We start from the raw sequence: 114,011 nt of genomic DNA on the forward strand, positions 1-114,011 counted from the left end.
TCAATAAAACTGACAAAAGTGCAGTTTGTCGTCAACCCTCCCGCAGTGATAAAACCACCCATCGCTCCGAAACCTGTCATCGCTCCGAAACCTATCATCGCTCCAAAACCTGTCATGTTGAAACCAGCTCTTCCTCCAAAACCAGCCCATTTGCAAAATCCTGTCGGTGCAACGACATCTGTTCAAGAGCCGTCGCGTTATATCGTTGACGCTCCTGTTCCATATTCTCCTCCTGCGATGACTCCTGGAATTTTTTCAAGGTTTACAGCAGCTGTGAAAAATGCGGTCGTCAACAGTTTCAACAGCGTGCTTGAGTTTGTCGATCCGTACGTTCCAGAGGCGATTAAAAAAAGATTGAAAAATAAAAAAAGAGAATTGAAAAAAAGAATCACGTCTCTCAAATCGCTCGTGTTCGGAAAACCTCAAATTGATTTTCAATTAACCGATCACGCGTTGAGTCGTGCTGCCAAACACTTTTCGCATCAAGTCGAAGGAAACCATAAGGACGCTTATGCCTTTTTAGATTTGGCAAAAGAAGGAGCGATGAAACTTTTTCAAGAAAATAAAAATAAAAAAGCGACCCTTGTTTTGACTTGCGATATGGTTAGAATTAGCCTTACTACCATGGAGGAAGCTACAAATTGCTACTTTTTCGTCAAAAGCTAAAAGAATTTTCGAGTGGACGGATTTGGAAAAATTTTACGAAAAAACAAAAGAGGAAATCCTGGAAAACATGGTCAATTACAACAAAATGGGTTCGAATTGCACAGTGTCCGCCATCTTGAAAATGGATATCGACTTAATCGATTACAAGCCCATCGGAGGTCGGTCGTACATCCCTCTCGACGACTTTCTTTCAAGCAAAAAAGCAATCATAAACCTAGAAAACGAAGACAACGAATGTTTTAAGTGGTGCGTCACCAGAGCTTTGAACATGAAAAAAAACATGGTGAAAGAATTGACAAAAACTTGATTGAAAAATCAAAAAATTTAAATTGGGAAGGGATTGAATTTCCGGTCAAACTAGATCAAATCAAAAAATTTGAAAAAAATAATCCAGAAATAAGCGTCAACGTTTTCATGAGCGAAAATAAATCCATTCGGCCTTTACAATTATCCAAATTTTTGCAACGGAAAAATGAAATTGATTTGCTGCTCCTTTCAGACGAAAAAACAAATCATTATTGTCTGATAAAAAATCTAAGTAGACTCATTTCCTCCCAAGCATCCGAAAAAAACGGGAAAAAATATTTTTGAAGAAGTTGCTTGCAGGGGATGAAAAGCGAGGAGGATCATTCAAAACATTTGTCTTATTGCAGAGAGCACGAGTGCGTAAAAATGGAGCTCCCTGAAAAAGGAACAACCATTCAGTTTAAAGGCTTCGATAAGTCAATGAGGGTTCCATTTATCCTACATGCCGACTTTGAAAGTTTTATCAAACCGATAGACTCGTGCGAGCAAAATCCAGACCAGTCTTACACAAAAAAGTTTCAAAGACACGTTCCAAGTTCCTTTTCCTATAACATCAAATGTTTTGATGAAACCATTTACGATGGAGATCCGTCCATTTCCGAATCGAAAAACGAGAACCAAGACGTTGCCCAATTTTTTGTTAAAAGTTTCGAAAAAGAAATAAAAGAAATTTTTGGAAAGATCGAGAAAAAAATTATGTTTTTGACAAAAGAGGACAAAAATAATTTCAAATCCGCAACAGTTTGCCACATTTGCGAAGAAAAAATTCTCGATAAAGAAAAAGTGCGCGATCACTGTCATTTTACTGGAAAATATCGGGGAGCGGCCCACAGCGATTGCAATTTAAAATACAAAATTCCAAAATTCGTTCCTGTCGTTTTTCACAATTGTCGGGTTACGACACCCATTTGTTTATCAAAATATTGGGAGGAGAACTAACCTGCATTCCATGCAATGAGGAAAAGTACATCAGCTTCTCGAAAAAACTCAAAGTGGGAGTGTACACTGGGAAAGATGGACAACCCAAAGAGAAAAAAATTGATTTGAGGTTCATCGACAGTATTAAATTCCTTTTGTACGGTTTGGATAAATTGTCAAAAGATTTAAAGTCAGAACAGTTCAAAAACCTTCCAAAACATTTTGAGGGAATAAAATTTGATTTGTTGTGTAAAAAAGGCGTGTACCCTTACGATTGGGTTGACTCATTCGATAAATTTCAAGAAACGCAATTGCCGCCAAAAGAAGCGTTTTTCTCAAAACTTAACCACGAGGAAATAAGCGACGAAAACTACGTTCATGCGCAAACTGTTTGGAACGAGTTTCAATGCAAAACGTTCAGAGATTATCATGATTTATACAACGTATCAGACGTTTTGATTCTGGCGGATGTCTTTGAAAATTTCAGAGACGTTTGCATAAAAAATTACAAGCTTGATCCAGCCTGGTATTACACGTCTCCCGGGTTGGCCTGGGACGCTTGTTTGAAAATGACAAAAATAAAATTGGAATTGTTGAGCGCCCCCGACATGCTTCGCATGATACAAATTGGAACCCGTGGAGGAATCAGCATGATATCAAACCGGCATGGAAAATCGAACAACAAATACATGGGCGACTCGTACGATCCAAGCCAACCGTCTAAATTTATCCAATACTTGGACGCCTACAACTTGTACGGATTGGCCATGAGCAAACCTCTTCCCACTCACGGTTTCGAATCTATGACAGAAGACGAACTGTCCGATTGGAAATCGATTCCGTGCATTTTGGAGGTTGATTTGGTTTATCCGGAAAGCATTCACGACGAACAAAACGATTACCCTCTTGCTCCTGAGAGAATGAAAATTGAAAAAGTGGAAAAACTCGTTCCAAATTTAAACAACAAAAAGAATTATGTCCTCCACAGCGAAAACTTGAAATTATATGAACGATTGGGAATGAAAATTTCAAAGGTGCACAGAGGTATAAAATTTGAGGAACGGGATTGGATGAAACCGTAAATTGACCTCAACACCAATTTGAGAACGCAAGCCACCAACGAATTTGAGAAGGAATTTTTCAAACTGATGAACAATTCGGTGTTTGGAAAAACCATGGAAAACATCGAAAAGCGAGTGGACGTTAGACTGGCGACAAAAAAGGAAAAAGCAATAAAATTAGCGGCAAAACCAAATTACACCAAACACACGATTTTCGACGAAAACCTGATTGCCGTTCACATGAAAAGAACACATCTTTTTTTCAACAAACCAATTTATTTGGGAATGTCCATCTTGGATTTGAGCAAGACTTTGATGTTTGAATTCCACTATGACTACATCAAGAAAAAATATTCCGACAAAGCAAAATTGTTGATGACGGACACGGACTCGCTGGTTTACGAAATAAAAACGGACGATTTTTACAAAGACATTTCCGACGATGTGGAAAGCAAATTTGACGCGAGTGATTTTAGCAAAAGCCGTCCGGCCATTCAAAGCGTTGGGTTCAAAGTTGGCTTAAACAAAAAGGTCATTGGGATGTTCAAAGACGAATTCGGAGGAAAACAGATTGAAGAGTTTGTCGGCCTCCGGTCGAAATTGTACTCATGAAAAAGAACAAAAAAGATGCAAAGGAGTCAAAAGAATGGTCGTCCAAAAATACATCACCCACGACGATTACAAAAAATGTCTCGAAACCAAAAAAGAAAAGGTAAACAAAATGAACGTCATCCGATCCCATTTGCACGACATTTACACGGAAGAAATAAACAAAGTCTCTCTCAGCGCCGCAGGCGACAAAAGAATTATTTTGGAAGATGGAATTCACACGTTGGCTTATGGACACTACAAATTAAAAAAACAAGGGCGAGAAGAGGAACCCGAGGAAGAAACCGAGGCAAAAAGGTTAATTGCAGAGTGCAGAAAGATAATCGCAGAAAACAAATAAATTTCAAGTAAGTCAAAAATGTTGATCGCAGAGTGCAGAGAGATAATCGCAGAGTCCAAAAGATTTTTAAAAAATTTAACAAAGTAAAAAAATGAGAAACAAAAAAATAAATGTGGAGGGAATTGTTTTGCCTAACGAGGGTTTATCCACTTTTCAGTTGATGGAAGCAGCAAAAAAACTGAAAATAAAAAACTTTCGGGGAGTTTTTGTCAGACGCATTGCCAAAAAAACCGAGAAAAAAAGAATGCAGGATTATCAACAAGGGGATTCGAGCACGGATGGGTTTCATTGGGTGTGTTGGTTCAAAGACGGTGACAAAAAAATCAGCTTTCACTCTTACGCTCAACCCCCTCTCGTCGAACTCGTCGAATATTTAAAAAGCCCCGTCTTTTACAACAGTGAAAGGGTTCAATTTGGAAACACGTCTTTTTGCGGTCACTTGTGCCTTTACGTCTTAAAAAAATGTGAAGAGGGAAACAGCTTTCAAGACGTCATCAACACCCATTGGTGACCGCAAATCGAATTTTAAAAAATTTCTCTCATTTAAAAAATGATTGACAAATTCAACAGAAGCGAATTCAGCGTTTGTTTCGACAATCTTTCAGCAGATTCAGCAAGCAACGTTTTTATTAAAACGGACGGGTCGAGCACGATCACTGCAGATTTGGATTTCAATTCAAACAAAATCATTAGTTTGGCAGAACCGACCAACTCACACAACGCCGCCACAAAAAATTAAGTGGACACGCATTCGTCGGGAGGAACTGGCACGGTGATTGGAGCTGCGGACTTGGATTTAAATTTTCATAAAGCGATCAATTTGAACGAACCGACAAATCTTCACGACGCCGCCACAAAAAATTACGTCGACGTCAGCTCGAGCATGTGTGTTAAAACAGACGGGTCGAGCACGATCACGGGAATCATCGACATAAACTCTCACAAGTTGATCAACGTTTCCGATCCAACCAATTTAAAAGACGCTGCGACAAAAGGGTAGGTGGACACCAAAGTCGCTTACAATAATATTTCGTACGTCGACATTAACATGACGTCGCACAAATTGACCAATTTGGCTGAACCCACTTTATCCTCAGATTCAGCCACTAAAAATTACGTCGACACGCATGCGTCTTCAGTTGGCACTACGGACTTGGATTTAAATTCGCACAAATTGATCAACGTGCTCGATCCAACAAACGCGCAAGACGGAGCAACAAAAAGTTACACTAACGCTTTGTCACAAAAATCCAATTTTTTAGGATTTGTTCCCATTTCAAACTTTTCATCCTTGGGGTTAAAGTCTCAAACTTTAGCAGGATCGACCACCGCACCAATCTTCAGCTACGTAGACGGCCCTGGAGTTCTGAGAAGGTTATGGCTAGCATTTTACGGAACAGTCGGAGGAGGATTAGCCGTTCCTGGTCAAACCTTCATTCAAATATTAGCTGACGGAGAGCTTGTAGTCGGAAATAGTTCAACAACCACGGAAGGAATAGGAATAAACACCACTGTCCTTGCTTGCGACTTGCTCTTTTCCCCTCTCGGAGGGCCTTTTTACGCCAGCTCTTTGCAAGGTTGCAACGTTTACAGCTCCACTTCCTTGGGAGGATATTTCACGCTCGACTTGCCGTTTGCAACAAACCTAACCATCAAATTGGTCAATAATAATGCTGCTGCAATCACTTACTGGATTCAACCCTTCATTTCCACATCTACCACCATCCCTCCTCTCCTTTCCCCCATTAAATTGAACTCGGCGACGTTCAGGTACCTCAACACCACTTACGGAAACGAATATGTTTTGCTGAACACCAATAGAAAAGGAAATGGCGTTTTTCTGAAATACATCAGGATGCACATCATTGGAGCATCTGGAAACTGGTGGGAATCCAGAATGTACGACGGAAATGCATCTCCAGGAAATACATCAGGATGCACATCATTGGAGCATCTGGAAACTGGTGGGAGTCAGAATGTACGATGAAAATGCATCTCCAGGCAACGGCACTGTCCTCAGTCCATGGACACCAAACAATGCAAACAATTACAACACTTTCCCTGGTTATGACGCCAGCAGTAAATGCATCTTTTCATCGTCTGGATTGAAAGATTTTTACTTGTCCTCTTGGAACGGATCAAACATAACTTCGTTCAACAACAAATCGACTGGGCTGCTGTACCAATCCACCGCATCCATCGGCTCCACCACCACCATTTCCTTTTACAGAAATTTTTCAGAGGCAGATTCCATACCCAGCGTCGCAGCTGGCAGAAGACTCGTTGTCACGCTCAACTCCGGTGACGCGCAAGTCGGTCAATCCGGAAGCTTTTACCTTCTTCTCGGACAAGCATATTATTACGCCTAATTCTCAAGCGTTAAAAAAGAAATTTTTAGGACAAGATTTAAACACCATTACAAAAATTAAAAAAAGTTTTTTTCATTACGCGTTATCACGTCATGAAAAAAAAAAAAAAAATGTTTTGTTACCGGAATTTTTTTGAAAATTTTTTTTTTGATTTTTTTTTTTTTGAAAAGTTTTTTTGATTTTTTTCCGAAAATAATTTTTTTGTCCCAGAACTCCCCTTTTATAGTAGTGATATGCTTCACGAAATAGAGTTGAATCCCAAAACAGTGAATTGAATCACCATTGTTACATACGGAGCTGCAAACATTTAATAAGGATCAAAAACAAATAGTGACATTGATACTAACATGTGGAGCGTCGACCACAAGATCCACTTGATTTTCACTGGTTCACTTGCTGCAAAACACCATGAAAAGAAAATATACATATGTCCACAATGGAATCAACTTCACAAAAAAATGAGGGGTTTGGTAAACTATTTTTACAACTCAGGGAAGTGGACGATTGATCATGTCAATAAAGCAAAGACCTTTAAAATGACAGCATCTAAGTTGGTACAGAACTGTCCGACGCGCTGTCACACTTAGTCCAGCTGGAATCAATAATTGCGCTTCTTCCAGCCATGGAGCAAATAGTTGGGCCTGATGTGACACATCTGGCTGAGAATTGAAAAAATTGAAGCCAGACGAATCTTAGACTAGCAAAATCAAAGCCATCATACTAAAACTTTGAAGTTTTTTAAAGGATTTTCAAACTCTGCTTCTGCAGACAAGACAGTGACCATCCACAAGGTTGTACCCCTGCTTGTTACAATAAAGTTAGGACATGAGACAACTCAAAAATTGATAAAGGATCCAAAAATCCTAGAAGTTACAAACTACTTTTGGCTGGATATTGATAGAAGATTCCCGCATTGTGGAAGTGTACAGATAGAGTACATTGTGGCCGATTTCTTGGGGCTTTTAAATTAAAATAAAAATTTCTTCTTTCAAAGTAGTTTATAGAAAAGTAATTATCTAATGATAATTATATCTAATAAATGCATGAAGAAGTAATTTACTTTTTTACAGTATAAGTAGGGGAGATGGGGGCGCATTGATCGCCGGGGCAGTATGATCTTTTGGCTTTTACTCGTTCATTTTTGCCTTACTAGAAGTGAGGTTGCAATTTAATTAACCATTATGCTTCCCTAATTGATTATTCGTAATATTTTTTCATAAGGTTATCAGCGTCAAAAAAAATAAAGAAAATATTGTTTTTCGTCATAAAAAGTGATTTTTTTAAATCGTACTATAATTCAAATATATTTTTATTTAGATGTCTGTATGGGTTAACAACAATTTTATTTTAAATTTGTAAGTGTTAGGTGTATAATATAATATATCATTTACATTTGGCTGCAATTTATACAGTAGATATTGCTATCAATATGTTACCTATACCTATTGGGGTACATTGATCTTTGACTATGCGGGGCCCATTGATCGGAGGATCAAAGTGCCCCATAGAAGACGAAGTGCCCCATGTTTTTGTTTATAAGCAATACAGTAAAACTAATGGAATTGTATTTATAATTTAAAAAAAAACTATATATAAACAAACAATAGCTTTTAGCATTTCATTTTTTAAATCTACTTATGTTATAAGCTAGTAATAACAATACTATTATTTTATAATATCAAAAGAATAATATTTAACATAATAATTAAAAAATATTTAACATAATGTTATTATGTTAAACATCAGCATTTATTAAAAAAATATGTTTTTATTGATATATTTTTTTACAGATCTTAAAATGGTTAGAAATAGAATTAAAAAAACAAATAAAGTTGCTATACCAAGTGAAACAATGAAAGTAGCTGTTAATAAAGTTTTAGAAGGAACACAACTGAATGTTGTAGCACGTCAGTTTAACATAGATAGAATGACTTTAAAAAGATATTGTCGTAAAAAGAGGCTTAATCCAAATGAAGCTTTCAAGCCTAACTACAATAATAGACAAGTTTTTACAGCAGAAGATGAAAAAAGTTTATCAAGTTATTTACTAATTGCATCAAAAATGAACTATGGCCTTTCAACTAGGTCAACGCGATTATTGGCATATGAATTTGCTTTAAAAAACAATAAGATATGCCCATCATCATGGATCAAAAATAAAACTGCAGGCATTGATTGGTAGCAAGGTTTTATGAAAAGACAACCAGAATTGTCTCTACGAACACCTGAAGCAACGAGCTTCGCTCGATCAACAGCTTTTAACTAACACACTGTAAGAGAGTTTTTTCAAAATCTTAAAACGGTAAGAAATCGATATAAATATAATCCTAACTGTATATATAATGTTGATGAAACTGGTTTAACAACCGTTCAAAAGCCGGTAAAGGTTTTAGCTGGTAGAGGAAGCAAACAAGTTGGAAGAATCACATCTGCAGAACGAGGAACATTGGTAACTGCATGTTGTGCCTCTAATGCTATTGGAAATTCCATTCCTCCATTATTTATTTTTCCTAGGGTAAAGTTTCATGATTACATGATTAAGGAAGGACCTCCTGGATGTGTGGGATTTGCAAATCCTTCTGGTTGGATGAACTCAGAAATTTTCATAGAATGGATTAAACATTTTGTTAAATATTCAAACTGTTCTCAGGAATCTCCAGTTTTGTTACTTCTCGACAGTCATGAAAGTCATATTTCTGTTAAAGGCTTGGAGCTTGCAATTCAACACGGAATTACAATGATAAGTTTTCCTCCCCATTGCAGCCATAAATTGCAGCCATTAGATAGAACTGTTTTTGGACCATTGAAAAGGTTTTACAATTCTGCATGTGATAATTGGATGGTTTCAAACCCAAGACCAATGACCATTTATGATATTGTTTCAATAGTTCGAGAACCGTATACAAAAGCTTTCTCACCATCTAATATACAGACAGGATTTAGAGTAGCTGGCATTGAGCCATTCAATTCTGAAATTTTCAAAGATGACGAATATTTACCATCATCAGTTACAGATAGAGCTGCTCCAGATACAGTTACTATCACTCCTGTCAACAACATGGAATCTGAAATGATACCAGCACATGTTAATCACATAGAGTCTGAAATAGCTATAGTAAATATTGAAACAAGTATTTTAAACAAAGTGTCAACAAGTGTTGCTTCTATAATCTCACCTGAGGTTTTAAAACCTTACCCAAAAGCATCTGCCAGAAAAAAAAATGTTAAAAGTAGGCAGTTAAAAACAAGGATCTTGACTGATACTCCTGTCAGAAATGAAATTCGTTTGTCAAAAGAAAAGAAAATTTTGAAGCAAACCAAAAATCAACAAAAAGTCTCCACAAAAGATAAGAAAGAAACTAAGAATTACTTGCTTAGGAATAAAAAACAATTTAAACCAAAAGCTGCTTCACAACTTGACTTTCACAAATGATGAAATATTCTTAATCAAAATATTGTACTTTTAACAAGTTTTGTAAACTTAAAAGTTGTATTCTTATTTCAGTCTTTATATTTCAGTTCTTATAAATTTCAAGTTGTTGTAAAGTTTTAAACGTATATAAAGCGGGTAGCTTATAGCTGCTGTGGTTTATACATTTTTTAATTAAAAATTAGACTAGTGGGTTTAACTGCTATATTTAAAAAATAATTTAAAAATTTAGATGTATTATATGTTATACAATATTACCCTTTGACTAAATTATTTACAAGATTTAGTTATAGAAGTGTTAAACGTTTAGATAATATTACGCATATAAGATCATTGTGCCCCAAGTCGGAGATCATAGTACCCCATAGTTTGGGGTACATTGATCTTTTGAGAGGGTTGTTTAAAAGTTAAAACTATTCATGTTAATCATTTTTTTAAATCAAAATATTTATATATTCCAAAAGCCAGATATTCTACATGTGTTTCGTAGTTAATAAGTTTTTACATCTCTTTCAGGTTCTGCGCAATTTTCAAAACACTGCTACGGCGATCAATGCGCCCCCATCTCCCCTAAAGCATTTTTTAACATTTGAAATTGTTTTAAAACTTTAATGATTAATTATTTAGCAAAGCAAACATTTCCCATAATAATTCATGATTTTTTTATGGCAAAAACAAATCAATGGTGAACCAGCACTGGCGAATTATAAAGAACGACTCTATCTTACATAAAATACTAAAGAGCAAACCAATCAACATCTACTCAAACCAAAATTCCTTAAAAAGCAAACTAATCCGCACCATACACCAGTCAAGTATGTAACTTATTATTCCTTTATACAGCTCAGACTTCTTACATAGATCCCCAAATCGGTACCAAAGATCACCTGCTGGTCCGTAAAAACCACTAATATAGGAGTATAATCTTAGAGCGTTTCTGTTTGGGTTATTTAATTTACAACTGCAAAAAGTTCTTCTTTAAATGATTCAGAACTTTTTATTTCTTTGTTTTGAAACTTTTCCAGTTAACTAAAGAGTGAAAATAATTGATGCATATAAAAGATTGTGATGTAAAGAATGGGATTCCGATATTACTCAATCGGATTCAAATCTGGCGATCGATATTTCCATCATCTAGAATTTTTCATTTTCTATTTTATTTTAATAATAATAATTTTGTGGGAGAATTTGCTGTTAATTGAAATATTACCCAACAATTTTAACGAAAACCAAAATTAAAGTATTCATTAAAGAACGGAAAATGAAATAATATTTCATACCTAATGCCGCAGTGTTTTAATAGTAAGAATCAGTTCTACTTATTTCTAACGTATATGGCCCTCTTACTTTCAAAACATTACGAAATAACATACATTTTGTATTATATTATTGCTATATTATATATATATATATATATATATATATATATATATATATATATATATATATATATATATATATATATATATATATATATAGGGGAGAGCGGGGTTGGTTGTCACGCGGAGTTGGTTGTAACAATATTTATTACAGGAAACACTTTTCTTCTTTTTTTTCTTACACGCTTTTTTTAGCGTGTAGAAAACAAGTTATTTGTTTTTATAGGTTTTTGATATGAAAAAGTTAAATTTTCCTCACTTAGAAATTTTCTTTTACCAAACGAAAATTATTTAATTGTACTTTGAATGTACATTTTTAAAGTTTTTTATTCATTTGACTAACTTAATCCACAAAAAATTCTCATGAAATTCACACGCTTTTAGGTAAATTTACAGGTGTCTTGCAACTTACATAGAAGGGGTTGCTTGTCACAAAATATATGGGGCTGGTTGTCACAATTTCCTCGACTCCGTATGTTGCAAACTAAACGCCGCTTTTAGATATTCCATGTTTACTTGTCAGTATTATTGAGGAATATTTTAATGTTTAAGATATTATTTAAAAATCTAAAGTCAAAGTGTTATTATTGTTTAACTAAAAATCCATCATCTAAAAAATTTTTATTTCAATGTATATAGCTTTAAAATTTCCTAGAAAAAGGAATACAGAAGTTCAACTGTTTGTTGTTTTGTTTGTACATTGTTAATGTATGTGTATATATATATATATATATATATATATATATATATATATATATATATACTTATATATAATTATATATAATTATATATAATTATATATTTATTTATATATACATATAAAATGTCTTCTGCATACATTATTTGCTAATATTTTTATTTGCTTAGTAAAAACATGGTACGAAATTTTATTAGAAAAACTAATAGAGGTTATACTTCTGGAAATGTCATTATGTGTGCTATTGAAGATGTAAAGCTTAATAACATTTCTATTAGAGCAGCAGCAAAAAACCATGGCATTAATTACAGAACATTAACACGTTAATGTAAAAAAATTATTATTACTAACCCATCACATGGTTCTATAACAGATCTAATTGACAAAAATCAAAACTCCACCTGCATGAACAATATAGGATACAAAAGTCAACAGATATTGCCAGACAAGGTTGAAAAAGAACTTGTCATGTACCTGTTGCGAGCAGCAGAAATTTATTTTGGTTTAACTTCTACCGAAGTAAAAAAGCTTGCTTTCCAGCTTGCAGTTAAAAATGATATAAAAGTTCCCAATTCTTGGATTGTAAAGGAACAAGCCGGTAAGGATTGGTTTACAGGATTTATAAAGCGCCACCCAAAAATTTCCATAGGCAACCTGAAGCTACTAGTTTAAGTGGAGCAAAAAATTTCAATAAGCAAAATGTTGCATTATTTTTTAGCAATTTGCAGCACTGTATGCAAAACTACTTGTTCTCACCAAATGACATTTGGAACATGGACGAAACTGCTGTAACTACTGTACAAAGACCAAAAAAAGTTGTTGCCAAAAAAGGATTGAAACAAGTAGGAGCCATCACGTCAGCTGAAAGAGGAACTCTGGTAACATTAGCATGCACAATAAATGCTATTGGAAATAGCATTCCACCTTTTTTTATTTTTCCTCGTAAAAACTTTAAAAATCATTTCCTAATAGGAGCACCGACAGGAAGTGCAGGAGATGCCAATGCAAGTGGTTGGACGAAAGAAGAAAACTTTGTATTACGCTATTACAAAGGTACGGTAAGTCGTAATCTTTTTTACAAATAGGAAAAAATTATGATGTCAAAACGTAAAAAATTATGATGTCAAAACGTAAATGCAATACAAAAAAAAACGAATTAAGTAAAGACCATTTTTTAAATCTTTTTTTTTTAAAAACAACAATACTAAATTGCAATTTAAAAAGTTACATGTGAAAAGTTTTCCAAATTATTGTTTTTTAAAAGAAAAAGAATTCAAAGAAGCGAAAAAATAACATTAAAATAATAAAAGTTAAAAAAAAAAAATCGTCAACCCATCAAAGTGCAAATTTATCTTTTTTTCTTAGATGGGGGTAAAGTGCAAGGCGATTGTGGTCCTGGTATCTAACTGCTTGGTGATTGAGGTTTTATAAAACATTATTGTTTGCTTATGTTTGATTCCATTTCAAAATGCTTCATATAAGGTTCCACCGCATTCCAAATCTGAATAATCAAAATATATTGCTTAAAAACCATTGCTAATATGATAATATTAAGTAAAGTACAATATTTGTCGTAACCCAGCTACTACTTTATACTCATAAATTTCTCAACAAACTCGATTTAGGAATTCTTTAACTAGTTGTTGTATTTGTGTATTAATTTTTTATTTCCCTGGTAATTTTTTTTTTCAGTTACTTATTACCAGTAAAAAAGAAAATTTCCGGTAATGTAACAACTTTTTCAAGTAATATTTTTGCGGTTGGATATCTAATTTTTTTCCGGTAGATAAAGAAAAAAGGACAAGCATATTTTTCATCTTACCAATGGTCATCTTTCGACTGAACCACCTTAGCTCCAACTTTTTTTCTTTCAAAAATTCTTTGGTTTTGTTTTTTATTCGTCCCCAGTTTTTATTTCTGTCTTTTCTAACAAAACATTTTTTTTTTAAGTAAATTAACTCAAAGTTTAATTACTTAAGTAAGAAATGAAATATTACTGAAAGATAATTTATTAAATTTCTATTTTTTATATAAATTTTTAAAATCAAAATGTCATCAATATATTTTATTTTTAGTTGATTTATTTTAAGACTGAGAAGAATTAAGAAGTAAGACACATTATCATATAAACTCCACATAAATTATACAGTATTTCCACTTGTTAAATATGCTTACTTTCACAAACTGAAGTATCACTTTTCTTACTTTCTTCTTTATTTATTATATTTTTATTTAGATTTTTAAAACTAAATTAACTGACAAATTTTTCAAAAAAAACTACCCAGGCTTTTCTACTTCAATTTTTTGTGGGAGTATTTAAGGTGGCTTCACAGGAAATGTTTTTTTTTTAGTAAAATAACTTAAATCTGTTCTAAAATCAGTTTTATAAATTCAATTTAATGAAAATAACAATAAAATATAAATGCTTATTGAAAAAAAAAGAAAAAAAAAGAGGACTTTATTTATAAAAAACGCATAAAAAAGCATATATTTATTTATTTTTCAAAACACGATTAAACCAGAATGGCTAATTAAAACAACTCGCAACTTTGCAATATTATTATCTGATATATGAGGTAGAGGATGAACTAAGATCAATATATAAAAACAAAAACATTTCTTTTAAGTCCCTAAAAACTGAAAATTGACTAATTTTTAGGGGGTAGGGTTCAAAAAAAGACTTAGCAATCAATAAATATTCATTCAATTATCAAGATTCTAGTTCATTCTCTACATATATATGTATTGGACAATTAGGGAAAATTTGAAGGTCTAAGCATTTTTTAATGTTGAGATATCGTGTTTTGAGTTTATAAATTATGTTAAAATCTTCATTTTTAGATATAAGGCAAATAAGTTAAAAAAGTTTTAAAAACATCCCTTTTTGTAGCTATTTTTTGATAATTGTTCTTGATCTTTATCAATCCAACCTTTCCTAATTCCTCTCAACTCTTTTCTTCTTTTTTTTTTTTTTGGTTGTCCTTTTTTCACCATATTCTGTAACCGCTTTCGGTCTTTTTTTACTGAACTGGTTATTGTATTTTTTCCAAAGTCTAGATTTAAATGTTTAAATACACGATAAATACCAGATGAACCTTCATTAAAAGAAAGAACTGCTGAGTTTACTCCCATTTCAAGAACATCTGTCTCTACATAAACATTTTTAGGACATCGGGACCAGATGATATTATTTAGTCCTTCATTACAATTTTGAGTTTGCCCATGAAGACATTTTTTCAATAAACTGTCATTACTCAATTCATCAAAGTCTTTCTTAATAATTTCATAAATCCATTCAGGCAAGTTTAATTTAGGAGACTAGTTTTCATCTGCATCTGCATTTTTACTTTTTTTCCACTTGCACCAGCTATCTGGACCAATTGGGCAAAGAATATGTCGATGAGATTTGTCTTCAAAATCTGTATAATGGCGCAAAACAGCTTTTATGTTTTTTTTCATTTGATACACTTTCTGTTCATCAGTTAAATTTTGTTTTGCAGCTGTTTGCCTGATAGCAATACCAAAAGCATTCTGTAATGTATTTACACTTGCTTCAGTTAATCTCCCTTTTCCAGACAATTTTTTATTGCCATATGACACTTTGCGTCGACTTCTCAAACGTGAACCTATTCTAACTTATTTATTTTTAAAACTGAACATGGTTAGCCTCTAAACTAAATCTTTTATAATTGCAGAACACGAAAACATACCAAAAGAGTGGTTAAACAAAAGTTTTCATACTGCTTTTTTCCGTTGCTATAGGCGTTGCTAAGGAAGCTACTTTATATCATACCTGCAAAATGCAAAATTGTTGCTTAAAAAATTAAAATTATTAAAAAATAATTGTACCATCATTTTCAGCATTGTTAAAAGTCTCAAAAATCATGTTTTTCAATTTTTTTTTTTTTTTTTGATTTTACACCTTTTATTTCCTGTGAAGCCACCTTAAACGAAAAGTAGTTAAAAAAAAAATCTACCTTTTCCTCTTGAAGAAGTTTTGCAACAGCTTCTATATCAGGAGCCATGAATCTGTCCTGATCATAATATCTTTCAACAAAAAAAAAATTGTTCTTTAAAATTCTACAACTTCAATTACAAATAAAACCTCACAATTTTTATTATTATTACTGTTATTATTATTGTTAATGTGTTATTAACAACACATTAACAATAATAATAACAGTAATAATAATAAAAAAAAACAACAATAGTAAATAAAAAATGAAAATAATAATAATAATAATAAAAACAATAACAGTAACAATAAAAATAAAAATAAAAGTAATAATAAAAATAATAATAACAATAATAATAATACTAATAATAATAAAAATAATAACAATAATATTAATAAGAATAATAGTAATAGTAGTAATAAATATATTAATAATAATAACAATAATGATAATATAATTAATAACAATTTAATTAACATTAATAATAGTAATAATAATAGTAAAAATAATAATAAACTTTTATTATTAATAACTACCTGGCTACTGTGCGAACAGTGCGGTATACTGCTTCTAGTGGTTCGGTAGTTTTAAGTGGCCTCAAGAACTCTAACCCTTGACATGCTGCCAATAACTCAATTGCAAGAACTAAGGAAAATCAGATTAATGGTATCAAATAAGGAAGAGATATGATTTTCAAACAAATTTTCTGTTTTTCTTTTTGGTTATAAAAGTTTTTTATACAATGAAATGTTTTGAGCAGTTTACATTTTGTGTGTTTTAAAATAAAAAATCCAACCATATTCTACATGTTCCACAACTTCAAGTGCTTTTCTAGCAGCAAAACCACCCATTGAAACATGATCTTCTGTTCCTGCTGATGTAGTAAGAGAGTCAACAGAGGAGGGGTGAGTCAACACTTTATTCTCTGATACAAGAGCTGCAGCAGTACATTGGGCTAACATAAAACCTAAAAATTTTTTTTACTTATGAAAGTCATTCATTATTTTTTATTTTCCTTCACAAGTCAATTTAGAAGTAAATGTTCACCTGAATTCAACCCCCCATCATTTACAAGAAATGCAGGTAATTCACTATATTTTGGATTGATAAGACGTTCCAATCTTCTTTCACTCATGTTTGCCAATTCATGGATACCAATAGCTAAGTAATCAAGAGCTTTTGCTGGGTATTCACCATGGAAGTTTCCGCCTGACATTGTTTCACCAATATCAGCAAATACCATCTTACATTGTAAAAGATAATATTAATAGTTAATTGTTAATTTCAAAAACGAAATATTTCTCAAAAAAACGAAAGAAAATCAAATGTTTTAAAAATTTTGTTTAAATCTTATAACAAATCATATATGGAGTTGTTTTCGGGATTTCACACAGGTGTTGTGTGTTTGGTCATGAACTACTTACTGTACGTATACCAAATGTGATTTGGAAAAATTGAACTTTTTAAAGTGGAACTACATAAGTTTAGTTTAAGCATTAATGATTGAATAAGTATGAGAAACAGACATTGTTTGAACCCCCATATATATTAAAACCATGGAGAAACTGATTACCTTAGTCTAGTGCGCATTCAGGAATCATGTCCCTCTTAAAAAGTATATGAGCTCTTAAAAGCCAAGCTTTAAGACTTTAACTTGAGCCTTCAATAACATATGATTGCTATTAAAAGTGATGGTGCCAGTGCAATCATTAAATTCAGAATAGTATCACCAGCACATTAACAGATATGCTACAATCATAGCATACACTTGGAAAAAGAATTATTCTCATGATAGAAGGGTTGGAAAAAATATTGGGAACACCGCTAATAATAACAACCTGATTTTCAGGTGTCTGTGAAGCTGTCAGCGACCGTCATATTTTTATTTTTATCATTTATTTCTAGTGAACCTCGTCTATATTTCTAAATAATTTATATTTAGGTTTAACAAAAAAAAAATTACTTGGACATACAGACCTATCAATTTCAAAAGAGATTGAGTTGTCGGTACCTGTATGACATTTCATCAAGGTGTAATTCCGGAAGGAAAAAAAAAACGTTTCTGTTAAAGACCATCATACTCTAACTTGAATTGTTTCAAGAAACACCGAACAACAGCTTTTAATGTTGCTACCGAGCTTTATGAGCATTTCAAAAACTCCAAAGGTTTCTATTTAAAAAATGTCTGTCTAGAAGGGCTGCTATCTAGAAACCTTTGCTCTCAACAAGAAACAATAAAAAATATTTACAGTAGTGCAAAAATCACCAGAACTGGTTGCTGGACTAGTGGAAGAATATGATATTCTTAGATGAATCATCATTAAAATTATTTCTGATCACTGGACAAGTTTAGGTCTGGAGGCAGCTAAAAGAAGCACATTAACCCAACTGCTTTCTTACTACAATCAAACACGGAGGAGTATCTGTGATGATCCTGGGAGCAATATCGTGGAGATTAGCTGGCCCAACAGTTTCCCTGCATGGTATAATCAATATACATGACTATTTTATCAGATCAAATCCATCCAAGGACATCAATGACAACAATGCCCAAATCAATACCGCTAATGTAATTACTGAATGGCATGATGAACATTTTGAGAAAAAAACTCATCAGGCTACCACAATCACCTGATCTTAATATTATTGAACATTTGACAATAGTTTAAGAAATCGATATCTACCACCAAAATCACTAAAAAAACTAGAGACAGTTGTGATTGAAGAATGGGCAAGCTGAACATATGTGTCTGCAATCATCAGAAAAAAAGGTAATTCAAGGGTATTATTAATGTTCTAAGATGATATTTTGAGAATTTAATTTTGTACAAGTGCAGGAATTTTTGAACCACGAGAATGAAGATTTCTTGAGAAATACGCACATCTAACCACATTTACAGCTGCTTCTTTTTAAACTTTAGGTTTCTAAAGCTTATTTCTTTTTATATGCAATATTCATTAACCAAAAAGTGCATGAATATTTTATTGTAAATTATAAATTAAATACAAACTATAACTTATTTGATTTGATTATTACTGTTTATTAAATATTTTTAATGTATTTTCTTAAAAAAGAACAGTAAAACATAAAAGATACGGGATTGTCTGTAGCACTGTTACACTCTACTGTTAATATGTTGTGAACAAACTCTACTGTGTCATTTACTATGCCATGAACCTAGATCATTAAAATCAAATTTTAACTTAATACCATTTCAAAAACTGCTACACTTAATTTTCTTAAAAACAAAACTAATGTAAAAGTTAAAAAAAATAAACCATTAATGCTTTAAAATATAAACAAAAACTAAACCTGAGGACAGCATCGCAAAGTATAAGCATCTTGTACTCGCCCACAATATATATGGCTCTCTGTTAAAATTGAAAAGTGTCAATTGGATTAAATTGATTTTTCAGTGAGTTGATAAAGTTGTGATGGGAATCATGTTTTATTAATGAAATCATTTTTTTATAATGACAATTAAACGTTAAAATTTAGAGTAAAACCTCACCAGAAACTTCAGATTTGTAAACTTTAGAATGAAGCAAAGATCGTAATCTTGAAGCAACCAAAATCTGCCCTTTATGAGGACGCGTATTGTGAATTTCTAACAAATCAATACTTTAACCTATTAACATTTGTTACCATTTCAGAGGTAATAAATATTAATAGAATAAAATATTGATTTGAACTTAGTTAGAGCTTTAGATTTCAAGAATCCATGTATAAGAAACTAAAAATATGGAACTTTTCAGAAATAACTTTTGGAGTATGGGTCTTTTATTAGATAAACATTACATTACGAGTTTTTAGATAGATAAACATTGACTGATATTAGGGTGGCCATCAATTTTTTTTTTTGAAAAACGGGAAAATTCGCAAAAAATACGGAATTTTTGCTAAAAATATGAAACACTTGCTAAAAAAATGTTTTTGTAAATAAATTGAAGCAATAAATAGTTTTTAATTTATTTTTCGAAACATTTTAAATTTGGTAGTTACTTTTAAAAAATTTGCTCAACATTTTCAGATAGAATTTATTTCTTAATGAATGGCAAAAGTGCATTTAAGTTAAAAAATTGAGATTGCATAACCTTATTGTACTGCAAACAAATTACTTTTTGTTTAATTTAAATTTCAAATTTAATTTAATGGCTGAGAAATTCAGTAATAACTGTGAGATAATTTTAAAAATATCAAGTTTTAAAAATAAATTTACTCTTGTTTTGAATATTTTTCTTTTAAAATAACATTATTAAGGAAAGAAACATTTTCCTTATTTAGATAATAAAAATGAAAGCATTTTAAGCTAAAATTGTATTTAATAGTTGTCAATGAATCAATTGTCTCAATATCAAGTCGATTTTTACATTAGATAGTTTGATACAACATCAACACTGTTCCTTGACTAATTTATTTGATGAAAGCATTTTTTTGTAAGGCGAAAGAATTTTAATTTATAAAACAATCTTTTGATTTAGTATTTAAAAATAAAATGACAAATTAAGTTTTTCAAATAGAAAAATTCAACATCATCATAAATTGCAAATTTGTTTTTAAAGAAAACGTTAAATATTTCATTGAAAATTAAAAAGTTAAATTTGTACTAAATAATTAAAAAATACGGGACAAATGTGGTCAAAAAAAGGACACGGGACATTTTGTAAAAATACGGGACTGTCCCGGCCAAATACTTGCAAATGGCCGACCTACTGATAATGGGGTAGAAACACTAACAGAACAATTCACATAACTATTTTACACTTGTTAAGGGTATTTACAAATACCCTGAACAAGTATCAGCTAAAAAAAGAGTAAAATATTAAGATATACTACTAACTTATTTTTTGGAGAAAAAAACTTAACTTCAGTTTTAATAGATGGTAAGTTACCTTCATTGAATGCTTTTGTAGTCCCCTTCAACACTTCCAGAGAAAGTGCAGCTACAACATCTGCTTGTTTACAAATGGATTTAGAACGCTCTACAGCTTAAAAAATGAAAACAAATTACTTAGCTTTTTCAAATAAAATTTCTAAAAAATGAAAAATAAAAATAAAAATAAAGAAAATCTGAGTGCATCATAGAAAATGAGTGCATTATGGAGACTTGTGGTAAAAACATTTAGAAACTTATACCGAATTAAAAAATATGCTTGAGTATGTGAAATATACTTGGTTTTGAGTTTTTAACTTAAAACAGAATTTATTAGCACTCTAAAGTTAGATATTTTTGTCGAACAATCAAGTTTTAAAAATTAGCAATAATGAAGGCTTGAAAGTAAGTACATGAAAAATGCAATATAAACAAACATAAACTAGATTAAGAAAATATAAATTAATACAGTATAAAAAAAATACCATGAGTTTGATCTTTCTGTTCATTCTGCAACTCAAAATGTTGAGTTTTTATGTATGTATTGATAAAACCATTTGAAATAATTTTGAAAACTTAGTTTTTTTAAAATGACATTTAACTTGGCAAAATATCATTAAACTTATAACAAGTGTTTTTAGTATTTAACAGGTAATTGACAATTGTAAGGGAATAGATTTAAAAATTTATAAATTTATATCAAACCTTCACATCCTAATGCAGAAATCATTTGGGTTCCATTAATCAATGCTAATCCCTATGACAATTTAATCTCATTACAGAAGACAGTAGCAGAAAACAGCAAGAAGATAGCGAATGTAAAACTTTAAAACAGTAACAAGATTTCAATTTTAACTTTTATCATTTCTAAGCAAAACTGTTCAAACACTCAAAAACTTACCTCTTTAGGACCCAGGACCAATTTCTTCAGACCGTGAACTGATAAGACCTTAGAGAAATTAATAATGAATTAAATAAATAACAAATGAATATTTTAACCCTTTCAGGACCAGCTTATTTTGAGTAAAATGTTACCAATTCTTCAAAAATAATTTATTATTTTCAGATTTGTCTAAGCGTGAACTTGAGAAAGCTTTCAATGTATGATTTGTTTAAAACAATCTAGATTAGATAGTGGAACATCGCAATCTGCGCTTTCAGAAAAAATATTTTTTTGTGTCATATCATGCAAAATTTCAATGAAACTTTTAAGCATCATCAGACCTAAAAGGGTTAAAATAAAAAATATTGCAGATTAGGAATAGTCAACATAATATTTTAAACATCTAATCTTTGCTAAAGCTCATACTGTTGAAGCATCAGTCCAACCAGTTTTAGGTCCCCACATTGATCCTTCCCCAAGTAATCCTAAAGCTAGATGAGATAATGGCCCTAAGTCTCCGCTAGCACCAACAGTTCCCTTTTGAGGTATCTTTGATATGCAACCAGCTGTAATAAAATGCAAATCTTTATCTCTAAACAATTTACTGACACGTTAAGTTAATAAAAATGGAATATTCAAAATATTCTTCTTAGATTTGTTAAGATTCTTTTGAACCATTTTACTCTAAGTCTAAAATAAATAAAGTTCTGAATGGTATTTCCTTCTTAAAAATAATATATCTTGGCTATAGTTTTCATATGATGCCATGGTATCTTACTAATTATGTCTTAATTACTAATAAATGTCTTTTTCTTAAAAAATTAAAATAAACTATGTAAAAATGTATTTAGTATAATTTCTTTGGTAAAGGTTTTAACATAATTCTTTATATATTTTGCATAACTCTATATAATTATTATTTATACTCACAATTAAATGCAGCAACTAATTTTTCCAAATTCTCCAGCGACACACCACTTTAAAATAAAATATTACAAAGAAATAGTTAGAAATAATAATTTAGAACTTTTTTGTGTAATTTTTTTAAGCCAAACAAAAAGAAAACTTTTTTAAAAGTATACCGGGAAATTGTCCTGGTTTATTGTATGAAGATGTATATAAAAAACAGAAAAGTAAAGCCACCTGTAACCTTTTGCCAAAACATTGATTCTCAATGCTAATAGGCTTCTTGATCTTTCTAAAGTTAAGGGTTCACCAACACCTAACAACATTAAAAAAAAAAGTAAATTTAATTGGTTAGAAAAAAAAATCTGAAGATGATTTTACTCAATTCTTGCCAGAAATGCAGCCTAAAACTTAACAATGATCCAAATTTACTCTGTTAAACAAGCTTTTATTTTAGGTTATAAAACACAGAACTTAAATGCAAAAAAAAAAAAAAAAATGCTTTTTACAATGAAAAGAGTATAATTTGATGCATGTAATCAAATAAGATTACTTACATGATGCATGCGATCGAATTAGATTTAGCTGTAATTGTCTGAAAAAAAGTGTTTTATATAAATTGATAAAACTTTTAAAAGTTGTAGCAAAAACAGTTTCGCATTATTATCCATTTACTAAGCATTATAAAAAAAGCTATATTTAGATAAAAATTCATACAAAATAAGAAAAAGACACCAACTTTAAATTCTCCTCATTAACAACAACATTAGCAAAGTTGCCAAAACCAGTTGTTACACCATAAACAACTATAATAAAGAAAAATTCACGAAATAAATTAAATATGTATAGTGCTCATTAAAAAGTCATTCTAATTTACAAAGAATTATTGACTACTAGGTTTATTGAAAATTTAACTTCTGTGTTGCAAACTTTTTATAATGTATTAGCAAAAAAACCAACCTTTATGCTCTGACACAATATTATTTATTAGATCATGAGCTTTCTTGACTCTCTCACGTGCATCATCTGATAACTTGAAACAAAATTGTAAATAAGAATTAAAAGGATGAAATAACTTACAGAATATCCTCATTAAGACAAAATACAGAGGTAGTGGGATGCTATGCTCTAAAACTATTTGTAATTGATGCAAAAAAAAAAACCATCCAAGGTTTTTTTTTTCAGAAAAATTGACTTATGGGTTTTCAAAGCATTGCTCTAAAATTTTAAGCTCATATTTTCACTTTTTAAGTTTCTATTGTTTTTTTTTAGTTTCATTTATTCTATTTTTTTATGTTAAACATGAGTTTCACATCGAATCTAAGTGTATATTATTTTTCTTTTTTTAATAACATCATATTTAGACATATGTCACAATCATGATTCAATAACTGGAGAATATTTTATGATTTTTTGAAATAAAGGCTTGCAAGTGGCTTTAGAGTGCGTTTGATACGAGACCCAGCGTTTGGTTGACGGTGTCTTTCAAGATGAGGTTCATATGAAGCGACCATCTTCGAACTTTGCTTTAGCGTCGAGCACAATGAATACCTTCATATCGACAGAGACAGCTCCAAGTGTGATACGAGTTATATTTATTGTTATACCATTACCTGTATTTCCCAGTTTCATGCCTATACCATGAAGATGTTGATCGCTTGTACTGCAGAAGTCAATAGCAAGGAACTAACGGTTACACGCGTACCAAACATTAAAGATAATGATTTGGGAGAAAAACTAGTTAAAGACCATATATGTCTCGGAAGAAGTGAAGCGATTAGTACCAGCGAGACAGTGACACGTTTCTTCAAACATTCTGTGATTTAGTAAGTAAGCCATTTGAGTATAGCAGGTTGCTTCTACCTTCTATTGCAATATCCACCCTCATAGGGTTGAGTGCAGGCAAGGCCTTTTCTGGCTGACGCGCGAAACTGGTAGAGTTGGGACAAGTAATCACGACTTATTTCAAACTTTCACGAGATATTGACATCAAGCAACCAGCTGGTTAGTGTACCCACTAGCTATATCCTCCTATGGCGTATTGGCTATAGGGTGAGGACTCTGATGTCAATATCGGCGAGGCTAAAGTGCAAGTGGAACTAGTCGGAAGGCTGCTAGGAACAAAGACGGTGTGTATCAGATGATTTCTTATAGCTTGGATCATATGATGTCAGACGCCAGTTATCTAGTAGGAGAAGAATGACATCCATCATATAAGACTAACACACAATATTCCATTTAAGGCTCAACCCGGTATGGCCCAACGTAAAGAGCGTGCCTTGCATAGAACCATCTGTGTTATCGGTGATCTTAAAGTCAACAGTGACGGCGATGTCGGCTTCTGATAGGTCTACACTGAGATTCCAGATGGCTATTCAGTGCATATATAAAAAAGAGAAGCTCGTTGAAAATTACCGATTACTATCAAAAAAGAGAAAAAACACCTCCAGAAGGCTAACCATATGGGTTGCTGTATATGACAAGACTGGTCTGCTGACCGATGTTGTCGCTGCTGGTCTCGCAGCGTCCGGAGGTTGCTCAATCCCTGAGATTGCGCTTGCAAGTGTCGGCACAACATGCGGCATTGTATTGAGTCTGCTCAGCATCATCAAAAAGCGGTACTTCCCCTTTTTGATAATGCTGAGCAGACTCGATAGAAAAATCCTCTTCGAAGAGTTACCACTCTATATACCTAATCTTATGCAGGAATGGCCTCGCTCTAGGAAGGTATAAGCGCCGCCATCAATAAGAGAGACTTTTCTGTCGAAGAGTTTAAGGCAATCAAGAAAAATATGGGGCCTATTTCTACACTGTTGATACTGACGTACAAAAAACATCCAGCAGCAAAATAGATGGAAAACCCGAAAATCTCGAAGACATCAAGAGATACCTCCATATGAGGAATCCTTAGTTGAACTCGAAAAAATCTCTTTTTTTAAGGTTGTCGTGGTAGCCAATCGCAAGCACTAGATGCTTGCTCCACTGCAATTGTCACTATTGGTGGCGATGTCTAGACTGTGGCTGACACCTGTGTCGAGTACGCTGGTATCACTATCTCTTAAACTTCGGTGCGAGGGTGGTCATTTTTTTCTGACGATTCCGCACAATTAAGGAGATTAGAGCTGCGCCTCCGATAGCAAGCACAATGTAGCTAGGTTCTGTGATAAATCTAGCGACATTGACGTGTCGCTTCTTCCGTTCCACTCTCTCACTTATTTCACTTGCTTCACCACCAGTATCCTATTTATTTTCTAGTTCTGCTAGCTCTTGTCTCTCATCTTCTTTGTCCACCTTTTTAGCAGCAGCGGCGGAGATCTCCAGTTTCTGTTTTTCCAAAGTCTCGAGAAGCAGACGCTGTCTTTCTTTTCGCGCAAAGCCCGATGCTTTTCCAGCCTTAACAGCTCTCTCGTCTTTTTGTTTTAGGTTGACTGTCGGTTCCTTCATCATACTTTATCGATTCTACAGCTAAAATAGACAAATCGGATTCATCTGATTTTTTTTTTTTTCAACAAACTGCTGATCTTCATGAACAGACCAAGCTGGGCAAGTTAAATCAACATGCTGAACGGTGCTCAACATCAAGGTCAATGGAGCTATACCTAAACCAAAATTAATGATATACTTCTCCTGAATGAACACATAGAGCATGCTGCAATACTGAGTTATTATCAAGATCAATTTTCAAGTCAGGTTCAACAACGGGAAAGAATCTCTTAAGGAGTCCTTTATATGCTAACGTTGCCATTTAAATGAGCCCGGCGCCCATGTTCCTGCCAATCCTTGCGGTATATTCTGTGTACACGGCATTTACCTCCTCGCGACCCATCTAGCTGACATCGTCATGCGTTAGTTTCCTTCCGATCAGTTTTTTTATGTTTCCACTGCTCACAGCAGCAGCCAACCGACTACGATAGAACTCTAAAGAGCTGTCTTTGCATGGCTCTGAGCTAACCTGCGTTAAACGCATTGAAGTCAGAGTTAGAGTCATCCCCAAGATGTTTTTCCAGGACCTCCGCAATTATTGACTTTGAGATATGTCAGTATTGGGTCTTCCTCCAAGTTATTACACAAGTCAGGCCTGATTTACATATTGCCAGCTAAAACAATGGGATCAATAAAAAATTTATTGCAGCTAGACACCACCATCACCATAAGCGAATATTAGTGTAGCAGCATATCATCTCGAATTAAGGTGAGATTGGATTTCATCATCTTTAGGCGAGTCCATACCACCCCCATTCTCATCAATTTTCTGGATGAAGGAGCTCCTGTCTTTTAAGGGGAGTATTGCCACGGCATTCATCTGGTCTCTCACGTCCCTGGGGACTGCTGTGTATCTCTGTGCGATGATCCACAGATTAAGTTTTATGTGGCGCTCGCTTATGGCAATTTTGCAGAGAGGAGACTTCCGGGAGTCTGTTTCCTTTTCGGTGCAGTCGTCGATTATGAAGATGCACTCTTCTCCAGCCACTAAATAGGAAAGAACCTTGAGAGTTTTTTGGACACCAAGGTTCTCTATGATTTTTAGCATTGCATCAAGAAATTTTTTATCGAGCATCAGCTCGGAGTTGAGGTAAGTCTCTTTCCAATTCAGTGTGGGGCATATCAAAATTTATGGCGTCCGGCCGGCGATCAAGCAGACGGATGAAGAGTTCTGTATTATCTGTATTCGTTGCGCCGACACAAAGATGATGACCTTCTGCAGGGTTTACTATTCCATTTAGTGGGGACCAACTTTTCTAAAATAATGAGCACCACTATTTTGTTAGAGGAGTGTAAACATCATGGTTGAAGTGAACGCGCTTGATTCCCTTGTCCCAAGCATGACTGACCTGTATGGCTGGGCTGAAATATTGAGAAACTATGACTGATGGTATCTTAGTTTACCAAGGACTACACCCTCACGATGGAACACTTAATTGAAGTCGGGTTCTTTAAGAAATTGACAGGTATCTTAATAAGGTAAGAAAGCAGAGCTGCGCGCCCAGATAAGCCTAGAGTGGTCATTACAAGCCACTGGATTCCAATTGAAATTGTGATAAATCGCCAATAAAAGCTATATCTTATGCTTGCAAGATGTCCACCCCCGCACCCGACTATAAGAAAGCTGTCGCTTACATTGTATATCACAGCTCAGTTTTTGACGTTGGAGACCTGACCATCTCTTACGGCTAGGAGAAAATCAAGCTGGTGTCATAGACTGAGCTACAGTTTGATATGCGAGACGCTAGGAAATTGATCGGCTACATAATGATCGGTGAATGGGTTCGGCAGATAATAGTCGATAAGAAATGGATCTCTGCCAGCGCATAGTCGTGGATTAGGATGATCTCGTATGGTACAAACTTGTTGAACACCGTCTCGGGTAGCGGTGATGATAGGTTTACATCAGCGCTGGTGCCCAGAGCGTTTCTGTTTGCGTGGATTGCGATAGGTAGATCTACTTAATTTTCGTGCAGTACTACTGATACGAGGGCTGTGTTTATCTGTCCTAAGGACGTGATAATGGTTTACTAATAATGTTCAAAAAACTGTTGTGAAGAATTATAACAGCTGTTTCCATTAGTTGTTCTTCCTGAGACTTTCTTTTGGGTTTATATAGAGGCTTCACGGATTTCTATTAGAATTTCAAGTCCATACGAGTGACTTACTCACACCCTGAGTAATATTGGTTCAGCGCTGGACAAAATGCTTCTCCCTTCAATACATGACAATCCAGCATCTTTCTGGCTAAGGAAAGTTCTCTTTACTTTAGTGAGGTAAGCCAGAACGTTGGAACGTGATGATGTGTACCGTGCAGCTATTAGCCATTTCACTTTCAGACACTATAATAAGAATTATCATGAGTATCCCATACTTCAAGTGGCTCTCTACAATCTTATAGATGTCTGTGAGATGAGCGTACAAGATCAACAGGCTTGCGAGGACACCGAGATTAATATTTATTTAGAGAGAAAAACTTTTTAATTTAGTATGGTGAGGTAACTTGCAGTGTACATGAAAATGTCTTTCGGTGAAAAGCTCAAAAAATACCGACAGGTGAACTGTTAGACATGATCCATGCAAATAGAGAGAAGTTCAATCTATATGCTGCAAGATTTAAAAAAGTGAAGTGTAACCTATTGAAAAAACGTCTAGGTAGGATTGTTCAAGCTGATGACGCACCAAAGTACGTGCCTACCCTCAGCAGCGGAAAATCCGCGATCAATTCAGCTCGCTTGATTGAGAGCGCTAGCGAACGCCACTAACAGCCTATCGGGAGGTAATTAGAGTGTTTAGTTAGTCCATCCAATCTAAGCGCGCCTCTTTTTTCCTCAGTTTCACTCCTGATTGAGGGCTACACGATTACCCAACTCTTAAGGTAGCTTAAAATCGGCACTATACCACTCCTAGTTAGAGTCTCACCTGGCTATTAATATGCTCTCAATTGATACGAGAATATCTTCAGTATATTATAGCCTAAACGGATACTTGCGCGGGATACCTGCCATAAAGAAACTTGCAATAGCTGCAAAAGTTTCTGAAAATGTTGGATGCGAATGGTTGAAGAAGCAGGCTATTTGGCAGATCTACTTGTCAGCCCCTCACCTATACCAAGGCATTTTGTTGGTGAGAGCAAACCTGATTCGGTCCACCAAGCAGACTTACTCTATCTACCACATGACAAAGTCGGCGGTCGCACAGACAAATATGCTCTGGTGGTTGTCGATATGGCGAGCCATTACATAGAAGCTAAGCCATTTACTAACAAGACTCCGGTAAAAGTTGCTGGTTCTATCACACGCATATACAAGCGCTATCCGTTGACGTGGCCAAATCTGCTTCAGGTAGATCCTGGCCGCGAGTTCCTTAGTGCTACTACTCAGATCCTCAAGAAGCATAATGCGTGGTACAGGTGCGGGTAGCAGCTCCCGGAAATGCAAGTAAAGGATAGTAGAGCTTTGCAATCGCACTCTTCCTGAGAGCAGAGTGCGATTGCAACGCTCTCTGTGTTCGGAGATAGTGTTTTTAACGCAGTATGCTAAAGAGATGTTGTTGACGGCACATGGCTCTTCGAAATGGTCTAATAAGTGGGTGAGGTCACTACCATCATTGTTAGTCTCCCTCAACGACGAGCCGACCAGATTTTTAGATATTAAACCCAAAGACGCGATCAAGACTGTGAAGGTCTATCACATACCCTCACAACCAGGTCGGAGGGTTGTTGATCTCAAGGAGTCTATTATATCTCCTAGCGCTCTCGTGCGTTATCTATACGCGCTAGGTGAGTTTTAAGGTGGGCATCTCCACCCTACCAATCCTATTTGGTCTTTTACTACACACACTATAAATTCAATCTTGAGGAATGAGAGACACCCCGCACTTTGAAGTCTCACCAATGGGCCAGCAAGACGCTTTGTCCGTGAAAATTTATACATAGTTCCGGATGGTGCAGAGATACAACCCGAAAGTCTCACTCAACGCATAGTGCGTGGCCGTAGGCATGGGTTATGATCCCGTTAGACTCTATCCATCCTTTGACATCATTCGGGCTAAGAGATTTCTTCACTTGCTCGTATTCACCAATCTGATGTCCAAGTCTCCAGATTGCAACTTGTGAATTTTTCATCTCTTTTCGTTTTCCTAGACAGTTTTTGTATGATTCGTGTTTGAATTCCTCTTCGACCACAGTCTTGCCAACCCCCTTTGCCTTCTTAATATTTATTCCTGCTTCTAGAACTGAATACATTTTTAGTCTTAGCCCTTCAAATTTATATATGAGTCAGGCCTTACACTCATCCTTGAATTTGCCTTCAACCATTTTGATTTGTTGGTTGAGAGAGATATGGTTCATAGGGTATTTGCTGAAGTCGTATGGATCTGAGATGTTCCACATATCTTCAAAGATATCGTCTGTCTTGGCCTCAAAAATTAAACTGTCTGTACCAGTGTACAGCTGCTGCGACTTTAAGTCATACCTAGCCTTTATCTGGTTGCACCAGAAGTCATTCATTAGATTTTTCGACAGGTCTAGCATGGCTTGTCGTACATCTTTTGTTTTTTTTGCTATTGCTGCCAGATCATCTTTGAATATCCTGTGCAATTGGTATGCTGTGTCAACTTGAAGAAGTCCTTTTCAAAGTTGGAGCTGGCTTTTTTCCTCAATTCAGTGTTCATATTGATGTAATCAGCAAATCCAAGGCTCCTGCCTAAACTTTAACGCCACCATACCTAGCAATTACTAGAGCTTTAGATTGCGATAGTGCACAACATAGCACTCCTTACTCCAAAGATTTAGTACCGGCTTCTTAAACCCCTTATATTTATGATTACTCTCCTCGTTTAGCTTTCTATGGTAATCACTCAGCCATTTTTCTGGTACAATCATTTTCTCTGAGGCTAGAGGATAGTTGCTGCGTATATCATGTAGCTCTCCGAGATAGTCGATATCCACCTTTAATATATATCCTTTCGATGCATCGTCAGCTGTTTCTAGTACATCCACAAGCTCTGGCTGAACCCACTCGAACCCGCCAACAGGTAGCGGTTGTATCATCAGTTTTTACATCCAAGCATTCTCCACACCTTTAGTGTGTGCATAGTCTCCATCCTTTATCCCGCTCTTTTTGAGCTTAGAGTAGAATGCCTCCTTTGGTGGTAAACAAGTCTTGTCAAACCTGTCAAAGCCGCAAACAGACTCATCGGGATAGACCCCTTTTTGCCGTAGAAGACTTAACTCAGCTTTTATAAGGCCTTTTCTCGTAATCCTCAGCTCCCTACTCCTCAGATTCCTAGACAATGAATGGAGAGATTAATTTAGGAACTGCATAAAGTTGATAAATTTTAGCCACCCTACGGATAAGGGCATATTGTACAATGTTGTTTGGGATGCAGATAAAATTATCATTTTCCCTATCTTTACCCAGAGCCTGAATGATGATATCCCCGTCACAGCCTCTGAGGTTGTGGAATGCAACAGGAAGCTTTAGGTTATTACGGTCGTTTCAGTCTTTATTGAACTACATTTTGAATGGGCGGCTCCCCTATAACTACCACTGATGTAGGTGTGGTGAGATACCCTGTCATCCACCAGGTATTTATCACATAAAAAGCATTTCTCCTCTAGAAATACTGTTCTCGAGGGCTTATCAACGTATCTAAACTCTCAAGAATTTAGTTATGTTAGCCATCCCTATTCGTAGGCTGTCCATGAAGTGTTTTACAGCACCCTCCCCACGGTATAAGAATGGTCCCTTATTTTGTCCATCGCTGGTGACTCTTACACAACTACAATACTACATGAGACCTGCTTCGATAAGATACGCGTTGAGCTCTTTTCAGGTTTGGCTGAGGCACCTTCCACTGGCAAGTTTAGACACTCGAAGTCCGCTTGTATTATGAAAGGCACTGGTGTCTGCTTATATTTATTCGCAAACTCTAAGATACTTTTTCCTTCCTCCGACATCAAAGTCCTTTGAGGTTTTCCACCAATACCAAGGCAATCTTTGCAATGTTCTTTCAAGAGGTCCTTTGTCGAGAATACGTTTAAGCAGCGCTCACAGGGTGCTTCGTTCCACCATGCTTATTAAAACATACTTTTCAAGATTAATCTTATCTGATCAAAACATACTTTTCTGATACCCACCTACTTGATCTTACGCTTTTCAAAACATACGCTGCTGATCAAAACATACTTTTCTGGGTTAACCTTATCTGATTTAAGTAAGAGGTTTAAAATAGGGTGTTTCTTCTCGCATTCCTTGTCTTCCTGCTCTCTAATATACCCTTCCATCTTGCTAATATACATCGGGTACAGCCACTTTCTCCATCCGAAGACATTCACAAATAACCTTGGGTTATCAGACAGATTTTTTATGCTGAAATTTTTTGACATCTGGAAAGACGCTCAAGTTTTTTGACATCTGTAACCCTTACCGGAAGATCAATCCCTGTGAAGTTTGACTCACCCAGATGCTGCCTGTAATTCCTCTTATATTCTTTATGGTATTTTGCTGGATATTTCTTGGAAAGTATGACCCACTCAAAGCATCTGCTATCCGTGTTCCTCGCGTTGATAACACATCTACTTGGCATAGGTGTATCAGCTCAGCAGAATATAGAGCGTTCAGAGGTAGTAGCAATGTGGAGGCACTAGGTGTCTCCACATTGCTACTACCTCTGAACGCTCTATATTCTGCTGAGCTGATGAATATAAATTCGCATCAATTTATTAACCACCCAGAGTTAGCAGACGTCAAAGACATCATCTTTTCCGTTATCACTCTTTTGAATATTTTGTGAAGCTCCTCGATATCGTCTTTATTTAGTATTGGTACACATGGGACCCACAGATATGCATTTTTGGTTGCACCACTGGGCTCATCCTTAGCGATCTTGCCTTCCCAGAAGTTCGATAGTTTTTAATTTCACGGCTAACATCAGCTCACTTGGGAATAACTCAAGCTTATATCCTAGTGGTATGGTGGCTATTTAATTCTTAAGTTTGTCGGTACTCTTGTAAATTTCGAAGTTCGGCTTGTCTTCCTTGCTAAGCTTCTGATCTTAAGACTCGAGTTTCTAATCGACCGGCTCAGGCTCATTTTTTTGATCGTCTGATGGCAACTCTTCTGGTATAAATGTTAACAACTCACATTCTTCCTTGCTAAGCTTCTGATCAGGATCAACTTTTTGATCGGTCGATGGTAACTCTCCTGGTGCCAACACTATTAACTCACGTTCTTCCTCTGATCAGTTGTAATAACATGCTCAGACTTTTTTTGGTTGGTTGATGAAGCTACCTGCTTCTTGAAGCTTCCAGGTACTCATCTAAAGTTATTATTTTCTCTCTGAGGAAGCTCTTTAGTTCTTGCAATAAGGCGCTGTCCATGTTTTATGGATACTATCTATACTACATATGATCTCTAATGGAAAAAAAAAATATTGTTGATGTATCAAACGTACTCCTAAAGCCACTAGCAAGTCGCGCCGAGCGCTTTAAGGTTAAGAGTGTCGAACAATGATTAAATAATAATCCTTATAAAGTCACAGGTCTGAGACCATGGCCATTGAGATTACCTCAGATTACTTAATAAAACTATTCACTAACTCTACCATTAAGTACTTTTTCTGGCTCTTTTTTAGTCTATTAAATAGCTCAATCACCTAAGTTCGGAACACACTTTCTAAGAAATCAACTATCTTATATCAGTCTTTTTTTTTCTGTCCTGATTCCACCATCAACTATACTAATATTACTTGTATGAGTGAAAAACTTTAGATTGAAATTGGACAGTCAAAAAACCTTTATCAAAGGTCAGCATTGCACATAGACTTCAATGGTACAGTGGACCTAAAGACTGGACTATTGCCTAGCGGAAAAAAGTTGTTTGGTTAGATGAATCTCTTTTTCATTTTAGATACACTAAAAGTACCATGGATTAATGGTAGTAAAAAGTGACGTCCTGAGTGTACTAAAAACACTATTAAGCATTAAAAGATAAATATATTGGCTTTGCTGCACATGCTACTGGAATGGAACTACTGACTGTTGATATATGTTCTTTAATCAACTTAAAATCTTTTAAAAATTTACTCTCACTTTTCTGTGAGTACTTAATGTCAGCAGCAAGCTCTTTACTTCATATCCATTTCTTTGGTTCATTCTTAATGTCCTTTCTGAAAATTTTAAAACATTTTTTGTGAGCAAGGGATTGAATTTAGTCTCTTTTTTGTATTAGCCAGTTTTTTGCATTTTAAGGACTTAGAGACTTAAGGTACAATTCAAAGCTAAAAGTTCTTATATTTACACCTTGAAGTAAATTTGATATAAAAAAACAGCAAAAATTTTGAAAGTTAAAGTAAAACCTTTTCAAAAACATATAGGAATCTGTTTTTATTATCTAATCTTTAAAAACCTTTAAGACTTTCATTTAGTTAAAAACACTTTTTTAATTAAGGCTAACAATATAAAAAACATCAAACAAACAAAAAACTTTTTTTGTTGTTGATAATACTAGTAAACACTTTTATAAAAATCAGTTTAGAACTTATCAAGTGTAACAATTTCCAAACCTTAATAACAAACTTCCCCTTTCCACATTGAACAAGTTCATTTGTAGTCAATGACTTTCCATCAACAACAAGTATCTGTAAAAATATATAAAATTTACAAAAGAAGTCTCATTTGATGACAAATTTTTGCACTTGATAAATTTGCTGAATGTAACTTTGATAAAACATTGATAAAATCACCAAAATAACCCTAAAAGAACCCTAACAAAACCTTTAATTTTATATATATAAATATACATACATACTTATATATATATATATATATATATATATATATATATATATATATATATATATATATATATATATATATATATATATATATATATATATATATATATATATATATATATATATATATGTATTAGGGGTATTCAAAACAAGTAAATTTTCAAATCTAAAAAACCATATCCCCTAAATTTTGGGCAAATGTATAAAAAATGAGTCTCAAAATGTTTTAGCGCAATCGGATCACTTTTGACAAACCCCCCCCCCCCCCTCTCCACCCTCAAGCTAATAATTTAGGGGAAAAATGACCGAAAAGTGGTCATTTTCGGGCGTCTGGAGGGAGGGGCTATTTTTATTTTTTCAAGCTTTTTTTTTTCTGCTATATGTATATAGGTCTTTCTTTTTGTTTAAAAATGTATGGTTTTTTTCTTCTCAAAAATCTATTTGGTGGTATTGAAAGTCATGTAAATTAGTATTTTTGTGGTTAGGTTAGGTTTATAGATATATGTATATATAACCAAATAAATAAGCACTGTATGTATATATATATATATACACACACAGAGCCTCCTTGACTATTCCCAAGGCACGCTGGAGGGGGTAACCAACTTCATTTTGCCCGAAAGAATGAACAGTGGTTGGTTGTGACTTCAGCAATGTCGTTTATCTATATTAAAAAAACTACTATTTATCTATATTGAAAAATCAAAATGAGCAAAAATGAATAAAAAGATAAATTTCTACTCAAGTTTTATAAGAGAAAAAACATTTGAAAATCTAATAATAATCAAGTTTAAATCTTTATCTTTTTCCGCATCACACCTAGCCCATCATTAAACTTAGTCTTTGAAATTGTACCGGATTTTTGTTCTGGTGATCTGAATACAGATCGAACTTTGCCCACAGTGAGCAATATGTTGCGCTTTTCAGTTTCATCAGAATATCTATGAATATACTGCCCCAACATACCTATTGACCGTTCTGAATGGTCATTTACAAGAAGAAAAGTTTCAGCATATTTTTGATAACTTTTGTAGCATGACTGAGTATCCCAATAATTTTGTGGAAGTGAGAGCCAGTCTTGAACTCGTTGCTTATCAAACCCAATCATGTCAAAAATCAGGTAAGAAAAGACATCAACCAAGGCAGACAAGGATAGTGGTTTTTTACCAATATTTGTATTCATTTTATAAATTTCCTTGATATCTTGCTTTACTATATTCTCAGGTTTATAATAGTCAGAGCTAGGCATATCAAATGACAGAATTGCTGATGCAATTTTTGCCTTCTCATCTGATGCTAACTCGTCATCTAGCAAAGCTAGAGGTAATCAATTTTTCTTATTTTATATGTTATAGGGGATAAGTAAGTGACAACTAATTCTGCAAGCTCACTTCTATCATCTCTTATAATACCTGGTTTACCAACGTATGCTTTGCAAAATGTTAATGACTTCATAGCTGCATTCTTTAAAAAACTGCTTTTAACCTTATTCCAATCAAACCGTAACAGTAGAACTGAATTTTAGTTAAAATTAGGATCTTCAAAAATTCTTTTTAGCTTTTTGAAAAGAGGATAATCAGTTCCATTAGTTTCTTAATTGGTCACTAATTTCCAAAAGTGAAGCATTCTTAGTTCAGTCACATGATGCCTACATGCTATTTGGAGGAGATATTTATCCAGTTCTTTAGATAATCTGGAAGCTGATCCTTTATTCATCCCAGTGTTGGATGATGTCGTATCAAAGCATATTCCTCTAGTTTTTGAAGTAAGTTGATACTCCTTAATTAAGTCCATTACACTTAAGAACTTATCTTCACCAGTGGATAATGCTAGTGGAGGTACTCCAAGTAGGTAAGTCTCTCCATTAATGTTAACTAAAACAACCATTCTATCTCTCTTTAATATTTTTGCTTTGTTTAGCTCAAACAAGGTCTCGCCATCAAAATGAATTATACATGGATATGGAGATGCGTCTATGGCTGCTTTAATATCTTCTTTTTAAATGGTTGCCATGTTTTTATTTTCTTTTTTCATTTTTCTATATGCGGTAGACTGACTGCTTTTAATTTCTTTAAGATAAACACCTGATTGATATAGAATTGCATTTGCTACCTTCTGTAAAACATTTGGTGATATATCACAGGCTGTAGCAGTAAGCGAAAAATTACCAGCAAAAATATCTTTTGGAATTTTTGCAATTACTGTGTCTGGGTTTTCAGATACCTCTATATGATACCAATCACCTGGATCGAAATCAGACTCAATTGAAGATTAATCGCTTACAATTGTGTCTATAAGTTCAACGTTGGGTACATCATCTCTCAAACTCTTGAAAGATTTTAGGATGTGAAAGATTTTTCTTCCTGATGCTTTCTCTTGCCTAATTTACAGAAAAATTGTAGTTTTAGTTTTTAATTATAAAATTAGTGGAAAAAAGAATTAATAGAAATTGAACCAGAGATAAAGAAGTTAATTAAAAGCAATGAATACCTTTTTTTTATACGTAATATCCTCTGAACCAATAACAAACTTTCTTTCACCCTCATGATCATCAAGAAATTTTAGATCTTCAATCTTGTCTGTTAGTGATCTTTTTTTATCTTTACTAATCACGTTTTTGAGATTAGAATTACCAGCCGAAAAAACTTTTTTTTATTTCTATCTCAAAATCGTTTTGTTTAGCCAAATCACCACTAGTTCCCCTTTTTGCATTTTTTTTCAAGTTTGAATAGGACTTATGCAAATTAAAAAGTTTTTTAACTGAACTTAAATTAGTTAACACATCAAATCCAGCTTTAATCCAGGGTCTCTTGATTTTAGACAGAATACATTCACAACAATCTGAACATCTAAAAAAATTTTTTTTAGGGGGACAAGCAATAATATTTGATATTGGTGCAGATCAACATTGTTGGTTATATGTTAAATGTTGAAGAATATCCAAGCCTGTTGGAAGTTGCATATCTATATAGAAAAATTTAGGCATTCTTTAATAAATATTTTAGCGACTAATGACTCGTTATAGTTCCAGTATTAATAAAAATGTTTCTACCTGATATAGCTGGTTTTGCCTCTTTTATAATAAAAAGTTCCTTTTTCATTGACCTAAGTTGTGCTTCACTCATTTTTAATGTTTATTGTATGTACTATTCTGTATTTATTAGAAAAATTTAAAGTTATAAACTATCAAAATTTGCACGAAAATATAAGTATATAAATTAGGCGCAACAGAAAATACATTTAAAAATATACCAATTTTCATGATTTTCAATACCACCAAACATAGATTTTTGAGCGGTAGGAAAAAAACCATATATTTTTAAACAAAAATATAGGCCTATATATATGTAGCAGAAAAAAATTTGAAAAAAAAAATAATTGCCCCTCCCTCAAGACACCCAAAAATGACCACATTTCGGTCATTTTTTCCCTAAATTATTAGCTTGAGGAGGGGTCAAAAGTGATCCAATAGCGCTCAAACTTTTTGAGACTCATTTTTTATACATTTACTCCAAATTTAGGGGGTATGGTTTTTTAGATTTGAAAATTTACTTTTTTTGAATACCCCTAATATATTTATATATATATATATATATATATATATATATATATATATAAATGTTCATCACAGGAAAAATTTCTCCACTAGCGATGCTAACATGTTTATTATACCTTTTTTGTTTGTTCAGCTTTATTAACCACGCATAAAAAAAAAATGTTTTGGGAAATGTTATAAAAAAGTCACACAAGGATTTAAAACTATTTGTGAGACAATTTGGTAGTTAAGATACATAAAATCTTTTTCGAGCCCAAAGTTTCAAAAAAAAATTTGAAAAAAATGTGCAGCACAAGAATGGGCTCAAACTTGTGCAGTAAAACTTAATCCGAGACTTGTTATCATAAACCATCCCAAGCATTTAACAAAAAACAATTAAAAGCATATCTCTAAAGTTATAAACATTTTACTTTAGAAAAAAACTGGGATTTATGCAACTATCACAAAACACCTATTGCCTAAGATAGACTTATTTCTAGTGTTATAAGTAACTTTGAACTAACAAACATAAATTTCTTGTTAAAAAATTTTAAAAAGTATGTCAACTGCCTTGTTGCATCAAGATTAAGTTGGTAAAGGAATGTCAGTTTTTTGGGCTGCATAAATTTTATTGAAGAAAGTTTTGTAATGTATATACAGGTTAAATCAACCAACACACCTATATAAGGACACTAGAAAACTCTATGGTTCTATCAAAAAATATGCAAACTGATTGAACAAATGGTGGCAGCTTCAACAAGATATGGCTCTTTCCTAAACAGGTTGCTATCAAAGTTTGGATACAAAAAAATGAAATAAATTTCATTCATGGCAAGCTTGATCACCGAATCTGAATTAAATTGAATTTATTTAGACTTGGATGGACAAAGAATATTATAGTCGATTTTAAAATCAAATCTTCATCTATTGCTTGTTTTCACAATTCAACATACAAAATCATTGATGAAGTAAAATATTAAAAGTGATTCATGATGTAAAAAACTAATACTTAACACAAGCAGTAAAACTAGCACTTAATATTTTACACTACCAATAAACTTTATCGCATTTAATGCTGAATTGGCGATTACCTTTCTGGAAGCTGACCAATTGATGGCTTCAGATTGATCACTTTTTAAAATCAAGGAAAACTAACAGTATTTGTTAGTATATAGTCCTTTACTAAATTCTACAACACACAAACAAATATCGCATTTGTAAAAAGGTTGACAGAAATAATAAATCAAATTCTGCATATAAAAGTATGTGCTAAATTTACATCGATAGCAAAACAATTAAGAATGAAAATAACATGAGGTTTTCATTTAAAAGGAAGAATCAAGTTAAGGGAAAATCAGTGAATGTTAACCATGTAAACAATCAATCTGATTATCCGAGTTTAAAAAACCTTTTTGGGGACCTCTATGACTTATCTTACACTTAAACTAACTGCAAGTTTGTGGATATTCTTAGGTGCATCGACATATCCCGAAATTCTTCAAGTTATCTTCTTATATCTTCACTACCATATCATATTGATTTTTATATACTATTTGCATCTTTTAATAATATGCCTGATATTATTGGGATAACAGAACCTAACCTGCACGATAAAGATGTGTCTATAACTAATGCTGATTTAGACGGATATGTATTTGTTTACACGCCAACTAAAGCTAAAATGGGTGGTGCTTTGATTTATATTAAATCTAGCTTAATCTCTAAAATTAGAACTGACTTGATCCTGGTTAAAAGTAAAGAACTCGAAACTATATTTATTGAAGTAATAAATGCTAAAAGAAGCAACTTAATAGTTGGTTGTTTATATCGTCATCCAACAATGTGTTCGTCTGAATTTGTTGATCGCTACCTAAATTATCTTCTTGAGAAAATTAGTTTAGACAAAAAAATGTTTATGATAATGGGAGATTTCAACTTTGACTTGCTCAATACAATACGTCCAATGAGGTTTCACATTTTTTAAAATCAATGGTTTCAAATTCTCTTTTTTCTTTTATTATACAGCCTACACGCATAACCATTCATTCTGAAACAGTTATTTACAACATTTTTAAAAATCTTTATTCTTCTGACATAATCTCAGGCAATCTTACCACTTCAATAGCTGATCATCTTGCACATTTTATAATAATGCCACATTCCAAAACACAAACTTCACTTGAACCTATTGTAAAGAGGTGCTTTAAAAACTTAAAAAAAGCTGAATTTATCCAAGATATTTCAAATGTTGAATGGGATGACTTTATAAAAGAAGAAAATGATGTCAATTACTCCATTATAAAGTTAATCGAACTTTTTGATTGTATTTTGAACAAACATGCCCCTTACAAAAAATCAAACAACTAGTCTTAATAAACCTTGGTTAACGAAAGGCATTCTCAGGTCAATAGCACTTAAAAAAAAAATTCATAAAAAATATTAAATTCAAAAAACGGCAAAAAAGAAAAATTCACTTTTTATAAAGTTTAAACAATTTAGTTTAGCAAAAAGGGAAAGTTATTCAAACTTTTTTAGCCACATAAATAAAATAAAAAACACTTGGAAAGGTATAAAAGAGGTGATAAATGTAAAGCCAGATAACAGTTTCTCCCCGAAAAGCATACTCATCAACAAAAAATGCGAAACTAATCCTATAGCTATCTGTTATCAGTTTAACAATTTCATTTCGATTGCTTCAAAATTATCCGATGGAATTCCAAATTCTAGATTCAACATTCAAAAGTATCTGACCAATCCTAATAGCAACTCTTTTTACTGATACTGTGCGCCCAATAAAGAAAGACAAAACCCTCGGCTATATAAATTCCACTATCATAGAAGGTAAGAGTGTTGGACCAAAAAGCCTTCCAACAAAACTTCTTAAACTGGTGTCAAAAATTCTACACAAACCACTAAGTATCATGATAAATAATTCATTTTGCAAAGGAATATTTCCAGATGTCTTCAAGCTATCCCATGTTATTCTAGTCCACAAAAATGGATCTACGGTTGACTGCACCAACTATCGTCCGATTTCTCTTCTTTTTAATTTAGGCAAAATTTTTGAAAAAGTTATGCATAATAAATTATACCACTTCCTAAACCAAAATCAATGCTTATATAAAAACCAGTTCGGTTTTCGTAAAAAGCATTCCACAGCTCACGCTCTTATCAAAATTACAGAAAATATAGAGTTGCTCTTGATAATGGAGACTTTGCTTGTGGGCTTTTATTTGATTTACAAAAAGCTTTTGACACTGTAGACCATGACATTCTCATATCAAAGCTTAACTATTATGATGTACAAGGCATACCCTTACAATGGTTTAAATCATACCTTTCTAATCTTCAACAGTTTGTTACTTTAAATAGCACCTTCTCAGACATTAAAAACGTTTGCATTGGCATGCTCAAGGATCCATATTAGGTCCTCTTCTCTTTATTATATATATCAATGATCTTAATCTTTCTATCAAACATTCAAATACGTATCACTTCGCTGATGATAAAAATCTTCAATTAATAATAAACCCTCTCAAAAAGCTAAACATATATATTAATCAGAATATGTTCAATGGCTCCGAACAAATAAAATCTCATTGAATACTAAAAAAACAGAAGTAGCAATATTTAAGACGCAATATACTAACTTTTCTAAAAATATTAACAAGAATCTTCCAAAATAGTTGAACTTCAGAATAAGTGGTTAAATGCTGCCTTTGTCTAGTAACAAATCTTATCTTGGTGTTGTAATCAATGAGAAACTCTCATTTAAAACACACGTAAATGACTTTACTCTCAAACTAAGCCGTTCCAACGGCATGTTAGCAAAAGTTCCACACTACATTAATTTTGAAAAATTGCTATCTATATATCACTCAACTTTTGGTTCACATTTACAATATGCATGCCAAGTTGGGGACAATCTAAAACCGTCTGTCTTTCTAAAATCGTTTCGCTTCAAAATAGAGCAATACAAATAATTAATTTCTGTCCTAGAAACTTCCCTAATGACATCCTGTATCTTACCTCCAAAGTTCTTCGTTTCTATGACTTAATCCAGTTCCTAAATTTTTCATTTGTCTGGATCAATAACACGGTTTTTCATTTGAAACGTTACAAAGTGTTTACGAATCGTCTCATTTATATTTATTATCACTCCACTTTATTATAGCGTGATTCTTTCTTTGCTGTCTAAAATATCTTTTGATAAATATTTCAATTTACTGAATAAATTGAAAAATTATTTTATTGATTGTAAACTACAATAAACTGCAAAACTGCTAAAAATATTTATAGTGAAAATATATTTAAAACTGTTGACTTCCTTTCATAATTTCAAGTAAATCCTCTTAAAATTTTATTTTTTTATTATTATGTGTATTAATGTAAAGAAAAAAGTAAACATCCAAACTAATTAAAAAAATGCTAGCAAATTTTTTTTAAAAAAAATAGTCGTTTGTTCTGCTTTAAGAATTAAAATTCATCAAATGTTTTTAAAAAAATCATGTTTCACAATAATGACATATTTTAAAGCTCGTTTGTTTGTTTTAATGACTAGAGAGAATTTTCGTATATTTAAAAAACCAAAAAAAATTGTTATATTTAAAATCCAATCTGGCAATGTTTTGCTTTTGAAAACAAAATCAATTGTAAAGTTAATTTTTTCAAATGGCGAATTTTAGCAATTTATTGTATATTTTATTACTTTCAACTTGAGTTTAGAGCACTTAAATTAGATTTTGAGACAAGAATTTTTATACAATTCTTGATCACCATAAAATTCTCAAACATTTAAAAAAAAAAAAAGAAGGGAGTGGGAGAGGGGGGAGGGGTAATAATGTTTAGTAGCACTCGTTATTAAATAAATTCTACATTTATAAATCTTTTGTTGTAATATTTAACAATACGACCTTCTTTTTTCCTTTAGGACTGTCTAAAGTCTCAGGTATTGAATCGCAAGAGTTTTTTTGTTGTCTAAAGTATTTTTCGCCTCTGACGATAATAGCGCTGTCTTTAGACATTCCTTGTTCTAAATTTTGTGTTTTCTAATTATTCGGTCAAGCTCTTCACACAAATGTTGAATTGGATTTAGGTAGGTGAATGTTGAGGTGAATGATGTTATTTTGATACAATACAGGTATGTTATTTTGATATATACAGGACCTACAGCTTCACTACATAATCGAATGATTCGGATCATTGTACCGCTTTACTATTTTAGTGGTTTGAGATATTTTTTCATATCAACAAATTTTTTATGCCAATTTAAGTTTCCTGTCGTAAAGGCATTTTGGCTGACTGTAAAGCAATGTAAGGCATTAAACTATTTGTTTATTTTTTATAAAATTACGTACTGTATTTTCCCTAGCATAAGCTGTTTACAGGACTTACTTTGCCTCAGCACAATCTTAATCTAAACTTTTTGGTGTAAATTTTGTTATAAATGTTTAAAGGTTTTCTATAATAATCAATTAATCGCCATTTTTACTTTACTATACTCGGGTGATTTAAGGCAAGTCTGGCTTTTATCAGTATTTGGTTGCGCTACTAAACATTTCTTTTGAGCATAACTACATTTGGCAAACGATTCACTAAAATGCACGTTACCTGGCAAATGTTGTTAAAAATTAAAATATTAATTTTTTATAACATTATGGGTTTTAAAAATAAACAAAATGATCTCTAAGCACAACTTTTTCAGTAATGTTCACTCTTGTGCACTACGATAGTTGTTGTTATCCATTTGTACAACTAGTTATTTGTGGTACAAATAGAAAATCCGACGTTTTTTAAAAACTTCCCGCGTCGCCCATAACACGACTAAAAGGAGCGACCATCGTAAACGACACTTTGAGCTATAAAATCGATTAGCGTATATAAGGTTTTTTTTTTATTGTCGGGTGAATCCATGTGATCAAATTTACATATTTACTTGACAAAACCAGGTTGCGATCAAATAACAAATGTTGAAAAGCTAATAAAGATGGGAAATAAGTCTCTTCTGCCGTTAGCAAAAAAAAAAAATTTGTACAAGGATAAGTAAATAAAAATATCAGTAACGAGCAAGCTATGTTGTATAGCCAATCTTTTAGGATTACTTGTTGACCTGTGTTTATGATATTTAAACTCGCCTTTGAAATTTTTGGTTTTTAAATATTTTGTAGCTGTTTGAAGAAAAGCAGAACTCATTTTCTAATTTAAAAGTTTTACATGTAAAAATGTTAAACCAGTTGTCTTGTTGCTGTGTTTATCTTTTTGTTTTTAGTTTTTACTTGAAAATGAATTGAATGTTTCACTTGATCTTTTCTAATTTTTATGATTCATTTTCTCTGCACATACATACATACATACATACATACATACATACATACATACATACATACATACATACATACATACATACATACATACATACATACATACATACATACATACATACATACATACATACATACATACATACATACATACATACATACATACATACATACATACATACATACATACATACATACATACATACATACATACATACATACATACATACATACATACATACATACATACATACATACATACATACATACATACATACATACATACATACATACATACATACATACATACATACATACATACATACATACATACATCTAAGTTGTTAATTTTTCAATTACTACTACAAATTTTGTGAAATATTCATTTTTCAGCAAATGTAATAATGATAAAAAACAAGACAAGTTTTGAAAGTACAAGGTAAAGTTGCAAAATCCAAATGTTTTTCATCAATTATTTGTCTTTAGCAAACCTTGAAGTTTTAATTGGTGGTGGGTCTAAATAAAACTTATATAAATAGAAGGGAGATATTTTTAAAGTTTCTTCCTCCAGTTCCATTTATTTATTATTGTTCATTATATGATAACAACATTATATTGTGTATAAAATACAATATGTTGGATTAATACTGACAAAACTTGTTTCTCATGCGACAATCAAAAGTAAGTGTCAAACATTCTTCAAAATGCAATTTATGGGAATCAGATCATAGTATTAAGCAGATTGTTTTATTGCAAAAGTAAGAAATGATGATATTAGATACTAGATGAAGGCTGCATCTTACATACAAATGAAAAGTGAAAAGATAAAAAATGCAGGATAAATATATACCAGGCCGTCAGCCTTTTTGTATTATAGGCGAGCGACAAATACCCCTAAAAAGTAAAAAGACTTGTTTAGGCTCAAATTAAGATAATCTAATAGGTTTTTTCTATTTCAACTGCGCAAATTTCGAATTTCACAACAACAACAAAAAAGTAAACAAAGTCGAAGAGGTTTCGAACATTTAAGTTCGAACCGAAGAACATAGCTAAACTGTTTGAGTGTTTTTACATGAAAGCTAAAAAAAAGAAAAGGTATGAAGATTTTTAGTGCCATTTTCTTCACATTCCTACCGAAGAAAGATACTTTTACAGAAAATCTAGTTAATTGTCCAATTTTATTCCGGAAGAAGAGTTTAGTTGGTGATCCAATAAAAGATTTTCTGAGCAGTATTCTCAAAAAGCATGAAATATGTTGAAACCTCAAGATCAATTAGAGCATACACTTTAAATAGGTAAATATAAACATTTATATTTAACAAAAAAAAAGTAATTTTTTTGCTAAATATAAATGTTTATATTTAACTGTATATTTTTTATCTATTATCGGCTGTTTCAATAAAAACAAAGTCGGTCTTTGAAAACGGAATACATAACGTCACATTCTTATTGCCATCAATCACGCGAGGTGAAAATACGTCACACGCGTTTAAACAAAAATAACACGAAGAATAACGAAATTTTCTCAGACTAGCTTTAAATCACTCGAGTATATTTAAATAATCTTCATCTTCATTTATGCACAGTACACAAATTACTATTTTAACAGAAAAAGACTTAATGGTTGATGTATTTACTTTAGTAAATGTAGATCATATGTGCTAATATTTGATGAAATTCAGAATTTTAATATTTTTCTTTTCGCTGCGCTTGAATAAACTTATATGAAACCTATATCAAGCTTGAACAAAACTTTTGAATAAAATAGCTTAATTGAGGCAGACTAATTTGTTTGCAATTATTTATTAAGAAAAAAAAAATTATATTTAAAACCAAAACTTGAAAAAGATACTGTCCATTTTCTGCATTATTTGCAAATAATTCTTCTTTTTTGTTTTCTAAGATAAAAATTTAAATGATCAAACTCCGGAAATGTTATGACTGCAAGAATGCAAAAAAAAAAAAAAAAAAAAAAAAGAAGGTTGAGGGAACAGGAGGGGAGGATATAAATTTAAAAAAATAATTAAATTGGTTATTTTAACCGACATTTGTTTTATATTTATTTCAAATATGTATTATTTAATTATAAGTAAAAACAAAATTTAAACGGCTTATTCTAGGCCCGCCTCACAAGATTTAAACCTGAATGCAAAAAAAGAACTTGAGCCTTTAAGTCAGATATCAAATTCGAAATTTTGTTTCAAGGGTTAAAAACGGTCCCGAAAGCAGACTTGAAATTAAAATTTTAACTAAAATTTTTAGTTTCCTTTCATGCATCCGAGCCTAATTCAGATAAAAATAAATCTCACGGAAGGGGTATATATTGTAAAACATATAATAGATAACCCTTACTCAAGTGTACTAGGTCTCCATCATCAAGAACATCCTTAATTTTGTCGCAGTTTGATAGTAATCCATAGCTTTTAGAATGTCTCAGAAAAAGCTTTTTTTTTTCCGGAATAGTTAAATTCAGACCATCTTCTTCGGTCCCTTTTTCTGTAACGTCAGTTTTGCGTTTTAAAGTTTCTTCAATTAACCAGCTAATGGTTTCTTCACCGTTTCCGCATGGAATTACATAGCAAATACCGAAGTAATTTACACATATCTTCATTTTAATAAATCTTCTTTTTTCCAATATAAAAAAATTCATAAAATAAAACTAAAACTTAAGAATGATATTTTAATGTTGAAGACGTAAAAGGTATTATAAGAATTATTGATAATTAATGAAGCATTGATACAGTGTCTGAAATTTTTTTCAAAGTAATTAAATATTTTAATATTACAGCAGGTTTTTTTTAAAAACTATTAACTATTTTAATCAAACTTGATTTAAACTTTGAAGGATGGACTTTTAAAATTAGTAGAAGTGGAATTCCGATTTATTTTCCGAAATCATTTATAATCTTTCTACTGAAGATGTTATCACCATTTTTGTGTGATTTATTTATATAAAAAATGCGTTGTATATAAATATTTAAATATTCTAAATCCTTTTTACAACGCACTTTATAAAACTTGTAATACAGTTATATACATATACAGAGCTGTCATGTGTCAAATATGTCTGATAAATATTCTGCCGACATAAAATATGTCCGAAATATCTCTCTGTCCACATATTTTGACATAATTTCATGTCTGAGACATTTTCTGCCGACATAAAAAATATCAGAAACATACTTAAGTGATATACATTGTGTTTTTGTTTTTTTTTGTGTGTGTCCACTTATTTCGTGTTTTATTTTTTGCGAACAACAACGAGACAAAAAAATTATCAGTTTCTTCTCCTATAAGAGAAAAAAAATTTTCACACGCATGATGAATGTAGCATTTCATGCATTGACGATTTATAAAAAGCTCAAATTATTTGAGTGTATTTTTCACAAAAACGGATTTGTCCAATTTCATCAGCTAACACGAAATACATGTTACGGTTTCCTCCTTCTTTAACAATTTTAAATGGGATTTTCTCTTGTTTATGCAATAAAATATTCGCCGATTTAATAATTAAATCTTAAGAAAAAAAAAAGCAATAAAAAGAATATTAGCTGTTCGAACAAAAATTTATACAAGAGGACAATCGTTTAAACCCCGAAAAATGAAAAATGCGATTAATAATCGTAAAATAATATGGCGCGTAATTTAAATATGTGAAAATTTAAGATGCACAAATATACAAACCCCCAGAACGCATGCAATCTAGAGTGCACAGTTACACCCAGTAACCAAAAAAATGCTAACCTTGTCCTTTTTAAAGAAAATGGAAGTACTTTTTAAAAATAAATACATAATATATAAATTAGCAAAGTTTATTTGAGGTTAACTTGATACGAACCACTCGCATCGCTCAAATATGCTACTTTGTTGGAGAAAAGCATCTTAAAACCATTTTGAAAGAACTCAATAAACCCAAAACACACCTCTAAACACAACTTTAAAGGCAACCGAACTTTTTCTGTCGTTATTTTAGGTTGCTTTTGTTTTTTAAATCTTATCCTTATAAGTTCTTTAAAACTGAAATAAAATTTGTGATTTTTACGTGATCTTAGCTTGAAAGCGCTTGAAAGCAAAATGTTTTTGGTTCAAAAGCCAAGTTTTCCTCGTTATATCAAACTTTTTTAGAAGCTTTCAGAAATTCTAGACAAGATCTTACTTTTTCTAATGCTTTGATAACATATCGCATTCTAAAATTCTCATTTTCAAAAACTATTCCTTTAAAAGAGAAATTGATTGTTTCTATCAAACATGAAAAGATGACGTTTAACGAAGACTAACTGAGACTAATCGACAAACAAACCTATAATAAAAATACAAGGCATTAAAAGATCCTGAAAAAGGGATGTCTAACAAAAAGTTAGCCCAAAAGTTGGGTGTTCCAAGGAACACAATATCAACTTAATTAAAAATAAAGACAAGATATTTACCTCGCTGGAAAAAAATGTTACAAAATCTGAACGGAAGAAGTTTCGTACTGGTAATTTCAAAACTGTAGACAAGGTTATATTGACGTGGTCGCGAAAAGATGTCAACATATACCAATTGACGTCATCATACTAAAAGAATAAGCATTAAAATTCGCAGAGGCATTTAGAGTGTTAAAAGCATTTGATTGTTACTTGCATAATTGGAAAAAAAGGTCAGTTCCATTTTGTCAAACCTTATTGTATTTAAGTTTAAACACATCCATCAGCAATTAAATTTTCCAACGTCTGTTTCAAGATAAAATTCAATTTTTCTATTCTTATATTTAGGAATGACATCAACTTTAAAACCACCTTTGGCAAAAATACCTCCGCGACAAATGGTTAATTTAGTAAAACTTAAAAAATGAAAATCTTCATAAATTTTGACAAGAACTAATCGACAAATGCAATGCAAACGACAAATAAACGACAAATGCAATTCAAACGACAAATAAACGACAAATGCCGACGCAAACTGAAATATAAGAAAATCAAGCCAAATTTCTTACAGCCTTATGTTGAAAAACACTTAAAAAGAACTACAATTTTTTGCGCTTGCTAACCATTTGGCGCATTTAGCTAAGTACGAGCGTCATTGTAATAATAACTGTAAACTCGTTTATGTCCTATAAGAATCACTTTTCTTAACAAAATGTTTGGCAACTATCTTTTGCATAACAAAATGGAAAGAAAAATTTTTATACGAAGCTTCAATAATGTCGTAAGGATTTATGAAGTTGAAAAAAAAGAAGTATAGATTTAGGATTTCTCCGACTAAGTAAAATTTATTTAAAATACTGAACAACTCACTTTAACTTTTAGTCAAAATATTGCTTTTGGCGCTCAGTGCAAGAGTCTAAATCTGTAAACGTTTTTAGAGTCGAATGATAAAAGTTCTTTTTAACAGCGTAACAAATTTCTTTTAGATTTTTTGTTAGAAGGGTATTTGTCAGAACTCTGTCAAAATTATGATTAAAATGGCTGTGACATAAAAAATTACAACTGAATAGCATTTAAATCAAAAGACTCCAGCATCGAGATTTCTTACATGCGGCGAGGAAAATCGTTTTAATGTCTCAAACGTGGAAGCGGGCATTCCAAGGCATCCTATTTTAATCGTTTTATTTGACAATTATATTGAGTGTTGACAACATGTTTTACATGTGAAATGCAAAAAACATGAATGTACGTGCAAAAAGAATAAATACAGTAAAAATAAGTGCAAAAATAAAGGCATTTTTCAAATCGTGGCTGTTTCAAAATAACTTAGTCACTTTATTTTGAACAAACTTCATCAAACACAAGACTACAGCTTTTGACTTCTAAAGACACAAACACTATCTTGGAACGAAATTAAATATTCTGGCATAGAATTATTTTCTATTTCTTTATGATGAAAACAATTAGATTATAGAAACTTATGCAGTAAATGGTTGAACCTATTAAAAACTCTACTCTTCTTTTTGCCTATCTTAATTTCTAATATGGTACAGGACACCGTATAATAAAAACCACATTTAGCAACAAAAATTAAGTTTGACATTGTGTTCACATTCTAATGAGGGAAATCGAAACTTTATTTCACTCTTCAAATTAAATTGAAATGCGCTGTAAATTTGTAACAATGATATCACTTCGTAAGAATATATATCTCAAAATAAATCGACAGATCTGCCGGACATACTATGCCGTAGCAACTCTGTACATACACATAGAGCAGCTAAATATATACACATATTGACCCTAGATAGTCGATTTTTATATAATGACCATAGCAATTTGGAAATTGAAATTTCTGTAAATCATATTTTATATCCAAAGTTTCCTTTTTCGAACGAAAAAGCAATTTAGGATTTAAACTCACGGTCGAATTACTAATTTAGGAATAGAAAACAGATCTATAAGAATACTAAAGGGGTGAAATGTTTTTATAACAAATTGCCTCCCAAGGTAATAATTTTTTTTTGCTTGTTTTACTTAGAGATTTGAGATATAAAACTCTGTCCTTTTTCCAGTAACAAAAGGTCTTTGAAAAGAATTAAGTCGATAAATATACCCACTAAAAATTACATTTATTCTATATTTGGCCAAATTTAACTTTTAAAAAATTAACGAATCAAGTTTATGTATGAGTTCCAAATTTCTTTTGTTTATTAAATTGGAATCTTTAGTATAATGAAACGGAAAGAAATATTTTTATATGAAGCTGCATAAACGTCGTCAATGTTTGTGAATGTTGAAAAGAAATATGTTTAGATTTGTGATTTCTACAACTTATTTAAATGTCATTTTATTTGATATGTAACTGTCTAGTTGTAATTTTAATTTGCACTTTATTGATGCAACAGTAAATTGGCAACTTAGCTTAATAGTTAAACGTAACGATATACTTAAATTCCCTCCTTCAAATATATAAGCCTAATAAATTATATACCATGATGTTACGAAACAACCAATTAATTCAATTGTTGGCTGTAATTAGTGAGATAAACACGAATTAAGTTAAAAAGTAATACAACGTCAAATCGTAAAGGATGTGATTTTGTTAGTTTTTGTAATGTCATTAAAACGGCTTTAGGCTTTAACTTTACTAAATAATTATTCTCATCATGTTCAGATTAACTGAAAGATATTCATTGAGATTAAGAATTTTAGCTTAATTAAAACCCCCCAAAGGAGTATAATCAAGAAAAAAATCACTTAAGGGAAGTTTTCATTTGCTTTCACACTGTCTCAACTTTATATATCTCAACTTCTCGACTTAAATTACTCTTTTTGTGTTTGCCGTCGCAGAATTCATTTTTGGGAATGTAGAGTTGTGAATTGAAAACTTCTTTGCTTTTTGCTCAAATGATTTCACGAGGCAAGTTGCATTCAGATTTTTCAGTGAATAAATTTCGAAAAATTTTGTCAAAATTTTTCACTCTGAAACTTTTTTTTGTAACAAACCTAATCCAAGAAGGTAAATAAAATAGCGAACAATGAGTCGTAAATGAATTTTAAAGTGGCTCAATTGAATCGTAAACGAATGAAATGATTGAAAAGAACTACTTTTAAGTTGACCCGTCTTTAAAGTTAGAAGCGAGTCTTTTTCTGGAGAAAAAAAAATCTTATCCTTATAAGTTCTTTAAAACTGAAATAAAATTTTTGATTTTTACGTGATCTTAGCTTGAAAGCGCTTGAAAGCAAAATGTTTTTGGTTCAAAAGCCAAGTTTTCCTCGTTATATCAAACTTTTTTAGAAGCTTTCAGAAATTCTAGACAAGATCTTACTTTTTCTAATGCTTTGATAACATATCGCATTCTAAAATTCTCATTTTCAAAAACTATTCCTTTAAAAGAGAAATTGATTGTTTCTATCAAACATGAAAAGATGACGTTTAACGAAGACTAACTGAGACTAATCGACAAACAAACCTATAATAAAAATACAAGGCATTAAAAGATCCTGAAAAAGGGATGTCTAACAAAAAGTTAGCCCAAAAGTTGGGTGTTCCAAGGAACACAATATCAACTTAATTAAAAATAAAGACAAGATATTTACCTCGCTGGAAAAAAATGTTACAAAATCTGAACGGAAGAAGTTTCGTACTGGTAATTTCAAAACTGTAGACAAGGTTATATTGACGTGGTCGCGAAAAGATGTCAACATATACCAATTGACGTCATCATACTAAAAGAATAAGCATTAAAATTCGCAGAGGCATTTAGAGTGTTAAAAGCATTTGATTGTTACTTGCATAATTGGAAAAAAAGGTCAGTTCCATTTTGTCAAACCTTATTGTATTTAAGTTTAAACACATCCATCAGCAATTAAATTTTCCAACGTCTGTTTCAAGATAAAATTCAATTTTTCTATTCTTATATTTAGGAATGACATCAACTTTAAAACCACCTTTGGCAAAAATACCTCCGCGACAAATGGTTAATTTAGTAAAACTTAAAAAATGAAAATCTTCATAAATTTTGACAAGAACTAATCGACAAATGCAATGCAAACGACAAATAAACGACAAATGCAATTCAAACGACAAATAAACGACAAATGCCGACGCAAACTGAAATATAAGAAAATCAAGCCAAATTTCTTACAGCCTTATGTTGAAAAACACTTAAAAAGAACTACAATTTTTTGCGCTTGCTAACCATTTGGCGCATTTAGCTAAGTACGAGCGTCATTGTAATAATAACTGTAAACTCGTTTATGTCCTATAAGAATCACTTTTCTTAACAAAATGTTTGGCAACTATCTTTTGCATAACAAAATGGAAAGAAAAATTTTTATACGAAGCTTCAATAATGTCGTAAGGATTTATGAAGTTGAAAAAAAAGAAGTATAGATTTAGGATTTCTCCGACTAAGTAAAATTTATTTAAAATACTGAACAACTCACTTTAACTTTTAGTCAAAATATTGCTTTTGGCGCTCAGTGCAAGAGTCTAAATCTGTAAACGTTTTTAGAGTCGAATGATAAAAGTTCTTTTTAACAGCGTAACAAATTTCTTTTAGATTTTTTGTTAGAAGGGTATTTGTCAGAACTCTGTCAAAATTATGATTAAAATGGCTGTGACATAAAAAATTACAACTGAATAGCATTTAAATCAAAAGACTCCAGCATCGAGATTTCTTACATGCGGCGAGGAAAATCGTTTTAATGTCTCAAACGTGGAAGCGGGCATTCCAAGGCATCCTATTTTAATCGTTTTATTTGACAATTATATTGAGTGTTGACAACATGTTTTACATGTGAAATGCAAAAAACATGAATGTACGTGCAAAAAGAATAAATACAGTAAAAATAAGTGCAAAAATAAAGGCATTTTTCAAATCGTGGCTGTTTCAAAATAACTTAGTCACTTTATTTTGAACAAACTTCATCAAACACAAGACTACAGCTTTTGACTTCTAAAGACACAAACACTATCTTGGAACGAAATTAAATATTCTGGCATAGAATTATTTTCTATTTCTTTATGATGAAAACAATTAGATTATAGAAACTTATGCAGTAAATGGTTGAACCTATTAAAAACTCTACTCTTCTTTTTGCCTATCTTAATTTCTAATATGGTACAGGACACCGTATAATAAAAACCACATTTAGCAACAAAAATTAAGTTTGACATTGTGTTCACATTCTAATGAGGGAAATCGAAACTTTATTTCACTCTTCAAATTAAATTGAAATGCGCTGTAAATTTGTAACAATGATATCACTTCGTAAGAATATATATCTCAAAATAAATCGACAGATCTGCCGGACATACTATGCCGTAGCAACTCTGTACATACACATAGAGCAGCTAAATATATACACATATTGACCCTAGATAGTCGATTTTTATATAATGACCATAGCAATTTGGAAATTGAAATTTCTGTAAATCATATTTTATATCCAAAGTTTCCTTTTTCGAACGAAAAAGCAATTTAGGATTTAAACTCACGGTCGAATTACTAATTTAGGAATAGAAAACAGATCTATAAGAATACTAAAGGGGTGAAATGTTTTTATAACAAATTGCCTCCCAAGGTAATAATTTTTTTTTGCTTGTTTTACTTAGAGATTTGAGATATAAAACTCTGTCCTTTTTCCAGTAACAAAAGGTCTTTGAAAAGAATTAAGTCGATAAATATACCCACTAAAAATTACATTTATTCTATATTTGGCCAAATTTAACTTTTAAAAAATTAACGAATCAAGTTTATGTATGAGTTCCAAATTTCTTTTGTTTATTAAATTGGAATCTTTAGTATAATGAAACGGAAAGAAATATTTTTATATGAAGCTGCATAAACGTCGTCAATGTTTGTGAATGTTGAAAAGAAATATGTTTAGATTTGTGATTTCTACAACTTATTTAAATGTCATTTTATTTGATATGTAACTGTCTAGTTGTAATTTAAATTTGCACTTTATTGATGCAACAGTAAATTGGCAACTTAGCTTAATAGTTAAACGTAACGATATACTTAAATTCCCTCCTTCAAATATATAAGCCTAATAAATTATATACCATGATGTTACGAAACAACCAATTAATTCAATTGTTGGCTGTAATTAGTGAGATAAACACGAATTAAGTTAAAAAGTAATACAACGTCAAATCGTAAAGGATGTGATTTTGTTAGTTTTTGTAATGTCATTAAAACGGCTTTAGGCTTTAACTTTACTAAATAATTATTCTCATCATGTTCAGATTAACTGAAAGATATTCATTGAGATTAAGAATTTTAGCTTAATTAAAACCCCCCAAAGGAGTATAATCAAGAAAAAAATCACTTAAGGGAAGTTTTCATTTGCTTTCACACTGTCTCAACTTTATATATCTCAACTTCTCGACTTAAATTACTCTTTTTGTGTTTGCCGTCGCAGAATTCATTTTTGGGAATGTAGAGTTGCGAATTGAAAACTTCTTTGCTTTTTGCTCAAATGATTTCACGAGGCAAGTTGCATTCAGATTTTTCAGTGAATAAATTTCGAAAAATTTTGTCAAAATTTTTCACTCTGAAACTTTTTTTTGTAACAAACCTAATCCAAGAAGGTTAAATAAAATAGCGAACAATGAGTCGTAAATGAATTTTAAAGTGGCTCAATTGAATCGTAAACGAATGAAATGATTGAAAAGAACTACTTTTAAGTTGACCCGTCTTTAAAGTTAGAAGCGAGTCTTTTTCTGGAGAAAAAAAAATCTTATCCTTATAAGTTCTTTAAAACTGAAATAAAATTTTTGATTTTTACGTGATCTTAGCTTGAAAGCGCTTGAAAGCAAAATGTTTTTGGTTCAAAAGCCAAGTTTTCCTCGTTATATCAAACTTTTTTAGAAGCTTTCAGAAATTCTAGACAAGATCTTACTTTTTCTAATGCTTTGATAACATATCGCATTCTAAAATTCTCATTTTCAAAAACTATTCCTTTAAAAGAGAAATTGATTGTTTCTATCAAACATGAAAAGATGACGTTTAACGAAGACTAACTGAGACTAATCGACAAACAAACCTATAATAAAAATACAAGGCATTAAAAGATCCTGAAAAAGGGATGTCTAACAAAAAGTTAGCCCAAAAGTTGGGTGTTCCAAGGAACACAATATCAACTTAATTAAAAATAAAGACAAGATATTTACCTCGCTGGAAAAAAATGTTACAAAATCTGAACGGAAGAAGTTTCGTACTGGTAATTTCAAAACTGTAGACAAGGTTATATTGACGTGGTCGCGAAAAGATGTCAACATATACCAATTGACGTCATCATACTAAAAGAATAAGCATTAAAATTCGCAGAGGCATTTAGAGTGTTAAAAGCATTTGATTGTTACTTGCATAATTGGAAAAAAAGGTCAGTTCCATTTTGTCAAACCTTATTGTATTTAAGTTTAAACACATCCATCAGCAATTAAATTTTCCAACGTCTGTTTCAAGATAAAATTCAATTTTTCTATTCTTATATTTAGGAATGACATCAACTTTAAAACCACCTTTGGCAAAAATACCTCCGCGACAAATGGTTAATTTAGTAAAACTTAAAAAATGAAAATCTTCATAAATTTTGACAAGAACTAATCGACAAATGCAATGCAAACGACAAATAAACGACAAATGCAATTCAAACGACAAATAAACGACAAATGCCGACGCAAACTGAAATATAAGAAAATCAAGCCAAATTTCTTACAGCCTTATGTTGAAAAACACTTAAAAAGAACTACAATTTTTTGCGCTTGCTAACCATTTGGCGCATTTAGCTAAGTACGAGCGTCATTGTAATAATAACTGTAAACTCGTTTATGTCCTATAAGAATCACTTTTCTTAACAAAATGTTTGGCAACTATCTTTTGCATAACAAAATGGAAAGAAAAATTTTTATACGAAGCTTCAATAATGTCGTAAGGATTTATGAAGTTGAAAAAAAAGAAGTATAGATTTAGGATTTCTCCGACTAAGTAAAATTTATTTAAAATACTGAACAACTCACTTTAACTTTTAGTCAAAATATTGCTTTTGGCGCTCAGTGCAAGAGTCTAAATCTGTAAACGTTTTTAGAGTCGAATGATAAAAGTTCTTTTTAACAGCGTAACAAATTTCTTTTAGATTTTTTGTTAGAAGGGTATTTGTCAGAACTCTGTCAAAATTATGATTAAAATGGCTGTGACATAAAAAATTACAACTGAATAGCATTTAAATCAAAAGACTCCAGCATCGAGATTTCTTACATGCGGCGAGGAAAATCGTTTTAATGTCTCAAACGTGGAAGCGGGCATTCCAAGGCATCCTATTTTAATCGTTTTATTTGACAATTATATTGAGTGTTGACAACATGTTTTACATGTGAAATGCAAAAAACATGAATGTACGTGCAAAAAGAATAAATACAGTAAAAATAAGTGCAAAAATAAAGGCATTTTTCAAATCGTGGCTGTTTCAAAATAACTTAGTCACTTTATTTTGAACAAACTTCATCAAACACAAGACTACAGCTTTTGACTTCTAAAGACACAAACACTATCTTGGAACGAAATTAAATATTCTGGCATAGAATTATTTTCTATTTCTTTATGATGAAAACAATTAGATTATAGAAACTTATGCAGTAAATGGTTGAACCTATTAAAAACTCTACTCTTCTTTTTGCCTATCTTAATTTCTAATATGGTACAGGACACCGTATAATAAAAACCACATTTAGCAACAAAAATTAAGTTTGACATTGTGTTCACATTCTAATGAGGGAAATCGAAACTTTATTTCACTCTTCAAATTAAATTGAAATGCGCTGTAAATTTGTAACAATGATATCACTTCGTAAGAATATATATCTCAAAATAAATCGACAGATCTGCCGGACATACTATGCCGTAGCAACTCTGTACATACACATAGAGCAGCTAAATATATACACATATTGACCCTAGATAGTCGATTTTTATATAATGACCATAGCAATTTGGAAATTGAAATTTCTGTAAATCATATTTTATATCCAAAGTTTCCTTTTTCGAACGAAAAAGCAATTTAGGATTTAAACTCACGGTCGAATTACTAATTTAGGAATAGAAAACAGATCTATAAGAATACTAAAGGGGTGAAATGTTTTTATAACAAATTGCCTCCCAAGGTAATAATTTTTTTTTGCTTGTTTTACTTAGAGATTTGAGATATAAAACTCTGTCCTTTTTCCAGTAACAAAAGGTCTTTGAAAAGAATTAAGTCGATAAATATACCCACTAAAAATTACATTTATTCTATATTTGGCCAAATTTAACTTTTAAAAAATTAACGAATCAAGTTTATGTATGAGTTCCAAATTTCTTTTGTTTATTAAATTGGAATCTTTAGTATAATGAAACGGAAAGAAATATTTTTATATGAAGCTGCATAAACGTCGTCAATGTTTGTGAATGTTGAAAAGAAATATGTTTAGATTTGTGATTTCTACAACTTATTTAAATGTCATTTTATTTGATATGTAACTGTCTAGTTGTAATTTAAATTTGCACTTTATTGATGCAACAGTAAATTGGCAACTTAGCTTAATAGTTAAACGTAACGATATACTTAAATTCCCTCCTTCAAATATATAAGCCTAATAAATTATATACCATGATGTTACGAAACAACCAATTAATTCAATTGTTGGCTGTAATTAGTGAGATAAACACGAATTAAGTTAAAAAGTAATACAACGTCAAATCGTAAAGGATGTGATTTTGTTAGTTTTTGTAATGTCATTAAAACGGCTTTAGGCTTTAACTTTACTAAATAATTATTCTCATCATGTTCAGATTAACTGAAAGATATTCATTGAGATTAAGAATTTTAGCTTAATTAAAACCCCCCAAAGGAGTATAATCAAGAAAAAAATCACTTAAGGGAAGTTTTCATTTGCTTTCACACTGTCTCAACTTTATATATCTCAACTTCTCGACTTAAATTACTCTTTTTGTGTTTGCCGTCGCAGAATTCATTTTTGGGAATGTAGAGTTGCGAATTGAAAACTTCTTTGCTTTTTGCTCAAATGATTTCACGAGGCAAGTTGCATTCAGATTTTTCAGTGAATAAATTTCGAAAAATTTTGTCAAAATTTTTCACTCTGAAACTTTTTTTTGTAACAAACCTAATCCAAGAAGGTTAAATAAAATAGCGAACAATGAGTCGTAAATGAATTTTAAAGTGGCTCAATTGAATCGTAAACGAATGAAATGATTGAAAAGAACTACTTTTAAGTTGACCCGTCTTTAAAGTTAGAAGCGAGTCTTTTTCTGGAGAAAAAAAAATCTTATCCTTATAAGTTCTTTAAAACTGAAATAAAATTTTTGATTTTTACGTGATCTTAGCTTGAAAGCGCTTGAAAGCAAAATGTTTTTGGTTCAAAAGCCAAGTTTTCCTCGTTATATCAAACTTTTTTAGAAGCTTTCAGAAATTCTAGACAAGATCTTACTTTTTCTAATGCTTTGATAACATATCGCATTCTAAAATTCTCATTTTCAAAAACTATTCCTTTAAAAGAGAAATTGATTGTTTCTATCAAACATGAAAAGATGACGTTTAACGAAGACTAACTGAGACTAATCGACAAACAAACCTATAATAAAAATACAAGGCATTAAAAGATCCTGAAAAAGGGATGTCTAACAAAAAGTTAGCCCAAAAGTTGGGTGTTCCAAGGAACACAATATCAACTTAATTAAAAATAAAGACAAGATATTTACCTCGCTGGAAAAAAATGTTACAAAATCTGAACGGAAGAAGTTTCGTACTGGTAATTTCAAAACTGTAGACAAGGTTATATTGACGTGGTCGCGAAAAGATGTCAACATATACCAATTGACGTCATCATACTAAAAGAATAAGCATTAAAATTCGCAGAGGCATTTAGAGTGTTAAAAGCATTTGATTGTTACTTGCATAATTGGAAAAAAAGGTCAGTTCCATTTTGTCAAACCTTATTGTATTTAAGTTTAAACACATCCATCAGCAATTAAATTTTCCAACGTCTGTTTCAAGATAAAATTCAATTTTTCTATTCTTATATTTAGGAATGACATCAACTTTAAAACCACCTTTGGCTAAAATACCTCCGCGACAAATGGTATGACCGCCCCATGGAATGAAGCTACTCTCCCAAAGTTGCTCTCAAATTACAAACTTAAAAACATTTTCAATGCTAATGAGTTTAGGCTTTTTTACCAGTGCTCCCAAACAAAACGTCTCATCTATCGCAAGAGAATTATTCCGGGGTAATAATAGTAAACTCAGACTTAGAGATATGGCAGCAGCAAGTGCACTGGGAGAAAAACTAGCCATGTTTGTTATTGGTAAATCTAAAACCCTATGATGTTTTAAGCATTTCAAACAAATACAAGATTTTTTCCAAAATTAAAGCCTGGTCATTATTGGTTCTTGTTAGATAAAAAAATAAAGTGTTTCTAGCAAAAGTCAGATGATTTCTAGCAAAAGTCAGATAATTTTCTTCATATTTCGAACTTTTTTCCCGGTCCTCTCAGAGTTCGAGCTATCGAGAGTCAACTGTACATAAAAAATCTATTCTTTTTATTAACTTCATTTAACTGTGAGGAGGGAAAATGTGAACATTATAAACATCATCTTCAAGTTTTACCCGACTCAAACATGCTAGATTCGAACAAAGAAAAGAACGAGTCAACCAAAAACACCAGGACACACATGGTGACATGAAAAACGAATAAGTCCCACCATTTATGTTTAAAACTGTTTTCGCAAGCATGACTTGAAACACAATGATTTGATTTTAATTGGTAAAGTTCTAGAAAGTTCTGTAGCCATTCTGATATTAAGACTAATAAAAAGAAAACTTATAAAATCTGCTTTAGAATACCATGACTCAGAAGTTAAACCAAAAGTACAAAACTTGAAGAAAAAGAAATATATTGTCTGTAAGAGAAATCGAAAGAACATCTGCGGACAGATAAAATAGGAACGATTAAAAAAATCTAGGAGAAAGGAAGGAGAAGAAATTTTTTTGGTCTCTTTGGAGAATTTTTTTTAGGGAAGACTTTGATGATGGGTTTTATTTTTAAAGAGAGTTTTTAATATGCGTTATGAAAGAGTTTTAAGAGATTATATGAGAAAAGAATTTAAAAGGATTTTAAGAGATTATATGATAAAAGAATTTAAGAGAATTTTAAGAAATTATATGAGAAGAATTGATAGCAATATTTGTTGTCAGTATTTTATTTTACTAAGATAATATTGTTATTACTTTACTTAAAATATTCGTTGTTATTGAAAAGTCGCGCGTCTACACTATTATGCGTCACGCTACTGTCACTATGTCATCAGTCTCTAAATCATACTTCAGCATCACTCTCTAAGCTACTCTACCCATCATCACCATAATCACATTTAACTTTATATCAAATCATCACTAACATAAAACACTAATAACGAAAAGAAAATTTTTGAGATCTTCAACTACACTTTTATACCTTACAGTATTGGAAAGCGGCAGGATTAACAACAGTTAGTTGAATAACAGGTTTTCCAATAAAAACTCTCCATGTGAATGCATTCGACGATTTAGAATCTGCATTTATATGGTTGATTGTTCCCATAAAAGAAAACGTTTGAGTAAAATCATGGATTTAAAATTTGGAACGACAAAAGACACTTGCAAAACAAAGAAATACTTTGTTAAAAAATACACCTTGCTGCAGATTGATTTACTATGTGGTTATTAACAAATGGACACTCCTTCAAGACATTCATTAAATTACTCCTTCAAGACGTTAATTTTTGCTGCAAAAAAACTCTAAATACACCTTTAAAAAAATAAAAAATATGCTGAGCACCTTTTAGTAAAGAAGGTTGTCATTAGTTTTATTTCTTAAACAATAATTATAACAGTAAAACTATTAATCAAAAATATATATGCTTACATAACAATTGGATGATTAGAAGATTGTAAGAAAAATATACTTTTTTTGGGGTGCAAATTAACGCTTTTTTTATAAAGTTGTGAAACATTAACAAAATATAAATTTGGTCTCATCATTTCTGTGTGTACTTTTGTGGTTGGTTTGTAATAGTTTCTTCTTTGTATAATTTATTTGCTATCTAAGAAAAGCAAAGTCAACTTTACAATATCAGTAAAGTACCTTTTGAAAAACATAACCACCAGGATTACCCCAGCCAAATACTTAAAGAGTTGAAGCAACTGTATTTACATTAGGCTGACTATTAGTGGTAAGAAAACCAATTGAGTTGATATGTATAAGATTATCAAGAATGATACTTGTCTCTTGTCTCTAATACTACATTTTCTTCAGTCTAAGAAAAATGTGCCACCTATATTTATAAACATACATACACATATTTTATATATATATGTGTGTGTGTGTGTGTGTGTGTGTGTGTGTGTGTGTGTGTGTCTATATATATATATATATATATATATATATATATATATATATATATATATATATATATATATATATAGAGAGAGAGAGAGAGAGAGAGAGAGAGAGAAAGAGAGAGATTAAAATCGTGTCAAACCAATCATACTATTTTTTTTGTTCACGGATCGAAAAATTTCAATAAAACCGTCACTGATAGGAATATTCAAAAAATAAAAACACCAGAAGAAAGAGAATCATCTCCTCTATTCAAATGTGTCAAAATAAAATTCGAGTCATTTTTCAGTCATTTTGTTTTTATAAAAGTTTAAAAGAGAGTCGTTAAAATTTGCTTTTTTCTTTTACTTGCTATCGTAATAATTCGGGAACCATAATTCGTTTAAAAATAATTTTGCCTCTATCTTGTAGAAAATTTAATTTTAATACCGATTACATAATTTTTTTTCGTTTTATAATTAAAAATTAGACAAAAAAGTAATAAAAATCAATATTAAACTTTTTCTGGTAAAACCGATTATTCACATATTTACTTTAAGCTCCTTTATTAAGTAGTATGTGAATTTTTAAATTAGGCACTTAGGTGAATTTCTTAAATGTATTTTATATTGATCGGTTTTAACCAGGGTTGGCAAAAACCCGGGTTTTTGAGCAAAAACCCTAGCCAAATTAGTTTTTTGGGTTTTTGGGTTTTTGCTAAAACCAAATCTCTAATTTGATACAAATCTTTACTGACAAATTTGTATTAACTTATAGTTATCTAAAAGCTATTTTCATTTTTACAGGTATGTTGACTTATACAATAGATAAGTTTGTAATTAGATTACATTTTTTACAAATATTAATATAATTTTGAATAGAGATATCATTTTAAGGTTTAAGTTAAATATAAACTATAAGTAGATTATATATCCTTCAACATACCAAAATATCATTCAGGAGGAAGAAATAAGGCTAATGAGTGGAATTAAGTGACCATATTAGATGATCAACCAAATAGAGTAAAATATAGTTATTGCAAAAAGAGCATAACTAAAAAAATAGAGAGGGTTAAGAGCCATTTGGACAAATGCAAAAAAAAAAAAAAAAGGAGTGCAAATGATTCCACAGAACTGATATATTTAGCAATATATCAGTTTTAGAGTCGAGGCCATCTACATCTGCAGCATCAAATAAGTCTAACCAATCAGAAGATGAAGAACAAGTTTGTTTCAGCTTTATTAGTGATGCTTCTTGTTCTTCAATTTTTCATTCAAATCCAGTGACCGTGCAACAGCAAACATCCATTTCTAACTTTGTTGCTACAATAACAAGTAATCAAAAGGATGAACTGGATTTGCAAGTCGCAAGGTTTTTCTTTTCAGCAAATATACCATTCAATGTAGTAGAAAATCTTGAATTTACCAAACTAATTAAAAAACTAAAACACGGATACGAGCCACCAAATAGAAAACAGATTTCTTCAGAACTATTAGTAAAGGTAAATAAAGAAGTAACTAATTCAATGAAAAGTGGTCTTGCTGATTATTGTGCTGTTACCCTAACTCAAGATGGTTGGATTACAGTCAGTAAGGATCCTATAACTGCTCATAGTATCCATAATGGATTAATTGACTATCTTTCAATACAAAGAGATGCAATTAAGTTACAAGCACAACTAAAAAGTATTGGTGCTGCATTAGATAAGGTTTATAATTTAGTTTATTTAGTTATTTGCTAGATATATTAAATTTGAATATAGTAAATATATCAAAACTACATATTTCTGGCACCATTAACTTTATTTACATAATTACTAAGTTATTGTGTTTGGTGTAGTTGCAGGCAGATGATACAACGTTGTCTGAAGCAGTTGAGGTTTGGCAATGCCTCATACATGATAAAAAATTGGCTCTGTAAAAAGATGATCTTTTAAAGAGGTTTAAGAAAGCAATCATTCCATGTCATTTTCTGGCTAATTTAACAAATCCAAAATATGAAGGTAACATATAGTGAATCCAAATCCGGATTTCGGAATTTGGGAATTCCGAAATTCCGTCATATTTTGAATTTTTAAAAATCCGGAATTCAAAAACGCAAATTCCGGATTTTTCGAATTTAGAATTTCGATTATTTAATTCTTATTTTATTTTTGAAGTTATTTAGAACTGTTTTTATAAAAATTTCAAAAAAAACTTTTGTTTTGTTTTTATATTATGTATTTCTTCCGTTCTAAAAATTTTAATTTTTATTACTAAAAACTGTTGTATTATACTACTGAGGACGACAACTTTGTTGTTGAAAAACGTTTTTAGTAATAAAAATTAAAATTTTTAGAACGGAATAAATACATAATATAAAAACAAAACGAAAGTTTTTTTTTGAAATTTTTAGAATTCGAATTTAGAAGAACTTTTACTATAGATGGCAGCATTGTGTACTTTCATTGTTATAAATTCAAAAAATTTAAATTTTAGTAAGCTTAGGCTAGTGCAAATGCATTAAAATTTTTTTTTTAAATGAAATATTAACATTAAGAAATTAAATTGTATGCAGAGCAGACAAAGTAAGTCATTATATTAATTTTATGTTTCAAAAATTTTGTAGACTTACATTGTTATTGTTTTAAATCCCAACCCAAGTATGGTAGATAAATCTGAAGAAACTTTTATGGACATTTCAAAAGAAAGCTCATCAAATTCAGTGTGGAAATATTTTCTACGAGGGAAAACAAATCAGGTGGCGAAATGCATGCAATGCAAGCAAGTTTTAAAGATATTGGGTGGATGTACAACTCCCATGCACACACATCTTCGTTCTAAACACAACACAGCTTTGAACAAGCGAAAGTTTGATGAAAATACAACAGCTTCTACATCTGACAGTAACGATAGTGTTGTGAGCACAACCAGAAAAACGAACACGATCATTGATTTTTTCAATTCAAAAAAAGATGAAACTTCTCCTGCCGTAGTAGCTAGAATGATTGCTTCTGATGGTTTACCGTTTCGTGTTTTTTGTACGTCAAACGATTTAAGAAAATGTTTAACAATGCGTGGATTCGGTGATATTCCAAAATCATCCACCAGCATACAGAAAGTCGTGATGGATTATACTAAAAAAATTAAACAATTGCAAATTGCTGAAATTAATCAATTAAAAAAGAATTGATGCTTTAGTCTAACATTGGACGAGTGGACGTCCTCTCGAAATAGACGTTATATAAATGTTAACGTTCATGGGTCAAAAAATATCTGGAATTTGGGTCTTTCTCGAATCAATTGTCGATTTGCGGCTGAAAATTGTGTAAAATTGTTAGAGGACAAGTTAGAATCATTTCAGTTAAATATAAGGAATGATATTTCGTGTATTGTAACTGATGGTGCTTCTATGATGCAAAAAGTGGGTAGATTATTACCATGTGAACAAATTTTGTGTTTTGCTCATGCAATTCAGATTGCAATTGTAAATGTGATCTACAAACAAACAGAGAAAGAGGTAGATGAAGATGATTATGAGAGTGTCCTAGATCTGGACTCTGATGAAGAAGATTTAAGTGATGATGAAGGAATGCAAGTGGGGACGAGAAATGAATGTGATGTAGAAATTACTGAAAAGTTTACATTGCGAAATGTAATCATGAAAGTTCGGGTAATTGTTCAAATGTTTCGACGTTCCCCTTTAAAAAATGAAGTGTTGCAAAAACATGTGAAGGAAGATCATGGAAAGGAATTGCAGCTATTGCTTGATTCGAAGACTAGATGGAGTAGCCTGATGTCCATGTTAGAACGTTTTAATCTTTTGAAAAGTTCAATAAAAAAAGGCAACAATTGATATCAAAGCGGATACATTTTTGAATGATTCAGAATGGAATATAATATCTACAGTTTCTAGAAATTTGAAGCCTATAAAATTAGCCGTAGACGCGTTATGCCGTGCTGATGCAAATTTACTTTCTGCGGATGCAACATTTACGTTTGTGTTAGAGAATTTTGATGAGAATGAAGAAATTGGCCGTGAAATGAAAAAAGAGTTTGAAGTTCAAATTAATCGAAGAAGAACTGTGGTATCCGATGTTCTTCAATATTTGCATAATGGGGGTAAAACCAAAATTTACAAGAACATTTTGCGTCGCTCGAAAACTGAAATAACCAAAGTTATCATATCCCTAATCCAAAGACTTAGTGGTGAAGTAGCATTAGAAATAGACCCGACAGTATCTGAGTCTACTAAAATGGATGACGATAAACCTATCGAATCATTGGAAACTCAGTTATCCTTGCAGGAAATTCTTCAGCAAAAGATAAAGGAATCACTCTCCGAATCACGGTCAAAAGTTCTACAAAAATCATCGATTCATTCCGAAATTCGCAGTGAAATGAAATTTTGGGATGAAGGGGAATCCCGCGGAATGCTTTTGGAAGATCTTTACAAAGGTTTATTAACAATTCCACCAACTAGTGTGGAGTCAGAGCGCGCTTTTTCCGCTGCAGGAGCATTTTCAACAAAAATTCGATCAAGGCTCAACGACAAAACATTGGATACTTTGTGCTTTTTAAGAAGCTTTTTCAAAAATCAAAATGAAAATTGAACTTTCATTTTGCAATTTTATTTATGTAGTTCAAAAATATTTTAATATGAAATATATCCTTATTTTGTAATTTGTTTTAATTATATTGTTTTGAACTAAATACATTTATGTTAAAAAATAATGTACTTTCTTTTCTCTATATTTTTTAAATTCTTCTATAATAATTCCGGAATTAAACCGGAATTCCGGATTTCATCTCCTGTAATTCCGAAAATCCGGAATTCAGTTTTTTACAAAAAAATGGATTCACTAGTAACATACCATAAAATTGTAAAAAAAATTAAAAAATTGAATGTGACCAAATTTAAACAAATAATAGAGTTCCCCATAAATAAAATTTTTGTTTAAGTTTACTAATCTTATACCCTTACTTACATAATTATGTTATACTTATATGATGAAATATTCAATATTTACTTAGGAGGAACATTGAATAGAAGTCAAGAAGAAGAAGCTGAGGAATGGTTGAATGAAATCTATCCTGAATTTATGCCTAGTTACTATGCATCTAAACTAAAATATGCTAATTCTTTTCCTGCATATTTATTTAGGGTAGACCGGGGGAATACCGACACCTTAATACAATTTGATTTTTATAATTTTTTCTAGATTAGTTACGATTTTGGTGAAAGTACCTAAATATTTGTCCCAATTTCCTGGATCAAATTAATATGTAATGTTTCAAAATTATTTACATTACAAATGTTACATGAATGTTTTTCGTAATTTAAGCACAGTGTCGGTATTTCCCCAATCACCGGGGTAAATGCGACACCACTTTGGGGTAATACCAACGTTAGTAATTAATAAGACAATTATTTTACCAAACATGTTTTATTGTAACATAGAGTAAATAAATGTAGTATATAATTCATAATAACAAAGTAAGACAGGTTAACTCTTTGAGATACAAAAAAAACCTTCTTCAAATCGAAGATTAATGAGTAGGGCAAAAGTCACAAATATAGTTTTCAGGGGAATCATAACCGCTACAATCTGCATGCACCCATTTTCTACTATAGACACAACAATACCAGAGTTCAGTTTTTTTTCCATATTCACCACAAAGTAGTCACATCTCAGTGTGCTTTGAAAGTAAATCAATCCCGTCGTCAAGCTCGTCATCATCACATAGTTTAGTTTCATCAATATCTTCCTCAGAAGTTGGTTCTTTAAAAGAAGTTTGTCTACGACACCTCTTCTTTGTTATTTTTCTTTTAGCTGCGGACTTATTTTTTGGATGGGTGTTTATTTTAGTTTTCACGATTTTTCCAACATTGCTTGACCTATTCTTCAAGAGTTTAAGTTTGACTTTAGGTATCACCTTAGGGTTGTCCATTAGTTTTTCTTGTCTAAGCTTGGCTTTTACATCTTTAATTTCTTTTTTCTTTTTAGCTTCTTCCAAAACTACTTTCATAGGGGTTCCTGTCATGATGACGGAGTGTTGCTTTCTGTTATTGCGGTGATCTTTATTAACTGTTGACAAAGATAGAAGGGGTGACAAATATTCCAGAGTTTCTTTGAAACATGTTGGGCTTTGGGAGGGTTTTGGAACAGCTTTTAGAACTGTGTCGTGCTTTGAAGAACCAGCTTCTGGATTAGCATAAATCCCTGTTAAAATCAAGCAAGCAGTTTTCTTACGCACAACCTTCTGATGCCCTGAATGCTGTCGTGTTTCAGTAGCCGATTCATTGGCGGCTTCTGGGTGCTTAGCGGCAGACAGATTGATATCTTGAATAAATTCCATGTTGGGTGGTTTATCAACATTTTCATGGTCGATTATGACTGGTTGTTGAATCGTGTTCTCGCAGATAAAATCCACATTACTGAATTTTTCTTGCTTGTAAGGGAAAACACCGGATGCAACGAATCCTGAAACCCTTTTCTCCATTGTTGCGACATTCATGTATCTTTCGTTAAATATGGAAGCAATGTCGTACACTGTTATTTTCTGGAAGCGGTTAGCTCTTAAGAATCTGTCACACTCTATATTAAATGCTTTTTTCAAAGGCCCATAAATAATAAATCCAAAGGCTGTAGCTTATGGGACGTATGGGGTGGTATAGAAACTGCATTAATGTGATTCGCTCTGCAAAATTCATAACTCTCTAGAGAAATGTGTCTACCGTGATTGTCAAACACCAATGGCACCGGATCTTCTATTGTTGGTTTAGCGTTGTCCTTGAAATGTTTTAGCCAATCTTGGAAGAGGTTTTTGTTTGACCAGCCGTTGCGAGAGCATGTATAGATGGCTCCCGGAGGCCCTCCTCTTTCTAGTTGTGGAGACGTCCGCTTCCGGGGATAGATAAACATTGGTGGGATAAATCCTCCAGATGCACTGACAGCGCAGACCACCGTAATGTTTCTCCCCCGCTCCCAGCTTGTAACGGATCCCACCTAATGTTGGCCATTTGGTGCCTTATAATATCTTACCGAGTTTTTGAACCATTGAAATACCCGTTTCATCCATATTGAATATTCTTGTCGCCTTAAGTTGGTGCTTTTTATATATCTCATCTAGGTTAGCGAAGAACAAATCAACTTCAGCTTTATTGAACGCCAGAACTCGATTGAGGCTTGTTGCCGAGGGCTGCCTCAAACTCAAAGTTGGGTTTCTTTTTCTAAAATCAGCCACCCAGTCTTCCCCAGCCATCTTAGTAACTTTATTGAAACTATTTTTAAAGTTTAACCTGTCAGCGAAGTCAAAGGCTAGTCGACGCAAATCAGTAAGGGTTACGCCATAAAATTGGTTTGATAGTTATTTGATGAGATCAGCAATTAATGCTTCTTGTTCAGGAGTAAATACCGCTTTTCTACCAAATGCTGGTTTAGCTGTGGAAAAAGATTTTAGTCGGTCGTGTAGAGTTATCCTGGGTATCCCCAATTCATCTGAAACACTTTTAACGGATCTGCCATTTTGTACAACTTGAAATGCTCTTTTTAAAGTTTCCTCGTCCCATTTACCCCTCTCGGAGGTGCGTTTTCTTGATCTCACCATCTGAAAGGCAATATAAATAAAATATTTTAACATTTCTAAACTGTTTTTGTTTTTTTTTTTCGTTACATTAAAATTGTATGACATCATACAATGCAACGTAAATAAAAAGAAGAATATAACATAATATTACCACGTATAACATCATAATGAAAAGTGGTTTAGCAAGTATAACAAATCATAATAAAACGTGGTTTAACAAGTATATTTAAGTATAACGTAAATTAGTAGAGTTTCTTATCATAAAGACTATCAGTATTTTTTAAAAATAATAGAATAAAAATAATAAAAAGATAAATTAGACAAGAAATTTTCTTGTTACTTCAATATATATATATATATATATATATATATATATATATATATATATATATATATATATATATATATATATATATATATATATATATATATATATATATATATATATATATATATATATGTTGTTGTAAAGGAAAACTCGTAGAAGTCTATGAAGACTTATGATGGAGTACCTTTTCAAATTGTTAAATAAAGTCTATTTCATATTTATATATAGTCAAAATACAGTCAGTGATACACATAAATATTTCAGTATAAATTCTGTTGTTAAGTTTAATACATATCAATATAATTGTTGATATTAAGTATGAGGTGTTTTATTTTATTTTTTAAGTTGGCAGGATTATTTAATACTTTAAGTTCTATATTTTTTGATATTATTTTGTTATACAGGTACGGACCCCGGTAGGAATTAGAAAACCGTGAGAACTTTGTTGTTCTTTTAGGCAGTGTGAAATTGCCTGTTGCTCTTGTTATATATCTATTAGAAAGAAGTTATTTAAAAAATGCGATGGGACTAGTCCAAGTTTGTATTTTAGCATAAATAGTGCATTTTGGTAGATGTTGATTTGGTAGACATTTAGTGCATTTAAGGTTTTTAGTAAGGGTTCAGCATGGGTGAGTTTATCTTTATCATAAACTAGTCTTGATGCGTGTTTTTCACTTATATAAATAGTACTCAATTTGGATTTGTGTGTACTTGCCCATGTAATATTAGCGTACGTAAGATAACTTTGGATGTAAGAAAAATAAAGCGATTTAAGGTTATGTTGGGATAAAATAGGTTTAACTTTGTAGAGTATCCCAATATTTTTCGAAATTTTGGTGTTTATTGTTCTTATATGGGCTCTCCAAGATATATTTTCGTCAATAAGGAACCCAAAAAATTTTGTTGTTTCTGTTTTTTCAATGTTTACCTTATTTATTTTTAGTGAGAGAAGGATAGTAGGTATATTATTTTTTTGTTTTTTGGAATGAAACAATATGTATTTTGTTTTTTCTGTGTTTAGTGATAACTTATTCAATTTCAACCATATATTTAATCTTTTAAGCTCTGTGTTCATACATTTGTAAAGGTCTTTGATTGAGTTCGAGGAATAAAATAAGTTTGTGTCATCGGCAAACATAATTAATCAAGTTTATCCAAGGCTTTTGTAAGGTCATGTAAGGTCATGTAAGGTCTGTTTTTTGTAAAAAGAATCACTCATATTGTTAACTAGATCTAGGATTGCGTGTTCAGTTGAATATTGTTTTTGGAAACCGAATTGCTTTTTATTTAAAATTTTATTTTGGATTAAGTACTCATACAATCTGTTATAGATTACTCTTTCGAGAAGCTTAGAAAAGGTAGGGAGTACCGAGATAGGTCTATAGTGATTAATTAAGTATGTTTCACCTGATTTAAATATTGGTACTACTTTAGCTACTTTAAGCTTGTCCGGTACAACTCCTGTTTTAATCGAAGGCTTAAAAATTTCATATATAGGTTTATTTATCGTTGTAAAGACATTTGCCGCTACCCTACTACAGATATCATCTATACCTGGAGTTTTATTTAATTTTAAGGAGTTTAGAGTAACATTAAGTTCTTGATAGTTTAGTTCTTTGTAGTTTCGTTCGCTCTGGGTGTCAGGTATGATTTGAATGAGTTATTAGGAGGCTTAATTTTCGAGGCAAGATTAGGGCCAATGTTAACAAAAAAATTGTTGAATTTTTCAGCAATCGTATTTTTGTCACTGTACACTGTATTGTCAATGAGGATTTGAGCAGGTAAGGTATTTGATTTAATTTTTTTGTTCCCAATTATTTCTTGGATAGTATTCCATGTTTTTTTAAATGTCACCAGTTGCATTTTTTATTTGATTTGAGTAGTAAATTTTCTTCGATTTTTTTTTTTATTTTTTCAAATAAATTTTTGTATTGTTTGTAAGTATTTAGATTTTTTTCATTTCTGTTTTTTAAATACTTGATGTAAAGTCTTTGTTGTTTTTTTTGAAGATTTTTTTATACCTCTGGTAATCCATGGACATTGTAAGTATTTTGCTTTTAATTCTTGTTCTGGGGAATTGGGAAAATTGGGAAATGATTATCGTAGTGCTTTAAGAATATTTCTATAAATCAATTATAAGCAGAGTTGGTATGCCCAAGGTTGCATTCTGGGTAAATCCTGTCCCACCTTACTGCCGATAGTGATTCTTTAAACTGTTGAATAGTAAAACTATTAATTTTTCTTTTATAGACTTTGATTTTAGAGTTATTATTTTTTGTGTCTTGAGAAAAGGAAAAGTACATTGGAAAGTGATCGGATATATCCGTTTTGATAACACCTGCTTTTAATGAAGAATCATAAAATGAATTAGTCAATATGTTGTCTATTGCAGTGATTGAATTAAATGTTACCCGGGTTGGTTTGTTTATTATAGGAAAGATGTAGTGTTGAAACATACCGTCAAAAAAAGTTTTGGTAACAGCATGTTCATTGTACTGTAGACAGTTTATATTTATGTCTCCAATACAAAATAAAATTTTGTGCTCTTTTTTATTTTTTAGAAATATTTGTTTTAGGTGATTTGAAAAGTTTTTTATATCACCTTCAGATGGTCTGTAACAGGTGGGCACCAGTATATTTTTAATTATTTGTTCATTAATTCAATCGTATAGACTTCACCATCGGCATCAGTAACCGAAAGATCGTCTCTAGTTTTAGTTGTCAGATCATTATGAATATAAGTCATAATTCCACCTCCTCGTTTTTGAACTTTTCGCTCATAAGATATTAGCTTGTAGTTCGGAATTAACAGGTTTGAATTTATTCTGGATGATTCTAGCTAACTAATTGGTTTTTTAGTAATACTAACAATTAAAATATTACCTCAGTTCATCCAGGAATCAGTTTTAACATGGAAAACCTCAAAAACTAGTTATTTATTTATAGCAAAACAAAAAGTAGGCTTACTCGCATAAAACTCACTGAACGCTAGTTACAGTGTTGTCCGCCAGCTAGCAGCACTAAACAACAGAGCAATTCCACGACCGTCTCACAAAAAATGATAAAATTAAACCAACCCAATATAGATAATACTATGTATCAGTAGAAAGCTCTATTTCTCCTCTTTCAGAAAATATATAGTTTATTATAGTATCCGCTATTATAAAAAATAACATGGGCTGAAACAGAAGGTAAAAGTAGGCGTTCTTGAAATAATTTAATTCATTTTTAATCACCAAAGTTAAATTGAACCTATAAAAAATTCAAAAACTTTCTTGCTCATTGCAATCAGGTTTTTAGCTGCACTAATCATTCAGAATACCATTTGTTTTAATCAAATGCTATTACCACTATTGTCACGCTGTGACATGTTACGCTGTGACAATTAGGGTACCAATCGTTTTATTTCTTAGACAACCAGTAAAACTTAGGGTTTCAAAAATCCAGCGCAATGAGAACTCAATCTAGTACATCTAAAAAAATACTAATATGTTTAAAAAATAATTAGCTCAAGTTATTTTTAGAATCTTTTTGTCACGCCGTGAAAATTTTTTAACAACATTTAACACAAAATTTAAAACTGCTAAACTGAAACCACAATTGAGTTTTTACCAACTTTAAGGACCCAGATTACTGAGCGGCCTACTTTCTTTTACATCATCTACAAAAACTACAAATTATAGGTATATTTTGCATAGGCAACATTTGGAGGATGAATGCTCAGCTATTCTTGAGGCTCTCTTTTGAGATACATAGAGCCTCTCTAAGGGATAGCTGTAACTCCATTGAGCCTTAGATGTAATACGTGCATCTCCATAACTAATGTGTTACCTTTTTTTTAATCTTTCAAGGGTTTAACATGCCTCTTACTCATGCTGAGCGTCAAAAGAAATATCGTGAAAGACAGTTAGAAAAGTTTGGCAAAAAAGTAGTTAAAGAAAAAGAATCAAAAAAAAGAAAAGAAAGAAGGCTCGCTAATTTGGAGGCTGAACGAGAAAAAGAAAGGCAGCGAAAGAGAAAGAGCAGACAAAAAATAGCAGAATCAAAATCTGTAGCTGTTACATTACCCCCTTACAAATCTGCAAGCACTCTTGAAAAAGCTGTTAAGAGAGCCGAGTCAGCACTACCAAAATCACCCAGAAAGAGGGCTAAAGTTGTACAAAAACTTTTAACAAAAATGAATGAAATCCCAAGCCCAGAAAGAATACTTAGTAAAAATGCATTAGATGCTTTAACTGTAAAATTGGTTCTTGATTTTTACCAGCGTGATGATATATCCCGTCAAGAACCCGGTAAAAGAGACACAATTGTGGTGAGATTAAAGAACAAGAAAGAAACTGTGCAAAAACGTCATTTGTATATAAATGTTAATAAAGCTTATCCTGTTTTTAAAAGTGATTATCCTGAAGAATCAGTTGGAAAATCAAAGTTTGCTAGTTTACGCCCACCACATGTGCTTTTGTCTAGTTCAATGTCAAGAAACGTTTGTTGTTGTCAACAGCATCAAAATGTAATTCTTATCCTTGAAGCCTTGCACAAGTTTGATTCAAATTTTCCATTGTATTCACATAAATTTCCTCTAAGCATTGTATGTGATAGTGAAAAAGACATTTGTTATAACAATATGTGTACCACATGTAAAGATGCTGCAAAGTTTCATAATCTATTTGTTTTGAATGAAATTGACAAGAATAAATGCATTAAATGGTACCAATGGGAAAAAGTTGCAGAAGGTAATGGAAAGGAATATATTGAAAAAATTGAAAAAAAGGGAAGAGTTGATGATCTTTACAGCAGCTTTTCAAAATCTTTACCTTCATTTCTTTGGCATTATTTTATTAAACAGAAACAATCAATTACATATTGTGATCATAAGATCCAACTTCAAAGTTATCCAGACACAACCGTTCTTCAAGTGGATTTTGCTGAAAACTTTTCAACTTTGTGGCAAGATGAAGTGCAGTCAGCACATTGGCACAAGAAGCAAGTTACTATTTTTACTGCTGTATTTTGGTACCAAAATTTATGCTCATCAGCTGTCATAGTTTCAGATAATTTAAGCCATTCAAAAGCATCTATTCTTGTATTTGTTCATAGTTTATTATCTAAGCATAATGAATCAAGTGTTAAAATGCTACAGGTTTGGACAGACGGGCCAAGCAATCAATTTAAAAATCGTTTTATTGCATCAGCAATACCCTGGTTGGAAGAACAGCATGGTTTAAAATTATTCTGGAACTTTTTCGCTTCTTCTCATGGGAAAGGACCAGTAGATGCTATTGGTGGGACCGTTAAAAGAATAGCAACGCAAAAAATAATCCAGAGAAAATGTATGTTAACTGATGCCATAACTTTTCATGAAGCTTTTAAAAATGAGACTAATTTCAATGTCTATTTGGTTTTTATGGAAGATATTATAAATACAATAAAAAAATTTAAAATTGATGAGTTATTTACAAAAGCACCAGCAAAACCAGGAATGTTTGCAGCGCATTTAATTCAAAACAATAATGGTAAAATAGAAATGCGACCCTATTCAAGTGCCAAGTATTTAGTGAAACAACTTACGTCTTGAGACGAAATCACCAAAAAACTTTAAAACGTTGTATATATGACAGCAATATAATACGGACGCGATTTGACACTGATATAGTATGGGCGTGTTCGGAAGATTGATATGTAAAAACTATTTTTATGAAGTTGTAATTATATATTTGTCTAATACTTCTCTACTTAGTTTTAAATTTATTAAAAACAGCCCATTTACCTGGTTTATAATTACCCAAATGTGTCTGGTCACGCTGTGACGTTTACCACTAGTTAATTAAAGGTGCACCTGTTTGAAATTTAATTAAATAAATGTTATTTAGCTATAGAACATGTAAGAGTAATGTCTAAACTTTTTGTTTAATGCCAAGTTAATAATTCAGTTCATCTATATTAGCTGAATCGCGATGTTGATCTAAAAACTAAAAAACAGTGAGAGAATTTTGGTCACGCTGTGACGTTTTATATTTTCTCGCATGAATAAGAGGCTAATATATCCACCCTAATTTTTTTTCTTGTTTTTTGTAGCACCTTTTATAAGCTAACAAAATAGCAAAAAAAATTCTTTTTATATTTGTTTAATAATAAAATATTGAAGGCTAAAGGAAAAAAAAAAGACGGTTATCACGCTGTGACGGTCGTGGAATTGCTCAACAGCGCTTTACTCACAAAATACAACTACAGAGCAGGGTGTCGGATTTGCCCCGTGTGTCGGCATTTCCCCGGTCTACCCTAATGATAGTGTAAAAAGCACAGCATCAGCAACAAATTGGTGGAGAGTTATAGAAATGAAGGAGTCTATGCCTTCAAAATTACCTGCAAATTTAGCATGGTTTTTACGGCAGTTGCACACTTGCTCAGCTAGTTCTTGATCCATAGAAAGATTTTTCTCATCCTTTGGCATGATTTGGAGCAAAATTAAAATCGCTTAGGAATAAAAAAAGCTGAAAAGCTGGTACGAATTTACAGATATTTAAGATAAAGATGCACAATTGCTGATGAAGAAATTCTTTGATAATTTTGTTTGATGATTTTTAAATTTTTAAGTTTAAATATAGCTGTTCCAAGGGGAAATAAAAACGTCTTATTTATGAAATATATAATACTAAACTCCTTATTTTATTATCATTAGGATAATTGTTGAGCGGTATCTAGCCTATTGTGTTAAATGCAAACTAATTTATGAACGAAAAAGTTATAAATGAAAAACTTGAGACCAAAAACCCAGCAAGTTGGGTTTTTGGTGGGTTTTTGTTTTTGGGTTTTTGGGTGGGCTCTTTGGTGGGTTTTTGGGTTTGGGTTTTTGGGTACCAACCCTGGTTTTAACAGACTTTCTACCAAAGCGATCTTTTTTTTTTCTTCTAGTTTTCATATTTTCAAAAACAACTAAAAAATAATAATAATAAATTAATAAATAATGTGCTTGTTGGTATTATCTTATTTAAAAGAAATTTTTAAAAGCAATAAAGTTACTGGATTTTTATTGTTTGGTGATTGGTTTGACCCGCTTTTATTCTATATATATTGTTATTTTGTTGTTTTTTTACATTTAACGGACGCTGCTGCAGTTATTTTTAATTTCTTTTTAGCTTTCTGCTTCATAGCCACCTTGTACGTAATGAAAAATCTGCTGCGCAGCTGGCTAAGTATTGTCACTTTTATTCTTAGAAGTGATAACGTCATATACCAACATTAGAAGCTTTTTTACTCTGTCTACACGTCATCAGGGGTTTGGGTGTCATTTCAGTAGAAAGCTTTTTTCAAAAATCATGTACGATATTTATATTTGTGTGATCATATTGTACGACTAGTTACAAAAGAAACGGAAAGTGGAAAACAGAAGGAATATGAGTTTGAAAGACGCAAGCGGATATTGTAAGATGATCTTTGAAACTCTGTAAAGGGCAAAAAATAATTAGTTTGCAAAAAGGTATAAGTTGTCTGTATTTTTGCAATGAAAACATAAGAACAACGAAAGCAACTTAGAGCGTTTGTGAACTTTAAAATGGTATCTATTTAAAATGGTAAAAGGTGGTACATACCTCAAAAAATTCAAACCTTTCAAAGTTTAAACTATCAATTTTTCCAGTCAATTTGATTTTGCTGATTCTGAAAACAAGATCAAAGTTAGATTAACCAGTATCTAAATTAGTCTAATTTAGTATTTGAAATGTTTAAAATTTTCTAGTTCCATAGCAAGGGTCTTAGCAACCAGGGTGATACCTGAATTTATTTTACTTCCTATCTATATTTCTGTTCATTCAGTATAGAAATTAACTTTATAGCTTATAGAGTTTCTTGTTTTGACTTAAAGACATATTACCAAGCATCACAACCACGGTATTTCCATAAATTTACTGGATAGATGTAATGCAAATGAGGTTAAGTTCTCATTATTGAACAAAACCAAATTTTTTTACTCATAATTGTTTCAACTAGCAGAAAAATGAAATCAAAAGCAGTGCTATGTTTCAATGAAGGTGGTTATGGTTTGTTATGTGTTTATCATATCTTTGGTTTGCAACCTGGCCAGTTTTGTATATACGACATGCATAATTATGATATAGGACGCATACAAAGTTCTAAAAGAAAAATCAAGTAATAGGGTTTGGTGGGGTAATGGAGCCTACGGAGTAATCTGAGTCTAATTCACATTTATATGTTATATTGATAATGGCTTTAGGTATAAAGTGGTAATTTTTACCACTTTGTTATAACGTATTAGGTTTATTAATTTTAAAATATAACCTAGTTATGCTGTTAGAAACGACACTTTATTAACTAAAATGCTAGATACATCAGCAAAGTCATTTTTTTCTCCGTTTTTAAACATCAGAGAAAATATATTCAAATAAGGCATAATCGTATGAAAAATGGTTGTTTTGAAAGTTAAATTACTTTATTTTAAGGATAGTGTACCTTTAGGACACTAACGCACATGGTTTGTTTAAAGTTTGAAATATAATCAGGTGGGGTAAAGTTGGTCTATGTATGTATAATATTATGATATGTAATTAAATTATCGAAGTTGTTGTTAGTAACATTATAAGCCAATTAGTTTCATCAGACCTAACTATATTTGTGGTAATATTTCTTTAGTACTATTAAACTCTTATGTTTGAAGTTTATATCCTTGAAGTTTATATTAAGGAGCGTGTATTTATTTGTATGAAAGAATACGTTCTCCTACGTCAAAAAAGGTCAAATAAAATATTATATTGTCAAAGATATGGTCTTCCATTAGATTCTCTTGAGATTTGTAATTTAGTTGCCCAAATTTGCACAACGATGAGGATGAGAACTTCTTTTAAAAATGGAACTTCTGGGAAAGATTGGATAGTTTCTTTTTAGAAGCGTCATGTTGATAAACTTCAATTACGCAAACCTGAAATACTAACATTTTTAAGAGCTAAAAGTTTAACACGTGAAGTTGTAGATAAATTTTTTACTATTTTATGATGTAATTTATAATAATAATATTGTACCAAGTAGTATTTACAACCTTGACGAGACTGGGCTCTCTACAAATCACTTAACGAAGAGAGTATTTATACATCCAAAAAGTAAAGATGCTTATGAACTGGCTGCTTCTTCTGGTAAAGCCATGTACTCTGTGCTGCTCTGTGTGTCTGCAGATGGAAGATATTTTCCACCATTTGTTGTTTTTAAGGGAGAAGGTTTTCTGTGTTCTAAATGGATAGAAAATGGACCACCAGGATGTGCTTTTGGAGCAACAGCAAGTGGAGAGATGCAAGACTTTCTATTTGAAAACTGGTATTTTACTTGAATTTTATAATTTTCATTTTTTTCTTTCAACTTTTTTTATTAATGTATTTACACTGAATAGCCTTTGTTGTTCTTGAAGATGGTACAAATGGTGCAATAGAAGTAAATATATTCTTTGTTTAGGTTTGTAGAGCACTTCATACCATTTGTTGACAAAAATCAAGAAAAAACACTCTTGTTTTATGATGGTCATGGCAGTCATTTAACATATGGTACTATAAAAGCGGCCACGGACAACCACACCCAAATTGTTTGTCTTCAGCCAAATTGCTCACACGCATTACAACCGTTAGATGTGGCTATCTTTGGACCATTAAAGAATGAGTGGAGAAAAATGTTAAAGCGGTTTGGAAGAGAAACACAACACAAAAATATTGATAAGACAGCTTTTACAGGGTTATTGAAACAACTGTGTCAGAGATTCTCTCCAGCAATTGCTATAACAGGATTTCGTGATACAGGTATCTCACCATTAAGTAAAGAAAAGATGGAAAGAAAAATAACAAGCATTGACTTTCTAAATCAAGTACCTAAACCTTATAGCCCTAAATCTCCAAGATTACAAACTCCAAGATCACCTATGCGAGAAGCTTTAAGGTCAATCATATGTCTTAAGTATCTGCAGTAACAGCAGTAATAATAGAACAACAAAAACAAAAAAGGAAGAGAGTACATGCAAAATGTGGAGAACTCCTTACAAATGAGAAAGTCAAACAACGGCTACTGGAGGAATAAAAAGTCAGAGAGGAAAAAAACCAAGTTAAGAAAAAATGTACAAAAAAAACTATTACCTCTACTAAAACATCAAAAAAATATCCAAAAAGATCTAAGAAGTACCTAAAATAGCACGAATATTACCCTAAAGGAGCAGTGATCAGAAAAATAATTATTTTTTATAAAACACTTTATGAAAACATTATTATTTCTGTTTTAAATCATCATTATTTTACTTTTATTGGTCCGAGTTTTTAATTTTTATTGTTGTGCTGTGTATGTATGCACTTTCTTTTTCAATAAAAGTATTTTAAGACTACTTTTTAAAATAAAACCTTGTACCTATGCTATAAAAAAGGTGCGTTCATATAGAATATATGTGAGATTTTTCATAAGCAGCAGTAATTTAAAGCAGAACTACCAATATTTTATATAGACCCACATTACCACACTACAAGGGGTAATGTGGGTCTAAATAGGCATCTTCAAATAAAGGCTCACCAGACTTATTGATAATATTTTAAGTAATAGTTTTTTGTTAAATTTGTTTATGAGGATATGTTTATGAATTGTTTCATATTATAGAAGGAAAAAAATATTTTTTTTGCTGTTATAATTATGATTAATGGATAATCATTAAAAACCTAATTTGTTAGGAAAGCAAGTTATTAAATTGATGAATCTATGTTTACGTCATTGTTTATGAAATAGTTGTGATATGGATTATTATCATTTTTGAGCGATGCGAAACTGTTGCATGCATTGATTTTTCTATACTTAGAAATTCATTCTTTGATGAATTTTATCTTATCTTCATTTTATCTTAAATTTTAACTATTCCATTCATGGCTTTGCATCTATTAAGTTGCGCTTATCCATGCTAAGTGTCGAAATACGTTACTAATGATTAGTGGTTCCGTATTTTTTTTTAATAGTTATGCATTTTATTTTAAATTTTTTTATGACATAATGTTAAGGAAATTGTTTTACGACTACAAACCTCCGAAAATTGCTTTAAAAATGCTATTCTCTAATGATTGCTAACAAATCACTTTCGAAGGTGTAACGATTAGCATTTTTATCATTACTACAACTTTTTGACATCGCTTCGTAAACACAATTCATTTTGCTTGGAAACATAAGGATTTACTTAGTCTTTCTAAAAAACTTCTTTTCATTTTACATTATTGTAAACAAACCCTGTATCAATGTATTGGGAGTGATTGTCCGTGTGATAAATGCTGCATAGTCTAAAGTGGTCATAAAATAAATTTAGACCAATTAGTATTGGGTATGTTAGTCACGAAACCACTAATCCAGATATTCTTTTGGGTCAATTTTGGGCAGTAACAATTTGGGTACTTTTGAGATAAAATGAATGCCTTCTTTTCTGCAATTTTTCTCTTGTTTTTTATTGATTGTTGTGGTTTTGTAGTCAAATTTTACCCTAAACTATCTTATGTCCATTTGGTTAAACTTGGTTTAGAAATATCTTTTAAGTTTCGAAGAATCCTAGTCTGTTCTATTGTACATATGCGAATGTTTATAGTAACTTAAAAACTTTATTTCAGATCAATATGCAGTGTGGGTACCTCGGGAGTTATAAGTACTTTTGAGAACTTTTTTGGTTTATTTGAAAGATTTTGTTTTGCAGGTAAACATGCATGAGAATGGCAGTCTTGGCAGATCAATTTTTTTCACAGTGGCCCTAATCCTTATTTGGCCAATGTGGTTGTGGGGACAACTTTTAAATGCTATAATTGGCAACTTGAATTTTAGTTTCTGGAAGTTTTGTTTCCTCTTTTAAATGTTGGTGTAAACTTGTCTATCCGGTCTTTATTTGTAATCTTTTGCGTTTGTTTCAACAGAATCCTTGTTCGTGCCCGCGCTTCCCATCTCTGTTTTATAGCAGGGGTGACAGGGGCGGTTTTGAACTAAAAGTTAATTTTTTTTTTTGCGGCATGCGATTTTCTCAAAATCTTGTGTTAATTTCAAATGAGAAGCACAACTAAACGCACAGGTAAAAATGAAAATGTAAACCTTAGATGCAAAATCAGTTTTTAAATAACTTTTTACATATAAAGGTCCAGCAAAATCTACACCAACAGCTTCAAACGAAAACATAAAACGTTTACACGATAATCAGGTAAGTCAGGAGTTGGGGGAGGTAGCATTATTCTTCTATTAATCTTCTTGCAAAAAACACACTTATGCCAGTTTTCCAGTTTTTCTTCCTTTAATTATCCAAAACCTTGTTCTAACTTGACTTAATGGCATTTCAATGCCATGATGCATGACACGATCATGGGCGTCGCGAATAATGAACACCATAAAATAGTTATATATTCCGTAACGTAAAATAATCGGATAATTTTCATTATAACTTAGTTTCGAATTTCCAAACCGTCCTTTTAACGCAGTATGTTTTGTTTGTCAGTGAACAACTTCAGGGAATGACTTAGCTTCTCGTAGTTATCTTGATTTCATAATTAAAATGTTCAATTGATAACCATAAATTAAATGCATCATCATATTCATCAGGTGTTGATATGTTTTCTTTAATTAGTCGATTCTTCTATTTAATTGTTTTTATCAAATTACTTGCGAATCTATTCACATACCCAATTACCATTATAAGTCTGCTCAATGAAATATACTTCTTAATGACTATCAGAACACCAATATTTCGACTACTCACAGCCTTCACCATATTTACAGTACTCAGACTCTCATTTACCCTATCTACACCCTTCGACTCAATCAGAACTTCATCCATATTCAAACTATTCTCACCATCAAACAATCCTATATCAATCTCATCCTTACATAAAAATGTAGGTCCAGATAACCAACTATCAATCAATTTCCTAAAACAAAACATATAAATTGGAATATCTGCTGGATTCTCTAATCCTGCTGCATGCCTCCATTTCTTCCCTCAATCTTTCCTAATTACAACTACACAACTTTCCACCCAAGGTTTGCAAGTTTTCACCTTCCATTTAATCCAATGTAAAGCCACTTTAGAATCTGTCCAACAACTTACATTACAAATAATTAGTCGATTTTCTATTTATCATTTCACTTCTCCTTTGCTCAACAGTAAACACCCCAACAGTTCTGAACTAGGAACAGACAACTCTTTTAATGGTTAGGGTAAGGGTTAGGGTTAGGGTTAGGGTTAGAGTTTAGGGGCTCACGAGGGGCGTCCTTCGATTGCAAAGTGCCGCTGGGTTCACGTGTCTAGTCGTCTCGTTGCAACGACCTGGAGGAGTTTTCTGATAGGTCTTGGACTTTGGGCTCTGCAGTCTATTGTAATCACGGTCTCTGCAGTTAGAAAATCATTAAGCAGGCGTTTGTGAGCTTTAACAATCCTCCCTTTGAGTTTAAAGCAAACTTTTCCCCAAAAGCCACTCGAGAATGTGGTATCCCCGGAGCTTTGTTACGGTAACAACCCTGTCGCTTGCCGTCTTCTTTCTTTCCGCAGCGTTGCAAACGGATCGGCCGGTTTCTTAGGTTACGAAAAAACGTCTGATCTCTCAACTCGAACGCTTGACCTTCTGTGATTTGTGGAGTTAGTGCAAGGGGGCGCATCTGGCCGTCGTAATTTTCTTCGATGACTTCTTGCAAATTTCGTGACTTGGCTTTAAAAGCTCCAGGGTCGATGATAACCTTCGACCTTAAAATCGATTTTAGCCTTCGGTGTGGCTCTGAACCACTTTTGCGGTGATAAAGCTTGCACGGAATCTACAGTCGTATTTAGCCGACAGACGCTGGCAACGCAGACACAGAATGACTCTTTGGCAGCGCAAACCGAGCGTTTAGCAAATTTGTCGCACTTCACGTCAATGCAGACGATCTGCTTGACAAATCAAACTAAGTTTCTTGTTCCAACAGTTGGTTTCTAGACGTTGGACGAGTGTACAGTTGTTTTGCGTCGAAAGCCGACCGGTGGCCGGATGCGACTCTTCTTTTCACTCGAAAATCCGAACCTGGTTATAGTGAGTACTTTATCAAGAGTTATGAAATAACCATATTCCTAACACTAACCCAAACCGTTAGGATTAGGGTTAGTGTTAGGGTTATGCTTATTTCATAACTCTTGATAAAGTACTCTCTTTAACCTTTTAATTCGGTATATTTTATTAGTTGTTTATCGGGCGCCATAGAAAATCTTGAGGATGGAAATATATTCTAAAAATGTATACTGAAATATATTTCAAAATATTTTCTTAAAAACACGTGCAAATTTACGCCTTTTAAAAATCCTCCCTTATTTAAACTATTATAAAGATATTTTGAAAAAAAAAATTAAATAAACCTGTCTGAAATATACCTAAGTAAGAACAGCCAGTTTTGATAAAAATCCCGTAAATTGGCAGGGTTTATGGTACTAGATTAGTTTATCATTTCATAAGCATGAAGGTTTAAGTGATATTGATCAATTTAATTGTCTAAAAAATATTTGTCTGCCCAAGCATTGGCTTCTATTTCATGACTTTTTATATAGTTCTAAAAATTATAAAGAGGCAATTGAAATCATGACTAACAGATACAGGAATTCACAAGTTTTAGTTTCAGCATAAATGGATTCTTTATTAAAAATAAAGAAAATTAAAAATTTTAATGATCTAGAAGAACTAAGAAAATTTTATAATGATATAGAGAGCTGTGTACGTAATCTTAGATCCCTAAAAATAGAAACAACAACTTACGGCTGTTTGTTAATTCCAATCCTTAAGGAGAAACTGCCAGATGAACTTTTGATTTTGATTTCTAGAAAAGTTTCAGAAGAGTTGTGGACTTTAGATAGTCTTTTAAAATATTATAATTAAGAATTATAAGCTAAGGAGTGTGAAATATTTTTTAAAATTAAGTTATGAAAAAAATGAATATAAAAACTCGAAACATGGTTATTTCAACAAAAATGCACAGCAAAATTATTCTCATAATTGTAGAAACAAAAATAACTTTACAGCATCAGGTTTTTATACACAATATAAAAGTGCACCAGAACAAAGAATTTTGTAATGTGAATATTGTTTAGAAAACCATAAGCCTTCTGATTGTTTAAAGGTTACTAATTTAGACCCAAGAATTGAAACTTTTGAGTCTAAATTAGTAACCTTTAAACAATTAGAAAGAGATTTTTCATCCGTTTAAAATTAGGTCATATTTCAAACTTTTGTCATTCTAACTATTCATGTTTTCAATGGGAAACGTCACATTTCTCTTTAATAAGAAGCAAATCCAAACAAGTGCAACTCTTGTCGGTGTATCTGATAGCATTTTATTACAGACAGCAAATGCTAAGTTATTTAATTCAGAGAGTGAGTGTGGATTATTCAGAATATCATTTAATAGCGGAAGTCACAGGTCTTATGCTACCAAAGATGTATATGAAAGATTGAAATTAAAAACAATAAGGTAGGAAGCTAAAATAATAAAAACACTTGGTCAATTTAACAATACCAGCGTTAAAAAGCTCGATGTTGTTCAACTTAAAGCAAAGCATAGATATGCTGATTTGTATGTGTATGTCGAGACTCTGTGTGTGCCAGTTATTTGTAGCTGTTTACAGAGGCAAGAGATATCTCAAGCGTGTAAAAATTACTCACATATTCCAAAGTCAATTCTAGCCAATTATGATGAGGGTTCCAAAGATTTTCCTATTGACTTATTGGTAGGGTGTGATTTGTACCATAAGTTTACGACAGGTAAAGTTATAAGAGGGGTTGAAGGCTGTCCTATAATTTCTTCCTCTGTACTAGGATGGGTATTAAATAGCCCAATGCCTTCTGTAAAAAATGTTAATAAGAAAGTAGTTATGAACTTACGCGTTAATACTAATTTGATTGGGAATGTGGAAGATGTGCGAAGTGAGGTAATTAAACTAAGGAGTGATTTATAAAAATTTTGGGGTGTAAAGAAAATAGAATCTACTGACAATTGTGTGATACATAAATTCGAAAACGATGTTATGCATAATGCGGAAATTATGTAACTAAGTTTCCTTTTAAACCAGATCATAACTGTTTACCAGATAACTTTAAAATTTGTGAGATTAGACTGATAAGGTTAAAGAGGAAAGTGAATGGTAAGATATAGTTTAGTGATTACAACGCCATTTTTAAAGAATACGAGATGAATGCATTTTTTGAAAGAGTTCCTGACAAAAATCACTAAGGAATCAGGAAAAGCCCATTACCCAGCACACAGACCAGTTGTAAGAAAAGATAAAGAAAGCACTAAGACAAGAGCAGTATTTGATGTTTCCTGTTCTAACAATGGATTATTCTTGAATGATTGTCTTTATTCAGGGCAAAATCTATTATCCAAAATATTTGACGTACTTCTGGGATTCTGATTAAATTATATTGCCATATTAGCAGATATTAAACAAACTTTCTTTAATGTAGAAATTTATGGTGAGCAAAAAGATTATTTAACACTTCTCTGATATAAAAATATTGATGCAAAACAGGACACAAAATTGATTGTTTATAGATGTTTAGGAGTAGTATTTGAACTGAATAGTAGTCCCTTATTAACCCTTTTCCCGTTTGTGTTGCATATTTGCAACAAATGATTTTCTGATAAATGTTTTGGTTGTAAAGCTTATCCACAACATTAGGTGTTTTGATATATGTATTTTATATCTTTCGTTTTTTATTTTGACGAAAATAACCACAATTACATTTTCTTTTGAATAATGGCAGCTCAAGAGAAGTTTTTCCTTTGGTAGTTTGATCATAATGTGCCGGAAAAAGGGTTAATAAATGGAACCATAAGTCGTCACATGAAATGATCTAATGGCAAGATTTTAAAAAGAATCGTTAAAAGATTTATATGTTGATGATGTCAGATCTGGAACTGAAAGTATAATGAAGAATAAAGAGTTTTATAAAAAGTCAAAAACAATTATGTCTGAAGGTACTTTTAATTTAAGGAAATGGAAAACAAACAGTCAAGAAGTACAAAATTATTTTAATTTTAATGAAAAAATAATAAGAAATAAGGAAAATAAAAATTCTATAACCAATCTTGATGACAGTACGTACTTAGAAACAGAATTAGGTAAAAGTGAATATGATTATAAAAAAAATATAGGCGTTGAATCGGGCTCAAAAATGATAAATTTATTTTCCATTTTAATGAGTTTATAAAAATGTCACGTAAACGTATAACAACTAAAAGGAATATCTTAAAAGTTTCGGCATCAATTTACGATCCATTAGGCATTGTTTCACCTATAACACCCAGACTAAATATAATTTTTCAAATTTTGAGTAGAGATAAAACGGAGTGGGATGTGCGTGTGAGTGGAGAGATTGAGTTTAAGTGGAAAGAAATGTTGAAAAATGTTGAGTAGCTGAATGTTTTAAGAGTAAAGAGATTGGCGTCTGTTAGAGTAGAGAAGAGAATAATTTTGGCAAAGTTGAATGGATTTTGTGACAGTTCAAGAGAAATATAGTGTACAGTTGTTTATCTTAGAATTAAGACGAGTGTTTATATGAAAGTATTTTTTTTGGCAGCGAAAACAAAGGTAGCGCCATTAAAAGAGTTGTCTGTTCCTAGTTCAGAACTGTTGGGGTGTTTACTGTTGAGCAAAGGAGAAGTGAAATGATAAATAGAAAATCGACTAATTATTTGTAATGTAAGTTGTTGGACAGATTCTAAAGTGGCTTTACATTGGATTAAATGGAAGGTGAAAACTTGCAAACCTTGGGTGGAAAGTTGTGTAGTTGTAATTAGGAAAGATTGAGGGAAGAAATGGAGGCATGCAGCAGGATTAGAGAATCCAGCAGATATTCCAATTTATATGTTTTGTTTTAGGAAATTGATTGATAGTTGGTTATCTGGACCTACATTTTTATGTAAGGATGAGATTGATATAGGATTGTTTGATGGTGAGAATAGTTTGAATATGGATGAAGTTCTGATTGAGTCGAAGGGTGTAGATAGGGTAAATGAGAGTCTGAGTACTGTAAATATGGTGAAGGCTGTGAGTAGTCGAAATATTGGTGTTCTGATAGTCATTAAGAAGTATATTTCATTGAGCAGACTTATAATGGTAATTGGGTATGTGAATAGATTCGCAAGTAATTTGATAAAAACAATTAAATAGAAGAATCGACTAATTAAAGAAAACATATCAACACCTGATGAATATGATGATGCATTTAATTTATGGTTATCAATTGAACATTTTAATTATGAAATCAAGATAACTACGAGAAGCTAAGTCATTCCCTGAAGTTGTTCACTGACAAACAAAACATACTGCGTTAAAAGGACGGTTTGGAAATTCGAAACTAAGTTATAATGAAAATTATCCGATTATTTTACGTTACGGAATATATAACTATTTTATGGTGTTCATTATTCGCGACGCCCATGATCGTGTCATGCATCATGGCATTGAAATGCCATTAAGTCAAGTTAGAACAAGGTTTTGGATAATTAAAGGAAGAAAAACTGGAAAACTGGCATAAGTGTGTTTTTTGCAAGAAGATTAATAGAAGAATAATGCTACCTCCCCCAACTCCTGACTTACCTGATTATCGTGTAAACGTTTTATGTTTTCGTTTGAAGCTGTTGGTGTAGATTTTGCTGGACCTTTATATGTAAAAAGTTATTTAAAAACTGATTTTGCATCTAAGGTTTACATTTTCATTTTTACCTGTGCGTTTAGTTGTGCTTCTCATTTGAAATTAACACAAGATTTTGAGAAAATCGCATGCCGCAAAAAAAAAAATTAACTTTTAGTTCAAAACCGCCCCTGTCACCCCTGCTATAAAACAGAGATGGGAAGCGCGGGCACGAACAAGGATTCTGTTGAAACAAACGCAAAAGATTACAAATAAAGACCGGATAGACAAGTTTACACCAACATTTAAAAGAGGAAACAAAACTTCCAGAAACTAAAATTCAAGTTGCCAATTATAGCATTTAAAAGTTGTCCCCACAACCACATTGGCCAAATAAGGATTAGGGCCACTGTGAAAAAAATTGATCTGCCAAGACTGCCATTCTCATGCATGTTTACCTGCAAAACAAAATCTTTCAAATAAACCAAAAAAGTTCTCAAAAGTACTTATAACTCCCGAGGTACCCACACTGCATATTGATCTGAAATAAAGTTTTTAAGTTACTATAAACATTCGCATATGTACAATAGAACAGACTAGGATTCTTCGAAACTTAAAAGATATTTCTAAACCAAGTTTAACCAAATGGACATAAGATAGTTTAGGGTAAAATTTGACTACAAAACCACAACAATCAATAAAAAACAAGAGAAAAATTGCAGAAAAGAAGGCATTCATTTTATCTCAAAAGTACCCAAATTGTTACTGCCCAAAATTGACCCAAAAGAATATCTGGATTAGTGGTTTCGTGACTAACATACCCAATACTAATTGGTCTAAATTTATTTTATGACCACTTTAGACTATGCAGCATTTATCACACGGACAATCACTCCCAATACATTGATACAGGGTTTGTTTACAATAATGTAAAATGAAAAGAAGTTTTTTAGAAAGACTAAGTAAATCCTTATGTTTCCAAGCAAAATGAATTGTGTTTACGAAGCGATGTCAAAAAGTTGTAGTAATGATAAAAATGCTAATCGTTACACCTTCGAAAGTGATTTGTTAGCAATCATTAGAGAATAGCATTTTTAAAGCAATTTTCGGAGGTTTGTAGTCGTAAAACAATTTCCTTAACATTATGTCATAAAAAAATTTAAAATAAAATGCATAACTATTAAAAAAAAATACGGAACCACTAATCATTAGTAACGTATTTCGACACTTAGCATGGATAAGCGCAACTTAATAGATGCAAAGCCATGAATGGAATAGTTAAAATTTAAGATAAAATGAAGATAAGATAAAATTCATCAAAGAATGAATTTCTAAGTATAGAAAAATCAATGCATGCAACAGTTTCGCATCGCTCAAAAATGATAATAATCCATATCACAACTATTTCATAAACAATGACGTAAACATAGATTCATCAATTTAATAACTTGCTTTCCTAACAAATTAGGTTTTTAATGATTATCCATTAATCATAATTATAACAGCAAAAAAAATATTTTTTTCCTTCTATAATATGAAACAATTCATAAACATATCCTCATAAACAAATTTAACAAAAAACTATTACTTAAAATATTATCAATAAGTCTGGTGAGCCTTTATTTGAAGATGCCTATTTAGACCCACATTACCCCTTGTAGTGTGGTAATGTGGGTCTATATAAAATATTGGTAGTTCTGCTTTAAATTACTGCTGCTTATGAAAAATCTCACATATATTCTATATGAACGCACCTTTTTTATAGCATAGGTACAAGGTTTTATTTTAAAAAGTAGTCTTAAAATACTTTTATTGAAAAAGAAAGTGCATACATACACAGCACAACAATAAAAATTAAAAACTCGGACCAATAAAAGTAAAATAATGATGATTTAAAACAGAAATAATAATGTTTTCATAAAGTGTTTTATAAAAAATAATTATTTTTCTGATCACTGCTCCTTTAGGGTAATATTCGTGCTATTTTAGGTACTTCTTAGATCTTTTTGGATATTTTTTTGATGTTTTAGTAGAGGTAATAGTTTTTTTTGTACATTTTTTCTTAACTTGGTTTTTTTCCTCTCTGACTTTTTATTCCTCCAGTAGCCGTTGTTTGACTTTCTCATTTGTAAGGAGTTCTCCACATTTTGCATGTACTCTCTTCCTTTTTTGTTTTTGTTGTTCTATTATTACTGCTGTTACTGCAGATACTTAAGACATATGATTGACCTTAAAGCTTCTCGCATAGGTGATCTTGGAGTTTGTAATCTTGGAGATTTAGGGCTATAAGGTTTAGGTACTTGATTTAGAAAGTCAATGCTTGTTATTTTTCTTTCCATCTTTTCTTTACTTAATGGTGAGATACCTGTATCACGAAATCCTGTTATAGCAATTGCTGGAGAGAATCTCTGACACAGTTGTTTCAATAACCCTGTAAAAGCTGTCTTATCAATATTTTTGTGTTGTGTTTCTCTTCCAAACCGCTTTAACATTTTTCTCCACTCATTCTTTAATGGTCCAAAGATAGCCACATCTAACGGTTGTAATGCGTGTGAGCAATTTGGCTGAAGACAAACAATTTGGGTGTGGTTGTCCGTGGCCGCTTTTATAGTACCATATGTTAAATGACTGCCATGACCATCATAAAACAAGAGTGTTTTTTCTTGATTTTTGTCAACAAATGGTATGAAGTGCTCTACAAACCTAAACAAAGAATATATTTACTTCTATTGCACCATTTGTACCATCTTCAAGAACAACAAAGGCTATTCAGTGTAAATACATTAATAAAAAAAGTTGAAAGAAAAAAATGAAAATTATAAAATTCAAGTAAAATACCAGTTTTCAAATAGAAAGTCTTGCATCTCTCCACTTGCTGTTGCTCCAAAAGCACATCCTGGTGGTCCATTTTCTATCCATTTAGAACACAGAAAACCTTCTCCCTTAAAAACAACAAATGGTGGAAAATATCTTCCATCTGCAGACACACAGAGCAGCACAGAGTACATGGCTTTACCAGAAGAAGCAGCCAGTTCATAAGCATCTTTACTTTTTGGATGTATAAATACTCTCTTCGTTAAGTGATTTGTAGAGAGCCCAGTCTCGTCAAGGTTGTAAATACTACTTGGTACAATATTATTATTATAAATTACATCATAAAATAGTAAAAAATTTATCTACAACTTCACGTGTTAAACTTTTAGCTCTTAAAAATGTTAGTATTTCAGGTTTGCGTAATTGAAGTTTATCAACATGACGCTTCTAAAAAGAAACTATCCAATCTTTCCCAGAAGTTCCATTTTTAAAAGAAGTTCTCATCCTCATCGTTGTGCAAATTTGGGCAACTAAATTACAAATCTCAAGAGAATCTAATGGAAGACCATATCTTTGACAATATAATATTTTATTTGACCTTTTTTGACGTAGGAGAACGTATTCTTTCATACAAATAAATACACGCTCCTTAATATAAACTTCAAGGATATAAACTTCAAACATAAGAGTTTAATAGTACTAAAGAAATATTACCACAAATATAGTTAGGTCTGATGAAACTAATTGGCTTATAATGTTACTAACAACAACTTCGATAATTTAATTACATATCATAATATTATACATACATAGACCAACTTTACCCCACCTGATTATATTTCAAACTTTAAACAAACCATGTGCGTTAGTGTCCTAAAGGTACACTATCCTTAAAATAAAGTAATTTAACTTTCAAAACAACCATTTTTCATACGATTATGCCTTATTTGAATATATTTTCTCTGATGTTTAAAAACGGAGAAAAAAATGACTTTGCTGATGTATCTAGCATTTTAGTTAATAAAGTGTCGTTTCTAACAGCATAACTAGGTTATATTTTAAAATTAATAAACCTAATACGTTATAACAAAGTGGTAAAAATTACCACTTTATACCTAAAGCCATTATCAATATAACATATAAATGTGAATTAGACTCAGATTACTCCGTAGGCTCCATTACCCCACCAAACCCTATTACTTGATTTTTCTTTTAGAACTTTGTATGCGTCCTATATCATAATTATGCATGTCGTATATACAAAACTGGCCAGGTTGCAAACCAAAGATATGATAAACACATAACAAACCATAACCACCTTCATTGAAACATAGCACTGCTTTTGATTTCATTTTTCTGCTAGTTGAAACAATTATGAGTAAAAAAATTTGGTTTTGTTCAATAATGAGAACTTAACCTCATTTGCATTACATCTATCCAGTAAATTTATGGAAATACCGTGGTTGTGATGCTTGGTAATATGTCTTTAAGTCAAAACAAGAAACTCTATAAGCTATAAAGTTAATTTCTATACTGAATGAACAGAAATATAGATAGGAAGTAAAATAAATTCAGGTATCACCCTGGTTGCTAAGACCCTTGCTATGGAACTAGAAAATTTTAAACATTTCAAATACTAAATTAGACTAATTTAGATACTGGTTAATCTAACTTTGATCTTGTTTTCAGAATCAGCAAAATCAAATTGACTGGAAAAATTGATAGTTTAAACTTTGAAAGGTTTGAATTTTTTGAGGTATGTACCACCTTTTACCATTTTAAATAGATACCATTTTAAAGTTCACAAACGCTCTAAGTTGCTTTCGTTGTTCTTATGTTTTCATTGCAAAAATACAGACAACTTATACCTTTTTGCAAACTAATTATTTTTTGCCCTTTACAGAGTTTCAAAGATCATCTTACAATATCCGCTTGCGTCTTTCAAACTCATATTCCTTCTGTTTTCCACTTTCCGTTTCTTTTGTAACTAGTCGTACAATATGATCACACAAATATAAATATCGTACATGATTTTTGAAAAAAGCTTTCTACTGAAATGACACCCAAACCCCTGATGACGTGTAGACAGAGTAAAAAAGCTTCTAATGTTGGTATATGACGTTATCACTTCTAAGAATAAAAGTGACAATACTTAGCCAGCTGCGCAGCAGATTTTTCATTACGTACAAGGTGGCTATGAAGCAGAAAGCTAAAAAGAAATTAAAAATAACTGCAGCAGCGTCCGTTAAATGTAAAAAAACAACAAAATAACAATATATATAGAATAAAAGCGGGTCAAACCAATCACCAAACAATAAAAATCCAGTAACTTTATTGCTTTTAAAAATTTCTTTTAAATAAGATAATACCAACAAGCACATTATTTATTAATTTATTATTATTATTTTTTAGTTGTTTTTGAAAATATGAAAACTAGAAGAAAAAAAAAAGATCGCTTTGGTAGAAAGTCTGTTAAAACCAGGGTTGGTACCCAAAAACCCAAACCCAAAAACCCACCAAAGAGCCCACCCAAAAACCCAAAAACAAAAACCCACCAAAAACCCAACTTGCTGGGTTTTTGGTCTCAAGTTTTTCATTTATAACTTTTTCGTTCATAAATTAGTTTGCATTTAACACAATAGGCTAGATACCGCTCAACAATTATCCTAATGATAATAAAATAAGGAGTTTAGTATTATATATTTCATAAATAAGACGTTTTTATTTCCCCTTGGAACAGCTATATTTAAACTTAAAAATTTAAAAATCATCAAACAAAATTATCAAAGAATTTCTTCATCAGCAATTGTGCATCTTTATCTTAAATATCTGTAAATTCGTACCAGCTTTTCAGCTTTTTTTATTCCTAAGCGATTTTAATTTTGCTCCAAATCATGCCAAAGGATGAGAAAAATCTTTCTATGGATCAAGAACTAGCTGAGCAAGTGTGCAACTGCCGTAAAAACCATGCTAAATTTGCAGGTAATTTTGAAGGCATAGACTCCTTCATTTCTATAACTCTCCACCAATTTGTTGCTGATGCTGTGCTTTTTACACTATCATTAGGGTAGACCGGGGAAATGCCGACACACGGGGCAAATCCGACACCCTGCTCTGTAGTTGTATTTTGTGAGTAAAGCGCTGTTGAGCAATTCCACGACCGTCACAGCGTGATAACCGTCTTTTTTTTTTCCTTTAGCCTTCAATATTTTATTATTAAACAAATATAAAAAGAATTTTTTTTGCTATTTTGTTAGCTTATAAAAGGTGCTACAAAAAACAAGAAAAAAAATTAGGGTGGATATATTAGCCTCTTATTCATGCGAGAAAATATAAAACGTCACAGCGTGACCAAAATTCTCTCACTGTTTTTTAGTTTTTAGATCAACATCGCGATTCAGCTAATATAGATGAACTGAATTATTAACTTGGCATTAAACAAAAAGTTTAGACATTACTCTTACATGTTCTATAGCTAAATAACATTTATTTAATTAAATTTCAAACAGGTGCACCTTTAATTAACTAGTGGTAAACGTCACAGCGTGACCAGACACATTTGGGTAATTATAAACCAGGTAAATGGGCTGTTTTTAATAAATTTAAAACTAAGTAGAGAAGTATTAGACAAATATATAATTACAACTTCATAAAAATAGTTTTTACATATCAATCTTCCGAACACGCCCATACTATATCAGTGTCAAATCGCGTCCGTATTATATTGCTGTCATATATACAACGTTTTAAAGTTTTTTGGTGATTTCGTCTCAAGACGTAAGTTGTTTCACTAAATACTTGGCACTTGAATAGGGTCGCATTTCTATTTTACCATTATTGTTTTGAATTAAATGCGCTGCAAACATTCCTGGTTTTGCTGGTGCTTTTGTAAATAACTCATCAATTTTAAATTTTTTTATTGTATTTATAATATCTTCCATAAAAACCAAATAGACATTGAAATTAGTCTCATTTTTAAAAGCTTCATGAAAAGTTATGGCATCAGTTAACATACATTTTCTCTGGATTATTTTTTGCGTTGCTATTCTTTTAACGGTCCCACCAATAGCATCTACTGGTCCTTTCCCATGAGAAGAAGCGAAAAAGTTCCAGAATAATTTTAAACCATGCTGTTCTTCCAACCAGGGTATTGCTGATGCAATAAAACGATTTTTAAATTGATTGCTTGGCCCGTCTGTCCAAACCTGTAGCATTTTAACACTTGATTCATTATGCTTAGATAATAAACTATGAACAAATACAAGAATAGATGCTTTTGAATGGCTTAAATTATCTGAAACTATGACAGCTGATGAGCATAAATTTTGGTACCAAAATACAGCAGTAAAAATAGTAACTTGCTTCTTGTGCCAATGTGCTGACTGCACTTCATCTTGCCACAAAGTTGAAAAGTTTTCAGCAAAATCCACTTGAAGAACGGTTGTGTCTGGATAACTTTGAAGTTGGATCTTATGATCACAATATGTAATTGATTGTTTCTGTTTAATAAAATAATGCCAAAGAAATGAAGGTAAAGATTTTGAAAAGCTGCTGTAAAGATCATCAACTCTTCCCTTTTTTTCAATTTTTTCAATATATTCCTTTCCATTACCTTCTGCAACTTTTTCCCATTGGTACCATTTAATGCATTTATTCTTGTCAATTTCATTCAAAACAAATAGATTATGAAACTTTGCAGCATCTTTACATGTGGTACACATATTGTTATAACAAATGTCTTTTTCACTATCACATACAATGCTTAGAGGAAATTTATGTGAATACAATGGAAAATTTGAATCAAACTTGTGCAAGGCTTCAAGGATAAGAATTACATTTTGATGCTGTTGACAACAACAAACGTTTCTTGACATTGAACTAGACAAAAGCACATGTGGTGGGCGTAAACTAGCAAACTTTGATTTTCCAACTGATTCTTCAGGATAATCACTTTTAAAAACAGGATAAGCTTTATTAACATTTATATACAAATGACGTTTTTGCACAGTTTCTTTCTTGTTCTTTAATCTCACCACAATTGTGTCTCTTTTACCGGGTTCTTGACGGGATATATCATCACGCTGGTAAAAATCAAGAACCAATTTTACAGTTAAAGCATCTAATGCATTTTTACTAAGTATTCTTTCTGGGCTTGGGATTTCATTCATTTTTGTTAAAAGTTTTTGTACAACTTTAGCCCTCTTTCTGGGTGATTTTGGTAGTGCTGACTCGGCTCTCTTAACAGCTTTTTCAAGAGTGCTTGCAGATTTGTAAGGGGGTAATGTAACAGCTACAGATTTTGATTCTGCTATTTTTTGTCTGCTCTTTCTCTTTCGCTGCCTTTCTTTTTCTCGTTCAGCCTCCAAATTAGCGAGCCTTCTTTCTTTTCTTTTTTTTGATTCTTTTTCTTTAACTACTTTTTTGCCAAACTTTTCTAACTGTCTTTCACGATATTTCTTTTGACGCTCAGCATGAGTAAGAGGCATGTTAAACCCTTGAAAGATTAAAAAAAAGGTAACACATTAGTTATGGAGATGCACGTATTACATCTAAGGCTCAATGGAGTTACAGCTATCCCTTAGAGAGGCTCTATGTATCTCAAAAGAGAGCCTCAAGAATAGCTGAGCATTCATCCTCCAAATGTTGCCTATGCAAAATATACCTATAATTTGTAGTTTTTGTAGATGATGTAAAAGAAAGTAGGCCGCTCAGTAATCTGGGTCCTTAAAGTTGGTAAAAACTCAATTGTGGTTTCAGTTTAGCAGTTTTAAATTTTGTGTTAAATGTTGTTAAAAAATTTTCACGGCGTGACAAAAAGATTCTAAAAATAACTTGAGCTAATTATTTTTTAAACATATTAGTATTTTTTTAGATGTACTAGATTGAGTTCTCATTGCGCTGGATTTTTGAAACCCTAAGTTTTACTGGTTGTCTAAGAAATAAAACGATTGGTACCCTAATTGTCACAGCGTAACATGTCACAGCGTGACAATAGTGGTAATAGCATTTGATTAAAACAAATGGTATTCTGAATGATTAGTGCAGCTAAAAACCTGATTGCAATGAGCAAGAAAGTTTTTGAATTTTTTATAGGTTCAATTTAACTTTGGTGATTAAAAATGAATTAAATTATTTCAAGAACGCCTACTTTTACCTTCTGTTTCAGCCCATGTTATTTTTTATAATAGCGGATACTATAATAAACTATATATTTTCTGAAAGAGGAGAAATAGAGCTTTCTACTGATACATAGTATTATCTATATTGGGTTGGTTTAATTTTATCATTTTTTGTGAGACGGTCGTGGAATTGCTCTGTTGTTTAGTGCTGCTAGCTGGCGGACAACACTGTAACTAGCGTTCAGTGAGTTTTATGCGAGTAAGCCTACTTTTTGTTTTGCTATAAATAAATAACTAGTTTTTGAGGTTTTCCATGTTAAAACTGATTCCTGGATGAACTGAGGTAATATTTTAATTGTTAGTATTACTAAAAAACCAATTAGTTAGCTAGAATCATCCAGAATAAATTCAAACCTGTTAATTCCGAACTACAAGCTAATATCTTATGAGCGAAAAGTTCAAAAACGAGGAGGTGGAATTATGACTTATATTCATAATGATCTGACAACTAAAACTAGAGACGATCTTTCGGTTACTGATGCCGATGGTGAAGTCTATACGATTGAATTAATGAACAAATAATTAAAAATATACTGGTGCCCACCTGTTACAGACCATCTGAAGGTGATATAAAAAACTTTTCAAATCACCTAAAACAAATATTTCTAAAAAATAAAAAAGAGCACAAAATTTTATTTTGTATTGGAGACATAAATATAAACTGTCTACAGTACAATGAACATGCTGTTACCAAAACTTTTTTTGACGGTATGTTTCAACACTACATCTTTCCTATAATAAACAAACCAACCCGGGTAACATTTAATTCAATCACTGCAATAGACAACATATTGACTAATTCATTTTATGATTCTTCATTAAAAGCAGGTGTTATCAAAACGGATATATCCGATCACTTTCCAATGTACTTTTCCTTTTCTCAAGACACAAAAAATAATAACTCTAAAATCAAAGTCTATAAAAGAAAAATTAATAGTTTTACTATTCAACAGTTTAAAGAATCACTATCGGCAGTAAGGTGGGACAGGATTTACCCAGAATGCAACCTTGGGCATACCAACTCTGCTTATAATTGATTTATAGAAATATTCTTAAAGCACTACGATAATCATTTCCCAATTTTCCCAATTCCCCAGAACAAGAATTAAAAGCAAAATACTTACAATGTCCATGGATTACCAGAGGTATAAAAAAATCTTCAAAAAAAACAACAAAGACTTTACATCAAGTATTTAAAAAACAGAAATGAAAAAAATCTAAATACTTACAAACAATACAAAAATTTATTTGAAAAAATAAAAAAAAAAATCGAAGAAAATTTACTACTCAAATCAAATAAAAAATGCAACTGGTGACATTTAAAAAAACATGGAATACTATCCAAGAAATAATTGGGAACAAAAAAATTAAATCAAATACCTTACCTGCTCAAATCCTCATTGACAATACAGTGTACAGTGACAAAAATACGATTGCTGAAAAATTCAACAATTTTTTTGTTAACATTGGCCCTAATCTTGCCTCGAAAATTAAGCCTCCTAATAACTCATTCAAATCATACCTGACACCCAGAGCGAACGAAACTACAAAGAACTAAACTATCAAGAACTTAATGTTACTCTAAACTCCTTAAAATTAAATAAAACTCCAGGTATAGATGATATCTGTAGTAGGGTAGCGGCAAATGTCTTTACAACGATAAATAAACCTATATATGAAATTTTTAAGCCTTCGATTAAAACAGGAGTTGTACCGGACAAGCTTAAAGTAGCTAAAGTAGTACCAATATTTAAATCAGGTGAAACATACTTAATTAATCACTATAGACCTATCTCGGTACTCCCTACCTTTTCTAAGCTTCTCGAAAGAGTAATCTATAACAGATTGTATGAGTACTTAATCCAAAATAAAATTTTAAATAAAAAGCAATTCGGTTTCCAAAAACAATATTCAACTGAACACGCAATCCTAGATCTAGTTAACAATATGAGTGATTCTTTTTACAAAAAACAGACCTTACATGACCTTACATGACCTTACAAAAGCCTTGGATAAACTTGATTAATTATGTTTGCCGATGACACAAACTTATTTTATTCCTCGAACTCAATCAAAGACCTTTACAAATGTATGAACACAGAGCTTAAAAGATTAAATATATGGTTGAAATTGAATAAGTTATCACTAAACACAGAAAAAACAAAATACATATTGTTTCATTCCAAAAAACAAAAAAATAATATACCTACTATCCTTCTCTCACTAAAAATAAATAAGGTAAACATTGAAAAAACAGAAACAACAAAATTTTTTGGGTTCCTTATTGACGAAAATATATCTTGGAGAGCCCATATAAGAACAATAAACACCAAAATTTCGAAAAATATTGGGATACTCTACAAAGTTAAACCTATTTTATCCCAACATAACCTTAAATCGCTTTATTTTTCTTACATCCAAAGTTATCTTACGTACGCTAATATTACATGGGCAAGTACACACAAATCCAAATTGAGTACTATTTATATAAGTGAAAAACACGCATCAAGACTAGTTTATGATAAAGATAAACTCACCCATGCTGAACCCTTACTAAAAACCTTAAATGCACTAAATGTCTACCAAATCAACATCTACCAAAATGCACTATTTATGCTAAAATACAAACTTGGACTAGTCCCATCGCATTTTTTAAATAACTTCTTTCTAATAGATATATAACAAGAGCAACAGGCAATTTCACACTGCCTAAAAGAACAACAAAGTTCTCACGGTTTTCTAATTCCTACCGGGGTCCGTACCTGTATAACAAAATAATATCAAAAAATATAGAACTTAAAGTATTAAATAATCCTGCCAACTTAAAAAATAAAATAAAACACCTCATACTTAATATCAACAATTATATTGATATGTATTAAACTTAACAACAGAATTTATACTGAAATATTTATGTGTATCACTGACTGTATTTTGACTATATATAAATATGAAATAGACTTTATTTAACAATTTGAAAAGGTACTCCATCATAAGTCTTCATAGACTTCTACGAGTTTTCCTTTACAACAACATATATATATATATATATATATATATATATATATATATATATATATATATATATATATATATATATATATATATATATATATATATATATATATATATATATATATATATATATATTGAAGTAACAAGAAAATTTCTTGTCTAATTTATCTTTTTATTATTTTTATTCTATTATTTTTAAAAAATACTGATAGTCTTTATGATAAGAAACTCTACTAATTTACGTTATACTTAAATATACTTGTTAAACCACGTTTTATTATGATTTGTTATACTTGCTAAACCACTTTTCATTATGATGTTATACGTGGTAATATTATGTTATATTCTTCTTTTTATTTACGTTGCATTGTATGATGTCATACAATTTTAATGTAACGAAAAAAAAAAACAAAAACAGTTTAGAAATGTTAAAATATTTTATTTATATTGCCTTTCAGATGGTGAGATCAAGAAAACGCACCTCCGAGAGGGGTAAATGGGACGAGGAAACTTTAAAAAGAGCATTTCAAGTTGTACAAAATGGCAGATCCGTTAAAAGTGTTTCAGATGAATTGGGGATACCCAGGATAACTCTACACGACCGACTAAAATCTTTTTCCACAGCTAAACCAGCATTTGGTAGAAAAGCGGTATTTACTCCTGAACAAGAAGCATTAATTGCTGATCTCATCAAATAACTATCAAACCAATTTTATGGCGTAACCCTTACTGATTTGCGTCGACTAGCCTTTGACTTCGCTGACAGGTTAAACTTTAAAAATAGTTTCAATAAAGTTACTAAGATGGCTGGGGAAGACTGGGTGGCTGATTTTAGAAAAAGAAACCCAACTTTGAGTTTGAGGCAGCCCTCGGCAACAAGCCTCAATCGAGTTCTGGCGTTCAATAAAGCTGAAGTTGATTTGTTCTTCGCTAACCTAGATGAGATATATAAAAAGCACCAACTTAAGGCGACAAGAATATTCAATATGGATGAAACGGGTATTTCAATGGTTCAAAAACTCGGTAAGATATTATAAGGCACCAAATGGCCAACATTAGGTGGGATCCGTTACAAGCTGGGAGCGGGGGAGAAACATTACGGTGGTCTGCGCTGTCAGTGCATCTGGAGGATTTATCCCACCAATGTTTATCTATCCCCGGAAGCGGACGTCTCCACAACTAGAAAGAGGAGGGCCTCCGGGAGCCATCTATACATGCTCTCGCAACGGCTGGTCAAACAAAAACCTCTTCCAAGATTGGCTAAAACATTTCAAGGACAACGCTAAACCAACAATAGAAGATCCGGTGCCATTGGTGTTTGACAATCACGGTAGACACATTTCTCTAGAGAGTTATGAATTTTGCAGAGCGAATCACATTAATGCAGTTTCTATACCACCCCATACGTCCCATAAGCTACAGCCTTTGGATTTATTATTTATGGGCCTTTGAAAAAAGCATTTAATATAGAGTGTGACAGATTCTTAAGAGCTAACCGCTTCCAGAAAATAACAGTGTACGACATTGCTTCCATATTTAACGAAAGATACATGAATGTCGCAACAATGGAGAAAAGGGTTTCAGGATTCGTTGCATCCGGTGTTTTCCCTTACAAGCAAGAAAAATTCAGTAATGTGGATTTTATCTGCGAGAACACGATTCAACAACCAGTCATAATCGACCATGAAAATGTTGATAAACCACCCAACATGGAATTTATTCAAGATATCAATCTGTCTGCCGCTAAGCACCCAGAAGCCGCCAATGAATCGGCTACTGAAACACGACAGCATTCAGGGCATCAGAAGGTTGTGCGTAAGAAAACTGCTTGCTTGATTTTAACAGGGATTTATGCTAATCCAGAAGCTGGTTCTTCAAAGCACGACACAGTTCTAAAAGCTGTTCCAAAACCCTCCCAAAGCCCAACATGTTTCAAAGAAACTCTGGAATATTTGTCACCCCTTCTATCTTTGTCAACAGTTAATAAAGATCACCGCAATAACAGAAAGCAACACTCCGTCATCATGACAGGAACCCCTATGAAAGTAGTTTTGGAAGAAGCTAAAAAGAAAAAAGAAATTAAAGATGTAAAAGCCAAGCTTAGACAAGAAAAACTAATGGACAACCCTAAGGTGATACCTAAAGTCAAACTTAAACTCTTGAAGAATAGGTCAAGCAATGTTGGAAAAATCGTGAAAACTAAAATAAACACCCATCCAAAAAATAAGTCCGCAGCTAAAAGAAAAATAACAAAGAAGAGGTGTCGTAGACAAACTTCTTTTAAAGAACCAACTTCTGAGGAAGATATTGATGAAACTAAACTATGTGATGATGACGAGCTTGACGACGGGATTGATTTACTTTCAAAGCACACTGAGATGTGACTACTTTGTGGTGAATATGGAAAAAAAACTGAACTCTGGTATTGTTGTGTCTATAGTAGAAAATGGGTGCATGCAGATTGTAGCGGTTATGATTCCCCTGAAAACTATATTTGTGACTTTTGCCCTACTCATTAATCTTCGATTTGAAGAAGGTTTTTTTTGTATCTCAAAGAGTTAACCTGTCTTACTTTGTTATTATGAATTATATACTACATTTATTTACTCTATGTTACAATAAAACATGTTTGGTAAAATAATTGTCTTATTAATTACTAACGTTGGTATTACCCCAAAGTGGTGTCGCATTTACCCCGGTGATTGGGGAAATACCGACACTGTGCTTAAATTACGAAAAACATTCATGTAACATTTGTAATGTAAATAATTTTGAAACATTACATATTAATTTGATCCAGGAAATTGGGACAAATATTTAGGTACTTTCACCAAAATCGTAACTAATCTAGAAAAAATTATAAAAATCAAATTGTATTAAGGTGTCGGTATTCCCCCGGTCTACCCTAAATAAATATGCAGGAAAAGAATTAGCATATTTTAGTTTAGATGCATAGTAACTAGGCATAAATTCAGGATAGATTTCATTCAACCATTCCTCAGCTTCTTCTTCTTGACTTCTATTCAATGTTCCTCCTAAGTAAATATTGAATATTTCATCATATAAGTATAACATAATTATGTAAGTAAGGGTATAAGATTAGTAAACTTAAACAAAAATTTTATTTATGGGGAACTCTATTATTTGTTTAAATTTGGTCACATTCAATTTTTTAATTTTTTTTACAATTTTATGGTATGTTACTAGTGAATCCATTTTTTTGTAAAAAACTGAATTCCGGATTTTCGGAATTACAGGAGATGAAATCCGGAATTCCGGTTTAATTCCGGAATTATTATAGAAGAATTTAAAAAATATAGAGAAAAGAAAGTACATTATTTTTTAACATAAATGTATTTAGTTCAAAACAATATAATTAAAACAAATTACAAAATAAGGATATATTTCATATTAAAATATTTTTGAACTACATAAATAAAATTGCAAAATGAAAGTTCAATTTTCATTTTGATTTTTGAAAAAGCTTCTTAAAAAGCACAAAGTATCCAATGTTTTGTCGTTGAGCCTTGATCGAATTTTTGTTGAAAATGCTCCTGCAGCGGAAAAAGCGCGCTCTGACTCCACACTAGTTGGTGGAATTGTTAATAAACCTTTGTAAAGATCTTCCAAAAGCATTCCGCGGGATTCCCCTTCATCCCAAAATTTCATTTCACTGCGAATTTCGGAATGAATCGATGATTTTTGTAGAACTTTTGACCGTGATTCGGAGAGTGATTCCTTTATCTTTTGCTGAAGAATTTCCTGCAAGGATAACTGAGTTTCCAATGATTCGATAGGTTTATCGTCATCCATTTTAGTAGACTCAGATACTGTCGGGTCTATTTCTAATGCTACTTCACCACTAAGTCTTTGGATTAGGGATATGATAACTTTGGTTATTTCAGTTTTCGAGCGACGCAAAATGTTCTTGTAAATTTTGGTTTTACCCCCATTATGCAAATATTGAAGAACATCGGATACCACAGTTCTTCTTCGATTAATTTGAACTTCAAACTCTTTTTTCATTTCACGGCCAATTTCTTCATTCTCATCAAAATTCTCTAACACAAACGTAAATGTTGCATCCGCAGAAAGTAAATTTGCATCAGCACGGCATAACGCGTCTACGGCTAATTTTATAGGCTTCAAATTTCTAGAAACTGTAGATATTATATTCCATTCTGAATCATTCAAAAATGTATCCGCTTTGATATCAATTGTTGCCTTTTTTTATTGAACTTTTCAAAAGATTAAAACGTTCTAACATGGACATCAGGCTACTCCATCTAGTCTTCGAATCAAGCAATAGCTGCAATTCCTTTCCATGATCTTCCTTCACATGTTTTTGCAACACTTCATTTTTTAAAGGGGAACGTCGAAACATTTGAACAATTACCCGAACTTTCATGATTACATTTCGCAATGTAAACTTTTCAGTAATTTCTACATCACATTCATTTCTCGTCCCCACTTGCATTCCTTCATCATCACTTAAATCTTCTTCATCAGAGTCCAGATCTAGGACACTCTCATAATCATCTTCATCTACCTCTTTCTCTGTTTGTTTGTAGATCACATTTACAATTGCAATCTGAATTGCATGAGCAAAACACAAAATTTGTTCACATGGTAATAATCTACCCACTTTTTGCATCATAGAAGCACCATCAGTTACAATACACGAAATATCATTCCTTATATTTAACTGAAATGATTCTAACTTGTCCTCTAACAATTTTACACAATTTTCAGCCGCAAATCGACAATTGATTCGAGAAAGACCCAAATTCCAGATATTTTTTGACCCATGAACGTTAACATTTATATAACGTCTATTTCGAGAGGACGTCCACTCGTCCAATGTTAGACTAAAGCATCAATTCTTTTTTAATTGATTAATTTCAGCAATTTGCAATTGTTTAATTTTTTTAGTATAATCCATCACGACTTTCTGTATGCTGGTGGATGATTTTGGAATATCACCGAATCCACGCATTGTTAAACATTTTCTTAAATCGTTTGACGTACAAAAAACACGAAACGGTAAACCATCAGAAGCAATCATTCTAGCTACTACGGCAGGAGAAGTTTCATCTTTTTTTGAATTGAAAAAATCAATGATCGTGTTCGTTTTTCTGGTTGTGCTCACAACACTATCGTTACTGTCAGATGTAGAAGCTGTTGTATTTTCATCAAACTTTCGCTTGTTCAAAGCTGTGTTGTGTTTAGAACGAAGATGTGTGTGCATGGGAGTTGTACATCCACCCAATATCTTTAAAACTTGCTTGCATTGCATGCATTTCGCCACCTGATTTGTTTTCCCTCGTAGAAAATATTTCCACACTGAATTTGATGAGCTTTCTTTTGAAATGTCCATAAAAGTTTCTTCAGATTTATCTACCATACTTGGGTTGGGATTTAAAACAATAACAATGTAAGTCTACAAAATTTTTGAAACATAAAATTAATATAATGACTTACTTTGTCTGCTCTGCATACAATTTAATTTCTTAATGTTAATATTTCATTTAAAAAAAAAATTTTAATGCATTTGCACTAGCCTAAGCTTACTAAAATTTAAATTTTTTGAATTTATAACAATGAAAGTACACAATGCTGCCATCTATAGTAAAAGTTCTTCTAAATTCGAATTCTAAAAATTTCAAAAAAAAACTTTCGTTTTGTTTTTATATTATGTATTTATTCCGTTCTAAAAATTTTAATTTTTATTACTAAAAACGTTTTTCAACAACAAAGTTGTCGTCCTCAGTAGTATAATACAACAGTTTTTAGTAATAAAAATTAAAATTTTTAGAACGGAAGAAATACATAATATAAAAACAAAACAAAAGTTTTTTTTGAAATTTTTATAAAAACAGTTCTAAATAACTTCAAAAATAAAATAAGAATTAAATAATCGAAATTCTAAATTCGAAAAATCCGGAATTTGCGTTTTTGAATTCCGGATTTTTAAAAATTCAAAATATGACGGAATTTCGGAATTCCCAAATTCCGAAATCCGGATTTGGATTCACTATATGTTACCTTCATATTTTGGATTTGTTAAATTAGCCAGAAAATGACATGGAATGATTGCTTTCTTAAACCTCTTTAAAAGATCATCTTTTTACAGAGCCAATTTTTTATCATGTATGAGGCATTGCCAAACCTCAACTGCTTCAGACAACGTTGTATCATCTGCCTGCAACTACACCAAACACAATAACTTAGTAATTATGTAAATAAAGTTAATGGTGCCAGAAATATGTAGTTTTGATATATTTACTATATTCAAATTTAATATATCTAGCAAATAACTAAATAAACTAAATTATAAACCTTATCTAATGCAGCACCAATACTTTTTAGTTGTGCTTGTAACTTAATTGCATCTCTTTGTATTGAAAGATAGTCAATTAATCCATTATGGATACTATGAGCAGTTATAGGATCCTTACTGACTGTAATCCAACCATCTTGAGTTAGGGTAACAGCACAATAATCAGCAAGACCACTTTTCATTGAATTAGTTACTTCTTTATTTACCTTTACTAATAGTTCTGAAGAAATCTGTTTTCTATTTGGTGGCTCGTATCCGTGTTTTAGTTTTTTAATTAGTTTGGTAAATTCAAGATTTTCTACTACATTGAATGGTATATTTGCTGAAAAGAAAAACCTTGCGACTTGCAAATCCAGTTCATCCTTTTGATTACTTGTTATTGTAGCAACAAAGTTAGAAATGGATGTTTGCTGTTGCACGGTCACTGGATTTGAATGAAAAATTGAAGAACAAGAAGCATCACTAATAAAGCTGAAACAAACTTGTTCTTCATCTTCTGATTGGTTAGACTTATTTGATGCTGCAGATGTAGATGGCCTCGACTCTAAAACTGATATATTGCTAAATATATCAGTTCTGTGGAATCATTTGCACTCCTTTTTTTTTTTTTTTTGCATTTGTCCAAATGGCTCTTAACCCTCTCTATTTTTTTAGTTATGCTCTTTTTGCAATAACTATATTTTACTCTATTTGGTTGATCATCTAATATGGTCACTTAATTCCACTCATTAGCCTTATTTCTTCCTCCTGAATGATATTTTGGTATGTTGAAGGATATATAATCTACTTATAGTTTATATTTAACTTAAACCTTAAAATGATATCTCTATTCAAAATTATATTAATATTTGTAAAAAATGTAATCTAATTACAAACTTATCTATTGTATAAGTCAACATACCTGTAAAAATGAAAATAGCTTTTAGATAACTATAAGTTAATACAAATTTGTCAGTAAAGATTTGTATCAAATTAGAGATTTGGTTTTAGCAAAAACCCAAAAACCCAAAAAACTAATTTGGCTAGGGTTTTTGCTCAAAAACCCGGGTTTTTGCCAACCCTGGTTAAAACCGATCAATATAAAATACATTTAAGAAATTCACCTAAGTGCCTAATTTAAAAATTCACATACTACTTAATAAAGGAGCTTAAAGTAAATATGTGAATAATCGGTTTTACCAGAAAAAGTTTAATATTGATTTTTATTACTTTTTTGTCTAATTTTTAATTATAAAACGAAAAAAAATTATGTAATCGGTATTAAAATTAAATTTTCTACAAGATAGAGGCAAAATTATTTTTAAACGAATTATGGTTCCCGAATTATTACGATAGCAAGTAAAAGAAAAAAGCAAATTTTAACGACTCTCTTTTAAACTTTTATAAAAACAAAATGACTGAAAAATGACTCGAATTTTATTTTGACACATTTGAATAGAGGAGATGATTCTCTTTCTTCTGGTGTTTTTATTTTTTGAATATTCCTATCAGTGACGGTTTTATTGAAATTTTTCGATCCGTGAACAAAAAAAATAGTATGATTGGTTTGACACGATTTTAATCTCTCTCTTTCTCTCTCTCTCTCTCTCTCTCTCTCTCTCTCTCTCTCTATATATATATATATATATATATATATATATATATATATATATATATATATATATATATATATATATATATATATATATATATATATATATATATATATATATATATAGACACACACACACACACACACACACACACACACACACACACACACATATATATATAAAATATGTGTATGTATGTTTATAAATATAGGTGGCACATTTTTCTTAGACTGAAGAAAATGTAGTATTAGAGACAAGAGACAAGTATCATTCTTGATAATCTTATACATATCAACTCAATTGGTTTTCTTACCACTAATAGTCAGCCTAATGTAAATACAGTTGCTTCAACTCTTTAAGTATTTGGCTGGGGTAATCCTGGTGGTTATGTTTTTCAAAAGGTACTTTACTGATATTGTAAAGTTGACTTTGCTTTTCTTAGATAGCAAATAAATTATACAAAGAAGAAACTATTACAAACCAACCACAAAAGTACACACAGAAATGATGAGACCAAATTTATATTTTGTTAATGTTTCACAACTTTATAAAAAAAGCGTTAATTTGCACCCCAAAAAAAGTATATTTTTCTTACAATCTTCTAATCATCCAATTGTTATGTAAGCATATATATTTTTGATTAATAGTTTTACTGTTATAATTATTGTTTAAGAAATAAAACTAATGACAACCTTCTTTACTAAAAGGTGCTCAGCATATTTTTTATTTTTTTAAAGGTGTATTTAGAGTTTTTTTGCAGCAAAAATTAACGTCTTGAAGGAGTAATTTAATGAATGTCTTGAAGGAGTGTCCATTTGTTAATAACCACATAGTAAATCAATCTGCAGCAAGGTGTATTTTTTAACAAAGTATTTCTTTGTTTTGCAAGTGTCTTTTGTCGTTCCAAATTTTAAATCCATGATTTTACTCAAACGTTTTCTTTTATGGGAACAATCAACCATATAAATGCAGATTCTAAATCGTCGAATGCATTCACATGGAGAGTTTTTATTGGAAAACCTGTTATTCAACTAACTGTTGTTAATCCTGCCGCTTTCCAATACTGTAAGGTATAAAAGTGTAGTTGAAGATCTCAAAAATTTTCTTTTCGTTATTAGTGTTTTATGTTAGTGATGATTTGATATAAAGTTAAATGTGATTATGGTGATGATGGGTAGAGTAGCTTAGAGAGTGATGCTGAAGTATGATTTAGAGACTGATGACATAGTGACAGTAGCGTGACGCATAATAGTGTAGACGCGCGACTTTTCAATAACAACGAATATTTTAAGTAAAGTAATAACAATATTATCTTAGTAAAATAAAATACTGACAACAAATATTGCTATCAATTCTTCTCATATAATTTCTTAAAATTCTCTTAAATTCTTTTATCATATAATCTCTTAAAATCCTTTTAAATTCTTTTCTCATATAATCTCTTAAAACTCTTTCATAACGCATATTAAAAACTCTCTTTAAAAATAAAACCCATCATCAAAGTCTTCCCTAAAAAAAATTCTCCAAAGAGACCAAAAAAATTTCTTCTCCTTCCTTTCTCCTAGATTTTTTTAATCGTTCCTATTTTATCTGTCCGCAGATGTTCTTTCGATTTCTCTTACAGACAATATATTTCTTTTTCTTCAAGTTTTGTACTTTTGGTTTAACTTCTGAGTCATGGTATTCTAAAGCAGATTTTATAAGTTTTCTTTTTATTAGTCTTAATATCAGAATGGCTACAGAACTTTCTAGAACTTTACCAATTAAAATCAAATCATTGTGTTTCAAGTCATGCTTGCGAAAACAGTTTTAAACATAAATGGTGGGACTTATTCGTTTTTCATGTCACCATGTGTGTCCTGGTGTTTTTGGTTGACTCGTTCTTTTCTTTGTTCGAATCTAGCATGTTTGAGTCGGGTAAAACTTGAAGATGATGTTTATAATGTTCACATTTTCCCTCCTCACAGTTAAATGAAGTTAATAAAAAGAATAGATTTTTTATGTACAGTTGACTCTCGATAGCTCGAACTCTGAGAGGACCGGGAAAAAAGTTCGAAATATGAAGAAAATTATCTGACTTTTGCTAGAAATCATCTGACTTTTGCTAGAAACACTTTATTTTTTTATCTAACAAGAACCAATAATGACCAGGCTTTAATTTTGGAAAAAATCTTGTATTTGTTTGAAATGCTTAAAACATCATAGGGTTTTAGATTTACCAATAACAAACATGGCTAGTTTTTCTCCCAGTGCACTTGCTGCTGCCATATCTCTAAGTCTGAGTTTACTATTATTACCCCGGAATAATTCTCTTGCGATAGATGAGACGTTTTGTTTGGGAGCACTGGTAAAATAGCCTAAACTCATTAGCATTGAAAATGTTTTTAAGTTTGTAATTTGAGAGCAACTTTGGGAGAGTAGCTTCATTCCATGGGGCGGTCATACCATTTGTCGCGGAGGTATTTTAGCCAAAGGTGGTTTTAAAGTTGATGTCATTCCTAAATATAAGAATAGAAAAATTGAATTTTATCTTGAAACAGACGTTGGAAAATTTAATTGCTGATGGATGTGTTTAAACTTAAATACAATAAGGTTTGACAAAATGGAACTGACCTTTTTTTCCAATTATGCAAGTAACAATCAAATGCTTTTAACACTCTAAATGCCTCTGCGAATTTTAATGCTTATTCTTTTAGTATGATGACGTCAATTGGTATATGTTGACATCTTTTCGCGACCACGTCAATATAACCTTGTCTACAGTTTTGAAATTACCAGTACGAAACTTCTTCCGTTCAGATTTTGTAACATTTTTTTCCAGCGAGGTAAATATCTTGTCTTTATTTTTAATTAAGTTGATATTGTGTTCCTTGGAACACCCAACTTTTGGGCTAACTTTTTGTTAGACATCCCTTTTTCAGGATCTTTTAATGCCTTGTATTTTTATTATAGGTTTGTTTGTCGATTAGTCTCAGTTAGTCTTCGTTAAACGTCATCTTTTCATGTTTGATAGAAACAATCAATTTCTCTTTTAAAGGAATAGTTTTTGAAAATGAGAATTTTAGAATGCGATATGTTATCAAAGCATTAGAAAAAGTAAGATCTTGTCTAGAATTTCTGAAAGCTTCTAAAAAAGTTTGATATAACGAGGAAAACTTGGCTTTTGAACCAAAAACATTTTGCTTTCAAGCGCTTTCAAGCTAAGATCACGTAAAAATCAAAAATTTTATTTCAGTTTTAAAGAACTTATAAGGATAAGATTTTTTTTTCTCCAGAAAAAGACTCGCTTCTAACTTTAAAGACGGGTCAACTTAAAAGTAGTTCTTTTCAATCATTTCATTCGTTTACGATTCAATTGAGCCACTTTAAAATTCATTTACGACTCATTGTTCGCTATTTTATTTAACCTTCTTGGATTAGGTTTGTTACAAAAAAAAGTTTCAGAGTGAAAAATTTTGACAAAATTTTTCGAAATTTATTCACTGAAAAATCTGAATGCAACTTGCCTCGTGAAATCATTTGAGCAAAAAGCAAAGAAGTTTTCAATTCGCAACTCTACATTCCCAAAAATGAATTCTGCGACGGCAAACACAAAAAGAGTAATTTAAGTCGAGAAGTTGAGATATATAAAGTTGAGACAGTGTGAAAGCAAATGAAAACTTCCCTTAAGTGATTTTTTTCTTGATTATACTCCTTTGGGGGGTTTTAATTAAGCTAAAATTCTTAATCTCAATGAATATCTTTCAGTTAATCTGAACATGATGAGAATAATTATTTAGTAAAGTTAAAGCCTAAAGCCGTTTTAATGACATTACAAAAACTAACAAAATCACATCCTTTACGATTTGACGTTGTATTACTTTTTAACTTAATTCGTGTTTATCTCACTAATTACAGCCAACAATTGAATTAATTGGTTGTTTCGTAACATCATGGTATATAATTTATTAGGCTTATATATTTGAAGGAGGGAATTTAAGTATATCGTTACGTTTAACTATTAAGCTAAGTTGCCAATTTACTGTTGCATCAATAAAGTGCAAATTTAAATTACAACTAGACAGTTACATATCAAATAAAATGACATTTAAATAAGTTGTAGAAATCACAAATCTAAACATATTTCTTTTCAACATTCACAAACATTGACGACGTTTATGCAGCTTCATATAAAAATATTTCTTTCCGTTTCATTATACTAAAGATTCCAATTTAATAAACAAAAGAAATTTGGAACTCATACATAAACTTGATTCGTTAATTTTTTAAAAGTTAAATTTGGCCAAATATAGAATAAATGTAATTTTTAGTGGGTATATTTATCGACTTAATTCTTTTCAAAGACCTTTTGTTACTGGAAAAAGGACAGAGTTTTATATCTCAAATCTCTAAGTAAAACAAGCAAAAAAAAATTATTACCTTGGGAGGCAATTTGTTATAAAAACATTTCACCCCTTTAGTATTCTTATAGATCTGTTTTCTATTCCTAAATTAGTAATTCGACCGTGAGTTTAAATCCTAAATTGCTTTTTCGTTCGAAAAAGGAAACTTTGGATATAAAATATGATTTACAGAAATTTCAATTTCCAAATTGCTATGGTCATTATATAAAAATCGACTATCTAGGGTCAATATGTGTATATATTTAGCTGCTCTATGTGTATGTACAGAGTTGCTACGGCATAGTATGTCCGGCAGATCTGTCGATTTATTTTGAGATATATATTCTTACGAAGTGATATCATTGTTACAAATTTACAGCGCATTTCAATTTAATTTGAAGAGTGAAATAAAGTTTCGATTTCCCTCATTAGAATGTGAACACAATGTCAAACTTAATTTTTGTTGCTAAATGTGGTTTTTATTATACGGTGTCCTGTACCATATTAGAAATTAAGATAGGCAAAAAGAAGAGTAGAGTTTTTAATAGGTTCAACCATTTACTGCATAAGTTTCTATAATCTAATTGTTTTCATCATAAAGAAATAGAAAATAATTCTATGCCAGAATATTTAATTTCGTTCCAAGATAGTGTTTGTGTCTTTAGAAGTCAAAAGCTGTAGTCTTGTGTTTGATGAAGTTTGTTCAAAATAAAGTGACTAAGTTATTTTGAAACAGCCACGATTTGAAAAATGCCTTTATTTTTGCACTTATTTTTACTGTATTTATTCTT

At 31.6% G+C, this 114,011-nt stretch overlaps 1 protein-coding gene and 4 pseudogenes across 5 annotated transcripts; 1 reads left to right on the forward strand and 4 right to left on the reverse strand.

The window, feature by feature from the left end:
- Positions 1–12,936: 12,936 nt before the first annotated feature.
- LOC149891398 (histidine ammonia-lyase-like) lies at positions 12,937–59,855 on the reverse strand. Of its 5 annotated transcripts, XR_016450707.1 has the most exons (26): positions 56,973–57,135; positions 56,124–56,252; positions 52,541–52,669; positions 48,959–49,087; positions 46,884–47,155; positions 46,384–46,429; positions 39,303–39,342; positions 34,446–34,520; positions 23,355–23,427; positions 23,134–23,200; positions 22,952–22,989; positions 22,632–22,710; positions 22,419–22,465; positions 21,915–22,054; positions 21,507–21,554; positions 21,311–21,362; positions 20,625–20,720; positions 19,244–19,339; positions 19,045–19,103; positions 18,829–18,909; positions 16,779–16,974; positions 16,528–16,698; positions 16,268–16,376; positions 15,753–15,822; positions 13,598–15,568; positions 12,937–13,276 (listed from the first exon to the last, which is right to left on the reverse strand). XR_016450707.1 is itself a non-coding variant. In XM_090081726.1 (25 exons), exons 5-25 carry the CDS (start codon positions 47,140–47,142, stop codon positions 13,211–13,213), a joined length of 1,908 nt encoding a protein of 635 aa, XP_089937852.1. In that variant the 5' UTR covers positions 47,143–47,152; positions 48,959–49,087; positions 52,541–52,669; positions 56,124–56,252; positions 56,973–57,135; the 3' UTR covers positions 12,937–13,210. The 5 variants fall into 5 exon arrangements, 3 of the variants coding, with proteins under 3 accessions (XP_089937852.1, XP_089937851.1, XP_089937850.1); XM_090081726.1 differs by lacking the exon at positions 13,598–15,568 and having other exon boundaries at positions 46,884–47,152; XR_016450706.1 differs by lacking the exons at positions 39,303–39,342; positions 46,384–46,429; positions 46,884–47,155; positions 56,973–57,135 and adding an exon at positions 59,707–59,855.
- Positions 35,133–37,688, reverse strand: LOC149891399 (uncharacterized; annotated as a pseudogene).
- A 408-nt stretch (positions 59,856–60,263) lies between the features above and the next one.
- LOC149891400 (uncharacterized) lies at positions 60,264–76,822 on the forward strand (annotated as a pseudogene).
- A 14,274-nt stretch (positions 76,823–91,096) lies between these two features.
- On the reverse strand, positions 91,097–93,064 carry LOC149891401 (uncharacterized; annotated as a pseudogene).
- Positions 93,065–94,495: 1,431 nt separating this feature from the next.
- On the reverse strand, positions 94,496–111,106 carry LOC149891402 (uncharacterized; annotated as a pseudogene).
- Positions 111,107–114,011: the final 2,905 nt, after the last annotated feature.

The sequence above is a fragment of the Hydra viridissima genome, unplaced genomic scaffold (assembly GCF_058129835.1).
Source record: "Hydra viridissima isolate aposymbiotic clone 2 unplaced genomic scaffold, HvirCarnegie_v1 scaffold_3, whole genome shotgun sequence".
In the NCBI taxonomy this organism is placed as follows: Eukaryota; Metazoa; Cnidaria; class Hydrozoa; order Anthoathecata; family Hydridae; genus Hydra; species Hydra viridissima.

Bases quoted from the DNA above. Each gene is read 5' to 3' on its own strand.
- LOC149891398 (XM_090081724.1), bottom strand. From the start codon at position 59,814: ATGTTGACATCTTTTCGCGACCACGTCAATATAACCTTGTCTACAGTT. The intron at 21,555-21,914 runs GTATGAGCTTTA...AATTTCTCTAAG, and splicing joins GTTGGACTGATGCTTCAACA to GTCTTATCAGTTCACGGTCT. The intron at 13,277-15,752 runs GTAGATTTTTTT...TTGATTATTCAG, and splicing joins AACTTCTTCAAGAGGAAAAG to ATTTGGAATGCGGTGGAACC.